The sequence below is a fragment of the Citrus clementina genome, unplaced genomic scaffold (assembly GCF_000493195.1).
Source record: "Citrus clementina cultivar Clemenules unplaced genomic scaffold, Citrus_clementina_v1.0 scaffold_5, whole genome shotgun sequence".
Taxonomy (NCBI): Eukaryota; Viridiplantae; Streptophyta; class Magnoliopsida; order Sapindales; family Rutaceae; genus Citrus; species Citrus x clementina.
The window spans coordinates 29368083-29480026 of NW_006262201.1; the positions used below are offsets into that span (position 1 = coordinate 29368083).

Sequence of the window (111944 nt, forward strand, 5' to 3'; positions counted from 1 at the left end):
AAAAACACGAGTGGAAGAAAAATAAAAATGAAATAGAAGTTGTCTCAACATTATAAGGTTTTCGCATGAAACAGCACCATGTGTTATACAATTCAATTAGTATGACTTTCAAGGGACCATCACAAACATCATCTTTTCAGAAGGAAAATTGAAAACTGTGTCATTTTCCAAACTTTCCAGGAAAAAATCTTAATTTTCTGGGCCAATAAAAAGAAGCCCCGTTTGTTGAAAATAGGCTGCGTTTGGGGCAGCTGCTCCTCAACCTATATTTTGGGGAATATTCCCCCAGAATAAAAGGTGGGGAGCAGCTGCCCCAAACGCATGCATAATCACTTCAAGTCATCGTACCACAATCTCAATTATAGATTCAAAATCAGGTTCTATGACAACAATTGAAGCTGCAGATATATATAGATCCACAAAGAAACATAGAATACACACATAATTTATTATGTAATTTTATTTTAATTTTTCTACTAGTTATATTTTACACACAAATACAGGTTGTACAACTCCGTAGACTTAATTAACTTTTATCCATTGAAATACTCACAGCCCAACAAGTGCTAAACACAATCTCACAGAGTTCATAAGTTCACAACTTTATTAATTCACTTATTTTATCAGAAAGGACTCCATATAATCTCCTTATATAACTGGAAGCAATAAACAAATTTTAACTGCCCTGATTTTGAATTCTCAAGAAATCAAGAAATGACTTTCCGCGCAGCTCGCTTGAAAAAAATATTTTCAAGTGATCTACCACACTTATCCGCTTAAATAATGCCGGAGTCTTTGGAGCAATAAGACTTGTTGCCGGACCCAATTCTCCATCTAATTTTAGGCTGTAAAATGTAGCTAAAGATAATCTTTCCTTCACTGAGTTTACAGTTGCGCGATGTTCAATACTAGGATAAGTTCCATTGGTTAATATCTACAAGATCATAAAGAAATAAAAATAAATAAATAAAAAATGAGAAAGTATAAAAAAGAGGAGGACAAAAATAGATGAAACCAGTTATCAACTATATATCATATGCTAACAAGTAACAACATAATTATTTTTGCAAGCAACTTGTTATCAATTATTTTTTGTTATGAATTTGCTGTGTGTCTATTTTCTATCATTAATACGATAATCCTATTCTATTTATTAATGAAAGATATGTCAGATGTGACATAACATTACTAGAGATACAAACTATGGAGGGATGTAGCATTACTGATCAATGGTTATAGGCTATAGAAAATGACAAGTGTTACCTCTAAAACGTCACCAATGTTGACTACAAAGGCATCCGGAAGGGGTTTAACAGCAACCCATTTTCCATCTTTCTTAATTTGGAGACCATCCATCTCATTGATTTGGAGGAGGACGGTGAGTGCGGAGGCATCACAATGAGAATTATGGCCGACAACTTTTTCTGGTTGCAGACAAGGAGGATAATAATTCATCCTGAATGCTTGCATCCCGTTTTCAAACAACTCTTCCATATCATTGGGATCCATTCTTAGAGCTTTAGCCATTTGGTCAAGGATTTTCAGGGTAAGATTTTTAATTTCTGTTGAGTAAACTTCCAAGTCATCTCTGCATGGAAATAACAATATATAGTGCAGTAATTATCATAAGATTGAACATACTATATAGCAAAACTCTACGCTTTGAATTTAGAACCTGAATGGAAGAGGCAACTTAGGGAACAAGTGGGGTTTCCTCAGATGAGTTGGGAGAGTGACCATAGTAAAGCCGTATCCCCAATCAAGCTTCTGCTCTTCAGACGCAATAAAGTGCTGCCCAAATCCCTCACTATCTCCTGGTTGTTGCCAAAACTTCTTTTTCTCATCAATTGGAAGATTAAAGAAGTCTTGAATCTCTGCTTTCACTTTCTCCACCAATGAACTGCTAACTCCATGATTAATCAACTGCATATATGCAAATTAAAGCAAGATGTTCTTTCCATACATCGTTCATATAGCAAATATAAAGCTCAGGAAACAAAAGATTTTAATGGAAAATGCTAAAGAAACTGAGAGCTGATAAAACGCTCACAAAAACAATGATAACCTAGTGTCGGTTTTCTTTATTTGCACTCGAGTGAGTAGTTTTATTATCTGAATATCACAGCTCAATTATTGTGTACCTGAAAGAAACCCCACTCTTTACATGTATTGTCAAGCTTCTCAAGCTCTGAGTCATCTCCAGAGAGCAACCTGTGCATGTCGATAACTGGAAGTTGTTGTGTTGAAGTATCGTCGTTGCGAATCAAGGGATGGTCTATCTCAAGGCGAACGAAACGTGGCGGAACAGTGGTCAGTGGCTGATTATTTGCCAGGTCCAGAATCGAAGGCTCCACGAGAGAACTCCCAATCACTGTTGCTTTTGCCTCCATATTGTGTAGATTTAAATTACCTTTTTGTTTTCTTCCACTCTTCTGCAGACTCAGCTGGTTCGTGTTTTAACAAGAAACTCGTATATATATAGTCCTCTGGATGTACTGTACTGTAATTGTGTGCAATAAAATATTAATTTTATTATGAAAACTCGAGGGAATCTCGACATTTGTGCATATGTTAAAGGACATTGACACCAATGCAACATTAGGACGCCAAAAATAATCGTAGGATGAAATTATTTGCACTTTAATTTTATTTTAGAAACTATTTTATTCTCTGCATTTATTTAATAAATTTTAAGAATTGATTTTTATTCTACCATTCTTTTAAATATCAAAACAATCCTTTTTTTTAATATTTTACAATTATCTCACACAATTTAATTATTTATCAAGAGAAAAAAAAAACTTCATTCTATACAATTATATTATTTTTAATGTTAAAATCAAAACCAAATTAATTGGCTAGAATAGCTCCTTGAACAATCCAACTATTCTCTGGCACAGTTAGGTACTCCAAATCAACTCCGTCGCAGAGCGAACAATGAAATATTAAGAAAAGTCTCACATAGTAGTAAACAATAAGAATAAAAAGAGAGTAAATAAAATAACACATAATATTTACGTGGTTTGATTTCGTTAGACCTATATCCATGGGGACAAACACACACATTCAGATTTTATTAATCACCAAAGATTTTACAATGAAAGTACAGGAGATTAGCGAGCTTACAATTTCTCCCTCTCCCTCGAAAACTATTCATCTAGTTATCTTAAGTGTTTCTAACCCCCCTACCACTTTGGTTTGCAGCTGCCCCTTGGCCTACCTCCTTCGGCTCCTAGTTGTACCTTGGCCTGCCTCCTGACTGCCCGTTTGGCTACCTTAGCCCTTTCAGATTCACTTTTGGAGTAACTCCCTCATTGATGTAAATACCTAAATAGCTACCATTGTAATATCTCTCATCATGGTTAGTTTTCCAACCATTAAGGGCTCGGGTAGTTATCTAATCATTATGGGCAGTTCCAACTACGGGTCCGGCTATGTTGCAACTGTGGTACCGTGCCACAGTTGCAACCAGCCATTGGATGAGGGATGCAACAGTGGATCCAAGTGGATCCAATGACTGGTTGCAACTGTAGCACGGTACCACAGTTGTAACATAGCCAAATCCTCCAACCACATCACAAAACCTAAATAACTTTTGCAGCATTTATTTAACCACTATGTGCCAGTGGATTAAAAATCCAATTGATCTGCTTCCAGTGACATAGGTGTACCCCAACTATCCCGACAATACATCTCAACAACCCATCACATCCTTAGGGAAGCTAGAATTTAAGACTATAATCTTCTAGTTAAAAAGATATTCAAATCTCTCTTTAACAAAATATCACTCTCTTCTCTTTTAAATGAAATAAGTTTTCTTAAAAGAGAATTATTTTTTTTATGTATACTAGAGAGTTACGGAATAGGTTGTATTTTTAATTAATAATCTTCGAGCAACAGTAATATGAAGCTGATTTGTTTTTCTTTTTTCTTTTTTTTTCCGTTTCGGAACTTGAATTTTTTGAAATTTTTAAAAACAAAATAATGTTACTTGAGAATAGCGACTCCCATACTCCCAACTCAATCCGTTCGCAAATTCATATCCATAAATGCGAATGGGACCGTATCTCTGTAGCATGAGAGTCAAAATCCGCAATAAACGAAAGGTTCCAGAATTCAAGGCTCGTGCTCTGCTTCCCACTACTTTTTGCTCGTCTTTGGTATTGGAAAAGTAAACAGGTAAACAACCGCTAGGCATGGGAATTACACTCCACCATAAAAATCCTCTCCTTGCCAAATAAAGCTTTATCGTCCTTCTTCGCCGGCCCCTACAAGTGGATGATAAGTTGAGGCGGCTCCAAATTCCAACTTGGCGTTCCCCCTTTTTTATTCAAACGGTCAAATGTTGAAAGAAAAATTGTGGCTGCCCTTTTTGGTTTGATCAATGTCATAGGTTCAGCTCATACCATAACATGGCAACTAAACATCTCTCTTATTAGATAGATAAGAACTTCATTTCAAAGAAATTAATTGACTCTTTTGAAATGATAGTGATTGAAATATTTGTACCAACAAGTTATTTTTAATTCTTTTTTGTAGAAACTTTTAGCCTTGTACACATAAGATAATAAATAGAATTGTTAATACCCAGTGCAATTATACATGTGTGAATTATTTTAATACTTCGTTTTACTTTACTTTGTTTTTGTTAAATGGATGTTGCATCCACCTTCTTGCAGCTCATCGATGGTCACACCCTCGGGTTTGAGAATAGATTTTTAAGTTTAATATTCGAGCTCGACATATCTCTTCGATGGTTAAATTTTGAGTTTTGTATTTATTTTTTTCGCCGTACGTACAATCAATTCAACATTGTTTTTTAACTAGGTTATAAAGATCAAGGAGAAGTAAGGAGAAGGAAAAAACAAGGACAGAATTCTAATATGTAACGGCAGGTTTTTAGCTGTGTTTAATAAATATATCTCAATAGCATATTAATTAGAATACGTGGTAAAATCTCTATAAATTAATAATGTAGGGACCATAAAAAATCTATTAGTTTAAGGAGGTATTAATTAATTGATAAATTAATAATTTATAGAGTGCATATATAATTTAATGGATATACATTTAATCAACTAAAACTACATTGTATTTAACTAATCTAAGCAAAATTTGGAGAAATAGTCATGCAAACCCCAAAGTTTTAAAAAAGGACACGAAGAATTTTTTTTTTTATTATAATATCCTTTGAATATAGTAGCTAATAAACTAACTTTAAATTTTATTTATATATACAAATATAATATAAATAGTATAATCTGTCTAGAGACTAATAAAATTAAAATTTTTTAATAATTTAAGTAATTTCAAATGTGTAAATTACTATATTTATTTTAATAATATATTTGCATTTATTATGAAGATTTTAAGTAAGTCTTTGTGTTAAATAGATTTTACAATTAATAAGATATATCAAATATTAGTAATATTAAAATAATTATTTTACATAATATACAAAATAATTCAAATCCTAACATATTTATTTTAATATTATGGTTCTATGTATTATATAAAAAAACATGTCTAATAGATTGTAAAATATTAAAATATTAATACATTTATTTTAATATTATAAAATATTACAGTTAAAATTTTTTGTTAATAGAGGTAAAGGATATTATGGCCAAAAGAAAATCCTAGCATCCTTTATTAAAATGTGAAAATTTGGGAATATTTGTGATTATTTTTTCAAATCTTAGGATACAAGTGTCCACTCATTTTCTTATTTTAATATTTATTGGGTCTCTATGTCGGATCAGGATTCTCTCCTGATCTGATCATGTCCTGAGCAAATAACTTAATCTGTCCTGAACAAATAACTCAATCACTGATTGATTGTTAATAAATAAAAAAGTAAAAGAAGTTAAATCTTACATATACACTACTACTAAAAGACACATGGCAAAAGATCCTTAAAAATTCAGTAGTGCTCAGATTAGGAGAGGATCATGGTCTCTCTATGTCATGGTTATTTAGTCAACAAAAAATTTTAGTTTTACACGAATATTATTATTGTGGAATTTTTTCCAGACACATGGTAAAGTAGCAGCTTGGATGTCAGTTCTTTCACTTAGAAAATTAAGGTCGTTGATTGACCGGCATAAAGCTTTCGTTTATCAATCATGAAGTGGTCAGATTTTCTAGATAAATGATAAACACTGCGTCCCTTCCTTTCTATGTCAGATCAGGATTCTCTCCTGATCTGATCATGTCCTGAGCAAATAACTTAATCTGTCCTGAACAAATAACTCAATCACTGATTGAGTAGTGCTCAGATTAGGAGAGGATCATGGTCTCTCTATGTCATGGTTATTTAGTCAACAAAAAATTTTAGTTTTACACGAATATTATTATTGTGGAATTTTTTCCAGACACATGGTAAAGTAGCAGCTTGGATGTCAGTTCTTTCACTTAGAAAATTAAGGTCGTTGATTGACCGGCATAAAGCTTTCGTTTATCAATCATGAAGTGGTCAGATTTTCTAGATAAATGATAAACACTGCGTCCCTTCCTTTGCCCATGAAGGTCAAGAGTGCAATCATCCAATATCAACAACGTCGAAAAGGCTGCACGAAATCGCGTTTAGCCAACAAAACTACAAACACTAACACGTAACTTTCTCGGATACGTAAGTAGGAGTTTGAATATGTGTTCTTTCACTTACAAAAATAACTGGTGGGGTGACTGTGAATAGCTTTCTGTTTATCAAACTCAATGGTGCGGTTAGATATAACGACACTACTACAAAATGAGTCAATAATGACAGTTTTAAAAGACATAAGATTATGGTTTTAAAACCGTTATCTTAGGCCGCGACATTAAAAGGGGTATATTTTTTATGACAGTTCATAAACTGTCATAAAAAGTCTATTTATAATGACGGTTAATTTCTTTAACCGTCATTATTGGCCAATCTCCATTGATTTTTAATGATGGTTTAATACTTAAACCGTCATTAAAAAATGACATTTAATGACGGTTATTTAGAAAACCGTCATCAAATATAACTTTTAATGACGGTTGTTATAACAAAACCGTCATTAAAAGTTAATATTTAATGACGGTTTATTTTAAAAACCGTCATTAAATATTGAAATAACATTTAATGACAGTTTTAAAAATGAACAATCATCTTTGTTGAAGAACACTACATTTAATGACAGTTTTTTTCAAATAATCGTCATCTTTGTTGTTGATTTTAAAAAAAAAAATATGACAATTTTAAAACCATTTCAAGCCCCTATTTTAATTCTAATTTCCTTTCAAGCTCTTTACAATTAACTTTTAACAAATGTTTCATATACAAAAAGATAGCTCTACAAAATGCTTTAACAATAATTAAACTTTAACAATATATACCGGTTAGCTTTCACATCAAAATTCTTGCAACTCTTTAATATCTACTAATGAATCTACTAGCAACCAACAAGATTGGCACAATGGGAGAACCTTTTCTGCCGTAATCATAGATTTGGCAAGTCTTCAACCACCATGTGATCTAAACCATAGATTTGGCAAAACTAGGGAACTGAAGCTCTAAATTGGACTGAGCCTTTTCTGCACTTGGGTTCAATGGGAGAACATTTCCCATCAATCACATCCTTATTTTTCTTAGAGCTGCAAATTAAGCACAAAAGCATTCATTTAGTCATAAATCAAATATAATTTTCTTATTAACTCTCAAAACTCACCGTTTGGAGACTAAATATAATTTTATAGTTGTGACTTTTAATGACGGTTTTATTTAAAAACCGTCATTAAAAGTAATAGATGTTTTAATGACGGTTGTTAAATAAAATCGTCATTAAAAGTAATAGTTGAATATTTAATGACAGTTATATAATAAAATCGTCATGATAAATTTTGAATTTTTAATGACCGTTTTTATAAATAACGGTCATTCAAAATAAGATTGACATTTAATGACGGTTATATAATAGAACCGTCATTAAAAGTTTAAAATTTACAATGACTGTTTTTATAAATAACCGTCATTAAAAGTAATACTATACATTTAATGACAGTTATATAACAAAACCGTCATTGTAAATTTCTAACTTTTAATGACCGTTTTTATAAATAACCGTCATTAAAAATAAAAATATATTTTAACATAATATTTAATGACGGTTCTATAATAGAACCGTCATTATAAATTTCTAACTTTTAATGACCATTTTTATAAATAACCGTCATTAAAAATAAAAATATATTTTAACATAATATTTAATGACGGTTCTATAATAGAACCGTCATTATAAATGTTAGCTATTATGACGGTTTTTCTAAGAACCGTCATCAAATATTTTTAATGACGGTTATTAAAAATAATGGTCATAACATATGGGTCATTATTTGGCATTTTTGTAGTAGTGCGACTTTCAAATCACAATATTCATGAACCCCTTGCCCCTCTCTAACTCAAAAGACCAGATTTGTAGGCAGACTTGAAGCATTGACTTCTTTCAAAGATTCAGTGAGTAATCTAAACAGTACACAGTAAAGTCTTTATAATTTAATATTCAGTAAATTAATAATTTTTCTTATATAATAGTTTTTAGCAATCTCACTTAGACCAAAAGACTAAATTAATAACATTTTACTTGCTTTAACTAGCTAGATTTCGAGATGAAGGAAATAGGGACAAAAACCTAGCTAAACACAATAAATATGTATTAAGGTGAGGGGTTGCCTAAGTTGTGGTATGGGTTTAAAGGTGCATCCCACAGTTGGGGCCCTCCCCAAGATAACTCATGGTTAAAACCAAAAAAAAAAAAAGATGAGGGGCTGCCTCATGTAATCGAGGTGTATTGATTATTTTTTACTTTTCATGGGACTTGAGAAAGAAATGGAAGAGGTGAAATCGTGGTGAGAGGCTTAGATCTGGATTGAGGTGATTTTGATACCTTGCTTAACTTGCAAAATGGAGAAAAGAGGTTAGAGGTGGAGCTAGTAGTGGCTAGCAACCACACTCCGACACTGAAATTATTTTTTGGGTTATTTTTTAAGTTGAAAACTTGCAAACTCTCAATAATGGTGGCTAGAGGTTGAAGAAGGGCCTCTACCTTGTATTGTGTATGCTTCGAATGAGTAAGAAAAATAAAACATGAGTGTCTTTATATAGCATGCCCAGGGGTTTTGGCCACCGTGCCACCAGGCTCACTTATATTGGTCCTTTTGTCTCTCTGAAAAAGACACTCCTATCCTTTGGCATTTGTGGGCATTCATGCCCTTTTGGAGCACGCTTGGAGAGAAAGTTATTTTATTATTTTATAAATTTTCCATACATAAAGGTATTCGACTCTGCCGAGTGGTCCAGCATGCCTCTACAGGGGCTGTCCCTGTAATCGCTAGCGTGCCAAGTGAGGGCAAATAGTCCCAACTGTTTTAATGACCTGTTTTTGGCTTTTTGTAGGTGTAGGAGCTTGCTGCTTCCTCTTTTCCAACTAGGTATTTCTCTTTTGATTCCTCATTCTCAATCAAGGAATCAATCGCTTTTTCTAGCAGCAGTGGCACCATACGTGCCTGATATTTTTGGATATTTTCTTCAGCCCTCTATGCTGGAACCATGACGAAATCTGCATTCTCCTTTAATCCTTTGTGTAGTGGGTATAAGCCAACCTCCTCTATGAGACTTTCCCATTATTAAGCACCATTGACACGTGGCAATTTCTTACTGGCCTCTCATTTCTTCCTCAACAATACTTTTTTGAAAACTCTTATACAATTCTATCTTACTATTTATATAATATATTACGAATTTGCTAAAAATACAAATTTAGTTGTGATATTTTATTAGATAAGATATTAAGAACTTGGGCAAAACTATGGTGCAACTGTGGTACCATACCATAGCTGCATCCAACAATTGGATCCAACCCATAGTTGTCACTATAATTGGATCTAATGGCCGGGTGCAGCTGTGGTATGGTACCACAGTTGCACCATAGCTGGACCCTAAGAACTTATGGTCCTAGGACAACAATTGAAACTGTAGATACATATAAATCGTCAAAGAAACACAGAATATATACTAGTTGATATTTTATTTCAACTTTTCTACTAGTTACATTTTTACACTCAAATACAGGTTAACTTTTATCCATTGAAGTATACACAGCCAAACAAGCAGTAAACACAATCCAACAGGGTTCATAAATTCACAACTTAATTAATTCACTTATTTTATTAGAGTGGACACCACGTAATCTTCTCGTGTAATTGGAAGCAATCAACGACTTTTAACTATCCTGGTTTTGAATTCTTGACAAATCAACAAATGACTTTCCACCCTGCTTGTTTGAAAGAAAATCTTCTCAAATGATCTACCACACTTAGTCACTTATCCTCTTAAACAATGGAGGGAAACGGTGAGCAGGTTTCACGGCCACTAATTTAATTTGTTTTGTAAATTAAATATGATGGGTGGTTCCTTACTCAGTATATGCTAGAAACAACACATATCATCCTTGTCTTCTTCAAAGGAAAAAAGAACATAAGGTGGCATTCTCATGTGAAGTTAAATAAAATTCTTCAAGTTAGAAAGTTTAAAGGAAGAAGGTTCGAGACTAACCAAGATGTCCAGAGAGGCAACCAAAAATCGCACATTAAAAGCTTTACCAGCTATACAGGATGCTGATATCGCATAAACATCTATGATCAGTCAATATTAATGATAAATTTGATCCATATGATATGATGCATCAGCATTTGGAATTTGGATTCTAAAAGTGAAACCAATAAGAAAATTAGTTCCCCCTGAAAGAAGGAATCCAAACAGGCAAATAGACTTCTGAAGATGCACACACAGGTTCAGCACTAAGACAATGTGATTGTAAAATGAATTTGTAAATTGCTTTTAACGACAATAATGATTATAAACAGACTAGAATTTCTTGCTTCTTTTCTTAGCTTCTTTTCTCTGAAGCTGGAGTTGAGAATGCTTAAGGTCAAGAGCAAGAATGTAAACTAACAAAATGATGTTTAAAAAATTTCTGCAACTTCCTTAAACAAGGAATACCTATTAAACAAGAGTATATCACTATCCATGAAGTTGACAGCTGCAGCACTAACTTAAACTATAATGAACTAACAGTCTTCGGCGACACCGTTGACTTCACATCCAATCCTTCTGCAGTACGATTAAACAAGAAAAGTATTATTTACCAAATCAGCTAAACAAAAAGAATCATCCAAGAACACAAATCTATTATAAGAACCAAAACTCAAGTCTGATTACCACTACCATATTCCTAACTCTGTTACTTAGATGTTGTGAATAGGATGGAATACAAATGATTTTTTCCTTTTTTTTCCCGATCTTCAGTTTTTATTGATTCTTATTCACATTCATGAAAAGCAACTAAACATGGAAAAATGTGCTTCAAAGGAAACCAAGTTGATTATTTGAGTATTTGGTTACAAGGTTATCTCGCAGCAGATACAACACCTCTCTTCTGATGTATTAGAAATTAACAAACTCATGCGAAAACTCCATTGATCTAAGATCATAAATCATATTTCATGTAAATCAACAAAATTACAGATTTTCAGGATATACAGTATCAATTGCTTTAACAATAACCAATAGAGACACTAATGATATTTAAGCCCTTCAATCAAACTTATATAAATAGAGATTTATCCACAGCAAGGCAAAAACAGAACCATTAAGTCCATGCATAAAGACATTCCAAGTAAATTCCCATTTTCCGTGTTAAATTCTACTAGATTAATCATTTGGACTCGTATCCATGTTACAGAATAAGGTTTGACAAAGTCATGATACCAAATCATTTGTTCTTCCACACAAAACAATGCAAATGTAACACCCAATAAATAAAAAATGCCGAAACTACGAACTCCCAAAGAAAGAGAACATTACACGTTGAACTAAAGATAAGCAATTATGTTGCTTTATTCCACATACCTCTCAAACCCAGGTCTTAAATCCGGAAGATTCATTTCTTCTTCATACAAATTCAATAACTGAGGAACTTTCACCTGAAATTTAGTTACATAGCTCCCCTTAAATTTTGTCTCCCCAAGTACTAAGAGAGAGCATGGACATAAATCCTTCTTGATCAATCCCTTGGATAGCAGAACTTGAACAACAGAACACCTAGGAACAATCCTTTTCTCTAGGCTATATAGGAGAATTTCTGGTCTTTTTGCAATATCTTGTGATAACCAACCCATTTTGTTAACAAAGAAGTCCATAGTTTTTGTAATCTTCTCCTCAGATATTCGCATACAGTAAGGATGCCTTCTAAATGCATTAAGAGTCTCATCTTTGGACCAACCCCACCTCCGATAAACCTCAATCTTGGATTCCCAGTTCAATGTTGTCATTTGACCAATCACTTCGATAGCTTTAAGAAACATTCCCCGCAAGGGGTTAAATCCCATTGCCTTAACCTTATTGACAATCTCGCAGAACTTAGAAGGTATAATGGATGCTCCACATGGATTACTAATTACAAAATTGGAAATGTTAGATGCAGGTACACCAATCTCTCTCAAAAATGCAATATTTGGTGCTAAATTACTATTAAAATCGCGTAGGAATGCCCATTTCATGCGCTTCATCACTCTAACAACAACTTCATCGAGAACAACTATATTCTTGAGGAAATTGTAATTCGGACTAAGACGATTCTTCAAACTCACAGCTAACAGATGTGGGGTGGATGATATCAGCTTTGGAAGGTCGTCACTCAAAACTCCAATAGAACCGAAAAACTCAATCTTGGGCAAAAGATTCCTTTCACAATTAAGTGCAATGATTTGGGGGCATACTCCCACAACTTTAGAGATTTGCAAATTAGTGAAACCATGGTTCCCGAGAAGCCTAAGCACTGAGTCTGCTCCTTCTGTGTTCTTGACACTGACTTTCTTAGAAGCAGCTAAAGCAGATTTTGCTGACAACCCACATGAGTTCATGAAATAGGAGACCATAGAGGACCGTTTTTGTCCATTTTCTTTAGTTTCTACTGATCTATTCTCTAAAGGCAAAGATGAAGAAATCAACCTAACAATAAAAACTAAGTTTTGAACAAAACCCAGATGGGTCTTTGAGTTTGTGAGACCAAAATCTTTATGAGAAACTATTGTTCTTTGCATTCTCCTAGGAAAAAGAAACAATTATGAATGATTAAAGCTCATTGCAGAAACAAAAGAAGCAAACCTTGTGCAATAATAACACGATGAAGCTGTGAATAGAGCCATCATCCCTCAAAATAGTGAGCCACCATATTCGTGATGTTCTATCTTTTTGCCAGCCACCCCCAGTTCTCCTTCACTGCGATGCAGGCGCTCTGTTTGATTGCACTTTTATTGTTTTTCATTTTTTACTTCTTAACTTCTGAAAGTTAAAGTACAAACGACATGTCATCCATTAACATTTTCCGATATGCCGTTGAACTTGAACAGAATAAAAAATCATTGCGCCACCACTATTTATTCACATAACACTAAAACGTCCACATATTTTTCAAACTCATCTATCGTCCCCCAGTTTCGTTGACCATAGTAAACTGTAATTAAAGATTGTTTCAAAAAAATTTTTAAAAAAAAGCATTTATCAGTAAGTCAATTTATTTTAACAGTGGATTTAATTTGATGACCTAGAGAGAAGAGACAATTTAACATTTATTTATAAAAGAATCATAAAACAAAGTATTTTCAAAGAATTTTTTATGGGTTAAGTTCGATTGTAGTTCAACCTAACAACCAAGCAAGTTTATCCTCGAGTTAAAACTAATAATTTTGTATATCAAACTAATAGCAAAGTTAATAGTTAAATTAAAACCAGCCTATACACACACACAACTGATTAGTTATTTCAAATTTTGAAACTTAAAACTTGATGAGGTGAAAATTATTAATTAAAATTGTTTACGGTTTGTCTTTGTTTTTTATATAAGAAAATTTGATTAAAAAAAAAAAGATTAGCAAACTATTTTATATTTTTTAATTTATAGAGATGGTTAGTAAACTTAAGAGATATAGAGGAAAAATAAAAAATAAATTATTTATAAATTAAATGAGATTATTTATTTTAATCGGAGGCTCAAATAATATTTTTAAATATCAATGGTTCTAATAGTGTTCACATTAGTAAAATGTAAAAATGACTTTAAATATCGGTACATATTAAATTTAGAGTCATATTTGTAATTTTTGTAAATTACGGGGATAACTTGATAATTATCTTCTCTAGGGAACTCTGGGTGAATGCTTGGCTTTACAAGATCACTCATTCCTGAGCCTGAAAACATTTCTCAGCCTTTTCTATTATCTTCTGCTTACAACTCCCGCCACCGCAGCCGCTATCTCAATTACCAAGAAGGTCAGTGCTAGGGTTTCCGCAGAAAAATTATTTATTTTTTCCCTGATGCAGTCATTTCAAATTATCGTGAAATTATAAAACAAAAATACCAGGGCTTGTATAAAAATGGTTCTTATTGTTTATTCGACCAAACAGCGATATGGTGACTGACACGAATGTGTTTTTATTGTCTGAGTCTTCTTTTTTATTATTATTAGATTTAGGTAGCATTTGGGCCTGAGAATGTGCCTTCTTTAGAAAGCACTTTTGACTAAAAGCTCTTGGTAGCGCTTCTTCGGGAAAGCAGTTTTACAGCTGCTTTGTCAACTGTTGTTTCAAATGCAAATTGAAACACATTCGTGTTAGTGATGTGCCCCGGCATGGTTCTGCTTCGATCTTCATTTTGCAAGGTTTTGTTCTGTTCTATAAAACAAATGAATTGGTCTCATCAGATGGTATGCATTTTAATTGAAAGGTGAAAAAAGTAAAGAAATTGAAACAATGTATGAGAATCTTTGAGTGTTTTTGTTATAAAACGTAGTTCTTGATCGCCTTCCATTGTGTCAATGCTTGTTCATTTATAGAAATTTTTTACCATGATTTGAAATTCCGAAGATGGATTCATAGTTTATATTGGAAGATTGAATGTTGAAACAGCCTAAATTTATCCACCAAGTCATTTACCGATTAGAAACTAAACATTCGGGTATTGACAACCCTGTCTAGAAATTTTGCAGAGCAAAAGTCTTCAACGAGTCTCAGCATTGACTATCGTAGGCCATGCAGCTTATTTTCATTTTCCTTGTTATCTTTAATTTGGGTGATTGAAATTTACGAGTCAAATGTATATAAAAATTGTCAATTTTATTAAAATGTTCTGTCAATTTCTTAATCTTGAATTTGAGTGACTGAATTTTTTAATTGATATGTCTATAATAATGTTTTTTTTTAATTTTACAGATATGAGTTCATCTACTGATAGTGATGATGATTTAATTGATTTGATTACATTACCGATAATTATGTATCAATATCTCAACTATATGGTCGAGGAATCATGTAGTACTGATGACGACACATCTTACGGCAGCACTGTTGTTTCTGCACCACAGAAAAAGAGACAAAAAGTTTCAAAAGGAGTCGGAGTTGCTCAAAATTCTTCCCGTAGAGCTGTTGTTTCTACCCAAGTAAAAAAGACAGAACTTCTTTCTCAAGGAGTTGGAGTTGGTGATGCTGCGTCACGTAATATTGCTGTTTCTACACGAGGAAAAAAGAAAGAAAGCACTTCTTCCCCTAATGATGTTGTTGCCACACAAGAGCAAAAGAGAGAATTTGTTTTAAAAGGAGTTGGGGTTCACAATTCTTCTCGCAATGCTGTTGTTTCTACACAAGAAAAATTGAAAGATGTTTCTGAAGGAGTTGGAATTGCTGACACTTCTTCACATAATGCTGTTGTTTCTGCACAAGGGAAAAAAAGACTACAAGTTTCAGAAGAAGCTGAACTTAAAGTATCTCAACAATTAGATGTTCTTTTAGATGCTGTAGCAAAGAAGAGTTTTAAGGGGATAGATAAGCCGGGTTGTAGCATTGGGGAAGTGATGCAAATGGTAGAGGGGATGCCCGAAATTGTTGAGAACGATGAGCTATTCATGAAAGCTGCTGATATCTTAACTGAAAGGCAAACAGAGAGATGTTTGTTGCACTAAGGGATAAAAACAGGCAAATTATGTGGCTTAAGCATAAGAAAGTCTGATGCCACAGCTCTGTCAATTGTTGACTTGGTTATAGGATCAGTGTGTTCCGTTACGTCAGATTTATTTCTAGTCTACAAATGGTGTCAGGTTTTTTTTGGGTTCCTATCCCGTACATCAAGTATGTGAATAGATGGTTATCCTTTTGGTATATTACTTGAGGTCTATAATCTCATTTCAAACTCTATTATGCTCATGCCATTATGTAAGTGCAGGTTTCCTAGTATAGCTCTTGCATATATTGATGGAATTTTAGTTAGAAATTTCTTCTCGATCACCTTGTTACCTGGTAATGACACTATTAGGTTACATAATCAATTAATCATCTTAGTCATTGATCTCTTTAAACCTTAATCGTCGGCTTCTGCTTCCGATGCTAATGCAAGTTCCCATCTGGGTTAATATTATTCTGTTTCTGAAGGTATGGAACTCCTTTGAGTTTTGCTTCTGTTTCACATTTTATATCAATGGCAGCGGCCTTAGCTCGTTTGTAGGGAGTTATTGCATGATCCTCAGGTGGTTAACTTGTCAGTGATAATTAATCTAAGTGATTGACATACAGTAATCTGGGGGGAAAAATAATAATAGAAGAATGAACAAAACTCTGCCGATAGGTTTTGGCTATTGATAAGTAGAGCAGGTATGAAATGACAAACCATTTACTGAAGGCTGTATGCATGCAATAGTGACAAGTTTAGGGAGTTTCACCAACTTAAATGCAATTACTGATCTTGATTATGAAAGTAATGAAAATGATTACGTATTTTAATATAATATTTGTCTATTTTGGCTACGAGTCTTCACAATTTTGTTTCCAGATACACTTTAAGATGTTACACTTTATTATGTGCTATTTCAAGTCTTGAGGGATTAGGACATTATAAACTAAATTTTACCCTGATATCATTTGTAACGACCAACTGGCATACAATAAAAGAAATGAGGCACTCAATCATTGGATAAAATCGTCTTTTTGATCTACATCGTAAATAAATTTTACTCTCGAATATTAATTGTAACCATCAGCTCTCATATAATATGTAGAAATCAATCATCGTAAATAAATTTTACTCTCGAATATTAATTGTAACCATCAGCTCTCATATAATATGTAGAAATCAATCTACAAGGTAACTGTACTATAGAGCACAGAGCATCTTCTTGGAAGATGCAAAAATCATGAAAACCATGAGGCCAGCAATGCTCTCCTTGCATTAATTATCTATCTTGTCTATTTCCCTGGAAGCATCTTCAGTCAGAGTCCAACAATCCTGCACCACAACAATCACCTACCAAACTCACTTATCACTTATTATTTTATAACTCACAGCCACTTATCTCTAGACACAAGCTTTCAAGTACAGAAGCTACCACTCTGCTTATACTGCGAAAGCTTAAGAGCTTCTCATTCTCACTCTCTGAAGGCCTTGCTGCTGTCAACTTTTGACCACAAGTTTACTACAACAAGAGCTCTCTGAGTTAGTAAAGCTATCTCTTCAACTTTTATTGAAGTTCTTTTAGTTGCTTATTTTAAGTAAAGAAGATTGCTTCTCTACTTTTACCGTCAAATTTTCGTCATGTGGGATATTTATGCGTTTCCAAACTTTAATGTAGCAGGTGACAAAGATCAACAAATATAGTACTGCAAACAATCCTGAATCAGATTCCGGGGAGATTCACAGCAAGAGGAAGTAGAAAATGGAAATGGTAATTTTGAAACCTGCTGTAATTTCTCTGCTTTCAGTTCTTGTGTTGTACATTTCATGGTCTTGGAGGGTAAACTCTCACGAAAGCTTTAACCAATGCCTTCTGAACAATTCTCCGCCCTCCCACCCAATTTTTCAAGCAATACATACTCCTCAAAACTCTTCATATTCATCTGTACTGCAATCATACATCCGAAATCTTCGCTTCAACACATCCTCAACTCCAAAGCCTGTGCTTATTGTGGCTGCAATGCATGAATCCCATGTCCAAGCTGCCATAATTTGTGCTAAAAAGCACAACCTGCAAATGAAAATTAGAAGTGGGGGACACGACTATGAGGGACTATCATATGTGTCCAATATCCCATTCTTCATCCTTGACATGTTCAATCTTCGCTCCATTGATGTCGATATAGAAAGTGAGACTGCTTGGGTTCAGGCTGGAGCAATTCTAGGTGAAGTCTTCTATCGAATAGCGGAGAAAAGCAAAACTCATGGCTTTCCAGCAGGGGTTTGTCCTACAGTTGGTGTTGGCGGCCACTTCAGTGCAGGAGGGTATGGAAATATGATGAGGAAATATGGATTATCAGTCGATAACATTGTCGACGCAAAGCTCGTGGATGTTAATGGCAGAATACTCGACAGAAACTCCATGGGGGAGGATCTTTTTTGGGCTATCAGAGGAGGGGGAGCCAGCTTTGGAGTTGTTCTTGCTTACAAAATCAATATTGTTCCTGTTCCGGAAACAGTCACTGTCTTCAAGGTTGAAAAGACCTTGGAACAAGATGCTACCGATGCTGTGGACAAATGGCAACACGTCGCCCACAAGCTGGACGATGGTCTATTCATCAGGCTGGTGCTGGATGTTGTGAACAGCAGTACACGGACTGGGGAAAAGACAGTGAGGGCTACGTTTATTGCCTTGTTCCTCGGAGGGTCCGAAAGGCTACTGACAATCACTGACGAGGGATTTCCCGAACTAGGATTAACTCGATCCGACTGCACCGAATTGAGCTGGATTGATTCAGTGGTTTACTGGGGCAGCTTCCCTGCAGGGACACCGGCAAGTGTGTTGCTCGATCGAACGCCACTGACGCTGAGCTCTCTGAAGAGGAAATCAGATTATGTGAAGGAGCCAATCCCAAGGGAAGGCCTTGAAGGGCTGTGGAAGAAGATGATCGAACTAGAGAGACCATACATGAACTTCAACCCTTACGGTGGCAAAATGCATGAGGTTTCGGCAACGGAGAGTCCATTTCCGCATAGAGCTGGGAACTTGTGGAAGATTCAGTACGTTACGAATTGGAATGAAGAAGGGGTTGATGCAGCAAATTACTACATAGATTTGACCAGGCAGCTCTACGATTACTTGACTCCTTTTGTGTCCAAGAACCCAAGGCAGTCATTTCTAGCCTACAGGGACCTTGATTTGGGTACCAACAACCACAAGTTTGAGACAGGCTACTCGGAGGGAAGAGCTTATGGGATCAATTATTTCTTGGAAAATTTCGACAGGCTCGTCGAAATTAAGACCAAGGTTGATCCTGATAACTTCTTCAGGAATGAACAGAGCATTCCAGTTCTTCCCCCACTACATGATGTAGAATAAATTACTAGAAACTCACTCTTTGTACTGCTTATAAGAAGAAAATTAGCTTAATTTGTTCTTAATTTTGTAGTTCAAAATAAAGCATTACCATCAATAATGTGCTTTTTTTATTCTTACAATCAGTGTGCTTCCTCTTCTAAATTATTATTGCACTTCTAATTATATTACTGAGGTTGGGGTAACTTTTAAAGTTTTTAGTAAATATTAACAAAGTTGATTTAATTTATTATTTATATAATAAAAAATTAATATATATTTAATATTTTTATTATATTATTTTTTTAAAACTCATATTTCAACATACTGTTTAATTTTTATTTTATAATTATAATTTTTTTTTCATGACTGAAAAGTGACATGCACCACAATATTAGATTATCACTTGGGCATCTCAACAGAATATTCAATTTGTGCAATCATGTAATTTTTCCTCACACCTCTAAAATGCAGTTCTTTATAAATTTTATAAGCGGTGGCTGGAGATTTTTATGATTTTTTTTTTTCTAAACTCCTTTAACGCATGATTTAGACCTGACAGGGGACACGGTGACAGCAAAAGCATGATTCATATAAAAAAACTCTTGTCTCGTTGTCAATAAAATATTTGGTTATATTGTTTACCCACCACTTTCAGTGAAATTATATTCAAAATGCCACTCTGCTTCTTCAATTTTTTTTTTCTTTTTACTTAATTCCCATTAAAAATGAGAAGCTTCTCTCTCTCTCTCTACCAAATAAAAGATTTTGAATGATCATATACAGCAAATGTACACCTACACTTCAACAGTACAAAGAAACAATTTCAATTTACTAACTTCATTGTATATAAAAAAAAAAAAAAAACTCAACTTTTACAATGTAAATAGAAAAATAAATATACAATTTTTTGCTACATAAAATGACCAATATATATTAACAAAAACAAAAGACACCAAATTTGCATAGAAAAGTTGACAGAAGCATTTCCAATTTTAAATAATAATAGGAAATTATAGTCATTTACCTTATATTTATCTTGTTATTAAAAAAAATACTATAAAATTTTGAATCTATTTTATTTTTCACCGTGAATTTATAATTTATATCAACCATCCACAAAAAAAATATATAATTACTCTCATAAAATAATTACTACTATATTATGTATTTAATTTTATTTTATCATTTCAATAAGAATAATGATATAGCCACAAACTCTTGTACAAATTTATTTTGTACAAACTGATGTGGCATGATAAGATTGGTTGAATTAAATATCACTTGTCTCACATGATTTGTTTTTATTATTTTATATTTTCATTCAACCAATGAATTAATGCCACGTCAGTTTGTACAAAATAAGTTTGTACAAGAGATTGTGGTTGTATCATTACTCTTTCAATAAGGGTAATTGTGTTCTTTTGGCAGATGGTTGATATGAATTACAACTTAGGATGAAAAATTAAAAAAATAAATAATTTTTTATAGTATTTTTTTATAATAGAATGAATTTAAAGTGAATGACTAATAATTTTTTTAATAATAAAACAAAAAACTAATGTAATTTAAATTGCATTATAAAAGGCATATTTTATAAAGGAAAGGTAAAAGGTATTTACTAAAAAGGCTTGTAACTTCTCCAAACAATTTCTTGTTGGCGGGGCGGCCGTTGAGATGATAATTTCAAAATCAAATTTTCATCTGCAACAATTTCATGACGCTCACAAATTCCCATTCCCACTTATAGCTGGAAACTTAAGGCAAATTGGTGTAGATTAATAGTAATTATCCGGAATGGTTATAACATTTTTATTTTATTTTTTGTTAGACTTTTAAAATAATAAAAAAAATAGTGTGGAAAAATGACACACATATAGAACTGTTTTGGGTTAAACAATTCAAAATTATTGCTCGTAAATCCGGAGGAATCTCCAAAGGTCTTGGATTATGTTTTATTTTTTATAATCACATGACTAACAAATCCTTTATAATAAACAAGCATGATTTCTTAAGTCAAAGAAAATAAGGTAGCGTTTACTTTTTGGATTGGATTGGGAATCCTGAGGAGTGGGAATCCTAGGATTGGGAGTGTGGAGTGGGAGTGAGAGTATGTTGTTTACTTACACTAGAATGGAAGTATGGAATAGAGATCCGAATCCAATTTATGTGTTTACTTTGTCTTGGATTGGGAGTAAATAGTTTTAAATTACAATTTTATCCTTATTTAAAGAATTATAGTTTTTAATTACAAAACTAATAAAAAATATATTTAATGAATAATATTTATTTTATTATATTTGTAAATTTATTATAATTATTAATATTCTTAATTATGAACAATAAATTATTAATTTTAATATAAAATGAAACCTTATTTTATGTAATATAATTATATTAAATTTATTATTATATAAAATAATAATATAATATTATTTAGTACAAAATTAATATTTTCTTAGAATAAACTATTTATTATTATTAATATTAAATAAATATAGTACTATTATTTTTAAAATAAATATAATAATATTTTATTGATTAATTCTCTATTAATATAATAATATTATTTTAAAATAATTTTAACTTATAATCAATGCAAATTATTATTTAGTTAAATATAATATTATTATTCAAATAAATATAATAATATTATTCAAATAAACATAATATTATTTATTTTATTAATTATAAAATATTAAATTAAAAAAAATAAAAGGGTAAAAAAGGGAGAGGTGGGTTTCCCACTCCCACCTCCCCCAATGGGAGTCCCACTCCCACTCCCCACTCTAAAAATGGGTGGGGCTCACGGAGTGGGATTCCCACTCCCTTCCTATTTTAAGAAAATAAACACTGAAATGGAAGAAATTCATAATCTTCACTCTCACTGCAACAAGTAAACACAGCATAAGTGGTATTATTATTTGCCAGCATGTGTCTCGGAGCGTTCCGACCACCAAAGTCAACATCAATGTGCTATGCCACATAAAAAAAACATGTGCATATGGTGCAGTGGGTTGGTAGCCCGGCCCCAGATGGCTGTATGTGGTCACTTGACTCCGATGATTTTATTTTATTTTTTTAATTATTTTTTAAAAGAAAATGACCTGCTGTATGATTGAAATTGTAATGCTTGTGCTTTTAGCATCCACTCGTGAACTCGCAAGTACTACAATCTGGAAGATTCTTTGTGAAAATTAACATGGATTGATTTTCCTAACACGACCCGATTGAGAATTACTCAATCGGCCCTAGGCCCAACATCCCACTGGACCACTGGGCCTAAACACCCCGGTGTGATAATTTATTCTGGCCCACACGTGATAGTGAAACAAAGCTCTCAACCTTTTATCAGTAACATTTTTTAGATAATGCAAGAAGAGTTTAGAGGTTGATTCTTTGAAGGGATTGTCATTGAGCACAATACTTAGGAAAATAAATAATCGATGTATATATAGAAAGGGAAAAAAAAAATTAATATAGCCAGCATTTATTAGCGTTGCTTAATTATTCATTAGGCTTGCACAAAAGACTTTAAAATGGTGGTGGCCCAAAATTATATTTTAAAATCAAAATAAGATTTGTTTGTTGCCGGCCAAGCCACCATGAAGTGTAATGTATTTTTTAAACCACAGATATAAGTTGATGATACAACTTTCTTTGGATTAAAAGGATTTTGCGTGCTGCTGTTGCATTTATATGTGATTTCTTAGCATCAGTTTCTTGGAATTGTCATTACATCTCGCATGATGCATGCATGTGAAGAATATTTTTCTAGAAATCATGTATAAAGATTTGTGGTGCTGGAGTTCATATATTAATGGTGACTTTGTTTTACATGAATTTAGCCTAACATGGAATTGGGGAAAAAAAAGGAAGAAGTTTATCATTACAATAACTCTAAGAGAAATAGATGTGATTTTTCTTATGAAGTATATTATTATATTTTGTGAGAAAAAAAAAAAAGAAGACATAATAGATCAATGTTTTTTCCCTGTGAGATATTGGAGTCAATTAATCAAAATTATATTAAACAAGTGGGACTGAATACATGTTCAAACCCCTTCTCTTCAATGACCTCAGTAAGATATTTCAAAATGGATACCCTTGATGATGATTTTGTTATTGTTAAACCCTAGGGTTTTTTTTAATTTCCTTTTGTTCACAGTTTTTTATTTTTTTTTATTTTTTACTCTCATTTTTCAATAAAAAAAACTTTCATTGTCATTTTGATAGTAATGAAGGAATCCGTAATGTCATTCCTCACCAAAAATTTCAGAAATTTTTTTATTTTTTTTGTTTTTGCATTTTGTTGAATTTTAATTTTAGGCACTTTCTTTTCATCTCTTTTCATCTTTAATCAAAATTATAAATTATAGTATGGGATGTAATTATTAAAATTAATTTTTAATTGTGGGTTACTTACTTTTTTTTATTTCAAACCATATTTCTCATCAGTGTATCGCATACGAGGCGAGCATGACTTAATTTATGGCTCGTTTGGAATTGCTTTTACAAGACCCAAAATTAATTTTAAAAAATTAAAAGCTAATTTTAACGTTTGATAAATTTTTTCTATAAATCACTTTTGGCAAATTCACCATATCTTACAGTAGATTTTAAAAGCATGAAAGGAACAATTTTTCAAAATCTGATTTTTAGAATCATTTTTATACTTAATAAAATTTCATTTATATCCTTATATATATTATAAAAATCTAAAATTATCTTTATTAATTAGGAAATAAATCATTAACCTCAAAAAAATTATTATCATTACCAAATATAATGAGATAACAAAATAAAAATAAATTAATAATATAAAATATTTATATTATTAAAATAAATTTTTTATATCCACGTTTATAAATATTTAAATAAATTTTATTGAACATTATATCCAATTAAGTTATTTACATTCTTATAACATTCTATTAATAGGAATTACCGAATACATATGACTGCCATTAATACTTATAGTACTTTTAAAAATAAAATTTACTAAACGTTTAACTGATTTTCTTTATAACTAATTATTTTTACAGTACAAGAAATTATTTTTAAAAGATACAATTTTACCAAATTGGCCCTTGTAGCAATCATCAACCAATGACAATCGGTCATGTCATGCTCGGTACTAACTACTAAGTGAATTAAATGGGCAATTTAGCTTAGCTACGTACAACTTGGCTTGACCATGATGGCATAGCCATCTTCATGTCATGGCCAATCTTTGTTAAATTGTCAATTGGTGCAAGCGGTTTTGGCTCCATATACTTGCTCGTCTAAAATCTCATGCTTAATTAACTAGACATCCACCACCATGAGGTCACAACTATTTAAAAAAAAATTATTTGCTTTAACAATCTATTTTCTTATTTTTCCTCTTTTTTTTTTTGGTTATCATCAAAAAACGAAAATGATTAGAAGAAAGAATAGAAAACAAAAATCTCCAATAAAGTGCCAGCTGTGAAAATAACTTAATAATAGTAAACTACTTACATGTCACCTCTGAAAATTTTTACTTAGTTAGTCTAAATTTCACTTTGTTTATTTGTAATATTTGGTTAAAAGACACTCATTTGCGTCCCTTCAACGAAGCCTACTGCTTGTATCCTTTCTTTTTCTTATCTTTGGTAGGGTCCCAAATCCCTTCAATAAGATTGATGCTTGCTCATTTGGCTAAGTGTAAGGGGACATACTCATCATGATTAATTGAATCTCCCTTATAAATAAAAAGCAGAAACTAGTTTTCAAAGTGTTTCACTAAATCATCATGACTGGCCCTAAACACCGTCCACGTACATAATTTTGATGAGATCACATATACGATTTTTTGGGCTCCGCACACTTTAACTAGTGAACACATTAACTACAATGTTTAGATTCAACCATGCCATTTTAATCACAGTTGTCACAAGAAACCATCATATTCTACTGTCAAATCCAAAATATATATAAATCATTTTAAGGCCACAAAAGGGTCGCTTAGAGTAATGGTTTGATCAATTAAGAATCTTGGAAAAGGAAAAGACAACTTTTACAGATCCCCAGTTTTGCGTTGGAGATGAAAAGAAAATGTAATAGCTTACTACAAAAAGGAAAGGACGTGACATTATTATATTTCCATGGGTTTTTATTAAATGATTTTAAGAATATTCTTTTAAGGGACAGAGCAAATCTTTTACAAATCCCTAACCTTATGTGTTGAAGATCTTGCAGAAATGATTCCAACCAACTTGCCGCTCGTCCATTGTTGCAGTCTATTCTTTCTATAACTATTGATTAATATAGGGGTGGGCAAGAAAGAAAAAAAGATGATTAATGATTATATTAACTTTGTTACATAAAAATATCATCTTAGATTCCAAAAATGCCAGCCAAAATTGTTTGGAAAAGAGATGTACATGGTCCTAGCTAGTTGTGTGACACAGTGTGCCAAATTACTTTACAAGATTTGGGAATATTTTATCTATCAACAGATGTGTATTGCCATTAAACCAAACTTTTAAAAAAAATTCATGCATGAGAGCCTAGCTAGGACCATGTATAATGTTTTTATAATCTTTATCTATTGGATTCTCATAGATCATATATATTACTTTCTAATCATTGATTAAAATGTAACGTGTTAAGAGTGTCAAGAATTCAATGCATAGTAGTATACATTGAGAATACTCATCTATACACAAAATATATGTATAATTGTATAGTACTAAATGAATTTAAATATTTTTATAACCTGATCTTTTCCTAAACAGATGTGATTTTTCTTATGAAGTATATTACTATATTTTGTGAGAGAAAAAAAAAGACATAATAAATCAATATTTTTTTTTCCTTGTGAGGTATTAGCATCAACTATTCAAAATTATATTAAACGAGCGAGACTAGATGCCTCTTCAAACCCCTTCTCTTTAATAACCTCAATAAAAATATTTCAAAATGGTTACCTTTGATGGTGATTTTGTTATCGTCAAACCCTATGGTTTCTTTAATTTCCTTTTGTTCATAAATTTTTTTATCTTTTTCATTTTTCAATAAAAAACTTTCATTGTCATTTCAATAGTAATGGAGGAAAAATACTTTCATTTCTCACCAAAAAAATAAAAAAAATGATTTTTTTCTACACTTTGATGAATTTTAATTTCAGGCACTTCTTTTCATCTCTTGAATCTTTAATCAAAATTATAAATTATGGTATAGGTATATTTGAGTTCGAGACTGTAACTGTTAAAATAAATTTTTTTATTGTTGGTTCCTTATTTTTTTTTTAATTTCAAACCATATTTCTCATAAGTGTGTTTTTGACCCGTCCTCTGCTTCTTGGACTAAATAAGTTCATATCATAGTGCAATAAATATTTGCTTGATAAATAAGATGAAAGGGGTGATGTGAATACCATGTGATCTGGATCACTTTGAATTAAGTCACTAATTCCTCGCACACTAATTGAAGTTGTAGTAAACCTAAGACGAGTGCTATTGATTTAAAAAAAGAAGTACTATTACACAATGATATAGTCTAGACCTTAACATTTCTACAGAAACTCTACTACGAAAAATGGTAGCAAAGAAATTGATACCTTCAAGGCTTCAAAAGCTTTTCTTGCCCAAACATGTTTCTTTTGTTAACAAATCTAGATAATGAGGGGTTTATTAGAAATTGTCATTGTATATAATTTTGATGAAAGGTTGAAGTTATAAAGTAAAGAAAGGGATGTTTAAAAGGTATTGGGGTGTCAACAGACTAAGTCATACTAAAAAGAAAAAGTTAGAAGGCTCAATTGCTCGAATTATATGAAGCCCAATTTAGAATTAGAATGGGCCTACGCAGAACGAAAGCTCAATTATCTTGTAGTTTATCTGACTAGACACACTCTCCAAGAAGTATAAAATAAATAATAATAGGTTTGTGATATTTATCTCCCTCATTGTATCCTACTATCTCTCACCAGTTACTTTTATACTAATATATATTTTATTTTTATATGAAATGGCTTAAAAGGTAAATAGTTTTTAAGTGCACCCACATGATAATTTCTATTAATATATAATTTTAACTAATCTAATTTCTTAAACCCTAATTTATATTAACTTTTTTAAATTTTTATCCATTTTCAACTATTGTACATTTTACTTTTGTAATCATAGAACAAATTAATGTATAATACTCAATAGAGGATGATGAAAAAGATGAAGAAGTATGAAATTTTTTTTATGTTTATGATAACGGTGGATAAAACCTTTAAAAAGAAATAGAGAGATTACAATGATTATAATTTGTTTTATAGTTTAGAATAGATTTTATAAGTTTTACATGGTGAGTGCTTAGAAAAAAAGATAAAAATCATAATAAGGGTAAATTGGGGATTTGGTAGGGTATGTTGAGAGATAAAGATTAATTTAAAAATTTTAATAAAAATTATTTGAAAAGTGGGGGCTAGTGAGATATAATGAGGGGGCCAAATATCACCACTCTAAATAATAATGTAAATAAATGAAAGGGAGCTGAGGGAAATAATCAAGACGAGTTCTATTTTTCTTATTTTGAATTGTACAGCGTACAAGGCAAGCATGACTTAGGTGGCGTTTGTTTTTTTGTCTGAAATCTGAATAGACCTGAATTAGTCTGAATTCTGAATAGATCTGAATGTCTGAATCTGAATAATATGTTTGTTTTTTCGTCTGAATCTCGAAAAATAATTATTAAGTTGTTTGTTTTTTTCAACTTAAAAAACTGAAAAGTATGTACTTTTACATTTGTATCCTTATTAAATTTGAATGTCAAATAAATAATATATTAAATACCACAATATTTTAACATTTATAAGTAAAATTATATTCAAGTGAATACATAATGATTTTGGAATTTTAATATATAAAATACCATAAATTTCAAATTTTATCGTATATAATATAAAAAAGAAAAAAACTAATAAGATACCTGAAATAGTTGATTTGCCATTTCATCTCGAAATTGTCGCATGTAATTTTGATCTTCCCTAGTTGAGGAGTTGATACCAAAGTGAGGAGGGATTTCATGACGGCTAAAAAAATAATGATGAGATTATTATATGGGGTAAATATCTATGGGTGAATTTTGGGATAGATATGAAAAATAAATTATAAAGTAGGGATATTTTTGACATTAGAAAGTAATTGACTTAATTCAGATGTCTCTATTAAGTAAAAAGCCAAAAAAATTGGCTTATTTTATTAAGTCAAAATTATCTAAAAAGTCACTTTAAGTTATAAAAACAAACATCTCTAATTAACTTAATTAATTAAGTTAAGTCACTTTAAGTCATTAAGTTAAAAAACAAACGCCACCTTAATCTAAGGTCTACTTGGAATTACTTTTGGGAGGTTCAAAATTGATTTTAAAAATTTAAAAGCTAATTTTAGGATTGAGTAAATTTTTTAAAAAATTACTTTTGGCAAAACCACCTTATCCTACAATAGATTTTGAAAAGTAGGAAATGAGTAGCTTTTCAAAATTTGATTTTAAGAATTATTTTTATACTTAATAGAATTTCATATATATCCCCATATATATTATAAAAATCTAAAATTATCCTTATTAATTAGGAAATAAAGGCATTAACTTCAAAAAGATTATTATTATTATTGTTGTTGTTGTTGTTGTTGTTGTTGTTGTTGCTGCTGCTGCCAATTATAATGAGATAACAAAATAAAAATAAAATTTATAATAGAAAATATTTTTTTTAGTTATATGTACACAATAAAAAATATTTTATACACATATTTATAAATATTTAAATAATTTTTGTTCAACATTATGTCCAATTAACTTATTTACATTCTTACAGTAGTTTTTTTAATGAAATTTACTAAATAAATATCATTGCTATTAATACTTATAACACTTTTAAAAATAAATTTTACTAAATATTTAACCGATTCTCTTGATATCTAATTATTTTTACAGCACAACTAACAACAATTATTTTAAAAGATACAATATTATTAAACTGCCCCTTGTAGCAATCATCAACCAGTAACAATTGGTCATGTCATGCTCGATAGTAAGTGAATTAAATGGGCCACTTAGCTTAGCTACAAACCAAACTTGGCTTGACCATGATGGCATATTCTCCTTCATCTCATAGCCATTCTTTGTTAAATTGCCAATCGGTGCAAGCGGTTTTGGCTCCATATACTTGCTTGTCTAAAATCTCATGCTTAATTAACTAGACATCCACCAACAAGGGTTCACAACAATTTTAACTTTTTAAAAAAAAAATATTATCTGCTTTGGGAATCTATTTTCTTATTTTCCATTTTGTTAGATGAATGCAATTCTTGTTTATCATCAATAAAAGCAAAATATTAGAAGAAAGAATAGAAAACAAAAATCTCCAATAAAATGTAAGCTGTGAAAATAACTGAATAATAATACACTACTACATGCCACCTCTCAATATTTTCACTTAGTTAATCTAATTTTCACTTTATTTATTTGTAATGTTTTGGTTAAAAGACACTCATTTGCGTCCCTTCAACGAAGCCTACTCCTTTTTCTTCTTTTTTTTAACGATCAATGTAAGCATGTATTGTTGAAAGGCAAGCCATGTCGAAAGGGCATAGTAAATTTTGATTTGAGTCACAGCAGAATATGAAATAACAATCAATAAACTTTGCTCTTGTGGTCTGGGAGCGTAGATGCTGCACAAATTCTTTTCCAACAGCGGATCATTATTAGGGCTGGAAACAGAAGCCAGGTGCCGCCTTGTGCAATGAAGTATGAATAATAAAAATATCTAGTGGATGCAAATTTATCGCCTTCCAAGAAAGCTGTTATGAAGTAGAGGGACGACCCATAGAACTGCACAAGAGAAAGCGCGAACTGAAGAATGTAGCTGTATGACTTTCCTTTAGCTATAGCATACACTGCAAGAAGACTGGCAGGGCCAACAAAAAGCACGGCAATTCCTTCAATACCAAGAACCGCCGCATGTCTTGATGCATATCTTGAATCACCTTTGCTGTATTCTTTCCAAACTTCGGCAAAATAATTCCCAGACTCGTCCTTATAAAACTCTGGAGAGAAAACCCAGTAACCCTCGTGAATGATGTGAATGAGGCCACTTACAGCCCACCAGATCATAAGCCATCTGTCTGTTTTTGACAATTTTCGTGATGACCTCCCGGAGACAAGCCAGATGACAAGCATGACCAAAAAGGTAGCGATTCCGTTCCAAGCATGTACTTCAGATGTAGATCGTAAATTTGGGGTAAAATCTGGTAGAATCAGATCACTCGGCGAATAGGGATGACTCATTTTTAATTTCTTATCTTCTTCTTCGTCACTTGGAATTGGAATTATCGCCTTCAATTTAGCCTACTACTTTTATCCTTTTCTTTATATTATCTTTGGTAGGTCCCAAATCCCTTCTAGAAGGTTGATGTTTGTTCATTTGGCCAACTGTAAGTGGACATACTCATTATGAGTAATTGAATCCCCTCCCAAATGCCTTCAATAAGATTGATGTTTGTTCATTTGGCCAAGTGTAATTAAGTGGACATACTCATTATGAATAATTGAATCCCCCCTATAAAGAAAAAGCTGAAACTAGTTTTCAGAGTGCTTCAGTAAATCATCATGAGTGGCCCTAAACACTCTCCAAGTGCAAAATTTTGATGAGATCACAAAAATGATTTTGTGGGCTAAGAACACTTTAACTAATGAACAAGTTAACTACAATGTTTAGATTCAACCATGCAATTTTAATCGCAGTGGTCACAAGAAACCATCATAGTCATTTCCCCTTTGCCTACCGTTAAATCTAAAATATATATAAATCATTTTAAGGCCACAAAAGGGTGGCTTATAGTAATGGTTTGATCAATTAAGAATCTTGGAAAAGGAAGAGACAATATTTACAGATCCCCAGTTTTGCGTTGGAGATGAAAAGAAAATGTAATAGCTTACTATAAAAAGGAACGAACGTGATATTATTATATTTTCATGGGTTTTTATTAAATGATTTTAAGAATATTCTTTTAAGGGACAGAGCAAATCTTTTACAAATCCCTAACCTTATGTGTTGAAGATCTTGCAGAAATGATTCCAACCAACTTGCTGCTCGTCCATTGATGCAGTCTATTCTTTCTAGAACTATTGAGTAAAATAGCTAGGGGTGGGCAAAAAAGAAAAAAGATGATTGTATGAACTTTCTTACATGAAAAGATTATCTTAGACTCCAAAAATGCCAGCCAAAATTGGTTGGAAAAGAGATTTACATGGTCCTAGCTAGTTGTGGGACACAGTGTGTCAAATTACTTTACAATATTTGGGAGTGTTTTATGTATCAACAAATGTATTGCCATTAAACTAAACTTTTAAAAGTTCATGCATGAGGATTCAATGCATAGGAGTATACACTGAGAATACTCATTTGTATATAAAAAATATATATATAATCGTATAGTATTAAACAGATTAACATCTTTTTATTAACACCATAGTATAGATAACACAAAATTTTTAAAAACTCAAACAAGCTCGGAACAAGAAGAGAAGATGTTAAATTTTTGACTAAAATTTATTACTCATTCAAAGAAAATATTATCAATTGGACATGCTCAAATTACTTGATGGTGATATATAAATTCCCTTTTTTAAATATTTTAGTCACAAAAAACGCCAACAGAAATTAACACTGTCAGTCTGTCAAGATCTCAAATATTGTAATCAATAGTCTTTCTTTTTGAGCATTTTCGGGTCCATACAGCTACAGATTATTATTAAGGTTACTTGCAGGAAGGAACATGACAGATCAAATAATGGACTCAATAAATTTCCCCAACAGTAAGCACATGGCTTTGTTCTGTATCTTATTATCACTTTGTTAATGGATCTTGTACTCTTGCCTCCTCAACCAATCACACTATTTATAAAATAAAATAAAAATAATAATAATTTATGAAGCACAAGTGTACAGATAATGCAGAGATTCTAATGAATATTATGAATATGTTATTTTTTATTTTGAAAAAAGATCACTTGCAATATTTAATACAAAATGGTGGAGGGAACAAAAAACAAACAATAATGATCACAAGTCACAACTAGAAATAAAATAAAATAAAAAATAAGATATTATTATTATTATTATTATTATTGGAACAATAAACTCAAGTTACAGAAGTGGGAAGTTGGAGACTTATAAACATGTTCTAATAATATTTAATTATTGCTTCTTGTCACTAAACAAATCTCTCTCAGAATATATTCCAACTCTCTACTAATTACTAACATTTTAAAAACAAAAACCCAAAAAAGAGAAAGAAAAAAAAACGCATGATACATAAGCACATCCAAACTCCCTGCTTGATTCCTCAACAAGCCGGGTTTGCCTTTTTGGTTTTGAAATCAGCTTTTTTAACAAGCTGCTTTTGGCAAAAAGTTGCTGATCATAATCAAATCTTCAGCTTCTGTTCTTGCACTTCTCAACTGCCCTTGGTGCTGCAAAAATAATAGTAAGAAATTATATTCTCAACATGCTTACATGCTAATTACATATGTCAATAACATTATATCTATTAATCATCTATGGTATAAAAATGTTAACGAAGGTTAATTATATATAATTACCAAGTCCAATGGCCTCGGATCCTTTCATTATTCTTAAGCGTTTGCATGAATCAACAAACATACTGTCAATCAAATCAAATTGAGAAAGTATCATTAGCATACTGCAAGGATGTACATGCGTGCCAAGATATTCACTTGTACCTTTATTGAACTTACAAGCAACCAATCAACACATGACATCGTGACTGTTTTTATATACATGTCATGATTCTATTGGTTGGTTGTACTGACTCTAATGTAACACAATAGAAATGAATGAACTTACTCCCATGGTACATCACCAACAAGCATCCAATCTCCATCTTTGTCTTCATAAGTAGGTACATAATCTGAGCCATTCAAAAGATCAATCAGTTTGCTCTCATTCATAAAATCCTTCATCCCTTGTGACCCACAGTTACCTACATACATAACAAATTAAATAAATAAAACCCACTATATCACTTCTTTAAAAAAGCACTTTTGAGTAGTGTGAATTATGGGAGGAAATTAATTAAAAAGTGGTTGTGTTAGTTATATGTAGGTACCAATGGTGAAAGAGCTGAACATTTTGCCAAGGGCATCAGAGAGTTCTTGGTAGCTTTTGTATAGCTTCAAATCAACCTTGCGCAAGTATGGGGCACCATCCATGCTCACTTTAACAAAAGCTACATTGCTGCTGCTGCTGCTGCTAGCCTTATTATCACCTTCTTCATTGTCCTTTTGGACGGCCATGATGTTCTTTCTGAATGATCTAACGGGTGGCCAACCCACAACTTGTGCCCTGCAAAAAAAAAAATCAGATCATTTTCATGTCATTAACTATTAATTGACCCCCCAAAAAATAATAATAATAATAATAACTTACTATATTGAGGCCTAAAAAAATTTGGGTTTTCACTAAAATTCAGTGGTTTTGTTTATATTACGTTTCAACCTTTTCGAATTTGTTATTTCTTCTTTATGGCTTCCGTTGAACCAAAATTCTGATTCCGAAATTAGGATATAAAATATTTATCAAATTTTGTGATTAGAGGCATGTTATTTTTTGAAAAACTTATTTGTCTGACCGTACAACTGAGATTTCTTTTTTTCCCGGTGTACAAAAAAATGAGATAAGAATCATTAGCTGTGGCCTTTTTTTTAAAATTTTAATTTGAAAATCGAAATATTGTTTGGTGGGTGAGAAAAGTAAAGATTCCTAATGTTTTGTAATTTTCCTCTTTCCTCCCGACAAAAAACCAAATCCTTGAAATCTCCCTTTAGTCAGAATTGTTTGCTTATGTGACAACAACATAACGTACCCTCATCAAACTCTTTTACGATTATTTTTTTCAGGTTCCCCATCAATAGTATTTCTTACAGGAAATTAATTAAAAATGTCAAAAATCAATTTCATTGAATTTACACACTAGCTAGTAAGTTTTTTGAAAAAAAAATGTTAGTATTTTGTTATCTTCACATGAAGAAAATTAAGTCCTTATTTTCATTATGAACGTTAAAAAAAGAAAAAAAGAAAAACTAATCTCACACTTTTCTCTTTCACTTGAAATAATTAATAAATTAAATTTAACATTTTATTTAACCAATACTATATAACATCTACTCTAGCTAGTAATAACGATATTTCATCTTGATATTAGAAAAAGATATATAACAGTATTTAGATAATTTGTTAGCGTTAATTAAAAAGACAAATTTGCATTCCAAGTAACGATAATTTAAAAAGAAAAAATGAAAAAAAAATGATATATCAAAATAGAAAAATAACTTACTTGGCCGGAGGCTTTGAAAGGTCTGTAGCCCCAGTAGCAGAAGCACTTTTGCCCTTCGTCTTCTGAATTACATCAATCCCACCTGACTCTTTTGTTGAAAGATTTAGCTTCAAATCAACAACGGTGTCTGCAAATCCTCTCTTCATGCCATTAATGTTATTGTTCTTGGCTTTCTCACCGCCGCCGCCACCACCACCACCTTCACTGCTTCCGCCGTTACCGCCCGGTAACCCTAGCCGAAGCTCCGTCGCTTCGAAGTTAATCATCTTAATGAAACTTTCAAATTTACACACTAAACACTCCTTAAACTCCTCTCTTAATTAATTAATTATCACTCTCTTGTTTTTTTTTTTTGGTTGGTTTGTTTGTGTTTTGAGAGGGCATCGAGAGTAGTACTTTTGGTTTTTTTTTTTCTTTTTTGCATTCAAAGAAAGAGCAAAGTTTGCTAAAATGTTGGATGATATAAGGTCATGTTGTGTATTGTGTGATGTGGGTGGGAGGTTTTGGACGGTTGTGATGATACCACGTGGATGAGATGGGTAAATTTGGACCGTCCGCGGGTTGTCGGGAAAGTGATGTCATGAATGATGTAAATGTTAGAATGATTGTGGTGAGGTGAGTGGACATACCAAGTTGGCCTTGTTTGCCTTTTATTTGTTTCTTTAGGCTCCACCAATAAAATAATAATTGCTGGCTCATAACAAAAATGTTCATTGCATATTAAATAAATTTCCCTCAAAAAATATATAGAAAAAAATCCGTTAGTAAAAGATTAATTCTGTGGTAATGACATGTGATAATTAGCTGATACTTTTGATAGGATAATTTAATTTGATATTTATTACTATCCCAAACATATTTTCCATTGTTTATTAAACATGTTAACCAGTTGACGATGCATTAATCTCGAAGCAAGGTTTAGCTTCAAATGATAAGGAGTGACTTCTTAGGGTTCACATCTTGGGTTCGAGGTTCAATAACTGCGTGAGTTATAAACAAAAAATTAAGAATATATATAAAACTTCTATTAAAAGGGATTCAAACATCAATCAATTTCAAGAAAATGTAATTTTTTAAAAAGTTAAAACAAAATGTAGTTTGAGTCTCTTTTTTAATCTCAAATCGGATGTTTAAATTATTAACTACATATACAATATAATATATGTATGCTAGTTTGTTCAATCGATAAAACCTCTTGTATTGGTACTAATAAAAAAGTCTAGAATTTAATATGATACACGATTTACATATCTAATAATTCCATCCTGTGGTAAAATATCTATTTTTCTATAACCTTGTATAATCAAATATTGTTTAAAACTATTTAGCTAAATTTGTTAAAAGTAATTGAGTTTGCTAATGAAAAATGAAAAGCTATATATATGCATCCTTATCTTTGCCATTGTGACTCCGAGAAGATTACCATAAAGATCTTGTCAGTCCACCTAGAGTTATCCACTCGCCACTATATGTGGTGGCAATTCAAAGAAACCAAGTTATCTCATGATGGGCGCCACTACATATGCACAAAAATGGCAAGCAAATAGAAAAGTGCAAAATGCTTCTCATAAAGCAAGAAATTTCTCATTCTGCAAACAAGCATTTGTTCTTGAATGACAAGCATAACACGAGAAACACTTTTGGGATTGCTTCAATGGATGAGATTGAAACCCACTTCTTCACTTTTACAGCTAGTGTTGTTTCCATCATATAGTGATTGAAAGGTAGCGAAAACACTTATAATACTTGAATTTTGATATATTAAAACAAGAAACTTACATGTTGTTTGAATCTTTGCTTTTATTTTCAAGTGTGTGTTTGTGTGTGTATGTATAGCTTCACTCTTTGGGAAATAAAAAAAAATATATATTTTCAAGTTTGATGTTAACTTATTTTTTTTTAACTTTAGATTTATTAGGTGACATGATATTATTGGCATACCATATTTATTATAATACACACAACCATAATAAAAATAGTGTGAGTGCTAATTGATTCATCTAATAAAATTATTTGAAACAATATAAAGGTTTATTAATATTTGGGGGTAAATTGATAAAGATGTAAGATTCTTGTACATTTCAAAGTTAAAATTTTTTTAATTTTTAAAATTCTAAAACAATATATTTATTATATTCGATTTTTTTTTTTATATTTTATATACCATAAAATTTACGCCTTACAAATATGAATGCTCCCAGCTATATGACGGCAAAACCTTTGGCGTCTGCATGGCTGTGAGCTGAGCCTTCAAGGAATCAACGGAGGACAGGTGGCAACACGGGTCCCACAACCGAGAAAAGTCAACGAAACCGTGCATGTGCAAAGACTGATTGGTGGAGAGAGTGTTAGCTGTGCCCCACCAACTAAACCACCCCGCCCATTGTACATGATGCATCTTTGCATGTGCCTTGTTTCATCCACCCATGACAATTTTGTTTATTTATCTACTACATTTGTATATAAATATTTATTTTCTTAAAAAAATCATCAAATATTTTTTTCTCAAAAAATAAAATTTTCTAGTTGACTCGAACCTAATATTATTTAAATCTACAGCTTTTTTTTTCCTATGTTGTATTCATTAAAACTCGATTACTATCTCAAATTAAATTATTCCATTAATATTCAAAATAACCATATCATTATGTTGAATCTCTAGTTTAATAAATAGCAGAAAATAAAAATGTCGTGCATTATAATACATTTTTTTATATTTTAAACAAGTCAAAATCGAGGAAAATTAATGGTTAAAATTAATGAGGAAGATTTACGGTTTTAATTGATATATCTTATAAGCATTAATATGATATTTCAACAACTACTCTAACTAATGAAGAAATTTGCCAAAGGAAATTTTTTTATAATACATAGGTGATGACATTACACAGACACCAACAGTCTGGTACTTCCCAATTCCTATGTTGATAATGCTAACCTGGAAGTAAATATTTTTCTTCATATTTTTCATAGGCATTGGAAATTTGTGGTCCTAAGGAGCTAGCCATGAATAACATTTTCCCTATCCATTAGTTAATACATTAAATGAGGTAAAGTCACACCATATTTCTTATTTGACTATAATGTCTTGCTCTTTTAAAGAATTGAAGAAAATTGTACCTTCACTTTCATTCATCCACAACCATTTAAATCATCAACATCATACACATAAAATAGAAAGATAGAGAGTGCCCTATTATTTTTATGAGTCTTATTATTTGCATGGTAAGTGAGTTAAAAAAAAAAGGACAAAATATTGATAAAAATAATGGTATATAGGCTCTTTTGTCAGCATACTTTATCATTTTTGTGCCATTGGCCACAATGCCAGTTAGGAAGGCCCTGCATGATGATGGTGATGATGATGATGATGGGGTATGGTCATGACTTGTTGTGAATTGTGATGTGAAGCAAATGACATGGCAAACAAGAAGCCATATCCTCATTGGATTTCTTTCCCCCAAAAGCTGACAAAACACAGAAAGCAAAGCAAAGCATTGAAAACGACATGCCGTCTACTCCAAAACAAAATTCTGGGGTGGGAAGGCCCACTGACAGCCCAGCCAAAGCCAGACGGACATGTCTTTTCCCCCGTGTGGATACTGGGCCCCACCAAGCCCACTGTCATCATCACCCCTAACTCTCTACAGCGCCCCACACGTGTGCAGCTGGCTCTGTGATGGTACACAGTACGCGCCCATCACTGTTAGGTGTTAACTCTTGTCAATATCTCCGTCAGACACCACACGTGAGACATTTAAAACGCTGAAAATAGTATTGAAAGTTCGAGCACAAGTCACTTTCAGTTACATTTTTTCAAGTTTTTAACTACCAACAGAGAAGATCTTCGTCTTTTTCCGTACAGTGCGGTGTAGAACTTATTTTATCCTCCTTATTTTTTTTTTTCCTTGAATTTCATTATGTATAAATTTTGTTTTCCTTAAATATTACATTAAAGTAAAATTGAAATACAAACTCTTTGTCATCAGCTACAAACTGATGTGGCAAGTTTTGTAAGATTTAACGTATGGTTAAAAAAGCAATTTATATATAAAAAAAGTTAATAGTTATAATATTATAATTAGATTTAATGGCGGACTTATATTTTGATTCGATGATAGCTTTTATAGAACAAAAAAATATACTTAAAAATGTCATAACCTCGTATCATAATTTTTTGGGGGGAACAAAACAAACACATGATTGAATGTTATTGAAAACACTTATTTTTCTGAAAATTTTTCAATACAATTATGCCTTAACATATAAATGCATATTAATCTCTTTATAACTTTCATAACAGGAATAATGCGATAATATACTTCATAATCGGTTGGATGCCAATCCCATGTACATATTAACCAATTATGTGATAATAAATCATGCATGGTAAGAATTCAACAAATGAGATAGTATATATGAGGAGCAGCTAACATTTTTTTTCCACTTTTAACTCTGATTTGAGTAGAATTTAAACTTCAAGTCTCTACTATTGACTAAATAAATTTTATCATTTTACAAATTTGACGTCTTAAAAAATCATAATCATTCAAAAACTCTTTCGAGAAAAAAAAATTGTTAAATCATATTAATCTACATGCTAGTTCTATTCCATTTAACTAACAACCTGATCATGTTTCCATATCAATCCTTCGTTGAAATTATAATTTAATATGTCATTTCAAATATGGGTGGCAATTTCTCGAAAAATAATTGATGCCATCTAATCTAAACGTCCATACAAAAGTTTTACCTTAATAATTGATCTAATAATATCTTTAAATGTCTCCAATAATACAAGTGAAAGCGATGTGATACATGGCTTAACACAGAGAACAAATTGATACAAACTTATCTTCTTGATTAGCTTTGCTAAGCTAACATATATATATGACAAAAATAAAACAATTTATTAGAAATTTGTTTAACATTACACTGATCAAATCACCCTTTAATTAGAAAACATTTCTCATCATGAAACCCAACTCATATTTGGCAATTTACACCTAAACGTGGCAGTATAAATGTCCACGAGCGGACTGTCTCCCTCATACTCCAACAAGAAAATGACATTAAATTTTGAGATTCAATGCATTGTTGAGTAACTTTCAATTTTTTTTACACAAAATATAGTTGGGATATCAACATTGAATGTTCAATCTAAAGAGGAAAGATGAAATTCCTAGATAGAGTTGCCGTGTTCAATGCATTTTTCCCAATGTTTTTCTTTAGTCTTTTTCATTCCATAATTCAGCCGTGTCCACGGTTACAATATTTATGACATTTCAAAATATACAACCCCATCATCAGTTATTATTATTATTATTATAAACTAAATCTATGTGAGTTTTTAGACTACTTCATAAATTGTGGGCTCTCCTAATTAAATACACTCGTTTTGAGTTGTAAAGTAAGATAATAAAATCATGACAAGCTGTGTGAGTAAAGCCGACAATATCTACTCGGTTGTTAAACTTCGGTTGATACAATTAGTATTATAGTCAACTCACGACCCGATGTGTGGATAGATATGTTAATGATATGATTTCATTTTGTTCTATTGCCAATGACCCTCCCAAGAACACGAGATTCTGTGACTTGTTCCAAATTCAGGCCTGTTTTATAAAATGGAATATTATATCGTCTGCGGGATACAGAACTCTCAAACTTCCCAAATTTAGGTTTGTTTCTCATATTGTGAGACCTAATCATTATCGTTATTGAAAAATTTTTCGATTGCTCAAACACGGGTGATAAAAAACAAAAACACATTCACGATCAGCCATAAATAGATTATTGGTTTTGATAATGAAGTATTTTTTTTGTACATATTAATCTAAGCTCGATTAGCTAAAAAAAATGAAATCAAATTGAATTGATTATATTAGATTAGACTTAATTAAAACAACATTAATCAATACCATGGTAATATAATTATGTCAACTTGTTGGGACACAAAAGACAGGATTAAAAAGGTACCTAAGACAATTGAAAAGAGAGGGGAAATAAAAAGGGATAAGATTGAAAAATGGAATAGCTGGAAATGTGTCTGATGGGACCCAATTGGTAATTGGTCTATTACAAAAGGGGGGGCCCAGGCTGTGATGAATGTGGGGTCCTGATTGGCTGTCACATAATAAGAGTATATAGACCCCATCCAGACAATCATGATGTAGTGTCATAAATCCGCTTGAAGTGGACCCCAGTTTCCGCTTTTTTAGGTCCAGAAATTGTGGGTCCCTTTGTGTTTATCTGTGGTCCCGTCCAATATTTTTAACTTTTTAAAACCGTTGATATTTTTGTTTATTTATGAAAAAATAATTTTTAATCAAAGCCTTCTCTAAAAAAAAATAAAAATTTAATCAATGCCAAAGCTTTTTTTTTTTTTTTTTTTTCTCGCTGGTGAAGAAGAATCAATAGGAACATTTTTAATCTCAGAAATGACGGTATCACATGGAATCCACGTGCAATTTTTGCTAGTATGGTGCAATCTAATGTTTTATTGTGTTGTCGGTGTAACCCAAATGATCAATTATTTTCAAATTACTGTATCAAAGACCATAACCCTAAAATTTTTATCTGATAAATTTTTTTAATATTTCTTAATAATACTCTTATAAAAATATTAAATATAAAATTTTAGAATTTGACCTGAATATTATTTTTATTTATTGTTAAAAAAAAAGTAAAGCTCGATTTTATTTTTTATCTTCTTAACTCCTTTAAGACTTGAATTCGGATGGTTAGTTAGATAAGGTTAATCGAAAACCATTCTATCATATTTTTAGCGTAAATTCATTTATTTCGTCTCGAATAATATAGTATGTGATGTGTCATTCATTAAATAGTTGATTATTTTTAAAAAAAAATTATGAGAATTAAGTACATTATTTTACTAATAATGACATATTAGAATGAAATTTTGTAATAAAATTTAGAGATGTATAATATTACTCAATTAAAAAGAAAATGTTTACAAACAAATTTATTAACAAAAGTAGAAAAGTGGGTGAACTCAAGTACCTACGCACGCACACCTTATTTAGCTAAAACATTATGAAGCTAAATAATGATCAACAAAACCTTGTTAAACAAAGCGGGGACAATTAACTGTTAATTTTTTGACTTAATTAAAGTAATAAAGGACTTTCCAAAATATAATCTCTTGATAGATATTTCTGTTAACAGCCATAGCAAACCAAATTAACCTTTTCAATGTTTCTTACAGTTTTGGTGGGACAAACCCAAAAAAAAAAAAAAATTGGGTCTCATCAAAATTATTTGAGGAGATTACCAAACCCAAAATTTCGACCTTTCATCTTTACGTAACGTCAAGTCTAGATAAAGTACTGTATATGTAAATAAGAATTTAATTACGATACCTTAAGAATATCAAGTAATTAGATTTTATTTTAAGTTCTGATCATTTGATGATGTCCAGATTACGGCATACGTATCTTTAAATATTATAATTATAGTAATAAATAATACATAAATGACATTTCATTGACTAAGACAAGGATCCTCTAGCTCCTTATTTTTTTTTTCTTTTCTAAGTATGTTTTTTTAAATGAGTGGCTAAGATTGAGTTTTGAATTTTATCGTTAACAATTAAGTCAGTGCTATTTTGTTATTACTTATTTAATGACCATAAATATTTATTTAATCTAAACTCTTTTTTTAAATTTTTATTGTTGTTTGATTATTTTTTAGTAGAGTCTTTGAAGTTTAAATAAATTATTCGGTCTTTACTATCAAAAACTCATATTTTAGGCTTTTAGAAATAGAGGTTAAAAAGTTTTTTTAAAATATTAAAACGTCTAAAATATCATTTACTTATTACATGATCTTATTTCATTCATTTCACAACATAACTTTAAATAACTTATCTATTAAGATAATTTTACAATTTTTAATAAAAGTTTTCTTTGACGGTGAAATAATTGAAATTTTTTTGTTAAAACTCAACTTGTAAAAACTCTTTAACAAAAGCTCTGCTTAAATAAGTCTCTATTTAAAAAGCGATACTAAACTAAGTCCCTATTTTTTTTTCTATTTTATTTACAATTAAACTATAACTAGATTTAAAAAATAAGCCAAGACTAGGAAGAAAAAAAAGAAAAGAAAAGGGCCCTAATCCCATCAATTAAACCACCATTAACAGTTCTTTAATGTTTCTTTCTTTCTTTTTTTCTTCTTTTTTGGTCGAATTTATCATATTCGAAACAATCATTAAAAAATAAAAAAAGGAAAGAAAAATGACTTGTAGATAATTAGATTGAATGGAATGATTGGTTCTATAAATAGAAGAATTCGTTCATCTAACGGACAAGTTTTATTTTCATGTAGTATATTTTAATTGAATCTATAAAAATCAACAAAACATACTAAAAAAAAATATTATATGAATTTTTTTTTTCCCAGTGAAAATGCATGGAACTCCCTAAATGGAAGGCATGGCTCAAGGTGCTGACCACACCAACAACAATTTTAAAAAATGCCCTAAAACTGTGGATCGAAAAAATCACTGCTGTTGAGGCAGGCCACACCATGCTATTGCCATCCAGCGACAAACCCACGTGGGCCCAATTCACATGCAATGCAACCGTCCACCACTTGACTTTGATCAAACGGTTCTGATTTATTTCCTTATGAATGATCAAAGAATGTGGAGCGTTGGATCTACAGTCACGGTCTTCAATATGAGCGGCTAAGGTTTGTCCAAAGCTTGTCCCCAAAATGGAGGGGCAGTCTCCTAAATTGTGCTGCTCATGTGACAAACACATTACCTGCCCTTGTCCCTAATTCACTTACTAAAGATACCTTCCCCCTAAGATGCTCCCTCCACGACTCCACGCTCCTTGCCGGGCATCTAAACCTACTCTCCACTAAAAAAATAAAAACCATTTTTTTCAGCAGGTTTATTAATGGGAAATTAAATATTCTTTTCTCAAAGGACGCATCATCGAACTAGATCACTTTCTTTATGATGCAGTGAACAAGGCTTGAGCTTAATTTATATATTAGTGGAAACATTTTTTTTGCTAAGTATTTAAATGAAGGTTTGATTTATTTTGAGCTCAAAAATTTAAATTGTGTTACAATAGAATTACATAAAGAAGTTAGATAGATTTCTAATTATAAATGTCAGTGGATCAGAAGAAGCTTGACCAACTTTTAATTGTAAATATTAATAAATCAATGTAATATTAAGAATTTTTATTTTATTTTTTGAGTAAAAAGATACTCAATAAATTTGACTTTTTATTAGTAATTAGTGGATGAAATGAATATTATCTTAAATAAATAAAATAATAGATAACTTTATGTTACTATTTTTAAATTTATAATTTATAGGAGTTGAAAAAAGAATTTTTAATTTAAAAAAATTGGAAAAGAATGACAATTGTTTAATCCAGATTTATAAATTAAAAATTCATAATTTTTAAATACAAATTGAAAGCTTTTATTTTTTTTTATAGAAAAATGATTCATTTTTCGATTATTCATTCTAATAAATTACAAACCGACCATCCATATTTATTAAGTTCTATTTTTTTTTTATAACTTCATGTGATTTTTTTATGTGAAAGATTTCAATTTATAACTTGGTCACATTCACCATTTATATTTTTATTACTACAAATTCTAAAAGCGAATATACAACATAATAACACATATTTTTTCTTGGCACTGTTATTTGAACAGCAACAAGACAGTATGAAAACCAAAATATAGATACTATTCATACTATAGTAATACAATAGCATACAAAACGATAACACTGCTCATGCTAAAATTCTATTATTTCTATCTTCCTATTATTCAAATAGAATTTTCCATTTTCCATTTTCCATTTACATGCATGAAAAACAATAGCAAGTGTGAGCACACGCGCAGTTAAGTGCAGTGGGATATTTCAAGTTCTCTCACCGAGGGCAATATTCCTCTGCCTTTCATCAACCTTATAATACTACTCGGCATGCGTTGCCTCCATATAAACACCATTGAATTTTCATTTTGCCGACCACACGGTTTCTACTTTCATTTTCGTTCGGAGCAATCACCATTTGAAGAAATTTCCCTGCATCATCGTCACTGTAGCTTCCTTGTACGCCATTGCGATTTGCCAACATATAGACACACGAGTTTTCAAAGTACTAGTTAATCAATTTGGAATTGCTCGTCTAGCAAATTACAAGTAAGGCCATGGCATTTGAGAGAGATCTTAACCTTGAGGCCACGGAGCTGCGGCTAGGCTTACCGGGAACCCAAGAATCAAGAAGCAACAAAAGATCATTGCCTGACATGAACATCGTCGACGACCAAGATCATCGGTCAGGATCTTCCAGGGTCATTGCTAATGCATCAAATGCTACAAAATCTGAAGAAGAAACAACTCCGCCTAGCAAGTAAGCACTTTTTTATTTTATTTATATGTAGTTACTTTAGTAACGTTTTAGCATATTATATGCATGAGGCATGAGCTAATGGGGTTGATGTGGTATATTTGTAATTTTACAGGACACAAGTAGTGGGGTGGCCACCGATTAGATCTTACAGGAAAAATAGTCTACAAGCGAAGAAATCGGAGGCTGAGGCTTCCGGAATTTATGTAAAAGTTAGCATGGATGGGGCACCTTATCTCAGAAAGATTCATTTGAACATCTACAAAGATTATCCTGAATTGCTCAAGGCCTTGGAAGACATGTTCAAGTTCAAAGTTGGTAAGTTTATCTATACTGGCTCTAGCTTTCACTTGTTGCACGTCAGATTTATTCTGAATTTTAATCTATATCAAACAAAAGTGCTATTTTATCTGTTAGAAATCAGATTCAACAACTATATATGAAAATAACGACACAAGTGTTTCTGGGTAATTTTTGAGAAATAAAGACTAACTAGATTACTAGTCCAAACTCCAGAAGAATTTTGAATCTAATAGTGTATGTGATGATTATTTTTCAGGTGAATATTCAGAGAGTGAAGGCTACAATGGTTCAGAGTTCGTACCAACTTATGAGGATAAAGATGGTGATTGGATGCTTGTGGGAGATGTACCATGGGAGATGTTTATTACTTCATGCAAAAGGCTAAGGGTCATGAAAGGATCTGAAGCTAGAGGCCTAGGCTGTGCTGTGTAAATTATATATATAAAAAAAAATAATCCATATATAAGGCCAATAACTAACAGCCGAATGATTTTGTAATGAGAGGGACCCAATTCAGTTTGGGCTCCCGGAGAAGCACTTCAGATCTGGGTTTTGCTTTTTGAGTAATTAATTTCCTTCCTCAGGAATTTAGGAGAATGAAAAAAAAAATATGCATGTATAGACTGAGCATCATATGTTTTTGCTTTGAACGATGAACTGTACAAAGGAAACGTATATTGTGTTCAAATGTTTTTAATACATCAATGAGAAAATTATCATATTAAGCTGTGCTACAAATAGGATTCATAATTTGTTACTTTTGTTCTTGTATTTCCTCCTTTATAACCACTTGCCTCGCTAGCTAGCTATACACAAAAATTAGAAATTTGGGAGCAACAGATTGAAAAATTCAAGTTGTACGTCGATATTTTAAGAACTAGAAATTAAATGTTCCTCTACAAACCAAATCTGATTAGTGCTCCCTTGAGTAAACCCTAGTTGATATATTTTCCAGAAAGAAGGGTGATGCAAGAATTAGAATCATTGTTTGTTTTTTTTTTCATTTTTAAATTTTTTGCCAGATCAGAAAAACCTAGAACTCAACCACTATGCTCAAGCAGCCAACACAACAATTAATGTGCTAGTTTTAGTAGTTTTAAAATAGTAGATAAGTGATCTTAATTAGCTCTATTAACCCGGTAGTCTAGGCATGTTTGGTATTGAGGGTAGATAATTATAGCTTAAAAGTTATAACAGCAAAGTGTCTTTTATTTTTATTTCATACTTGCATGATAAAAAAACCGATAATATTTTTATTTTTTTTTCAAAACTATTATTTGACAGTTATTAATTTTTATTTTTTAATTATATATTTTTTAATAATATATAGTTGTGGCTTAAAGACAACAACATCTTAGATACCCAAGAAGACTTTGATATGTAAGGAAAAATCAGGTTTTTTGCCAACTGATACAACAAATAATAAATGTGAAACTTAAACACTAACTGTTTTTTTCGTAAGCATATACACTTAGAATCACTGAGCATAAAAGTTTTTAATGATGTGCATATTTGTAAAGATAAGAGAATCAATTATTTCTATATAAGGAGATGTAGTTGAGTTGTTAATTTGCATATCGTGTAGTGCAGAGCTTTATGGATGAACCAATCGTAGATAAGCGGCATGAGAAGACTTGCAAGCAATGGAACCAGAATTTGGTTCGTTGGGCACATAATAGAAAAATTATAAACTTGACATGGATGTAACATTAATGGCCATTTGGTTATAATTAAAAATCATGAGATTGGATAATTTTAGTGTAAAATTATTCTTTATCTCTCGTTAAGTACAAAAAGGTAGAGATGAAATAAAAATGATGGGTCCACCATTTAATCTTAAACGGTGCCAAAATTCAATCCCGACGGGACACTGGAGATTACGTTTCTAAAACTTTTATCACACAACTGTTCATGGGATTAAGAAAAAAAAAACCCTAGTTCTCTCTATTGCTCTGAATTCTTTATCAAAATCAATTACACAATACTATAGCTTCAACGTTATGAATTGCTGGGTCGATGTTCATAGTATTTTATCATTTTAATGAGTGAACCAAAAAAATAAAAAAAAAGTATTTTTTCCCCAGTTTATTTTTGTCCCAATTCTTGGTACAATAATTAACTTAAGATAAATTAAAAAAATTAATTGAAGATAGTTTTGATAAAATTAATATATAAGACATATCAGTTATTAACTAATCGCAAGACATACCAAACAAGAATTGTCTTTAAAAAAAAACACAAGAATTTATTATTTATATCCTAATTCAATACTGCACCACACATTATAGGATTGAATATAATCCAGTGTTATCCAATCCAATCTCATCATATCCAATCTTGTCCAGTCCAATCATATCCCATCTCATATACCAAACAAGCACAAAGATAATAAAGGTGTGACTATTTGAACTAATCAAAACACTCATTAGACTCATTTTCTAATGAAAAATTTTATTACTAAATTGGTCATTACCTAAATTGCTGTTATAAAAAATGGAACACAATTATTTCTTTTATTTAAATACTTTTTACTCTCATCTTGAAATCATCTGTAATCTTCACTGATCTTTATTTAAAATTTATGAATTTCTTTAATTTTTGTTTCTCATTCGCACTCTGATTTCATTCACACTTTAGTCATGAAGAAGGAATGACTTTGCCGGATATTTTGGATTATACCTATAAAAAAAATTATGGCCGTTAAAGCTTCTTTTGAATTTTGCAAATGAGTTCTTCTTTACAAGCATTTTGGATTCAACAATTAATTTACCCCGTTTAAGCTTTCTATATATGACTGAAAAAACCAAGTGAGAATGGGCAAATCAAGCTCTTGGATTTTGTTGTGTTTTGTTTATTGCAAATATAACATTTTCGTTTTCCCTATAATCTTTTTAAGTTCAAGGAGAAAATTAAAAGCTATTGGAAAAAAAATGGAGGATTTGTGCAAAAAAGTGGTAGATAAAAGAGTGGAAATAATCGAGAGGATTGATGAAAATAATGAAATATTGAGGAAAAAAAGATGAAAAGAGAGAGCGAGAGAAAAAATGATAATTTAGTTAATAAGAGTGTTTTAGGCATTAAATGAGTTTACAAATCAAATTTTAAATTTTAAATTTTAGTAATGTGTTTATTGAGTAAATATGTTTATGGAGTATTTTAAAAAGTTCTCAAAAATGTTTATTGAGTATTTTAATAAGTTTCAATACCCTCGCCGAATTACTAAAAGTCTAAAATTGAGGAGGCTAATAGCAGGAGCCGTGATAGAATTCAACTTTCTATAATAAAAAATAAATAAATAAATAGTAGGGGTCAAATGTGAAATAATAGAATATACATTGAAATTGATAAAATTTCAATAGTCTTTTCTTTTTTTAGTAGTTATCGGGCAAGCCCAAACCCATGCCCAACTTTGCCGAGCTGGGCCAGGCTTGATCTGAAACCTAAGTTTTCGAAATTTATTTTGTTAAAAATTTATTTTAAAATGAAATGTGGATCAAAAAATTTATTTTAAGATGAATAATCATGAATTAGGTTTCTAATTTCAATCCTTAAAAAAGGTTTCTATTTTCGTTTTATCATTTTATATCTTTTAACTTTAAAAGATATAAAATGATAAAACTATTTTTAAATCATTGTAAAAACAAAAATGGTTAATGGGCTTAAGAGGAAAATACTCAAAATAGTCAATCGGTCGGGTGCATTGTGAAATATTTGGGGGTGGAGCCAGCAATTTACGGGTTGTAATTGACAAAATATATTTTTGAGTAATGATATTTGACTCCTCAATTCATCTTACCAACTTCCACCTCTTAATTAATCATATTCATTTACAAAAATTATCCTTATTATAAAATAAAAAATTATAATTGAAATATATTTTTTTTCTTTTTTCTCTCTCTCTAAATTGCAATTTTTTAGCCAATTAGTTAGTAATGGTTTTACAAATTGTCTTTAATTAAAATTTAGAAGAAACTTGAGCTCTTGCAGTTGTCTTGTTGATGTGCAAATCGAAGGGTATTTAGATGATTGTTATGAACTGAAAGCATGCTTTAGATCAAAAGTCTTGGTTCGTTGACTGATTAGGGTTGATGATTCCTCAAAATCAGGGACCAAGTTCTTAATTGGGCAGATAATTTTTTTTTATTTTATAAAATTTATCATCAAAATGAAAATAGAACCCACTTCATAAACTCCAAATTAATTATATTTCAATCTAACATTATTAATGAAGACCCTTGACAATCAAACTTTAACAACCCTTACAGGAAACAAAAAAATTATAGAAAACAAGATTCAAGAAACGAACGAACTAAGTTCTTATGGCTAATCACATTCTTAAAGCCATTCCAATGGATATTTTTTAATTAAAATTGTTGAGATTCTTGGTTTTCGATGTTAAAGAGGAGAAAAAAAATTTTAAGGTTGTGAAGATAATAAATGATAGGATAAAAATGCCCAGATAGATAGAAAGAGGGTGCAACTGAGCGAAAAAAGAAAAGAGAGAGAGAGAGAGAGAGAGAGAGAGAGAGAGAGTGCGCAAAAGAGGGACAAAGAAAAGGGGGATTAAAGTTTAATTTTCAATAAAGTATAATTTTGAGAATAAATGAAGTTAATTGAAAAGTGTAGGCTGATAAAATAAATTGAGGTTTCAAATATTATTTCGTAATAATTTTTTTACCAGGCTGTGGCGGGCTTAGTCTCTCTGTTGTTTCGAACCTTCACAACTGAAGAGGCTGGGCTCGTTTGGGCCCGGAGTTTTTGTCAAGCCCACCACTCACCTTATTTTGTTTCTTAACATATTAACCTACAAGCAAGTCATAAAGCAATATCTACAAAATTCAACCCAAAAAAATAAAAAATCTTCTTAAAAATTATGATTGAAAGAATCATAAAATAAAAAATAAAAAAAAAAATTCGACCTAACGTAACAATCCATAAAAGCATAGGTATAATATTTTTTTCATCAGGAGTTCCAAGAGAATTTGAGAGAGAAGCCAATAATTCAACTCTTTACTAAATTCTTTATTAATTTTATTCATAATTAATTATTTTTATTACATAACTAATAATAATTAGACTACAATATTGTCAAACTCGCACTGAAAAAGATTTAAGAGTTACCTGAATTCCATGGAATTCAATCCAGCAAGACAGGATGCTTTTGTCAGCCCACCCCTCCATTTGTCAACATTTTGTGGCAGCTCCTGTCTTGCACGCCTAACAAAAGCATCCCCGAAACTTCCACTTTGATTGCTCACAACATATGATGGATCTACCTTGTAGAAAACTGGTATAACAATCTGGCCATTTTTTTTCCTTACATTCAAGAATTTTGAGAAGTTCGTCCATGCACCATTTCGAAGAAGCATAGTCTTCTGAGAAAATAATTAAAAGCTAAGTAATTTTTATTTTTTTTGGCAGTCAAGACTTTGTGCTAGATACGTTTGGGAAATTGATAGAAAATGACATTTAAAATAATATTGACAAAATATATCATATAAAAGTATCTGGAAGTTGGCAGATACTACTGTGGCGGTTTTTTAAATACTAAATTGGCAGATTCGTAAATATTGGTAATTTTGTAACAATTTAAACAAAAAAAATAAATAAATTGAAAAGCTAGGATAATTACAAGAAAACCCAGTTGCTACATTCAATACCATTAGCATCAATGATGACCGCCCCATTGCATAAAGAAGTTATCATGTCCGCCCATTGCATAAAGAAGTTTGTGGAGACAATAAATTATTTTGGTAAAAATCATCGCCTATAACTTAAGAATATTCACGTTGTATCACTAAGAATTAATAACAAAATTATGTGAAAGCGTGCCTAAATTCATAACGCTGAATTACTCTATAGGATTGTTTGGTTAGCCTTCCAGATCTACACATTTTCCTGGAGAATCCTTTAAATGTCTCACTGCTCTCTCTTTCTCATGATGGAATGTTAGTAAAGAATAGAAAGAGATGTGTGATCTAGGAATCATAACCACTTATATAGACAATTTTTTCTTGTTGTTATTAGGTATTCATAATTTTGCTCATCATAGAATTAGAATACAATTGAGTCTTGACAAGACTCAAAAGTATTATTACTCCTAAGTATAAAAGTGTATAGTTATAATATAACCCGGTGAGTCAGATGTTGAGTCACATTGAATTTAAAATATAGTAGTCAATTTGTTAAATAAAGAAAATTAATTGTGGGAAAAGAACTTATTAGGAATCAATTTTAAATTATGCTAAGGTTACAAGATTCATTCTCAGTATTCAAAATATAATTTTAATACTCTCTCATTTTTATCTTTTACCTCACTTTTACTAATTAATTATTATATGATTTAATTCTTAACTAACTATGTATGTGGATAAATATAGAATCAAGTATCTAATGTGGCACAACTATATTAATGTGTCGACATTATATTAAAATACCATATAAATCCAAGGAGATCTACAAATTAACATGACATAAAAATAACTAAAAAAATAAAATAACCTTAAAAATCACTTGAGAAAATAATTAATTTAATAATTTGAAACTTTGACATTCACATTTCACCTCAACTTAGTAAAATTAGCCACTCATATTGAAAGAAAACAAAACACTCTTTTTTTATTTGACAAACTTCTGTAATATATTACAAGAAAATTGATACAGAAGAAAACAATAAAAGAAAAGAAAGAAAGAAATCCCTCAACTTCACTCCCTCGTTCTCTCCCATCTCGGCCCTCTTCATGCCTGCATCTCCTTGCCTATAATGCATCCTCCTTTATTAGGGATGTCAAAAATTCCCATAGGGACGGGGACCTTTGGAGATTTTCTCTATTCAAGGAGGGTATGAGGACGATTTTATACCCAATTTCTTATTCGGGGAAGGGAATGAGACAATATTTTACCTAGTTTTTTATTTGGGGAATGGACGGGGATGAGGTAGAATCCCCATCCCCAACGCATTTTCCCATTTCCTCGTATTAATTTTTAATTTTGATTTTATTTTTTAGAATTATTAATAAATGAATAATGAAATTTAAATTATATTAAATATCAGTATAAAATAACAAATACCAAAATATTTATACAAATCTACTATAAAATTTCGAGCATACTTAACTAGTTTTAGTCTTGAATTACTATTCGAATAGACCTTATTCTAAAGACCTTGGCCCAAAATTATTTTAAATTATGAGTCATATTGTTTATATTCTTTTTATTATTTTAGATTTAAAACCTGATATTATCTTTCAATTGTCACATTCCTTGATAAAGAACTGGAGGAGCATGAGGTGCAAGAGTAAATGTTTTTATTAAAAATATTAATTTTAGTATCTATACTCATTTCATTTATTTCATTATTGATATAAAAGTAATTTCTTTTATTATAGGATTATAAAGATTGACAAAGACAATTATTCTAATGATTTGTATTAGTGTGATTTTTGTAATGGATTAATGTTAGTGTAAGATATATTGTCAATTTTTTAAAAAAATTAGTTTAATATAATTAAATCAAGTTCAAAATTTAAATTTAAAAAAGTATCAGTTATTCGGGGATCGGGGACCCCTCGAGAATCCTCTTTTATTATTTAGGGAGGGGACCGAGATCCCTCAGCAATTCTAATGAGGACGGGGATGAGACATGGATATATACAAAATATCGGAGATGGGCTCCCCTTCCCTCCCCATTGTCATCCCAATCCTTTATTTTTATTTTATTTTATTTTTACAATATATATTTACGTTGAGAAGTGTGATGGTCAGGTGGCAAAATGGCCGCCTGACCATCACGGGCATCTTTCACTTTTTTTCTTTTATTTTTTATTTTTTGAAATATATATTTTTATTAATTACATCTCTTCAATGATGCATTCCAAATGGCTTCAATAATTTTTTTTTTGTTCCCGCTTCCAATTCAGACTCCTCTTTATTCTTGAAATATATCTACAATCTAAAATTAAAATAAAATTAGTATATTACAAATTAATTTAATATAACAAATAAATTTGGGGAGTGTTAAGATAATTTAAAAATAATGAGCACATTAATCGACACAATTAGTGAAAAATTGATAATTTTATCCTTATTAAATGTATATTTTTTAGTGTTAATTAGGTCTCTAGTCTCTATGCATCATACCGAAAACCTTAATAAATCACTTTTAATTGGACTTAACCTTATACGACAATCTGCAACATATAATTATTCACATATAAACTCAACGTTGGATTAAGGATGCAACAATATTGGATTTAAAGATCCAACAAAGTTATCATGTCAAATTCAATTGAAACAATGTGAGGTTCTTGAATGTCAGAAAAGAAATTTTGTATCCTAAAGAAATCTAAGATCAATGCCCTAATGATCATTATTTCGAAACAAGCCAATGACAATTTGTTCAAGAAAGTGAAAAACAGAATCATATAAGGGAGAAACCACACCCTTAATAACTTGAATAATGCATAAACGCCTATTTGGTATTGAGTTTAAACAACTGTAACTTAAAAGTACAACATTAAAGTATTGGGTAAATATTACCTATTGTAGTTTATGTTAATTTGATTTTACATTTGTATGATGAAAAATTTATTATTATTTTTACTAGTTTTGTTAAAATTATTATTTAAAAATTATATTTATTACATAATATTAATCTTTATTTTATGGTTACAACTTTTTTTTTTTCTACAACACTTCAGTACCAAATAGGGCCAAAGTCTAATATTTGATTATCAAAACTAAAAAAGAATTAAAAGAAATCATATAACTCATAAGAATGCAACTCAAACATTAGGAGTTAAAGAGTTTAACTTTAGTGGCCATATTTTTCATTCACATATTTTTACGAGCTTGCTTCAGCTAAACGGCCATGTTTTCTAATTTAGAAATTTGATCGCTGGACCTGGATATGATCTTATAATTATTTACTTTTTTCAAAATTTGAATATGGGTAACCTATCAAAGAAAATTACTTCATCATCACTCGGCCAAACACCCAAGCGTAGGAGCAAAAATTCCAGTGACGGAGCTGTGCAAATTAGTTGATGAAAATTCTACTAGTACCGATGATAAGACTTTGGTAGAGTGTTTTGTCATCAAATAAAATGTCAAGCAATTTATTCCTTTCAAAAAGTGTACGCATGCATTTACACTACCAACAGTAATTACATCAACAATCACCACGAAAGTTAGTCATCGAAACTTCTATTACCAAAGTATAGCTATAGAAGATTCTATTGAAGTTTTCCTTCTGGATAATGTTATTTGATCCAAACGGTGACTTAAAACGTGACTAAAACACTTAACCCGTTTTGCCTTTGAAAGTGAAAAATATATAAACAAATTTGTATCTATTTCTATCACTTTTTTCTGTCACCATTTGGGTCAATTATTAGTACTATTTTTTTTTATGGTAACTTAAAAATGCTTACAATCGTAAATCTACAGACTTCATAATAAATGTAAATGAGCAATGTTTTTTTTTTTTTTAAAAAAAGAGGCAATTATTGCTGGGCACTATTCGATTCCGACTGATCCGAAATTAATTTTTTTTTTTATAAAACGAAATCGAATGTGAATTGAAATTACATAACTAAATTGGTTGTACGGTTTGGTTTGGTTTGGTTCGGTTCGGTTCGGTTCGATTTGATATTATATAATTTAGTTTTAAAAAATATTGTATATTTTTTTTTTCAAAATTTTAGACTTTTTACCTAAATTTCATTATTTTTTAGTTCAATTCAATTAGAATTGAATTCAGTTTGGTTTGATGTTAAATTATTTGCTTTAAAAATATTTTTTTTCAAATTTTTTATCACTTAACGAATCAATTTTTTAGTTTCAAACTTAAATACTAATTGATTTACAACTTTTAAATTATTTGCCTGAATTAAATTGAATGTCCATCTCCGTTTTTAAAAACAACAAATGGATTTATTTTGACGTGAGTATATACACACACGTTACACAATTAATATTTGTATTATAAACAAATTAGTGGTTTAAAGAGCAGATTCCCGACCATGTAACATAACTGTTAAACAACTAATATAAATTCATCTCGATTAATAAATTAATAAAGTCGTCAAATTTTGCGTGAACTAATAAAGTGGTGACTTAAGAGTTAAGACTTAAGAGCAAGCAAATTCAGATCAATTTTTTTATTTTTCATTTTGAAACGTATGCTGATGTGGCAAAAATTACCCAAGTGGGACCCAATCACTCAATAACTTTTATTTTCCTGTCTATAAGAGGTAGGGCCTCAAAATATTATTCCACCTTTCTTCCCCCACGACCGAGGGAGCGAGCTAGCGAATCGAGCGAGAGAGAGAGAGAGAGAGAGAGAGAGAGAGAATCGCTCTGTGAAAATAAGGAAAAATAAAAAAAATAAAAAAATTTCACTTTCTCTCTCACTCTGTAAGAGCGAAGCCACTTAAGGCAATTAAACGAAACGAAACCCTAATAAATCTCCCATGTAAATCAAAGTTATTTACACGGCACTCAGATCTTAGAGAATTGTAAATTTTTTAGTTAAAAGGAAATTAAAAAAAAAAGCCCTAATTTTTGGGAATTTCCTAAAAATGGGGGAGTTAGGGCAGCAAACGGTGCCGTTTTCGACTCTGGTGAGTCGTGCGGCGGAGGATTCATTTGCGTCGCTCAAAGAGCTGGTGGAGAAATCGAAGACCGGCGAGGAGTCCGATACCGATAAGAAGATTAACTTGTTGAAGTATATTGTGAAAACTCAGCAACGCATGCTCCGCCTCAATGTTCTTGCCAAGTGGTGCCAGCAGGTTAGCGACTAATGAGTTGGTTGGTTAGTTAGTTAGTTATTTACTTAGTTGCTGAGTCATTCCCAGTCAACCCGGAAGAATTTTGATAAGCTAGGTTAGGCTTAAAATTAAAATTAAGAATTTTGACTAGTGGGTGAAGGTAAATTCTGAGTGATGTACTGTGAATTCAGGCTGTTTAATTGGAAAGTTTATATCTTTAAATATGGAAATTTGAATTAATACATTGTTTTATTGGTTTCGCTTTGTTGCTTCTTAGTTAATTTGTCTTAGAAGAAAAGGCAATTTAGCCTTTTTAAGGCTGGTTGATTTATTTGTTCTTTGATTGGCTGTTAAAAAGATGGCAAAGATGAATAATTGATGCAATTTTGAATATATCTGTGTGTTGTGAATTTGTTTTGCTGAAGTGGTTGGGTGTAATGTTTTTGATTCGTGTAGCAAGAAGTTGGTTTAGTTTTTGCTCTTTTCAGGGTCATTATATTTGAAAAGAGTGGAATCACTGACCGTGTTTTCGCTGCTGATAAAATAGGAGCATAGGGAAAAGTTGGGAATTGGAATCATAGATATTCTTCGTTGCTTACCATAGAAAATTCTTCTTTGTTTACCATAGAAAATTCTTTGAATCGGTCTGCACTCCTACTGGTGGCAGGACAGCTTTCTTGTTGAATGCTATTAACGTTCCATAGTTTGGATTGTTTATTTATTATTTTTTAAGACCTTGTGGTTTGTTCAGTTTCCAAGCAGTTGGAATTTGGCAAAATGTTCTTTTACTTATTTATATTCTTTGAACTGCAGGTTCCATTAATACATTATTCTCAGCAATTGGCATCTACTCTATCAAGTCATGATACATGTTTCACCCAAGCTGCGGATTCGTTGTTTTTCATGCATGAGGGGCTACAGCAAGCTCGTGCTCCTATCTACGATGTTCCATCTGCTATTGAAGTCTTCCTTACAGGATCTTATCAACGCTTACCAAAATGTATTGAAGATATGGGTATGCAAAGCACATTAACCAAGGATCAGCAGAAGGCTGCTTTGAAAAAATTGGATACCCTTGTACGGGCTAAATTACTCGAAGTTTCTTTGCCTAAAGAAATTTCTGAGGTCAAAGTTTCTAGTGGTACCGCATTGCTACGAGTGGATGGGGAATTTAAGGTGTTAGTTACTCTTGGTTACAGAGGACATCTATCAATGTGGAGGATATTGCATCTCGAACTGCTTGTTGGTGAGAGAAGTGGACCTGTGAAGTTGGAAGAATCACGTCGTCATGTTCTTGGAGATGATTTAGAGCGTAGAATGTCGGCTGCTGACAATCCATTCATAACATTATACTCGATTCTTCATGAGTTATGCGTCGCACTTGTTATGGACACTGTCATAAGACAAGTACAAGCACTTCGGCAAGGAAGATGGAAGGATGCAATACGGTTTGAGCTCATATCTGATGGAAGTATGGGTCATGGAGCGAGTGGGAGTTCCATACAACCAAATCAAGATGGAGAAGTAGATTCAGCTGGTCTACGAACTCCAGGGTTAAAACTTATTTACTGGCTAGATTTTGATAAAAACCCAGGTTCATCTGATTCAGGATCATGCCCATTTATAAAGATTGAACCTGGACCTGATCTACAGATAAAGTGCCTCCATAGCTCATTTGTTATAGATCCATTAACTGGCAAGGAGGCAGAATTCGCACTAGACCAAAGTTGCATAGATGTAGAAAAGCTGCTCCTGAGAGCTATATCTTGTAATAGATACACTCGTTTGCTTGAAATTCAGAAAGAACTGGGTAAGAATATTCAGATTTGTCGGGCTCCAAGTGACGTTGTACTTCAATCTTTCATGGATGAACTAGATGCTGACAATAGAAAGGTTGGTTTCAAAATGTTAATGGGATTTTTTTTCTGTTTAATGCATTAGTTTGCTTGATGATTTTATGATTTTGAGACGGCTTAATAATTTCTTCATTATTGAATTTTGTTTGCAGAAAGATAACAAATCTGAATTTAGGGACTATGAGGGGCAGGAAGTTCTACGTGTTCGTGCATATGGCTCATCATTCTTTACCCTTGGAATAAATATAAGGTATTGTTATCTGCTCCTGCCGATAGCACAAATTCTGTGTTACAATTTTCTGCATTTCACTGGTAGATTTATGATGCTATATATAAACAAACCACGAATACATTATATCTTTCGGCTATATGCAAACTTTAAGTTCTACCTGACCTAAACCTGACCCTTTATGGGCCTCTCTACCTGTTCCATCTGCAATCTGATCACTACTTTAATACATCCATTGGCATGGCCTGATGAGCTTCAATTTTTTCACTAGTCAGCTTCATAACCAGTTCAGTTGATTTATGGTTTCATGAGAAGGAGTAAATCAAGATTAAGACTGCCAATTTATCACTGTCCCTGCTAACTTTCCTAGGATAAGTAGTCCTCTCTGATTGATTGCCGTTGAAGATGACTCAAGGTCTTTATCAAGATTTTCTTTTTCAATAAGAACATATTAGGAATTGAGTATAGGCATAGGTGGTAACTGGCCTTCACTCAAGATGCAATGTACGACATCCCTGGTATAGTCTAGCATACCAGTTTAGTGTACCCTAAACTCATTGTAGTCATATGCTTTGAGAGGTGTCATCACCTTGCAAAGAGGTGAAACCAACCAAGATGTATGTCGTTCTACTCAACCTCAGACTCTTTCTTCCTGACCTATTTGACTCCCTGGCTCCAGCTCAATCTCTATTAATTAGTTCAGCTCTAAGATGTAGAACTGAATCGTACATGGGGTCGAGAGATTTTATTGAACGTTTAGCTTGTGCCTTCAAATTAAGGGATTGATCTCTTCTTAGATAGACCAACCTTTGATTCAATTCAGATCTATGACCGATCATGACCTTTATTTTTCAGATTAAAAATGTGGATAAAATTGATGTTCTGGCTGAAATCATTTTGATTGAGCACAAAAGAAGTTTGTAGAAGCACTCCTCAAAGATTATAAGAATACCTGATGTTAAAGCAGTGCAATGTGCTTTCTTTAGTGAGATTAATACACACACACACACACAAAATCCAGAAAGGAAAAAGATTTTGGGGTTAACATAATGTGTTGTTCAAGTTTCTTCTTTTTCTTCTGTTTGTGTGCGTGTATGCCTTTTCCCCAGATGATGTTCACCTAGCATCCATTGGATCCTACATGTCAAAAAACCCTTTTGGCACTAAAAAGGAAGTTCTGTTATTTCAGAGGAGAAATGAACACAAACATAATGGCTCTTCACAATATCGTTAGTTTCGGTAGACATCCATCTTCTGTAGATTTCCTCAGTTTCTTTTCCAATCTTTGCAGGAATGGCCGTTTTCTTCTCCAATCATCTCATAAAATTCTTGCACCTTCAGTATTATCTGATTGTGAAGAAGCCTTAAATCAAGGAAGTACGTCTGCAGCTGAAGTTTTTATAAGCTTGAGAAGCAAAAGTATTTTGCACTTATTTGCTGCTATTGGCAGGTTTTTAGGGCTTGAGGTAATCTTGTTCTCGTTGCTTCTTTCTTTCCTTTTTTAACCCTTTTCTAGATTAAGAGAACAATTAGATGGACTGCCTATTGGATTCTTACTAGGTATTTATCCATACAGATCTCGTTAATGTTTATGAAGCTGCATGATGTGATTCTGGCAGGTTTATGACCATGGGTTTGCTTCTATGAAAGTACCAAAGAACCTGGTGAATGGGTCAACTGTGTTGCTGATGGGTTTTCCAGATTGTGGGAGCTCTTATTTTTTGCTGATGGAACTTGATAAGGATTTTAAACCCATGTTTAAATTAGTAGAGACTCAGCCTGATCAATCTGAGAAAGGTCAATCTTCTAGTGACTTAAATCGTGTGATACGCATCAAACAAATTGACATCAGTCAGATGCAGATACTTGAAGATGAACTCAATTTGAGCATACTTAACCAAGGGAATTTACTCTCCGTTATGCCTAATGCTGATGGTGCCAATCATACTTCGGAACAGGGCCTTATTTCTGAATTCAACCTTGACGGTTCTATGCATATTGCAGGTTGTCCTCTGTCAAGCTTTTCATCTGTTGTTGATGAAGTGTTTGAATTTGAGAAAGGGCCAGCTGCATCTTCTTATACCTTGCAGAATGTTTCTTCATCTTTTACTACATCTTCTGCTTCTCATTTTGGCTCTCTGCAAATGAATCTTCATGGTGTAAAAGCTGGAACTCCCTCTCCAAGGTGGGAGGGAGGTGTGCAGATGTCACATCTTAATGTTGCAAAAGGTTCAATTGGGAATACCCAATATAATGGTTCTTTATATTCATCAAGCAATGTAAAGGGCCCTGTACAATCTAGTTCTTTTAGTTCGCTATCATCTGGTCTTGCAAGAAGCACAGCTGTAAAGAAACTGCCGGCTTCAAAGTCTGATCAGGATTTGGCTTCTCTAAGATCTCCACATTCCGTTGAGATTGGCACTGTGGAGGAAGATTTAGTATCTGTGGGTAGATCATCTCGTCTATTATCTCCCCCAAGAACAGCTTCTGTTCGAGCCCCTCCTCCAAGTGCAAAACCAAATGGACCCAGGAGTTCAGTTACTGGATCCCTTGCTGGGTCCATCAAAGTTGCTGGATCAAGCTCATTGGCTTCGCCTCCCGTATGTAAGATACTTTCTCTGAGTTTATCTGTTTTGGGACATTTATCTAATTATCTTCACGTTCTTTTTTTTTTTTTTTTTTTTCAAAATCCTATTTTTTGATGAATTGCATTTGACAATTAAAATATTCTTTCTTCAGCTCACGCAGCAGATACTGATATTGTTTCAAAACATGATAAACATCCACGAAAGCGTACTGTATCTGATATGTTGAGTTTGATTCCATCACTTCAAGATATAGAAGCTGCAACCGGACTTAGCAACAAAAGAAGGAAAATCTCAGAATCAGCTCATTTTCAGCAGCCCTTATCCGGGGGCCTTATATCAGCTGAAATTGTTTCTAAGGCTGAAAGATACAGTTATGGTAATCTTGTTGCTGAAGCAAACAAAGGGAATGCACCTTCAAGCACTTACATTTCTGCTCTTCTTCATGTGGTCAGGCATTGTTCTTTATGCATTAAGCATGCCAGACTAACCAGTCAGATGGAGTTATTAGACATTCCTTATGTTGAAGAAGTGGGACTAAGAAGTGCATCTTCTAATATATGGTTCCGTCTTCCATTTGCACGTGGCTATACATGGCGACACATATGCTTACGACTTGGAAGACCAGGAAGCATGCATTGGGACGTCAAAATAAATGATCAGCACTTCAGGGATTTGTGGGAACTCCAAAAGGGAAGCAACAGTACCCCATGGGGTTCTGGGGTTCGCATTGCAAATACATCTGATATAGATTCCCATATCCGTTTTGATCCAGAGGGTGTTGTTCTGAGTTATCAGTCAGTTGAGGATGATAGTATTAAGAAGTTAGTTGCTGATATTCAAAGGCTTGCCAATGCTCGAATGTTTGCCCTTGGGATGAGGAAGCTGCTTGGAGTAAGAGCAGATGAGAAACCAGAAGAAGGCACTGCTAACTTTGATGTTAAGGCACCAGTTGGAGGCAAAGGTGCTAGTGAGGCATCTGATAAGTTATCGGAACAAATGAAAAGGGCATTTAGAATTGAAGCTGTTGGATTAATGAGTTTGTGGTTTAGTTTTGGTTCAGTAGTCCTTGCTCGTTTTGTTGTTGAGTGGGAGTCAGGTAAAGAAGGTTGCACGATGCATGTTTCTCCGGACCAACTTTGGCCCCATACCAAGGTTTGTTCATTTTTCTTGTTTCTTTTGTCACTCTTTTCTCTTCTCTATTGTCATAATGTTGTATTTATTTTCTTAAGCCTAAATTTTTTCAGTTGTGTTGTCCTGTGTATCATGTGTAAGTCTTTTTCCTTCAATTCATTTTGTGCTTCCACATTTCTTTATCTGAATTTTACAACCAATCAGGTAAAGGGAAAACAATTTCAAGAGGTCTAATGTTATGAAGTTGTTGTCATGGATCCGATGAAAACTGTATATTTGTTATTTTGTAGAGTTGTCTTTGTGATAAAGCAGGTGAAAATTTTTCTGATCCAAATTCTTCAATTTCCAGCATTATAACTAAAGATATAAGACTGACAAGATGGCTGGTTTAATTTGGTAATGGCTGCACAATAATAAAATGGAACAAAGAAGATGATAGTTTTAAGTAATGACATGGAAGGGAAGCCCTGTTTTAAGCGTCAGCTTTTAAAAAATCTTTGTATTCACTCTTTTTGATGAAAAATGACAAGTTACACTACTTCTGTACAGGCTACTGTTTCTTCTATCCTCGTATTAGAATTCCTATAATAGGAAACAAGAAGATATTACACTTTATGTGGGGAAGATCAAAATAAAACTACATAGAGAAAACCAATTAGATGACTAAACCTCAAATGGGATACATTCTTACTGCTAAATCTCCTTTTGGGAGAATCTGGAAACTATGAATTATCTCTAATTCATAGATTTGAATACAAAGGCAACATTCTTGAATCCTTAAGTATACAATGATAACATTTAAATTGACCTGAATTTAGTATTTAAGGTTTTGAGTAACTCCCTTATCAGTTCATCATTGAATCTGTTGCCATTTGATCTCAGATGTTTGTTTCAAATATAATGTTGTAGTAGCCTTACCTTGAACTTTTCTTTTCCTTCTTTCCACAGTGTTCTTTTATCACAGATATGCATGCTAATAATATGCCTACCCTTTGCTGTATTGAGCAGTTCCTTGAAGATTTCATAAATGGAGCTGAAGTTGCTTCCCTTTTGGACTGCATTCGCCTAACGGCAGGACCTTTGCATGCTCTTGGAGCTGCAACACGGCCTGCGCGAGCTGGTACTGGTCCGGGGGTTCCAGGGGTAGCTACAGCCGTTTCTACTATCCCAAAACAAACAGGCTACTCATCATCCCAGGGGCTTCTGCCAAACGGTTCAACCACAAATGTTAGTCAGGTGACTTCTGCTCCAACGGGGTTAAATGTTAGTCAGGTGACTTCTGCTTCAACGGGGAACCCTGTTGGAGCGGCTTCTACAGTTCCTCTTGGGAACCCTAACCTTCATGGGGCTGCAATGTTAGCTGCTGCAGGGCGAGGTGGCCCTGGGATTGTCCCCAGCTCACTGTTGCCTATTGACGTCTCTGTTGTACTACGTGGCCCCTACTGGATACGAATCATATATCGCAAACATTTTGCTGTTGACATGCGATGCTTTGCTGGAGACCAGGTTTGGTTGCAACCAGCTACACCACCTAAGGGGGGCCCTTCAGTTGGAGGGTCGTTACCATGCCCTCAATTTAGGCCTTTCATCATGGAGCATGTTGCGCAGGAGCTGAATGGATTAGATTCTAATATCACTGGTGGTCAACAGACAGTAGGAATGGCGAATACAAACCCAAGTTCAGGCTCACAGCTAGCAAGTGCCAATGGAAGTAGAGTTAACATACCTAGTTCTGCTGCTATGTCTAGGGCAGTGAACCAAGTTGCTGCCTTGAACCGTGTTGGGAATCCTATGCCAGGATCTTCAAACCTGTCTGTTGTGAGCTCAGGATTGCCTATACGTAGATCTCCAGGTGCCAGTGTCCCTGCTCACGTGAGAGGAGAACTGAATACTGCCATTATTGGTCTTGGTGATGATGGAGGGTATGGAGGTGGATGGGTTCCTCTTGTTGCTCTCAAGAAGGTACTAAGAGGCATTCTTAAGTACCTTGGAGTACTATGGCTCTTTGCGCAGTTACCCGATCTTTTGAAAGAGATTCTTGGGTCAATTTTGAAGGACAATGAAGGTGCACTCTTAAATTTGGACCAAGAACAGCCTGCATTGCGCTTCTTTGTCGGGTAAGACTGGAAGAGTTACTTCTAAATTATGCATTACATGAACCAAATCTTAGTTTTAAATCACTGCAGATCTTTCCAAACACTTAAAATTCTTTTTATTATTTTTGGTATTTTAATTTGAAGTGTTGCATGAAATGGAAATTAAACTCCTTCCCTAACCCTGTGAGCACGCTTCAAACCCCTGACGTCTTGTACTACTTGAGTTTGAAATTCTGCTTGAACTAATTAGACACTATCCTAAATTGGGTGGCTTGAGAATTGTATGGAAGGACATTGGATATTTTAACACGTTGAAGAAAGATTTTGCTATTATAAATTCTTGGAGGAATGAAATTGGTGGTAAACTAGAAGTACTGAAGTAGGTTATGTAAGGTATTTCTGTGCTTTTGTGAGGAAGATAACTGGAATGTAACAAGGCACAAAGGCACATCCATGTTGTTTAAACAATAGAAGAAAGCATTTTTTTTTTTTTTGTGTTTTACAGATTGCTAGGAAGGAATAATTTGTGTGGTTCTTCAGAAAGAGATTCTAAGCCTTTTCGCTCATCTGCTAATGTTGAAACACATTAGTTTTCATGAAAAGATAATCTTGCATATTTAAAAACATATATGCTATCATACGACCTGGCATTTTTTACCCTAAATCTTTGTCTTCCTTGTTCTACAGGGGCTATGTATTTGCTGTTAGTGTCCACAGGGTTCAACTTCTTCTACAAGTTCTGAGTGTGAAACGCTTCCATCAACAGCAGCAGCAGCAACAGCAGCAAAATTCTAGTACTGCCCAAGAGGAATTAACTCAATCTGAAATAGGAGAGATATGTGACTACTTCAGTCGCCGTGTTGCATCAGAACCATATGATGCTTCTCGTGTTGCATCATTCATTACTCTCCTTACTCTGCCAATATCAGTTTTAAGAGAATTCTTAAAACTAATAGCATGGAAGAAAGGATTAGCTCAGACACAAGGCGGCGAAATAGCTCCCTCGCAAAAACCCCGTATTGAACTATGCCTTGAAAATCACAGTGGTTTTAATGTGGATGATGGTTCTGTGAATTCATCAGCTTCTAAAAGCAATATCCACTATGATAGGCCCCATAATTCTGTTGATTTTGCACTTACTGTAGTTTTGGATCCGGCTCACATACCTCATATAAACGCTGCTGGTGGTGCTGCCTGGTTGCCCTACTGCGTCTCAGTGAGGTTGAGATATTCATTTGGTGAAAACCCTAATGTTTCCTTTCTTGGTATGGAAGGTAGCCATGGGGGCCGAGCTTGCTGGTTACGTACTGATGAGTGGGAGAAATGTAAACAAAGGGTTGCTCGAGTTGTGGAAGTTAATCCAGTATCAGCTGGTGACCTTACACAGGGCAGGTTAAGAATTGTTGCAGACAGTGTACAAAGGACATTACATATGTGCCTTCAAGGGTTAAAGGATGGTGGCACTGTTACTGCTAGTTCTGTGGGAGTGTGATTGGTTGCCAAACTGCAAGTAACTTGGATTTTTGATGATGGGAATTGTCTTGTTGTGTGGATTTGTCACAGCTTGACTTTATTTGTTACAGAATCAGCAATCTTGTTGCAGAAGTTTAATTGGTGGGAAATGAGGGAAATTGAATGTTTTCGGATGGAATCCTGGAGCTATATTTAGTGGATTCGGAGGCTTTTACTTCAGTTTATTTTACTGATCTAATCTTCTAATGATTAGGATGTATGTCAATTTTGAAGATAAGGGTATTGTAACGGTAATTTTCATTGTACATATCATACTTTGTGAACACAAACTTTGTAAAAAATGATTTGTTTCCGCTAGAGTCGTTGTATACCACAAATGGATAATTGCAAGCTATTCTAGGTTAATTGCTGTAATTACAACTTTGTAGTTTCCAATTTTGTGAACTGTTTCAAGTTCTTTGTAGTTGTGGTGGTGAACATTTTGGGCATCCTCTAAATATTTTTTTCTCTCCTATGTTTTGTTGAGGAATTTGTACATGTTAATTATGGTTGAAACTCGTAGCAAGCATTGCATTCTCTCTCTCATTCCAACAGATACAACCGTGATGTTGAAATATATGTACTTCAATCTTTTATGGGTAAAAGAAAGTGTACATGCAGGAACAATTTTTATTTATTTACATTTTTTCAGTAGGCAAGTACTACATTTTGTACAAATAAAATGATCATATTGATTAATGCATGCAGTTCTGTTTGTACCTAGTTTGGCAAAATTTTCATCAACATCCACCTTTGGCTGCAAATGCAACTACTAGAATTGCAGAACGCACACTGAGTATCTGAGATACCAATAACCATGTATGCTCCAATGTTGTCAGAGATTTAGGGATCAGATGACTATTATAATTAACTTACTTCCAGAAACCGTAGGATGAACTTCACAGAAAAATCAGCGGCTAACCTCATTTCACTATTCAGAGAAATCAAAGTGGACTGTATATCTAACCATCTAGGATGCTGCTTATCCGCAGCCACAAAATCATGATTAATTCCATCAACAACGACGCTACTGCGACCAGCAGTTTTCTTCACTCCCCTGCTTTCCATGATGTCCCTAATCTTGTCAGAATAGCTCCACTTCTTGGTAGCAGCATATATGTTGGACAACAAAACATATCCTCCCTCTTTCTCCGGCTCTAACTTTAACAACTCTCTTGAAGCTATCTCTGCCATTTCTAAATTTCCATGAGTTCTGCAAGCACTCAGAATTGCACCCCAGATGGATCGACTTGGTGCCATTGGCATCTTCTCAATCACATCTTGTGCCTGAGCCAATCTCCCTGATCTCGCAAAAAGATCCACCAAACATCCATAGTGTTCAATTCGTGGTTCAATACCGTAATTTTCTTTCATACTATTAAATAATTCAAGCCCTTCATCCACAATTCCACAGTGACTACACACTGTAAGAACAGCAACAAAGGTCACTCCGTTCGGGGTTACCTCCCCATGCATCTCTGAGAATAGTTCCAATGCTTTTCTTCCATGCCCATGGAATGCTAATCCAGTTATCATTGTTGTCCATACTGTGACATCCTTCTCCCTAACCTCCCTAAAGACTGTCAATGCTCTTTCAATGCTTCCACACTTGCAATACATATCTATCAATACAGAACCCAAAAATTCATCCATCATCGTTCCCATTCTTACAACCACTCCATGTATCCATCTCCCCTGGTCTATTGCTCCAACTTCAGCTGCAGCAGACACCAAGTTAATCAGTGTGATATTATCAGGCTTAACATGATCCAAAATCATGTTAATGAATAATTCTCTCATCATCACGTAATCACCATTCTGGGCATAGCCAGCAATCAAAGAATTCCAAGAAATGATATCTCTATTAGGCATATGATTAAAAAGTGTACATGCATATTCCAACTGCCCAACCTTGGCAAGCCCTGACATGATGGTATTCCATGACACAGCATCCTTCACCTCTAATGCATCGAATGTCCTTCGAGCAAGCTGCAACTCTTTGCATTTCACATACATGTCTAAAAGAGCATTGCCCAATATCATATTTGATGAGCTAACTTTCTTTCTCCTTTCCATCCATGCATGAACAGACTTGCCCAATTGCACATCTGCTAACTGCCCACAACAAACAAGAAGTCCCAAGGCTGTAAATTCATCAGGTTCAAGACCTGAATTCATCATTTTATAAAATAGCCTGATTGCCTCTAAAGTACATCCCTTCTTGGCATAGCCAACAATCATAATATTGAAGGAGGCAACATCTGGACTTTGCTTACATAGAAACAACTTTTCGGCAAGCCTTATTTGGCCATTCTCTATATATATCTTCATTAGTGAATTCTGTAAATAACCATAGGACACCAATCCTAAAACAACGGCATGACAATGGATCTGCATTGCCTCTGATATATGATTACTGGCTTTTAGTAAGTAAAGGAGTGTGTGTTTATCTGGCCAAATACAAGACCTAAGTATAGAATTGTACACAGGGAATGCTTGACCAAATGAAAAAGATAAAGCAGATATCATGGTATTGTAAATGTAAAGATTTGGATTAGGAGTAAAGTGAGTGAACAAAAGGATTGCCATGTCTAAGTTTTCAGGGTCTGAAGTTGAGGAGTACGAAATGAGTCTGCTCATAGGAAATGTTTGACCAATGAGATTACTCCTCATCATCTGCCCCAAAATCTGTTTAAAATGGTCCCTTGAACCACATTTTTCAAGCAAAAAAAGAGTTGGATGATTGAGTTCGAGTGATACAGTTGGATCCCATTTTGTTTTTCCAATCGTTGAGGTAAAACTGAGAAAGCGGAGACCGCTCCTATAACGATACATAGATAAACATCCAACAAACTGGGAATAAAAAGAATTCAAAAGCTAAATAAGCGCCCCATAGACCTTCATCAGTGAAAAAATTGATTAAGTTCAACATAGCCAACTCTTAGAACATCAATTACTATCCATCAAACTACTCATGAGGAACAAAAGCTCATAACAAAATCTAAATTGATTAAACATTATCATTTGAATTCCAAAAGCGACAATCCGTCAATCTCCCCGTGAGGAACAAAAGCTCAAACCAAAATCTACATTGATGATCACTATCATTCAAATTCCAAAAGGTTCTGCCTCCCATGCAACAAATGCATAATTCTAGTTTCAGGGCTCTATCATGAAACAGGTTTATGCCCACTTGATTAAAAAATTCTAGAACTATATATCACCAGATTTGAAAATCTCCACTCCTATAAAGTTTTGATGCATCTGGCAATCTTGATCCCTCTGTATAAAAAGAAAAAAAAAATGTTGAGAGACTGATGCACAGAATTAAGATATGAAAAATCAACAAAAAATCAGCTTAAAAAACTTTGCATGCACCCATTTCAATCTTGTTATGTGGGATTATTTTAAAAGCAATACAGGAGACACTTCAAACAAACAAACAAAAATTGAAAGTTAAAAAACGCTTATTTTTTCAGCTTCAAGGACGCAATGTGGAAGTAAAACAAAAGCAAAATAATTCAGAGACCATTACATCAAAAAGGAAGCTGCTTGGGATGAAATCATAACTGTTACTTACCAATTACTCAACTTGAAATTTTTAAGAGATAATAATAAGATTTTACGAGTAAAAGCCTTAAACCCTAGCTGTGGGGCTGAAGAAAAAATCACTGCATTCATTGGGATCCGGATTTTGTGGGTCGGGTCACTGATTAGCGATGCTCTCTTAAAAAAGGCCCAGCCCAGTCCACTAGAGTTTATTTTTTTCCCTCCAAATAATACTAAAAAAATAGTCCTAAGACAGTATACAATAAAATGAAAATATTTTTTTGATAATATATTCGGTTTGAAACTCATATAGATTGGCTTTTACTGTCTGTGTATTTTTTAAGTTTTCGCGAGTTTTTTTTGTTGGTTTTTTTTTATTAAATCCTTTGGTTTTGCATTTGCGATCTCCATTCAAATCTTAAATTGTGCATTATGGAGAATTATGTTTTCGGTTTAAATGAGGTCTTCACCTACAGTGGTGGAGGTGAGTCACATAGAGCTAAAATTGGATTAAACTGGGTAAATTTCTCTTAGAAATTCATTAGATCTTTTTGGTAAAGTAATTCATTCCAATTAAAATTGTTATTTTAGGGTACAAAGTATGTCCTATACATTAAGCGTACGTCTAACTTTTACATTCACGCAGATTGTTTTTGTATAGAACTTTCTATTTGTATTTATGACCAATGTGACCTATTTTGTAATACTCTCATCAACATGAACAATTCCCTTACGAACATGAAAAGACCTTATAATTTGTAAATAAGATGAACTATAAGTTCGATGTTAGGTATAGATGCAAAACCTAGTGTTATAACGTGACGCATTCCTTATTTTGTAATAAATAGTACAACTTGTTGCATTCTTTGCATATGATATTGAATTATTGATAAACTAATTTTGAGTCACCATCCCTCTTTAGTCGTTACACCTATCAGCTGCATAATTCTATGGGATAGGCATATTGGGCACTAGGCAATGGTCCCCTCTCTCACTCTTTTTCACACAATCATTCGTCAATTCTTCAAAAAGAAATTAAAGTCTCATTTTTGCTTTTGCAGAAGAAAACAAACTCACCCTATAAATAATCTGAGCATCACAAATATTTTCCCCCCTCAAAACCAGAACCTTCCAACTTTGCTTTTATAAAACAACCGACCATTGCATATGTTTCAACTTGCACTGAATATATTTTCTGCAAATACATCATACACATACCCATCCATCCCTTTTAAAAGGTCCCACATCGCACTAACCAAAAAGAAAATAAAAGCAAGTTTTTCTCATAACCAGTACTTTTGGTCATCCACCACTAAACCCCACCTTATAATTTTTTGAAGGGAGCTTCATCAATAGAACTTTGAAAAAATTCCCTTATCACCATCGCATTGCATTGCATCATTCACTCCCTTGTTTGCCTAGCTAATTATGGGAAAGAGAATGTGACGTTGCATTGGATTTGATTAATTCGTTGGATAAGAAGACCAAAGTATACTATAGGAATAGGTACCGTGATTAATATTTTGAGTCATTGTGAGCAACTGCTGACTCCAATTGTTGTTTAGGCACTATGAAGGGGTGCTCGATTCAGGCTTGACGAATGCTGGGGCATCCGGTTGACGGGTGCGATAGATTGCACTGGCAAGTGATATGGGCATGATGCAAAGTGCCTTGGATTGAAGGAACTGCATAGCAGCTCCAATGTCTTCTTCCATTAGCTTGGCTACTTGTTGTTCAGTTCCGTCATTTGACCATTTCTCCCATTCTGGCTGACTGCTTCCACCATCAATGCTCTCTCCCTTAATCATCAAATGGATCAAAGAAAAATTTCAGGATTAAGAAAAAGACAGAATAGAAAGTGAAGTTTTCCGAATTTTTTCTACCTCAAGAGCTGATGACAGAGGAACATCAGCTACAAGCTGAGCCACGGCACCAGCTGCACCCAGTCTACTCATGCTCAAAACCTGTTCATACATGTTAAATGAAAATGACATGTAGACCAAAAGATGAGGAAAGTGGTGGGAAGCATATTTCAAAAAATGACATGATTCGGTTTGGATATTCCAGCACCAGACAAGGATCATTTTAGGCTTGACTTCTAACAACTTCAATTGCGGATATATTAAGCTCTTCATATATGTTTAAGATAAGTCAACATTTAAGGGCCTACCATAGTGCAATGGTATTGGACTTCCTAAAGACTTTAGAAGAAAATTGCTAAGCATCTTTTGGAATTAGTTATAACTTTTGGATGGTGGTGCTGAGTTCAGTAGACAATTGTGACAAAATGTGTGAAAAGGGTTCGCAAATGCAAAGAACTTATCAATTATTTGGCGTTTAGCAGATTTAAGTAGATATGTAAAGAACAATATAGAGAGCTACAGAAGATCTTTTTAAATCATTATGTAATTGGGATTTTGATTTACAGTACCTTGACCTGAAGCCTTAGAAACTTCACGTAATCCACGATTTCATCAAGCATGGCTGCCCTATCCGTCTGAAGGAAATGTAGAATGTATTAATATGCATGAAAGCTAGACCTCACAGTGATAGCAAGTCCAAAATGCATAGCAAAATCAATGAAAACAGAACAATTACACAACATATAACAGCATGAAGAAGTCAATAAAGTAACTGCAAAAGAAGACATTAATTACCTTGTTGCAGCTAGGAACCAGCTCTTGCAGAGCCCTCATTCTATCCGCAATTCTTTCCCTACGCAACTGAACCATGAAGAACAAGCTAAACATTTGTTGGTAGCAGCAGAGGCAAACAGCCATGGAATGTTGGGAGGAGTAATTGTAAACCATGATAAGCATTGAGACTTTAACCATCAACGCTATATCCGATGGCAAACAGTTGGTCTAGAATAATATTTTTGTTGGTTCATAACTTAAGAACGGATATATGTTTGGTAGTTATACCTGTTATTTGCTGCTATTCTATCTATTTGCGCATTAAGTTCGAAGAAGCTCTTAATCTATAATGAAGAAATGATAGTAGCTTGTTGTTCAATTATCAAACAACTCACATAGACACTCAAAGAACTTATTGCCTTGAGTGCAAGACTAAGCTAGTATTCTTGTGGCGCAGGAAAAACTTGCAACATTAGTTTCATAATACTGAGTCAAACAGAAATCAATATTACCCGCTCGGCAATGCTGTGAGGATCCGTGGCTTGCCCTCGTCTTGCTCGCACCCTTGGACGGACAGCTGGAGGCTGCGGTGCGGCTGCTGGTTGGCTCTGAAACTGCATTATGGTTTGGCAAATGATGCAACAAAAATGATAGTTAAGAGCAATACAAAATAAATAATCCCACATACATTACTTAACAATAGATTCTATCAGATTCCCAAATGGCCTAATGTAAATATTTCTGCTCAATGATAACTCACTCAGCAAATTTTACAACATACAGGCAACTCCAATGGATTATATCATATATATTATAATATCTTAGCCCAGGAACACCATGTGTAAATCAATTGGTCTTACGGTCTTAGTAAGATATTCTACAATATCATATTATGAGCCATAATCATCTGTGAACCATAAGGACAAGTTAATATCAATTCTCCTTAATATCAAGGACGTATCTAGAAACTTATTCCGATTGCAGTAAAGATATTAAATTACATCGGATTATGTGTCAATTTTTTTAATTAATAATATTTGTTTTCCCTATTGAAATTCGACAAAAAATAAATTCATAGATTCATTTGTAAATCATACATTTCAACATAGAATGCTGTAATCAAGAAACTCAACACATAACCAATATGTATAAGATTAACAATTCAATCAATTTGGAGACCTTAATAATCCTATAATCATGCTAATAAAGTTGGGGAGCTTAATTTGCCTATAATCATGCTAATAATCTGCAAATATTAATTCAAACGAGGGTTTTGGACGGAATCAACAAATCCACAGAAGTCAAAAACTTTGACATGGACCATTTCACAAGAGTTTGAAAACTTAGTACAAAATCATTAATTATATCAAACATATGGGCGTCTCCCACGTGTTCCGTCAATTCTAAGTGGTTAAAATGACGAATCGGTCCCCTATTACACGGGGATATATATATATAGGCTATATATATATATCGATAAACATAGGAACGCATATAAGATCACATAATAATTGGCTAATTGCATAAGTTCTCCGCACGTCTGAAATTTCTCGCACGTGCACGACACATTCTGTCTCGCTTTCTGTCAGTAGTCAGTACTCATCACACACTTTCTACGAAAGAGAAAGCGAAAGGCACTATCCCCACGCTCTTCCAACGCGCGTGCACATCACAGCCTCGTACCCTCGGTTAAATTAAATATTTCTATGAACTACTTACTGTATCACCTACCTTGCTCAACAAAAAGAAAAAGGGACCAGATTTTAATTTTTCAACCCAAAAGGTCAAAAGTGAAATAAATGAAAAGAAAATTATATTTTTCTGGATTTAAAAAATTAGTAAAACTATTTACAGTGTTTAGAAATACTTTGATGAAAAGGGAGTTAACTTGTCAATAATATTTAGAGAAGCAGATAAACTCAGAACATTTTGATTTATAAGCATGTTTAAATAAAAATGAAAAATAAAAATAACTTATTTAATCTAGCCATTGAGCTTAGTACCTTATGGAGCTCAATCTCTTTAAATGAAATTATATATCTTTTCGAATATTAATGAGTAAATTTTTCTGAATGTCGTAACAGATTTTCGAGCTAATGCTCAAACTGGCGGTGTTCACAGATTGTAGTATAAATATAAATGGCTGATATTTTCATACGAGCAGTAAAATGCAGAGGGGTATTTTTGTCCAAAAATATACCTGCTGTACTTGAGGAGGACGTGGCAGCGGCGGCCGGGCTGATTGACTTTGCAACTGTCCAAACGCTGGAAACAAACTTGGCATGTGCACGGAATCTCTCTCCTACCACAATGTACAAAACCATGTGTTTTGACCAAATTACCCTCGTTGTTTAATTTATTTCACAGAAATGCCATCCAGGAATATCAAAGACAACCCACCCCACCCCACCCCAACATAATATTTTCGGATTTTGAGAATATTCATGGGGAAGTATGGAAGATTTGTCAGAAAATTCTACCACTAGCTGGAGAAACAAAGCTGATAAATTCCCAACAAAATATGAATAATTCTTGTTTTTGAAAAAAAAAAAAAAAACTTCATGAATCAATAATGAAAGCTATATAGCTGGTGGGTTTGCCGATAATTGCGTGGGTGCATAAAACAAAGAAACAGATGAAAAAACGTTTTCATGGTTACCAAAATTGGCAGACAAAAATCCATATCCTAATCTTGCTAAAACACTAGATACACAAAATACAAACAAACAAGTCCATTTCATTAAAAAGGAAGAACAAGAAAGAAGTTAAAAAAGAAAAAATAAAGCAAAGAGAAAAAGAAAAAAAGAAGAAGAAAAGAGTCATACGTTGATTCCAGAAGTGGCAGAAGAATTATTAGGAGAAGAAGAAGAAGCATTAGTGTTGTTGTTGTTGTTATGGTTACTATTATGATCTTCATGCTGCCTTAAGAAGCTATGCTCCAAATTTAACCCTAGAGGCATCATTCCCATGCTGATTCCCATAGCCAAACTTCTTATGTCAGCAGCACTGGTGGCGCCTCCTCCGGCACCAGGAGAAGGGCCGCCGGAGCCCAGCTGTAGGAACATGGGTATGTCATCAGCGGAGTTTGAAGCAGCAGCAGATGGGTCGGTGTAACCGGTTGGGACGGACAAGATTTGCTCAAAGAAGTCATCTCCTAAGCTTTCTTGGCCATTGCCAGTGGTAGACATAATTAGTGTTGTGTGTTGATATGTTTTGTTTTGATGAGGGATTCGTTTGTTTGTTTGTTTGTCTTGGGTTTAAGTAAATGGAAGGGCTTCTTGAATGGAGACAACAGAAATATATATTGAATTTGTGTATACTGAGGTGAGAGTTACAAGGGAAAAGGGGAGGTGTAGGGGATGTGGGAGGCAGATCCGGAACCCAATAAGCCGGAAAAGAATTTTTTGGATTCCAAGGAGGAGATGGAGATGGTGGAGGTGGTAATGACTTTTGAATTTAAAGATTATTTTTTGTAAAGACAAGAGGATTCAGTCTTTTAGAGGGATGTGTCTCTGCACTGTGCTCTGTGTGTGTGGCAGTGAATGTTTATGTTTTGTGTTATTGTAGTTTTGTTCTGGCTTTTGGTGATCTTGACGAGTCTTACTTATGTTTTGACTTTGAGTGCTTGAAGCCTTGAACCTGGTTTGATGTCATAGGGATGGTAAAATGTCGGGTTCGGGTCGGGCTCGACAAATTGAGTTTAGTCCGAACAAGTAATTTTATGGGAAATTTTCGTATATAGTTATTTCCAAAAACTCATTATCAAAACTAGTTGTAGAACAACATTGCTTAAAATAATAACTAGGCACATTTTTTATGAACTAAATTACCCCTCCCCAAAACTCCTTTTTGGTTTGGAAATTTAAGAACTTGGGCCGGGTTTTGTCAAGCTCAGGCCCAAGCCCATATAATTTGTAAAAAACCTAGACCCTCTTAAAGCCCATTTAGAATTAGATGGGCCTGAGCTTTTACCAATTTGTAAATAATTTTTTTAATAAAATTGTAATTTTTTTAAAAAAAATTATTATTCAATACATAATACTACAATAGACTAAAAACCTTAAATATAATTTTCTAATACATGATTATTGGACAACTGCTAATATAAAAAATAAACTAATCCAATATTTGCGAGCCATCTCCTTCCTCATCCTTCAATTCTTCTCGAGTAAAAAGTTTTTCTTTAGGAACTCCACCTAACAAAAATAAAATGTTAAAATAAATAGTAAAGCAAAAGTAATTAGTAATTGGTTTTGTAAAGAATATTTTTATTCATCGACTGCTAATAGCCCATAACCAATACTGAGAGCACATGATCGCTTCTAATGTGTCCAAATGTAGTATGCTCCGATGTGGACTCAATGTTCTACCCCCCGTAGTAAAAGCAGACTCCGAGGCAATATTTGTCACAGGTACGCCTAACAAATCCTTAGCCATCTCAGCCAAAATAGGATATTTGCCCTTGTTCATCTTCCGCCATTGTAAAACATCAAAGTATGGAGTTCTTTTGATTAAAGGATCCTCCAAATACCTATTTAAGTCGGACTTCGAACTAATAGGTTGACAATTTTGGGTTGCATATACATCAAAATCACTCATATCATCTATATCATCAAAATCAATAGAGATTGGTCAGAAGGAACAATAATTGAGGTAGAAGACTCACCAACAACATCGTATCTCGTAGTTGCGGATTTGGCCTCACAATAATTCATCATTTCATCACAAAGCTCTCGCACTCTCTTAAGCTGATTTTTAAGACCCACTGCATAAATCTTTGGATAATAGTAATTAACCAACATCATCTTGTATCTCGGATCAAGAATAACCGCCATGACCAATATCCCACTGATCTCGTCTCAACACTTTAAAAAATTTTCAATCACGTTATTCGTCATGTTCTTAATTGCAGGAACATCTGATGTTTGGCACCTCTTCAATGAAATCCTCATTTTACAAACTAATGGAAAAAATAGATTAGCAGTGGGTATGTTGTACCCGAAAATGTCTCAGTAAACCTTGAAAAATGCCTCAAATAATCCAGCATTTGCTTAGCCAACTCTCATTCTTCACTACTAGGCAAACACTTGTATTGCGGCTCAAGTGTCTGCAGTCAAGAAAAAATATTTTTGTACTTCACTGCAAGTTCAAGCATAGCAAAAGTAGAAATCCATCTAGTTGGACAATAAAGTCCTAACTTTTTCACATCCATCTGTATTTGACAGCAAGTCAACTCAAACGTTTCCACCCGTTTTGGCGATGAACTCCAATAAGACACATTGTCTCTAACACATGCAATACCACTCTCAATCACTGACAACCCATCCTTCACAACTAAATTCAAAATATGAGTCACACACCTCATATGAAAAAAATTACCACCCAATATCATTAACTCAGTTGACAATAATCCCTTTAATCTTTCAACCATTGCATCATTAGTAGAACAATTATTCAAAGTAACTGTGGATATCTTTCTATCCAAATCCAATCCATCAAACACTTGAGCATATAATCTATACATATTTTACCCTTAATTATATAATTGCTAGTTATTATTATTTTTTATTTTTAATTAATTAAATTATTTTATTGAATAGGGAAATAATTGGAGATTATGGACAAAAAAGGCATGAAGAAGTTCAATTTAGGAGGAGGTGTATATGGATCCACCACCAGGGTTTGAGAATATGTTTGAAGCAGGAAAAGTTTGCAAGCTGGAAAAGTCCTTATACGGGCTCAAGCAATCACCAAGAGCCTGGTTTGACAGATTTATAAGATTTATTCTCAAATGTGGATATCGACAAAGCCATAGTGATCATACCATGTTTCTTAAGCATGGTAAAGAAGATAAGCTCGCTGTCCTTATTCTGTATGTGGATGATATCATCTTGACTGGAAATGACAGAGATGAAATTGAGAGACTCAAGATGTTGTTAACCAAAGAGTTTGAAACTAAAGACCTAGGTTCTCTGAAATACTTCCTCGGAATTGAAGTGGCTAGGTCTCGGAAAGGGATATTTTTGTCACAAAGGAAATACATTTTGGATCTCTTGGAAGAAACTGGGATGTTGGGATGCAAACCTAGCGATGTTCGTATAGAATCCAACCATAGACTTGGGGCAACTACTAAAAGCAGTTTGGTTAATAAGGAACAATACCAATGATTAGTTGGAAAGCTAATCTATTTGTGTCATACTCGTCTAGACATTACATTTGCAATAGGCGTTGTGAGTCAATTTATGCATTCTCCTAATGTAGAGCACATGGAAGCTGTGTTTAGGATACTGAAATATTTGAAGACATCTCCAGGAAAAGGCATTTTATTCTCTAAGAATAATCACCTAAGGGTTGAGGCATATACAGATGCAGATTGACCTGGATCATTGGTTGATAGAAAGTCAACATCAGGTTATTGTACATTTGTTGGGGGAAATCTAGTTACTTGGAGAAGCAAGAAACAACCAGTGATTGCAAGATCAAGTGCTGAAGCTGAGTTTAGAGTAATGGCATTGGGAATTTGCGAGCTTATGTGGCTGAGAATATTTCTAATGGAGTTGAATGTGTGGAAAGCTGAATCAATGAGACTGTATTGTGATAATAAAGCTGCCATTAGCATTGCTCATAATCCAGTCCAACATGATAGGACAAAACATATCGAGATTGATAGGCACTTTATAAAAGAGAAACTGGAGAGAGGCCTAATAGGCATTCCATATGTTACTACTCAAAAGCAAGTAGCTGATATTCTCACCAAGGGATTATCAAAACAAGTTTTTCAATAACTGAATTCCAAGCTAGGAATGATAGATATCTTCGAGCCAGCTTGAGGGGGAGTGTTGAAAGTCAGAGATTATAGCCTAATTTTGTGCACATGTATTCATTTTTTTCCCTTGTATAGCATATATTTATTTCCTTTCCTTGTATAGCTTATTTTTCCTAGTTTCCTATAGCTTCCTTATATAGCCTAGTCAGACTAGTATATAATGTAAAGATTGCAACTTTTATGAATAAGAAAAATATCTTCCCATTATTTTTCTCAGTTCTTGTTTCACATGATTAATTAGATGTTATTAAATCTTTTCACCAATTCTATCATGCATTATTGATTATTAAGATTAATATTTGACTAAATCTATGCTTGGATTTATAAAGTTTATATATGATTATCTTTGATTCTGTGTCTTTCATTAAATTATTTACATAGAGTGCTTAAGAACTCTTTGTTATTCAATATGTTTACATGGGATGCTTAGATATCATACTATTAAGCAGAAAAAGAATCTATACAAGATTAATTTTTAATTGGGCTTAATTGTTGTATCCATGAGATGACATAGATTGATTTCAAATTGTCACTCTAAACTTGGGAATTAATTAATAATTAGATAATTACTAGTTGAATAGTGGTGGATTCTAAAATCTTGGTAATTTTTGTCTTATTGAATTCTCCTTTTCTTTAATTGTTTTCATAGTTTAATTTGTTTAATTTCTTTTAAAAACACAATTTGCTCAACTAGGTTATGATTGATATTATTTTTAGATTTAAACTAGATTTTTCAATTTATAGCAATCCCTGTGGGTTCGACCTCATTACCATTATTCTATTTTTAGATTCGTGCGCTTGCGAGTATATTAAAATTTTTCACAACACACTTCACCAAAATTTGGGAAAGGCAATCGGCTGTATGTGGGGATTGCACATATATAAACCCATTGATTGAAAAATAAATAAAAATTATGTGAAGTTATAAAAAAATTAAATAAAATTTTTTAATGTTTAATAAAGTAAAAATACCTTAGGATTAGACTTTGCAAATGGCAAATGTTGTCAATGAAGTGTCCCGTAACAACCATGCAACCTTTCTTTTGATTACAAGCAGTCCACATCTCTGTAGTAATTTCCACCCTACTATTATTAATCTCTAACAAATTCATTACCTTCGCCTTCTCAACATTATATAACTTAAAGATTTCATTCTTTAAAGTGTTTCTGGACATAGGCTTCACCAATGGGTTGCAATAATCAACAAAATCTCTAAACGCCTCATATTCCACAAACTAAGAGGAAGCTTATGCTTTACAACTACTATTGTAAGTTTTTACGGGCAACCAATGGATCAAATGATTGAATTCCAAGCTCATATTTTTCCGTCTTCACCAAGTTTTGCTTATTTTCAAGAACCTCTTCCAATGTCAATTGATTAAAACAGTGAATTTGTCTAGCATGTCTATTCAAGTGACTAGTTCTTAATCCACTACTAAGAATTGTTCCACAATGATTGCATTTTTCCTTCGCTACCCCACCGACATTTATCTTTGTGAAATGGTCCCAACAATTTGAGATAACCCTCTATTTTCTTTTTTTGTTACTTTGTGTTTCTTCTTCAACATTTTCTATCTCCGCAACCAGATTTGGAGTTAAATTAGAAGATTCAGAAGCATTTTCCATTATAATCCAGTACAAAATTAAAGGATATAATATTTAGATTAATGCAATTATATTTATACCACCAAAATTGTCAGCTTATTCTAAATTCTAATATTATATAAAAAAAATTCTATAATACAAAATTATGAGAGACTTTAGCATGTTCTCAATTGTCAGCAACTATGAAAATAAATTAGAAATTGATAATTAATTTTTATTAATGACAATTAGAGGCATTGGTTTAATAATTGTTAATTTAGCTTAACTTAGTTCACACAGAATGAGTTCACACAAATTATCATTTTTGAACAAAACGTTTCATGTATTGCTTGGATATTGTTTGATGTTACACACTTTGACATTGATCAATTTTAAGCTCGGCATATCATATTATCATGCTTCAATAATTTTCAATAGATTTTTGAAATTCTACAATATTTTCTCACAATTTAATTTCTTAAAATTCTATAATAAAAAATTTCTTCAATAAAAAAATTTAAAGCTTAGTAGCTTACTTGAGGAGTTGAGGTGGAGTTGTTGCTGCTAGTTCGGGTCGAGTTGGAGCTACGTTCGGTGCTGCTGCCTCGTGCGGGTTAGACCATTTGAGTGGCTATTGCTACGTTCAATGCTACTGGGTTCGCATAGTGTGTTGTCGTGCTAACTGCTGAACGAAGTGGCTGCAACTGTTGGGTCTTAGGTGGGTGTGGGTGTGACAGGGACACAACAACCAGCGATTCGAAGTCGGAAGGTGCAGCTGTAACAACTGTTGGCTGGGTTCACTTGGATTTGGGCATGAGTGTGAGAGACGTGTGAGAGCATTAGGGATTTAGGGTTTAAATGTTCAATATCGATACTATACGTTTTGATTTTTTCAATTTTTTTAATTTTGATTTTTTATTTATATATTATAAAGCCTTTTTGTTTAAGGTACTTAACCAAGCCCGTTATCTAAGGGCTTTACATTTTCAAAGCCCTTGTCCATGATTTCACAAGCCCGCAGGCCCGAGCTGGCCTGAGCTTTTTTGCCAAGCCTACTCCTCTCTCATTTCATGCCAACAACGAAACACAAACTATTTCACCTCAATAACTAAAAACAAACTCCACAAAACTCCTCTCATTTCACTTCTCAAACTCTCTCCAACAACTAAATACAAAACTATTCTGATTTCATATGCATCAAACAACAATTGTTAACTAGCACTGAAGCCAAAATCAATCAACACAAAAAAGAAAAGAAAAAAGCTCAGGAAGGAATTAAGGTTAGTGTTTTTTTGAAATTAAGATTATAAGATTAATTAAATTTTATATATGGGTTATTTACATATTTGTAGAAACAAATATCTTTATTAATTTTTATTATAATATGGGTAGATATTTTCTTGTGTGAATCCAAAAATTAGGAAAAGTCTGGTAAAATTTTGTGTTTCTATGATTGTAGAGGAAACCTAGATCGCATATGAAGGTTGGCTTCACCCACCCTTCTCGCGGGTTAAGTGCGGGCGAAGGATTCCATCACCCGCAAGAAGTGCAGGCAAAGGCATGCATTGCCTAGACGATGGTCTCCATCAATCAGGTGATGGCATCCATCATCTAAATGTGAGGCATCTCATGTGGTTGTATTTTTAATGTTAATTGTTTGTTGTTAATGATGTTTTTAAAGAAATAAAATTGTTGTTTTAGTAATTTAGTTATATTTATTTTAATTTGCTTCAGGTTTAATGGAATCAATAATTATGCTTAAGATGTGTTATGATGGATCATATAAAGCATTTTTACTTCGAAATGATGTGACTTTCGAACAATTTATTGCTAGGATATATCAAGTGCTGAAATTAAGTTCAGACGAATATTCTATGACAGTGAAAATATTTTGGGCCATAAATTGTCCTATACAACTCACTACTTCTTTACTGATGGACATACTAGATGATAAAATGGTAAACATTATTATACACATAAACTCTGATCCAATAAACTATGGTAGGACTTCTATTTATAACTACATTGCCTAAAGTTATAATCAAAGCTCTTTTGATGTCCTCTCAATAAACTTCAACTCCTTTGATGCTGTCAACCCAATCGTCAACCTTTGGGTGCACATTTGGCTATAGATCCATGTCAAACTATGGAAATGACTTCTTCCTGATACTAAAGAACAAAGGTTTCCAACTACAAAAAGCTATTATCCATCCCGTGACTATGATGACGTAGATTGTGATCGTCTAATATATGAAATAGAAGCGATGCCTCAATTTTATGAAGATAATGATCCACGTCAAAGTAAACCTATTACCCTTAGGTCAGGTAGTCGAAGTCAGCCTTTAGTATCAATTCTACTTGACCCGTTACAATTGAAAGTTCTAGTTATGCCATTAGATTGGGTAGCGTCAGAATACGTACAGTTGAAAGTTGTAATTCAAATGGTATTTATGTTGGGCAGCAATTCAGTACGAAGGAACGATTATACACGAAGCTTAGCATTGTTGTCATTAGAGACAAGTTTGAGTTCAAGGTGGATAGGTCCATAAACATATATTGGGAGGCTTATTATACTATGAAGACATGTAAATAGTGACTTCGAGCAATGAGGGCGAATGACAAGGTTAATGTGCAGTGGTTAGTGAAGAGATATAACATAGTGCATACTTGTCAAAATGATATTTGTCATAATGGTTATCGTCAAGCAAACAATTGGGTTGTCGGTGAAATTATCAAGCAAAAGTTTGTTGATGCCAAGTGAATATACACTCCAAAAGATATCATTTGGGATATGAAGAATGATTATGGAATTAATTTATCATACCAGCAAGCATATCAGAGTAAGGAAAAGGCTTTGAAGTCAATACGAGGAGACCTGGGAGAGTCATATAATCTACTTCCTAAATGTTCTCATGTCTTGTAAGAGCTAAACGGTAGTATAATAATTCAGCTTGTGATGGATGACGATAATAGTTTCTTTTATTATTTTCTTGCTCTTGGATTTTATATTAAAGGTTTTATGCAGTCAATCAGGCGAGTGATCATAGTGGATGGGTCTTATCTAAAAGATGAATATCGAGTAACTTTGTTGATTGCAATATGCTTGGATGAGAATAACCAAATGTATCCTATAGCTAATGGGATTGTAGATTCATAAAACAACGCCTCTTGGGAATGGTTCATGATGAGGCTGCGTGAAGTTATTGGAGACATGCCAGAGTTGGCATTTATATCCGATCATTGCAAATATATCTATAGAGTAGTTTATAAGGTGTTTCCTACTGCACTGCACGACTTTTGTTTTTACCATTTGGAAGGTAATCTAAAATCACATTTCAAGAATCTTGAAAAACTATGAAAGCATTCTTTTAGACCAGCCTTTCTACAAGCAATGAAAATGTATTGTTTTGATAGGCTGAGCAAAATTGGAATGATCCTAGTCCAATAGATTCTTTTGAAATGTTTCATGTGCGAAAGGATGGAAGTTGGCTTTTGGTTAATTTTCAAACAATTGCTATTGATGCCAATGTGCAAGTGTACTCAACAAGTAGTAAAGTGATAAATATTCTAGATCGTCTTCACAGGGATTGATGTTACTAGAAATGGTACTAGAAATGGTACAACAATCACAATAGTGCAATCTACCTTTATTTCACGATGAACCTAGTCAAAGTTGATTACTACTGAAATTAACAATTATAAAGAGATAAAACAACTAATTGCAGTAATGAAATAAATTAGACAAATTTCGTAAAAGAGTCAAATGAGAATGAGGTAGTTGAATGATCAAACTATCTTCATGGGTTGACTGTTTTTCATCAAATTAGCACCAGCTGCTACAGCAATTCCTACAGCACTGGGCAGAATTATTTTGCATCCTCAGCTATCGCGTATTGGACTTCTCATACCTTTAAGTATAATAACAATGACCAGTTGTTATTCTACCTACGACATGACATCATGAACATCTATTCTCTCCACCCTACAAGGTGAATGCCTATGTCTAGTTCTTCACAAATCTTAACTTCAAGTATAGCCCTTATGGGATTCAAGATAAACTTAATCTAGGAAACTCAAATTAAAATCAAGTATTACTCTAATAATATCCACTAAGACAGGCCCTTTTGCGGCTCTATCTTAAGATTGTTTATCACTCAACTACAAGCAAGTTTAGTTCATACTTTGAAAAAGAAGAACAAACAGTAAAATATTGGTCACGAAATACATCGGCTCAATCAAAGAGTAAAGAAAAGAATAAGTCAAGAACGACAAAGATTGAATCCAAATAACTCTGCTGGATTCTTCACTGATGCATAATCGGTTCCCTTGAATTCTGGTTGTTTTCTTCTCTTCCTCTTGATTTTTCCAATGTTAATTCTTTGCCGCCGTTTTATGTGATGCACGCCTCTTTTTATAACTGAAAACTAGGGTAAACAAAAGCCTAGGACTTGCATGAGTCAAATTAAGAAACTGCAGATCGCAATTCTGCAGATATCCCGCGCTAAGTTTTCTCTGTCGTTGTTCCAGGATTGCTACAGCAATGGTTGCTCCAGCAAAGGCTATAACACTGTACTGCTCCAAGTTTTGTTTCACTTCTTTTGTGGCCATATTCTTCCTTCTTTTTGCTAGCATACTGCCTCAGCATCCCTTCATGGATTATAAACTTTCGAAAACTTACAATTATGCGCATGTTTTAAGCACAAATTACTTTAAATCAAGCAAAACTTATTAAGACTAAACTAAAATGGATGTTTATGCAAAACGTAACAAAAATGTAATAAAAATACATCATTTACTCTCTAAGTGATCTTGATCTAAGTCTAGAATTGCCATAATAACTCTCATTTCATAGAGTTATCATTGGCTTATTGATAAAGCTAAAGAACTACATGTATGTTATTTTATTTTTTATTTCAAAAGTTTGTATTATATCATTATTGGACATGTTATATTTATCTAATTATTGTGTGCATATTCTGATTAGGCACAAATGATATAAAAAATGAATGAATTAAATGAGTCATCTGATGAGGTCCTACTGAGAAAATAATGGGATATATATCTTAATGTAACAGGAGGTGTTAAGCATGGTCATGCTCTTGGAGGACTCAAAACTGAAGATGTATATAGATCCAGTTCAAGCCGACCATACAACAAAGAGAAATGCATACAACATGAGGATTTTTTGTTGAGTACTTTGAAAGCGGTGCAAGAGCAACTAACTATTGTACAGAAAAAAGTGGAAGAGTTAGAAGCAAAGCAATCTCATTCTCAAGTTGTCGTGGATTCCTCTTCAATGGTATATAATGTTCTTTTCAATCTCATTTTTTTTTTAATTTACATAATTCACTATCACTTAATTATTTTAAACATTCATTTAATTTTTCTATATGGGATCCAACTGGAAAATTGAATGCAAATGATGATGGTGGTGCAAATTCTAAAAACAGTGGTGGTGCAAATTCTAATGATGGTGGTGGTACTAATTTAGATGACAATGGTAGCGCTGATTCAGAAGACGAAGTTGATGCAAATTTAGATGGTGATGGTTATGGTGATTCAGAAGAAGATGCTGATATTGATTCAAATGGTTTTGATGATATTTGATATTTATATGATTTATGACATTTGAAAATAATATAATAATGCTTTATTTTTTATTATGAAATGTTTTTGGACAATATGAATGCTGACAATTTCGATTGAATTGTTTAGAAAAATTCATTCATTTTAATAATAGTGTTGGTTGAATAAAATCTATTCTCAATAGTCATATGTTCTTTTTTTTTTTTTTTGAAAAGAGATTTCTATTAATTCAAAGAAGATAACATATACATAACTTGTAGAGGGTAGGAACCCTTCCATGCAACAATTTCGCATTTCTCTAAAGCTAATTTAGCTAGAGAATGGGCAATGGCATTACAAGATCTATGCATATACACACAACTAACATGATCGAAACTTTCCTTTAACTTCTGAATTTCCGATACCACCCAAAAGATCTCGGATATGTTGCCCAGCCTGTTGTTTACTAAGTTGACTACTTCTTGCGAATCTGACTCCATCATTAAATCTTTCACAAGAGCATCTTTCGCCACCTGCATGCCCCGTTCCATAGCTTCTGCCTCAGCATAAGAGACATCTCCATGGAATTTTGAAACTTTGATTGCAGCTGCTGTAACTTGCCCCGTTTCATCTCTAATAACAGCCCCCAGCCCAGCAAGGTTCTTTTCTGAGTTGGTAGCTGCATCAGTGTTGACCTTAACAAAACCTTCTTGAGGGGGATTCCATGCCTGTTGAGCCACTCTCTGCTTATTTCCATGGCTTACAACAGTTGAAGGCTGCACCCTCTTGTAGGCCTCCACCACAGCTTCAGCTTTAGCCACAACAATCTAAGGATTCTCCCGCTTACCTTTGAACAACCATTGGTTCCTTGCATTCCACTTCGCCCAGAGAATCGCGGCAAACAATTCTAAATCAACTTTGCTTCTCATTCTTTTCATGCGATGCAGCAAGCTCAAAATATCCTGCCCAGGGGCTGCATGAATATCATTATCAAAATGAGATAGTCTCCAAACCTTCTTGGCGGCTTTACATTCAACTAAGGCATGAACAACATTCTCTATCCCCATTTTACACATCTGGCAGGCAGGCTCCTGGACAATCTTCCTCTTTCACAAATTCTCAGCTGAAGGAAGTAAGTTTTTGGCTGCCCTCCAAACAAAAACTCTTATCTTCTTCGGCAGAGCAAGAGACCAAATGATATTCCACTCATTTTTCGAAGGCTCTGAGCTTGAAGGCATGGTTGGAAATCTAATAGTCATATGTTCTTGAAAATTGTATTAGACAGTTGAAACAATTGTTGTTCCAATTGCCCGTGGCAATTAATAAAATAAATTTCATCTTCATAGATTATTTTCAATTGTCTATCCTTCTTAAAAGTAGAGAATTTCCAACAAAGATATATCATCAAAAATATTACTTTTCTGACTATGAATACATTTTTTATGATAGAATAATTCAATTGCAAATATTAGTTATTTTGACAAATATGTAGTATTTTCGATTACAAAATTAATTAGAATAACATGTATTTCTAACTATAGTCTATTTTTTTGTGTTGTTTTTACCCCTCAAAATTAATTTATTTCCAATGGTCATATTAATCGAAATTGCTATTACAAAAGCTATCGCAAGAGTCAATTGAAAATAGTATTTTCGATGGCTCAAAGTGATCATAAAAAGTATTCATTAGTTGTCTGTCCATATTATTTTTGATATGCATTTATCATTTTTCCATGGCTAATTTAGCTCGAAAAAAGCATATTTACGGCAGCTGGTTGAAAAAAGAGTATTTCTACCCAGGCTATTATCGACGACCAACGACTACCTTCAGCCGTTGAAAAAACACATTTGCAGTAGCATCTTACTTGTTTTGACTGTATTCAACAATCACAAAAAATAAATTTTCTTGGAGTGTTCTGTCTTGTTTTTAGCAACATCAACCTTAAGCTTATTCAGTTTATAAACGACGTAATCATATGATTCTTCAACCTTGATTGAAAAAAGAAATTAACTCTAGCATGAAATTCCTTAGTTATTTGTGACTCTAGATTGCACGTAAAATACCAAACAAATCTAACATCGACAGTATCCCAGTCTTTTAATTTGTAGAAACTTTTAGGTAGATCATGTGGCCTAAAGCCATTTATAAGTGATTGACGATGGTTATCCAATGGCAATGTGGTATCATTATGTTTTTCTTTTTCTACAAATTGCTTAAACTACACAAATTAATTTACCATTTTCAGTTCAACAAAATGCATGGCAAGTAGTCAAAATTGTAAAATCTTCTCACCTCATCGACCCAAGTTGGAATCGCAGTACAGTATCTCCTCACAGATTGATAATATGGTTCTTTGTTCTCTTTATTAGTCTTTTTCAAAACTTGCTTCGACTCTATCTATGTGAGCAATTGAAAAAATTAAGGTTGCATAATTGTAGCAAATGTATACGTAAAATTATATGCTTTGCCTACACTTACAGTAGGTGCTCTAAATTTTTTTAATAGTTTTGTATGTTGTATGTTCTTTAAGACCATCCATTTAGGATCCAAGGACGATTCACTTTTCTTAGGGTGCCATACTTTAATGCGATTCCTCCAACTGCTTCAAAAATATTTCATACATGGAAAAAAATACATTAAACACTATATTATATTTACGCATAAATATTTGTATTTATATTTTATGTACCTACACTGCATAACAAAAGTCATAGAAATTATAAGTCTCATGTCTATGCTTGTTACTGGCTTCTTTCTTAAAATTTTCAGCCTTCTCATTTAATGACGTATTCATTTGATCATAAACAATATTCCATGAATATGTTCCTTAAGAAAAGTTGTCAAAACATTTCAAATTTGTGACGACATACAATATAAATTTATGGATTGACCTCTCATTGGGTCTCGCACACAAAACTCTATTTGCAGAATAGAACAGGGCAATTCTCAATGCATCATTGCCATTGATTTTAGTGAAATCAAAAGCTTCAAACCTTGTATCTAATTCTTGAAGTAAAAACTCATTATTGCTGTCAAAATAAACATCACGTATTCGCCAACTACTGCTTTTTTTTTTTTTTTAACTCTTCTAAATCTTGCAATTCACCACATTTAAATCTTGTTATAAGGCACCATTCTCAAATCAAGAAATGCAACAACACATCACCAACACAAAACCACATTTGATATTTATCAACTTATTGTACTACTTGTCTAAGCAACAAATTATGCACGAGCACGCCACTAAATCCAATTTCCTTCATAGTGCTAAAATGCCCGAATATTAATTTCTTCAACAACTTTTTTTTGTTTATCAGTCAAATTTCTTTGCATAAGGGTAATCACTCTTTTCATTTTCGTCAAATTTGTGAGAACACCTGGGCGGTGATCTTCAATTGGTATCTTTAAAGTCCAAGGCAGTATTTTATTGTAGGACAAATCTGAAAGTTAAATACGATAGATATTAGATTATTATTTAAATAAAAGAATTCATTTGGGTTAGTGCGAAGAAGTGTAGGTAATGGTGCACCTGGGTCGGTAATGACACCTCATCGCTCGCAAATGTTGTTGGCGATGGGTGCTGACAGCCAACATAAAAAAAAAAGTAAAGTAAAAGTTTATGAAACAAGTGTAAAATTCATATTAGTAAGTACTTTTGGTATTAAAAAGTGTTTCAGTAGAAACTAACTCAACAAATTTATTGAGATAATTGAAAAAAAAGTTCTTATAAACATTTTAACGAACACCTAATTTGCCAAATTTTGCAACATTAATCTTAAGAAATTTTTGAATTATTTATGCCAATATATATCCTAATATGCTTTCTATCAATAATAATCCAGCAAACAATTAAAAATTACTGTAAAAGTGTAAGAGAGTCGTACCTATAGATCGAATCCTCATGCCATTGACAAAGAAGAACCTTTTGCTAATGGAGGCTGTGATAATAAGGGTTGTGATGGTGATATTGTGATCATAGGGCTATGTAAAGAAATTTATAAGATGACGAACGATGATAGGAGATGTTGGGCGATGACGGGATTTAGTGATTTAGGCAATTTGGGCAATGGTCTTTGGGGAGGGGTAATTTAGTCGATAACAAGTGTGTGGTTATTATTTTAAGACATTTGGTTCTATGGTTAATTTTGATGATGAGTTTTTAAAAGTGGCTATATTATAAATTTTCCATTTTTTTATCGAGCTAGTCTTGGTCGGCTTGCATTGGGTATTTTTGAAACCAGCCTAAAAGTCTGAACTTTATATTTTGTATTTAAAAAAAAAAAATCATTATGTTTTATAAATTTATAGTTTTCAAAATTCTATTAAATTGCACTTTAAAAGTTGGACTTAAATGATTTAAAACTTTAAATATAAACTATGAGTGGGTGTATAAATAGAATATTTTTAATTTTTTTAATATTCATTGGGATTTTAGGATTATGGGTGGGTGTATTTTTAATTGAAATAGAATATGTTTCTTTTTTTTTTTTAATATTCATTGGGATTTTGGGATGGACTTGGGCTCATTAAAAAAGCTCAAGTTTGGCTCAAGTATTAAAAAAAAAAAAATGCTTGAATCATGTCAGGTTCGAGTTTAGATCAGATTAAATTTTTCTACTATCTTGGCAGATGAAGCAGAAAGTTTTAATCATTTAATCAATCATTATTTTTGTGTGAAATTGGATATTATTAACCTAATAATAGAAGAATATTGGGTAAGCAACCTTGATTTCAAAATGATCGCAAAATGTTTATTTGGAATATATAGATTTTTTTTAAGGATAGACTATAGTGTCCCTATAACCATTTTATCAATGACCCACTAAACTAATCCTAAATAAACCGAAAATACATTTATTATCAATAGAAGTATAATGACATTGCCGATGTGTCACAGCAAACAATTAGTTTATCAAAAACTAAATTAGTTGATAATAGAGTCAAAGGTAATTCCAATAAATTCCTTCCTGCCTCACTAATAGGACATAAAAATCTTATCCCAACTATTGATTATCTCAACCAAGTGCTCTTGGAGCTGTAGATGATCTCTCAATTTGGCTGACCTCATTTGTGATTCAACCATGAGTCTTTCCAAAGATTCAACATACGCTTGGAGTTCACTTAAATTTGTTTCCATCAGCATCAGCCATTTGTTGTTTATCCACGCTCCTTGCAACCATATCCATTTAGCCATCTTGTTGTTCTACTTTTGCATTTCCTTTCAGAGGTCTTCAAAGTTATTTAGCATACTAAAATTAGATACATACTAGAATTAGCTCATTAGTGAGTAATAATAAATTATAATAACAATAATATAGTTGGCAATGTGATAGGATGGGATGGGATGAGATTTGTCAATCTTAGTCTGGTCTGGTATATATAAGTGGGGATAAAAAAAGGTCTCATTTCCGTCACTTTTTTTTGGACAAAATTTTGTCCTAATCCCGTCCAATTAAATATCTCATCCTATCCCATTATCGTGAATAGTCCCGAATATAAATAAATAAATTTGACATTTTTTTCTTTTGAGGATCATCAGAATTCTATATATAAAAATCTTGAATAAATACAAAGTAGAATAATTAAATAACAATTTTATTTTGACTACATGTATGTTCGAATACAATTTTATACTAACATTTTCTAATCGCCTAGTTGGTTTCATTGCATATTAATATTAAGACTTATACTTTAACAATTCTATATTCAGATAGTAACCAACTTCAGCCATGTTAAAATATCCAATAATTTAAAAATATAATAATAAATCAAACCAACAGTAAAAGAAAAATCAATAGTTCAAAGTTTCGATACAAATCAATCTAAGTTTCAAAGTTTAAGCAAAATAAAAAATTAAAAAGAACTTCCAAAAGTAGAATTCAACAGATGGTTAAAATTTTGGAATAATTTTAAAATTATAATATTAATGGGATATATAGGATAGGACGAGATTTTATAGTTGGTCTTTCTCCCATCCTACAAATAAAGGCAAGACGTATTTTTTGTCCTTATCCCATTTGACTTTAATTTAGGATGTAAAAATATGTCCTAATCTCATCTCAAACGAGATGGAATCCCACATAATCTCATTCTAACAAGAAAAATTGACATTCCTAAGAGTATCGTCAAAAGACTCTTCAAATAAGATTTTATTTCTTATTTGAAGAGCCACATCAACATTTAAGACTCCAAAAGATACTTTAATTAAAATTCTTCAAATAAAAAATGATTCTCTCTCTTCAAATTTGGAGAGTTACTTTCTCCCTCTTCAATTTATATTTTATTATTTTTTATTAGAGAAAGAGAGAGAAGTGATTTAATTGCTATTCACTTTTCTTTTAAAAAAATAATCATTTGATTAAAATAATATTAACTTATTTCTATTTGAAGAGTCTTTTAGAGAATAACATATTTTTCCACTATTCCATTTGCTACATAGGTAAGCAAATATATATTTGAAGAGTGAAATTTATAGAGGATTTTAGAGATGCTATAAACAATAATAACACCAAAAATAAGAGATAGCTAGTGACAGAAATAATATCTAAATCTTAAATAATTAAAAAAAAATAAAGATGTACTAAGATTATGACATTAGATGTAGTTTATTCATTCAGTCAAGAAATTCTGGAATACTAATTATGACTAATGATCGATGTTATATATGATGCAAACAACTCTTCTGGAATAATATTTATTTGTATTCATTTTTATTTTTTTTTGAGAAGTTGTATTCATTACTTAAGATTACAAGATAGAGATGAATGCTCAAACCTTGTTGTACATTTTGACTGATTTGTGAATAACTCATCCAAACTAAACCAAATTTTGGATTCAATCTGATTCTAACACGGAAATCAAAATTGCCCGCATTTCTCCAATCGAACTAAGTACGTTTTCCACTTGTTTTTGGTTGTAGTGGGATTTTCTTTTCCAAGCGACATCTTCATGGATAGTTTGAAATAGAAGTCCAGAATCAAGTGGCTGAAGTTGAGAGATGGTAAATCCTTTTTTCACAAGATAGTGAGAGCAAGGCAATCCAAGAGCAAATTATTGAGTGTTTACAAGGCCAGGGGCAGAAGTTGGAAGACCAAAAAGCTATTAGTCAAGTTTTTCCAGTTTGGTGGTGACCCTACTTTGGAAAGAGAGTTGGTGGCAGGGATTTACATTGTTGTTGGGAATCCAATTAGGATAAGACCGCGGATATTGATTGTTTAGGGAATGAAATAGGATGACCAAGATAAATGTGTTTGCTCATACATTATCGTGTTCTCTTCAAAGTAAAAGTGAGTAAATGATTGAGCAGATCACCTCGACCAGGAGGTTATTGGTCACCTTGAGCAGATCATCTCGACTAGGATGTTATTGGTCACCTCGACCAGAATAATATGTGGTGATCTCGAGCACATCACCTCGACCAGGATGTTATTGGTCACCTCGACCAGGATGTTATTGGTCACCTCGACCAGAATAATATGTGGTGACCTCGAGCACAACACCTCGACCAGGATGTTATTGGTCACCTCGAGCACATCACCTCGACCAGGAGGTTATCAGGAAGCACGACTCAGTCAAAACATTTTCTTCGAAATATTAGGGATCATATTCTTAGTGGGCTGAAAATTAGTAATTTTCTTGAGAATTCTAGGGGAGAGGATAAAAACCGCTATAATTTCCTATAAAAAAACCCTGGGAAGAGGAAGGGAAGGGGTTTCTTTTCTTTTTTTTTCTCTCTCTCTGGGCAACTGAACCCATTGGACCTTTTTCTTTCTCTACCACTAGGAAATTTCTCTTTCGCTTATGATTTCTTTAAGATTAATTATTTTCAATTATTTTCCTTTAAATTTACTTAAAAGCTTTTTGTTTAAAGCAATCATAATTAAGCCACATGAATTGTGGAATGAGTTTTTCCAAGTAGACCCAAATCGCTGACTTGAGCGTCGGAGGGTTCTTGCCGGAAAAACTTTCGGCGCCTCCTGACTGTTGGCTGTGCTCGCAGGCTCACAGGTTATCTGCTCATGGATCGTCTACTCATGGATTGTCTGCTCATGGGTTATCTGCTCATGAATCGTCTGCTCATGGATTATCTGCTTATGGATTGTCTGCTCATGGAACATCTGCCCATAGAAAATCTGCTCACGGTGCTAACTAATCAACGACTTCCCACTAAACAAATTTAATGCTGATGCAGGGATCTGAGATTTGACCAACTCATCCGGATTACGGCATCAACATTGATGCTTGTGAATGAGGGGCTCTTGAACTACCGCTGAACATGGGAAATCAAAATTAAAAAGTCTCAACAATTAATATCCTGTAAATTAAAATTAATAGTCACTTATTTCAAAATCACAGGCAATTAATTTCCTCCAATATTTCACATATTTTATTTTGAGTCCGTGGCCAATACAACTTATAGTTAAGTCAAAATTAATTATGACAATGAAATTAAAAAAAAAAACACTGATGAGAAGTTGTTATGAAAGGGATTTTTTTTATTAAAAAAAACATTTTTATTGTATTCATGCTACACTGAACATGTCTAAGGTTTAAAAAAAAAAGAAAAGTAAAAATTACATGAATAATAAATTAGTCAAAAACTTTATTCATGACAATTGGAAGTTATTGATAAATGAAAAGAATATGAATTATGTGGGGCCAAAAAAGAAGAAAAAAATCTTTTCATGAAACTTGAATGTCACAAATTTACCTTCTTTATTTTTATTTTATGGAAATCAGTTTTTATTCAAGCAAAGGAAAGGACTTTAAAAACATTGTGTGTTCGTTAGTTGACATTATATTGTGATTTTGAAAGAACAATCTCTCATTGTTATTAATTAGGATCACGGGCAGAATTGTAACATAAATTGGATTGAGTTTTAATTAGTTATTGAAGTTCATGAGTATGCCGAAAGACAAGTGACTAGAGCTTTCAATTTATTTAAAAAGTGGAAACATTAGCATGTGTCCGATTGAGGACAACTTTCTGATCATTTGATTGAATCCGGCGGAAACTTATTCCTATCACAACATGATGATTTCAAGTTGAATAGATCACCAAATGAATAGCCCGTTTCGGGCCCACGCTGGAGAAATTTTATCATCAAATATAAGTCAACAGGTGCAGTTGTCCCAAACAGGGCCGAAGTGGTTTCAACTTTCAAGTTGCAGCCCAATGGTCGAATGGAAGCTCATTAGAAGATCTCCTTCCATAATTGCGAATAAGCAGAGACATACCTCTTCAAATATTACTGGGAATGCACATAGCTGAAATACTGGAATCCTTAGCAAGTGGACTCATAAATGCAATACAGTGGCATCATGGCCACGGACCTAGAAGTGACACTTCATGCCCATTAAAGTCACAAATTTATGATTGACGCATCAGAAAGTTGAATGGATTATAGTGCTATGATAAATTATGGATTCAAGTTCCTCAGTAAGATGATTGTAATATTTCTGTTGCTCATGGTTTATATAATCAAGAGCCTAACATGAAATTCGGTCTCCAATTTCTTGAACTGTTTGATCAAGAGAAAAATCAACCAAGAATGCCCGCGTAGCCAATACACATTCAAAATGAATTTACTCGTTCTAAACTCATTGATACAAGCAGTGAAAATATTGTCAAATTTTACTAACTAAACAAGATTAATTTACTCTCTCATACACTTTCCTTTGAGCTTGAGATCTTACCTTCATCTTTCCGCTCTTCACTGATTGCTGTCGGCTTCTCCCCAGGAGGATCTGTTTCAGAATCAGGTTCCTTTTTAAGCTCAGACTCAAACTCCTTAGCAGCCTGCAACAATTTAACTCCAATCATTCATACTCCAAACATGTCGATAAAATTGATCAGAGATTTCCAAAACCATAGATTGTTTCAAGTCCAACCAAGTAATCAGCATGCTGAAGTCTCAAAAAGGTATGTATTATTACATCTCTCTCATAGGTGGCAGGTAACAATTACTGAAGAGTAGAAATTTGAAAAGTGCCAGAACATCTCATGATATCCATCACATAATCCTGAAATATTCACTAGCATTTCATTCCATTTCTGACAGAATCAGCAAATGAGAGAATGGTTCTCAATGGCAACAGTTTAAGCCATCACAGCGCTTGAAACATTCACATCAGGGTAGCTTGGGTTCAAAGAAAAAACATTCCTTGGTATCCTTAATACATTGGTTTCTTCAACTAACTAGGTAGTTTCACTAATTATTGACTTAAATTTTGGTCTCCACTTAAATATTGGTCTCCAACTGAAGGCTTGATTGATTGAGCCTACTATAAAACTAGTACTTGTTATTACATGAACATGATAAGGTATTATAAGCTTATTGCTTTGGCATAATTTCCAAAGATCTGCTGAAGGCATTCCTCTTTATTAAATATTTAAATCTGGCAATGGAGTATAGGAGGCCTAACATTCAAATGTTTTGAGTATCTTAGCTACAAAATAGTAGAAAAATTCCCGTGCATGATGAATCAGTTGGTCATGAATTTCACTAAAGTGAAACGAGAGATTTGGTGGAGAAAAGTAGAAACAAACAAATATAGGTAAAGAAGCAGAATTTGAAATAAGGGAATCCAGCATTAATTTTGGGAAGCAGCTACCGTAAGTAAGGGACCAGGCTTACAGTTCAATCATTGTTTCAGTAGTTGAAATTATCTTAAGAAATACGAGCAGGAAGAGATAGAGAAGAAGCAAAACAACATGTTCTCAGTGAGTGATACAAGCACTAAACATTCTCATAAGCAAGAGATAAGGATAACACATCTATAGTATTATACAAAGTTTTCCTTTTTTGCTATAATTTCAACTTATAACCTAAGCATCTCCCACTCCAATCCTTAACCACATGAGCCAGCAGCGGTAAAGTTAAAACATTTGTAGCAGTAAAATCACTAAACAAGCTAAAAGGCAGAGTTATAGCCATTCACAAACGTCTCTACAAGGAATCCAATGAAGTCCTAAACTATAAATTCATTTGAGTGATTCACTTTAAGCATCACCCATGAAAAGAAACGAACTGCTTTCAAAAGCTAGTAAGATATGACTACATAAGGCAGCACATCCATCTGTGATCAGCCTTCAAAACAACTACAATGAAATTATACCAAACTTCGTTATGCCCAAATTCTCAATGTGTTTTCTTTAAACAGAAACCATGCATCTTTACACACGCAACACACACAAACTAATAGATAGAATGGAAACAAGCCTTGTAATCCAAACCAAAAAGGATCTAAATACATAAGAAGAAACTCAATATATCCAGATCTTTACTAGAAAAAGGGATATAGTACTAAAGGCCAGTTTAGTGATCTGCATTATTCACCACCCAAATTGAAATCCGAAGATATATTAAAACTTGGCCTGGTTAACAATTTTCATCTAAACTTCCTCACATAAAATAGTCCACATAACTTCAAATATCCTCTTCTCTTCACCTCAATTACTTGGTAATCAAAATCACTGTTGATCACCATAAGATAGAACATTTTTATCCTCTCATCAGTTTCCTGAGCTTCCATACACAGTCTAAGTTAAAATTCAATTAATTGATAAATTATTTCACTCACTTAAACTAAAATTATGACTTATGCATCCATATACCACAAACCAAACTAGCACGAGAAACAACAAAAAGATCAAAATTTTCCAATCATTTTATCCATTTCTCAGACCCCGATAAAGAAACCAACCTGTTGAAAGCTCTTTACAGTCTTGCCAATACTCTTGCCAACTTCAGGCAACTTCTTGGGACCAAAAACTAAAGCAGCAACTCCAGCAATAACAACCAGTTCAGGCACTCCGAGGCCAAACAGAGCATAGCAAGTAAAACCCTTCCTGCCCTTTCCACTTCCTCCCCTGGGACCCACAACCAAAGAGTTGGTCTTGAGGTTGGTGAAGAAACTGGAGCGGGAAGAAGAGAGGGAGAGAAAATGTGGTGATGGGGGTCTTGTTGACAGAAAAGAAGAGGACGAAGAGAGTGAGAGAGCTAAAGATGAGGAGATCACCATTTTTTATTATTTTGGTTTTCCTTTTGTTTACAGGATTTTTTGGTCAATTTTTATGTGTTTCGGTGTTGATGAAGATGGATAACATTATTGCTAAGCATGGATAGCATTATTGGTAGAGAGGGCTGCTGTCTGATGAGTTTTGGATGCATTTTGGATGGGGACTAAACATGGACTTGGCTTGGGCTCGATGATTTTTTTTTTATTTTTTGAACTTTTCTAATATTTTCAATTAAGCCCTAACTTTGGAGAATTTATCCAATGGTTTACGAGTCATGAATATTTTTTTAATAATTGCAACCTATAGATATATTACAATTTAAGTACATTTAGGGTCTATTTGCTATGTTGAATCAGATTAGATATGGTACCACTTGATATAATTAGATTAGATTATATTTAATACTATTTCGTATTTGTTGATTGAATTATATTGGATTATATTAATGTTTGTCTTATCTTTCATGTAACAAAGGATTAGACGAGATTTCATATAAATTTTGACGTTATTGAATGAAAAATAAATAAATACTAAATAAATGCATGGATATTCATTTAAATTTTATTATAGTTTATAAATATTATTTTTAAAATAATAAATTTGAAATTATGTAAAACTTTATACTCTATCAAATATATAAATGTCACCCCACCTGAGATTATAAGAGTTAAGATAATATGTGAGAAGATATTACACTATTATTTATTTATTATGAAACAAATAAATTGTATAATATTTATTCTATTACTTAAATTTAATATTTTGAAGAATAAATAATAACTTAAAATAATAGTTTATGAGAGAATTACCTCATGAAAATTAAGGCTAAATTATTTTGTAGGACTTCTAAAAATAGCCCTTTTATCCTACTTTATTAACATGAGATAAAATTTTAGTCTAAAAATTTATCCTCATCCCCTAAAAAAAAATATTATTATCACATGATAATTTAATGACCTCAAGTTGTGTTATCCTTAATTTATTTTTTGTGTCAAACACTATATTGTGATTAAAGTTTAATAAAATAAACCAATCCCACCGTCTTTAATCCCATCCGAACAAGTCTTAATATAGCCCAAAACACAGAGTCACCACTTCATTGAAGCCTTTCGTCTCATTTTACAGAGTTAACATAACAATAACTCTGATAAAGGAGTATTTGTAATTCAATAAGAAATGAAAATTAAATGTTCTAAATGGTCACAAACACAGAGTCACAATCTCATTGGTTCAACTTATAAATAGATCCGGACTAGCAGGCACAAATCAGGGAACACATGCTGTCTCTTCCGGGACACAGATGCTTCGCACTTCTGAAGCTCAAAGCCATCACCAACCCAAGCCACATCAAACAAATCCATGCCCAGTTAATCACTAACGCCCTCAAATCACCCCCTCTTTATGCCCAACTTATACAACTTTACTGTACCAAAAAAGCATCCCCACAAAGCACCAAAATTGCCCACTTTGTATTCACTCACTTTGATCCCCCAAACTTGTTTCTCTTCAACACTTTGATTCGTTGCACTCCCCCACAAGACTCAGTTCTTGTTTTCGCCAACTGGGTCTCAAAGGGTCTGTTGACTTTCGATTATTTTACCTATGTTTTTGAGCTGGGTTCTTGTGCAAGGTTTTGCTCTTTGTCAACACTGTGGCTAGGTAGACAAATTCATGTGCATGTAACAAAACGTGGGTTTATGTTTAATGTTTTGGTGGCTACTACTTTAATCCATTTTTATGCGAGTAATAATGACATTAGTTCAGGGAAAAGAGTGTTTGATCAAATGCCAATGAGAAGCAGTGCTACATGGAATGCTATGATTAATGGGTATTGTTCACAAAGCAAAAAGGCTAAAGATTGTGCCTTTAATGCTTTGTTTTTGTTTAGGGACATGTTGGTTGATGTTAGTGGAGTGAAACCTACTGATACTACTATGGTTTGTGTTCTTTCGGTGAGTTCTCAGCTGGGTTTGCTTGAATTTGGTGCTTGTGTTCATGGGTATATGGAGAAGACATTTTACATGCCTGAGACTGATGTGTTTATTGGTACTGCTCTTGTTGATATGTACTCAAAATGCGGGTGCCTTGACAGCGCTTTGTTAATTTTTTCGCGAATGAGAGAAAAGAATGTACTCACATGGACAGCAATGGCAACTGGAATGGCCATTCATGGAAAAGGAAATGAAGCAATAAGGCTTCTTGATTCAATGAGGGATTGTGGCGTCAAGCCTAATGCAGTGACTTTCACTAGCTTGTTTGCTGCTTGTTGCCATGCTGGCCTTGTTGAAGAGGGTCTACATTTGTTTGACAACATGAAGAGCAAGTGGGGGGTTGAGCCACATATACAACATTATAGCTGCATTGTTGATCTTCTTGGCAGAGCTGGGCATTTAGAAGAAGCATATAATTTCATAATGCGGATCCCAATTAAGCCAGATGCGATCTTGTGGAGGAGTTTGCTGAGTGCTTGTAATGTTCATGGGGATGTTCCGATGGGCGAAAAGGTGGGAAAGATTCTTCTCCAGCTACAGCCAGAGGTCACTTTTGTGGATTTGGCTTGTACCAGTGAGGATTATGTAGCTTTGTCAAATATTTATGCTTCGGCTGAAAGATGGCAAGATGTTGAGAGTGTGAGAAAGCAGATGAAGGTTAAAAGGGTTGAAACTGAACCGGGCTCTAGCATACTTCAAACCACTACTCGACACTTTGGATGGTTTTAGATAGAGAATCTAACAGGCAATTTCAAAAGATTGCTGTGAAGATATACTTTTAACCTCTTTTTAGAGATACAAAGCATACCCTTTTGTTTAATTCTTTAATGTTAATAAAGATGAAACCCTTTACTTGAAAGGCATATTATTTGTGCTTCACTATTTGGTTTTTTGATTGGTAATATTACAACGTGTAATTTTACACCAAAGCAGAATTCCAAAGAGGAATTATAATAACAAATAAAAGAAATAAATTAGAGCAGGATCTCCAGCACCAAAACAACTGCCTTGATAAGATTAACAATTTATACCAATTGGAATAAACACAGCAGGGATCACATCAATTGAAGGTTAAACAGCAGCCTTAATCGAGATGCAGATTAAAGAATAGGATTTGTTACATACATTTCAGCCAAAAATAAGATTGCAATTGAATCATATTTCAAGCATTCCTCCAGTAAAGTCTTTTCCACGCTATGATCAAGCTGTTTGTCCTTACTGCTCTCCACTGGAATTTGGACCACAGGGACTTACGCCTCCACGAATCCGCTTTTGCAGATGCTCCAAGCTAGCCACTCTCTGCATGGAAACAGTTCTTCCTATCTTATTTCCTGATGCTGCTGCTGTTGCTCCAGCATTTGGTTGCACGTTTTCAACTGAGGAAATGTCTGAAAAAGCATTATTGACTCTCAGGTCATGACTGGACACAGGGTTATCAGAAGGAGGCTGAAAAAAGTGATGCTTTGGGTCATCTTGTAAGGGAACCGTAGCATCAGCTGATGTGTCAGAGTGACTTCCACCAAATGATGACATGCTCATTGAGGACATCTCCGGCGAGCCCTGAAGCAGAGGGTTCAATCCAGTAATTCTTTTGACAGTCTCCTCAGCCATCTTCACCTAGAAAAGTAACGAGGATATGGAATGAAATTCCAGTGGCAAGTGCCTCACATGAGCAATACGGGTGCGCTATATGTTCTTGATATATGCCTGTCAAAGAGGCACTCAATTCTAAGTTGATATTGATGAATGCATTACCTTTGCTCTCAATGTCTCAACGTCAGCTTTCAGAACTCTGTTGTCAACAGCTGCTTCATTGTACTTTTGGCTTATGTCTGTAAGGCGCTTTAGTAGAGAAGAATTTTCAACTCTTAACTGAGAAACCTAGAAACAACAATAAAAATAGGAATTCAATGAATTTTCTTTATGCAAAGGCACAGAAAAAGCTAAGGGTAGGGCACAAATTCACCTGAGTCTCAAGCTCGGTCATATGGGCCTGCTTCCTTCTTCTAGAGCGTCTAGCTGACTCCCTATTGGAAAGCATTCTGCAAAATACTAATGTGAATCAATGAAAGAATCCATGCATAAAACACATCATGCAAATTTATAACATGTTAAATCACATTCATTTGGCCATTGTAGACTTTGAAAATAAATCACTTTTCTTCGTATAAAATGAAAAAGATAATTGTTTAGATTTTTCTTTCTAGGTCCTGGGCTCCACTGACTGAAGACAACCCAGTGCTTTGTTAACAAGCTAAATACCACACTTTGTGAAATAGCAAAAGAGAGTTGGGGATAGGTGCCCATTAGATCAACAACAAAACATTCATCAAAATGCTAGGTCTATCTCATGTTAATAATAATAGTTTGCTTAAAAGTTTAAAGAATGCACTTTTGACCTCTCTATCATTCCAATTTCACACTGTCAATTATCAAGAAGACTTAAAGGCCACTTTGGGATGGCGATGATTGATGAAATAAGCCGATTCTGCTGTGCAGATAAAATAATCTGCTTACTGAAAAAGTAGCTTGATGCTTGGTAATCTTTCTTATTACGGTTGCTATAAGTTTGAAAAGCAGAGTATATGCATATGGTAAATTTTATTATGAAAGTGTTGTTATATTATATAATACCCAAAATAAAAGTAAGTTTAAATTGCATTTTATTTATATGTTAGGATTTATGGGAAAATAAGACATGATTGTCTTTTTATAAAATATTAAAGTTATAATAGGAACTTTAAAAAATTGTGGTGGCTTATTTAATAAGCTTATAAAAAGCAACTCCTACCTACTTTTAAAAGGCGGTGTCAGAATAGAAAAACTTAGGAAATAAGCAGCTTTTAAAAAATTTACCAAACACCATTTTGTCAAAACTTATGAAATAAGTTGCTTCCTAAACAAGGCCTTAAGTACTAAAGCATATGTTCTTCTGTAAGATATAGTGCCAATCATCAACAGCCAATAATAAATGAGCCATAAGTGATAGACAACAAAATTCCATCATCCAAGCAATAAAACAGGAGAATTAGCAAATCAGAACCACAGCGATCGAAATTACCTCCTTACACGTTTTGCATCAACAGGGTCCATATTCTCAGTTGTTGCAGTTTCTCCCTCTGCTTCATCATCTTCAGACAGGTCTCTTGATGACCCACTGGTTGCTGACCTCACTGGAACCAGAGGTTTCTTTAGTGTGGTTGATATGGAGGGAATTCCATGCAGTCCATTAACATCCTTATTTTGTGACCTGGACAAATCATGCACAGGTCCTACATGGGTAATAACAAAAATAGGAAGATATTATTCTACCAGGAAAATTACTTTTACTCATCATACCGCAATCATCTCTAAACATGCTCCTCATGATGACTACCCTACGAGAAGATGGTATACAATCTATGAAGAACAAACAAACACTGATCAAAGCAAAGTTAACATAATGTTGACGATACTTGCATATCTACCCATCTTTTCTATGGTTCTAGTTTTTCATTCCTTAAGCCATGACTCATCCTCAATCCACATCTAGCTGGTCCAAAGAAAAACGTTCCCTACATCAGGAAATGTTAACCAAAAGAGCAACCGACAAAGGGAATACCCCTGATAGAGCGCACTCACAGGTACATTGTCTCTCATTCCATTTATGTCCAGGACAAGTAAATGAGTCCATTTTTTAATATTTTTAATGGCCAACATATGCCATGAAATAGATAATATGACCTGCAGGAGCAAAAAGTTTACACATATACCACTTTTGTCTATATAAAGGTGACCTGTTTTTCATTTTCTCCAAGCATAATGGATCAAGAGTAAAGCATTCAATACTCGCCAAAGCAAAAGTATACCTATTTGGCTAATAAGACATGGTTTCATGAGATAAAAAATATTAGAGAACTTTCAATCAAATGAGAACCTTCAATTCATTTTTCGTTCTGGCTTTCCCAGTCTTTAAAGCATGTTATGTTTCACTTATTCCAGTCTAGTGATCAAACTTTTCTACCAGACACAAACCTTTAGGAGCTTGAGATCCCAATTGTGAAGTATTGGAAGATTGAGATCCACTATCAGCCCTATCAGCAGTATCTTGAGGCCTCGCACAAGATGCCTACAGGACACAAAGGGAACATATTTAGGCGGCCAATTTTTCCCTAATTGCAAGAAAATGCCTCTGCATTTTTTCCCACTAATTACTAAGCGAGAAAGGAAGCAAACTATAAAAGCACTGAATTCCCAAGTTCTCATATTCAATTTTCAAAAAGTTCAAAGAGTAAAGATCAAGGAAAACTTTATATTCGTCTCTGTGACACATTTCCTGGCAAATAAAATTATCTAATCTAATCTCAGTTTGCATGCTAACTAAATCCATAGAAATGAAAGAAACTAACAAAGTTCTCATCTTTTCGGAGCCGCTAACACAATCACCAGCCTTGCTAACCCATTTTTAGCTAAAATCAAGCTGAGCGTTTTTTACTTCCACAATCCAAAACATCATTAAATTTTAAAACGTTTACATATAAAAATCCATAAATTAACTTCCTTTTTTTTTCCGCCCAATTCTCTCCCAAATATATATCTCACAAACAAATCCAAAAAATATTTAGCATAATGAGTTGAATATTTAAAAACAAAAGCACATAACCAAAATCAATGAAAAGACAAATTTTCACACCTTTGCATCACTTTTTCCCTCACTTGTCCCAAACACAAACCCACAACCCAAGAAATCCACAAGACCCAAACTTTCCCATTTCCTGTCAACTTTCCTACCAGCCAAACAAAACCAGCATGTACGAACACAAAAAAAAAAAAAAAAAAACTCACCCGCGACAAAGCAACAGCGGCACAAGCAAGATTGAGCTTGCTCTTAAGAACAGCCTGGTAGTCCTCAAGGTTTTGAGTCCCATCAAACGACAACGCACTGGTAGCAGCCTTACTAACATTCCCACCACCACCAGCAGCCTTAACATTATCATTCTGATTATCAGTGTGGTTGTTATTGTTGTTGTTGTTGTTGTTGTTGCTGATGTGGGCACTTTTGATCTCAACGACACTGTCGTTTTTGCTGTCTCCGGAGGAAGTAGGTTGCTGAGCTTCTTGAAGGAAGCGCTGAAAGGCCCACTCCGATTCGCTCCGGTTCATTTTCGACGATGCGTCCGGTGGATTTGACCAGAATTGCTCCGAAATTTCACCCACTGAAAAGACCCTATCCATTTTTCTCCAAATTTTTGTTACTTTTGTTATCCTGGCCGTCTTGTTTTTCGGTTTTGATGTTTGTGGATGTGTTAAAAATAAAATAAATAAAATTCTAATTGGGGTCATAAAATTAATTTATCCATTTTATTTTATTTTATTTTATTTTATTTTTTTAATTTTTCACCTGTGTTTGGATGAAGTGATCTTCTGTTGAAATTAAATAAGAAGATTTTGGGGTCCCCATTAGGGTCTCGAGTCACGTCAAAATCTGATTAAACAGTTTCCAAATTATAGGCTGAGATATGGTCTCATCTCACCTCAATTTTTTAATACGTTTGTAAAGTAAATTCAATTTTAATAATTTTATCACAAAATTTTTAGTGAAATTTTATCTAATTAATTATTAAATTTGGGTTAAGTGGTCATTGATTATTGGTTTCATTATAATTAAGGAAAGATTGACTTCATCCACAAAATAAAGTTAATCAAATTGAATTTTTTTTAATTAATCAAATTGATCTGATTTTTTTGAAGTAAAATTAAATCAATGAATAATTATTGATTTTAATTGGATACGGACATCGAATCTACAAAAGATCAAATTAATTAAGGCAATTGATTGGTGTGGGCTTGATAGATCTACTTTTGACAGAAAATTTAAAAAAAAAATGCATCAGAGTAAAATCCATTTTTATTTTAGCATAATCACTACTATGATTGAGTGTAAAAATTCATTTACTTAAAAAATTTATTCTGTATAAATTAATATGATTTAAATTAATTAATTATATAAAATATAAAAACTAAAGATAAAACCTATGAACTAAGATTTATTAATTCAATTAATTAAATTATATCATATCATTTTATGAAAAGTGTTTTTAAAAAAGAGTTTGTTGCTTAAAGCACCTCTTTTCATGACAACTTTTATTTTAATACGTATGCAAGGTCAGAATGATGGTATGGTGACAAGGATTTTGATGTTTATCCATTAGGGAATTTTCTAATGGCGATTTTTATTGTGGGGACACGACTAGCATATTTATATATATATGAAGAGCGATCAAGATCCCAATAATTTTGAGGAAAAAATAACTATGTCTTCTAGATATTTGTTAGATAATAAAATAAGAAAATTAGTTGAATATTTAAAAAAAAAATGTTCGACTTGTTTAATCATCGGATATAGAGTTCAAATGTTCAATGGATTCAAGGAAAAATTACACGTACATTCGGACAAGTGTCACGAATAAAATACATTGAAAATGTTTGTAAATTGTGATTGGGCTAGACTCATTCAAGTATTTTTGGATAGGAAGAGACGACCTTTTCAAGATCTAGTGCATCCCAATTGGCTGGCTTCCGTGTGATGCGGCGTCTGATTCTCCATAGTGGATAAATATTGAATCTGGCCCACTAATTTTTTTTGGTGGGCCACAGTATCTTTTAACTTGGGCCCACGACTTTCTGCCTTTAAAGCAACATAAAGTTTTCCGTGTTTGTTAATGTGAGGCCAACGCCATGCCGCCATGGAAAGGCAATCTTGCTGTTGAACCAATTTGGTGTAGAATTTTTTTAATCTGAAAAGACATTTTGTGTGACCTGGACAAGGGAATGGTTGCAATTTGCAAATGACACACAATTTGGGTATTTCTTTTGCTTTTATCAGCAGCACTTTGCCGTAGAAGTGATTATATACTTTTTTGTAAGCACTGAAATTTCATCCTGTCGTGCTGCTATTGTTTAAGGCGACTTTTGTTAGTAATGAAGTTGCTGGACCTGTAAAGGCAGTTGATTTGCCACTAACTTGACAATTTCCACTTAAAAATTAAGCACTTAGAAGTTGGAAGATATGCTTGTGAGGATTTTCAACTTTTCTTTTGATGATTAAAAGTATATTTTAAACACCTTAGTGCTGCTTTCAGATTTGTTATAGAAGATACTACGGGGGAAAATAACAATAAACAAAAGCTGTTTAAAAATAATTAAAGCCAAGATCAAGGTAATAGCCCAATTAGTCAGGCATCACCAAACAATCAGCACTTTTTATGGTTTTGGTTTTTCATTGGTGACAGAAGTTTCTTGTAAACAATGACATCAGAAGCAATCTCCAAAGAATTCAAAGAGATCTATGATGATATCATCATCAAAGCCTAAGCCATATCTCATTTCTGTCCGGGTGCTGGGAATTTCGGGCATAGTAAGCATAGCTAGAGAGTCATTGACAAAACTAAATTAAACTAAATTAAGTATTGAGCAAATGACAATAATCACAGCAATCGGGTCATTTATTTCTTTCTTAATCATAACTAAAGTCTCAATCACAATGATAAATAACACATGGACGCTAAATGAAAATAAGGAAAATGATAAGTTAATACGAAGGAAGTTGAGCAAAGTGTAAAACCATGTGCACAAAAGCAATTCATTCGGAGCTGACAGTCTTTTATCAGTATCATGCTTACAATTTGATAAATGGAACATTGCGGGAATCATCAACGCCTTCCAGATGCAACGGACTCTGCAGAGAAGAGGTTTTTCACTCGTGAAAGAACTGAATCATGAGCAGGGTCATACGGATGGTCCTTAGAAGGAATCTCCAATATTGCTGGAATTGGCTTGTTGTAGCTGTCAACTAAGAACCTTATCATGTTCGCAACCTGCGAGTAATAGAAAAAGTTCAAGCTTGTATGTGGAGAATTTATCTTACTTGACAATAATATCAGAAGAAAGCATACCGCATCAGTTATAAATAAATTAATCACTCAGCACCTAGGCAATTTCCAAACTATCAGAGGGGTAATAGCCCAATTTTGCCAAGGCATTTTGAAACTATGCCATGATACAGTAAGATCATATATGATATACTTCATAACTTCATCACATTTGCTGCTTTATAACAAGTTGCGACTATTTAGTTCAAATCAACAAGAGGTGGTCATACACAGAAATCAAAAGTTACCAAGAACTTACGTATTGACTGATTAAAACAATGGCAATGTCTTCCTTTGTTGTAAACTCTTTGAATGCATCTTCAATTGCTTTCACCGTAGTTTCTGAGTAGAAATATGAAAACCATTAGCAAATAAAACCAGCATTAATGAACCAAAAGTTGCAACTATTCATGTGGAATCAGTGAAACATTAATAAGACACATTAATAGTTTCACACTTTCACTAACCAACAATTGCACAAAAACTTCAGTGCTTGAGAACAGACAATCACAAGAAGTCTTGCCTAGTTAACAAAAGCATAGTTTCCATTTAAAGTTTTGACAAAAGGTGATCCTCAGTAGGCATTCAATTAAAAGAGAGGAGAAGATTGAAAAAGCCTAGTAAGGTCTCAATTGTTCTCTGTGATTTCTAATAAAAACGCGACTCTTTTTGACCCATTGCCTGACTGAGAATTGAACAAGGTTTTGAAGGGTGTGATCAGGAGCTTTTAAATTAGTTTTCAGAATGTGATTACAGAAACAGTTTCAATAGACCTTGAAGGAACGAGTTTTCAAAACCCTTTCTTATCCAAAACTCTCCTCTTTTTCTTCTTTTATTTGGACTAGGCCAAAATTTCCAATTTAAAAAATGCATACATAAGAACATTTTTTTGGGTAGTACTATAAACTAAAACTTTAAAAGGCCCCAGCATAGTCTATGACAGGAATAACTGAGACATAATGCCTGTAACAGGATTTAATTTAAGGAAAAATTATTGAGATTATGGCCTTTAAATTCACAGTTCCATGTCAACCTGATTAAGAACCCTCAAGCATCCACCTCAACCTTCACGGGCATGAGCCTTTTATTTTATGGATCACTGCCTAAGTTGGTCATAAGTAATCAAAATCATTTTTCTACCGGGAAGACATTTACCATTTTTAAGTTTTAAAGAGGAAAATACTACACAAACAGAGAAATGTTGAAGTAACCCATTTAAACTCTGGACATATTTATTGGTTGTAACTAAAAAAGTATCTACATTCAAGAATCAAAGAGGCCAGATAGCATACTTGAATCAACAATAAGATAGTTTGTTTTTCTCCGCAAATCAACATTACCCACTCCAGCCAGCAAAAATCCAGTTACAGTATCCTACATAATAAATTCTCATCAGTATGGTCTTCACGAGATGATTTATGATGGAATAAACAAGTAAAGTGAGCATTATGCTTTGAGAGCAAATGCAAGGATCAAATAATGCAAAGACAATGATGCATATGGAATGATTAAAACATAAATCTTATTTTTATACCTTTTAGGCACCCCCAGAAAAAATCATGCAAATTATGTCAATTAGGATACCTCTCTTTGTTAAGGATGTTTGGGTCACAATATGGCACATAACCCACGGCCAGAAGTCACAAGAGCCTGACACACTGATTAACCTTTATTTCATCATGATGCTTGCTCAAGGAGACATATCAGCTCACATAAAGACTATTTTAAATTCAGTTAAGAAAGACAAGCCCAAATCGTTTTCCGCATTAATATAGAATTCAAATTCCATATTTGAACTCATAATAGAAATGTTTATCCTATACGCTCATTCATGTCTAAGAATTTAATGAACATGAGTAACAGCTAACAACCCAGGTCATCATTAGAATGAAACGGGGAAAAAAAAAATGAGGAGAATCACAGCACCAGCCTCATTTGTCTGTCCTTAAAATGACTGAAAAGTGAAGTTACACGATCTGATTAAGGCATAACCAGATGAGATCAAAAATTTGCTGGAGTCACGAACATTAGTAGCCCAACAAAGCAAAACCACACCAAACTACATGCAGTATGAATGTATTGTTGAGCTACATTAGATGAACACTTAGAAATAATGAAGTGCCAGCATCAGACATCACAAAGAGGCAGACACGTGACGATCCTCTGGGCAGCCTATTGATTATCTTATATCTATATGACTATATCTTTCAATTCCTATATGCGTGAAAGATGCATTTAAACACAATCGCTTGCAAATGAACAGTAACAACATGATGATATTGCTCCTCCCTTCTCAAATAGAATTGCAAGTCATACTCAAAACTATCATGGTTTGTTCCCTTTCATAACTAACAATACAAGTACAAATTTGTAAACTGATTGTAGAATGAAGTATTTTCAATTACCTCATCTGCAATCATGGCAATAAGGGCCGAACTCTTGGTAGGGATTTGAGCTCTGCCAGCCATTTAAATTTAAATTGATTGAACTGCCAAAGAAAAAGCAAAATCAGGAACAAACATACAATCTTATGAGTAGCTGAAAACCAATATGATCAAAATATTCCAATCCCCACCTCACTCTCAAATAATTAAAAAAAAAAAATAGCTAGAGATTTACACAAACAAATTAGAGATGGCATTGGGCCAGGGATCACGATCCCTAGACTCGATCCTAAGTTTTTAGTAATCCTTGAACCCATCCCTACCACCCAAATTGTGGTAATTGGGGTTGGATCGGGGATATCCGGATAATCCCTGATCTGTTCATTTTGGTTCAGTTTAGGTTCGAGTTTTGGATCAGTTTAGATTGAAAATTCGGGTCTAAATTTCGATTTTGGTTGCAATTCAGGTTACAACCTATCCCAAAATTCAATTCTATTTCAAAATGAATCAAATCCCAGCCAGGCAGCCACCTACAATTCCAAAAATCTCAAATACCAGCCCAGCTGAATGATGCAAAAATGAATACAAACTATCAAGCATCCTCAAAAAGTCTTTTTAAACGACATAAGGTAACAAAGAACAAAAGAATATAAATAAATAAATAAAGTGCAGTCAACTACCAAGGCACCAAGCTACTGAAGTTACATCTCCAAATGACAAACATGATTAACAACCCATCTCCATAAACCCATCTCTAAATGACAAACAAATATAATAGATGTAAAAATCCATCACCATCAACACTCAAGACAACAACAATTACAATGTTAAGAAACCAAATCAGCAACAATAACAGCCATTATATAAAAGAAGATTGAACAGTTTCAGTGCCCGTCACGCTACTTACCCAAGCCCAAAAGAAGATTGAATTACAAACAGCCATTCATTCACCATCTGGAATCGCATAAATATACCTTACCTTGTGTGGCTGACGACGGCGAACGACGCCGGAGGCTTCGATGGCAGAGACGACAACAGCTGGAACGAGGAAGCAAATCGAGAACGACTAGAAGTTGCAGAGTGGCACACTTGAACGGAAGTGACGGCAGCGGCAGCGTGGGCGTAGGTGTGTATGAGTGAATGTCACGTTCTCTTCTTTCACGATCGAGAAGATGTCTGGAAACAGAAGGGAAATGGGGAATTAGGGATCGCGTTCTGGGATTTTACCTTAACATAAATGGAGTGACAAAGGCTAACCTGATTGGATTTTTTAATTCGGTTCGGGTTCAATCCGAACCACAATAAAAATCAATATATATATATATATATAGAAATGTTTCAGTTATGAATTTTAAAGTGTGGAAAAAAATGAAAAATTTTTAAAATCGCATGGTTTTAAAGGCTTAAAATTGTAAGCCTTTAAAATTGTGTAGTTTTAAAGATTTTTTGAATTTTTCCGCACTTTAAAATCACTGACCAGAAAATTAATATATATATATTAGTTTTTTCAATTTGAACCCAATCAAGTTTTTAGAATAAAACTGAATCAAATTGAAAGTGAAATAAATTTTAAGCTCAGGTTGGTTCAATTTGACCCAATCCAAATGCTAGGAAACAAGGGAATCAATACAAGCAAAATGAACCTAAGTAGGATCAAGCTAACAATTAAAATAGTCCATAATATACAAACTCTTCATATAATCCATAATATGCAAAGCCTAGAAAAATTATCGACATGAACGAAAATTATAACTAGAAAAGTTTTAGGGTTGAATTATTTTTATATTTTCTAATCGACGTCGAAATGATTGAGTTGGAGGCAGAGTGGTCACTGG

At 33.2% G+C, this 111944-nt stretch overlaps 14 protein-coding genes across 21 annotated transcripts; 5 read left to right on the forward strand and 9 right to left on the reverse strand.

The window, feature by feature from the left end:
- Window positions 1–560: 560 nt before the first annotated feature.
- LOC18041877 (protein SRG1) lies at window positions 561–2430 on the reverse strand. Its single transcript, XM_006432853.2, has 4 exons — window positions 2142–2430; window positions 1676–1923; window positions 1264–1588; window positions 561–934 (listed from the first exon to the last, which is right to left on the reverse strand). Exons 1-4 carry the CDS (start codon window positions 2388–2390, stop codon window positions 677–679), a joined length of 1080 nt encoding a protein of 359 aa, XP_006432916.1. The 5' UTR covers window positions 2391–2430; the 3' UTR covers window positions 561–676.
- Window positions 2431–10814: 8384 nt separating this feature from the next.
- On the reverse strand, window positions 10815–13327 carry LOC18041312 (transcription termination factor MTERF2, chloroplastic). 3 transcript variants are annotated; one of them, XM_024183015.1, is made up of 3 exons: window positions 13190–13327; window positions 11933–12475; window positions 10815–11134 (listed from the first exon to the last, which is right to left on the reverse strand). In XM_024183015.1, the coding sequence occupies exons 1-3, from the start codon at window positions 13231–13233 to the stop codon at window positions 11092–11094; spliced, it is 630 nt and encodes a 209-aa protein (XP_024038783.1). In that variant the 5' UTR covers window positions 13234–13327; the 3' UTR covers window positions 10815–11091. The 3 variants fall into 3 exon arrangements, with proteins under 3 accessions (XP_024038783.1, XP_024038782.1, XP_006432917.1); XM_024183014.1 differs by having other exon boundaries at window positions 11933–13007; window positions 13190–13279; XM_006432854.2 differs by having other exon boundaries at window positions 11933–13284.
- Window positions 13328–14261: 934 nt separating this feature from the next.
- On the forward strand, window positions 14262–16577 carry LOC112098129. Its single transcript, XM_024183752.1, has 5 exons — window positions 14262–14353; window positions 15293–16010; window positions 16121–16204; window positions 16299–16388; window positions 16505–16577. Exons 2-5 carry the CDS (start codon window positions 15295–15297, stop codon window positions 16575–16577), a joined length of 963 nt encoding a protein of 320 aa, XP_024039520.1. The 5' UTR covers window positions 14262–14353; window positions 15293–15294.
- A 645-nt stretch (window positions 16578–17222) lies between these two features.
- On the forward strand, window positions 17223–19535 carry LOC18041313 (berberine bridge enzyme-like 8). Of its 2 annotated transcripts, none has more exons than XM_006432855.2 (2): window positions 17223–17561; window positions 17698–19535. In XM_006432855.2, the coding sequence occupies exon 2, from the start codon at window positions 17782–17784 to the stop codon at window positions 19396–19398; it is 1617 nt and encodes a 538-aa protein (XP_006432918.1). In that variant the 5' UTR covers window positions 17223–17561; window positions 17698–17781; the 3' UTR covers window positions 19399–19535. The 2 variants fall into 2 exon arrangements, with proteins under 2 accessions (XP_006432918.1, XP_006432919.1); XM_006432856.2 differs by having other exon boundaries at window positions 17701–19535.
- Window positions 19536–29913: 10378 nt separating this feature from the next.
- Window positions 29914–30693, reverse strand: LOC18041314 (probable 3-beta-hydroxysteroid-Delta(8),Delta(7)-isomerase). The gene has a single exon (XM_024184686.1). The coding sequence runs from the start codon at window positions 30676–30678 to the stop codon at window positions 30025–30027; it is 654 nt and encodes a 217-aa protein (XP_024040454.1). The 5' UTR covers window positions 30679–30693; the 3' UTR covers window positions 29914–30024.
- Window positions 30694–32521: 1828 nt separating this feature from the next.
- Window positions 32522–35351, reverse strand: LOC18040807 (auxin-responsive protein IAA16). Of its 2 annotated transcripts, none has more exons than XM_006432859.2 (5): window positions 34749–35351; window positions 33522–33757; window positions 33260–33323; window positions 32995–33056; window positions 32522–32865 (listed from the first exon to the last, which is right to left on the reverse strand). In XM_006432859.2, the coding sequence occupies exons 1-5, from the start codon at window positions 35012–35014 to the stop codon at window positions 32828–32830; spliced, it is 666 nt and encodes a 221-aa protein (XP_006432922.1). In that variant the 5' UTR covers window positions 35015–35351; the 3' UTR covers window positions 32522–32827. The 2 variants fall into 2 exon arrangements, with proteins under 2 accessions (XP_006432922.1, XP_006432923.1); XM_006432860.2 differs by having other exon boundaries at window positions 32524–32865; window positions 33260–33395; window positions 34749–35350.
- A 9373-nt stretch (window positions 35352–44724) lies between these two features.
- Window positions 44725–45894, forward strand: LOC18040808 (auxin-induced protein 22D). The gene is made up of 3 exons (XM_006432861.2): window positions 44725–45160; window positions 45273–45475; window positions 45717–45894. The coding sequence occupies exons 1-3, from the start codon at window positions 44958–44960 to the stop codon at window positions 45890–45892; spliced, it is 582 nt and encodes a 193-aa protein (XP_006432924.1). The 5' UTR covers window positions 44725–44957; the 3' UTR covers window positions 45893–45894.
- Window positions 45895–55754: 9860 nt separating this feature from the next.
- Window positions 55755–66121, forward strand: LOC18040943 (mediator of RNA polymerase II transcription subunit 14). The gene is made up of 8 exons (XM_006432862.2): window positions 55755–56250; window positions 57043–58122; window positions 58238–58335; window positions 59606–59780; window positions 59934–60918; window positions 61054–62054; window positions 63042–64150; window positions 64817–66121. Exons 1-8 carry the CDS (start codon window positions 56041–56043, stop codon window positions 65619–65621), a joined length of 5463 nt encoding a protein of 1820 aa, XP_006432925.1. The 5' UTR covers window positions 55755–56040; the 3' UTR covers window positions 65622–66121.
- A 130-nt stretch (window positions 66122–66251) lies between these two features.
- Window positions 66252–68485, reverse strand: LOC18040944 (pentatricopeptide repeat-containing protein At3g04750, mitochondrial). Its single transcript, XM_024183913.1, has one exon. The coding sequence runs from the start codon at window positions 68474–68476 to the stop codon at window positions 66509–66511; it is 1968 nt and encodes a 655-aa protein (XP_024039681.1). The 5' UTR covers window positions 68477–68485; the 3' UTR covers window positions 66252–66508.
- A 1834-nt stretch (window positions 68486–70319) lies between these two features.
- On the reverse strand, window positions 70320–75521 carry LOC18040396 (transcription factor UNE12). 3 transcript variants are annotated; one of them, XR_002905303.1, is made up of 8 exons: window positions 74652–75515; window positions 74027–74128; window positions 72339–72440; window positions 71848–71913; window positions 71622–71687; window positions 71074–71154; window positions 70701–70989; window positions 70320–70612 (listed from the first exon to the last, which is right to left on the reverse strand). XR_002905303.1 is itself a non-coding variant. In XM_006432864.2 (7 exons), exons 1-7 carry the CDS (start codon window positions 75012–75014, stop codon window positions 70759–70761), a joined length of 1011 nt encoding a protein of 336 aa, XP_006432927.1. In that variant the 5' UTR covers window positions 75015–75515; the 3' UTR covers window positions 70320–70758. The 3 variants fall into 3 exon arrangements, 2 of the variants coding, with proteins under 2 accessions (XP_006432927.1, XP_024039682.1); XM_006432864.2 differs by having other exon boundaries at window positions 70320–70989; XM_024183914.1 differs by lacking the exon at window positions 74027–74128 and having other exon boundaries at window positions 70320–70989; window positions 74652–75521.
- Window positions 75522–95234: 19713 nt separating this feature from the next.
- LOC18040397 (sec-independent protein translocase protein TATA, chloroplastic) lies at window positions 95235–97992 on the reverse strand. Its single transcript, XM_006432865.2, has 2 exons — window positions 97509–97992; window positions 95235–95601 (listed from the first exon to the last, which is right to left on the reverse strand). Exons 1-2 carry the CDS (start codon window positions 97824–97826, stop codon window positions 95467–95469), a joined length of 453 nt encoding a protein of 150 aa, XP_006432928.1. The 5' UTR covers window positions 97827–97992; the 3' UTR covers window positions 95235–95466.
- Window positions 97993–98945: 953 nt separating this feature from the next.
- LOC18040398 (pentatricopeptide repeat-containing protein At3g18970) lies at window positions 98946–100801 on the forward strand. Its single transcript, XM_006432866.2, has one exon. It carries the CDS (start codon window positions 99102–99104, stop codon window positions 100542–100544), a length of 1443 nt encoding a protein of 480 aa, XP_006432929.1. The 5' UTR covers window positions 98946–99101; the 3' UTR covers window positions 100545–100801.
- A 78-nt stretch (window positions 100802–100879) lies between these two features.
- On the reverse strand, window positions 100880–105265 carry LOC18040774 (light-inducible protein CPRF2). The gene is made up of 6 exons (XM_006432867.2): window positions 104640–105265; window positions 103830–103923; window positions 102877–103087; window positions 101782–101857; window positions 101571–101696; window positions 100880–101432 (listed from the first exon to the last, which is right to left on the reverse strand). The coding sequence occupies exons 1-6, from the start codon at window positions 105135–105137 to the stop codon at window positions 101031–101033; spliced, it is 1407 nt and encodes a 468-aa protein (XP_006432930.1). The 5' UTR covers window positions 105138–105265; the 3' UTR covers window positions 100880–101030.
- A 2013-nt stretch (window positions 105266–107278) lies between these two features.
- On the reverse strand, window positions 107279–111428 carry LOC18040775 (V-type proton ATPase subunit F). 2 transcript variants are annotated; one of them, XM_024183321.1, is made up of 6 exons: window positions 111367–111428; window positions 111089–111285; window positions 110131–110213; window positions 109018–109099; window positions 107985–108067; window positions 107279–107671 (listed from the first exon to the last, which is right to left on the reverse strand). In XM_024183321.1, the coding sequence occupies exons 3-6, from the start codon at window positions 110191–110193 to the stop codon at window positions 107507–107509; spliced, it is 393 nt and encodes a 130-aa protein (XP_024039089.1). In that variant the 5' UTR covers window positions 110194–110213; window positions 111089–111285; window positions 111367–111428; the 3' UTR covers window positions 107279–107506. The 2 variants fall into 2 exon arrangements, with proteins under 2 accessions (XP_024039089.1, XP_024039088.1); XM_024183320.1 differs by lacking the exons at window positions 111089–111285; window positions 111367–111428 and adding an exon at window positions 111017–111037.
- Window positions 111429–111944: the final 516 nt, after the last annotated feature.

Bases quoted from the DNA above. Each gene is read 5' to 3' on its own strand.
- LOC18040943 (XM_006432862.2), top strand. From the start codon at position 56,041: ATGGGGGAGTTAGGGCAGCAAACGGTGCCGTTTTCGACTCTGGTGAGT. The intron at 60,919-61,053 runs GTAAGATACTTT...TTCTTTCTTCAG, and splicing joins ATTGGCTTCGCCTCCCGTAT to CTCACGCAGCAGATACTGAT. The intron at 64,151-64,816 runs GTAAGACTGGAA...CTTGTTCTACAG, and splicing joins GCATTGCGCTTCTTTGTCGG to GGGCTATGTATTTGCTGTTA.
- LOC18040944 (XM_024183913.1), bottom strand. From the start codon at position 68,476: ATGTATCGTTATAGGAGCGGTCTCCGCTTTCTCAGTTTTACCTCAACG.
- LOC18041877 (XM_006432853.2), bottom strand. From the start codon at position 2,390: ATGGAGGCAAAAGCAACAGTGATTGGGAGTTCTCTCGTGGAGCCTTCG. The intron at 1,589-1,675 runs GTTCTAAATTCA...ATTTCCATGCAG, and splicing joins AAGTTGCCTCTTCCATTCAG to AGATGACTTGGAAGTTTACT. The intron at 935-1,263 runs GTAACACTTGTC...ATGATCTTGTAG, and splicing joins ACATTGGTGACGTTTTAGAG to ATATTAACCAATGGAACTTA.
- LOC18040774 (XM_006432867.2), bottom strand. From the start codon at position 105,137: ATGACCCCAATTAGAATTTTATTTATTTTATTTTTAACACATCCACAA. The intron at 103,088-103,829 runs GTTTGTGTCTGG...TTACCCATGTAG, and splicing joins GGGATCTCAAGCTCCTAAAG to GACCTGTGCATGATTTGTCC. The intron at 101,697-101,781 runs GTGAATTTGTGC...TGTTGTTTCTAG, and splicing joins TGACCGAGCTTGAGACTCAG to GTTTCTCAGTTAAGAGTTGA.
- LOC18040398 (XM_006432866.2), top strand. From the start codon at position 99,102: ATGCTGTCTCTTCCGGGACACAGATGCTTCGCACTTCTGAAGCTCAAA.
- LOC18041314 (XM_024184686.1), bottom strand. From the start codon at position 30,678: ATGAGTCATCCCTATTCGCCGAGTGATCTGATTCTACCAGATTTTACC.
- LOC18041313 (XM_006432855.2), top strand. From the start codon at position 17,782: ATGGAAATGGTAATTTTGAAACCTGCTGTAATTTCTCTGCTTTCAGTT.
- LOC18040396 (XM_006432864.2), bottom strand. From the start codon at position 75,014: ATGTCTACCACTGGCAATGGCCAAGAAAGCTTAGGAGATGACTTCTTT. The intron at 71,914-72,338 runs GTAATATTGATT...TTCATGGTTCAG, and splicing joins CTCACAGCATTGCCGAGCGG to TTGCGTAGGGAAAGAATTGC. The intron at 71,155-71,621 runs GTACTGTAAATC...ATGTATGAACAG, and splicing joins TTCTAAGGCTTCAGGTCAAG to GTTTTGAGCATGAGTAGACT.
- LOC112098129 (XM_024183752.1), top strand. From the start codon at position 15,295: ATGAGTTCATCTACTGATAGTGATGATGATTTAATTGATTTGATTACA. The intron at 16,011-16,120 runs GCAAACAGAGAG...ACTTGGTTATAG, and splicing joins GCTGATATCTTAACTGAAAG to GATCAGTGTGTTCCGTTACG. The intron at 16,389-16,504 runs GTTACATAATCA...CTGTTTCTGAAG, and splicing joins CCTGGTAATGACACTATTAG to GTATGGAACTCCTTTGAGTT.
- LOC18040775 (XM_024183321.1), bottom strand. From the start codon at position 110,193: ATGGCTGGCAGAGCTCAAATCCCTACCAAGAGTTCGGCCCTTATTGCC. The intron at 109,100-110,130 runs GTAATTGAAAAT...TTTATTATGTAG, and splicing joins TTGCCATGATTGCAGATGAG to GATACTGTAACTGGATTTTT. The intron at 108,068-109,017 runs GTATGCTATCTG...ATTTCTACTCAG, and splicing joins CTATCTTATTGTTGATTCAA to AAACTACGGTGAAAGCAATT.
- LOC18041312 (XM_006432854.2), bottom strand. From the start codon at position 13,125: ATGCAAAGAACAATAGTTTCTCATAAAGATTTTGGTCTCACAAACTCA. The intron at 11,135-11,932 runs GTATGTGGAATA...ATCGTACTGCAG, and splicing joins TTAAGACCTGGGTTTGAGAG to AAGGATTGGATGTGAAGTCA.
- LOC18040397 (XM_006432865.2), bottom strand. From the start codon at position 97,826: ATGGTGATCTCCTCATCTTTAGCTCTCTCACTCTCTTCGTCCTCTTCT. The intron at 95,602-97,508 runs GTTGGTTTCTTT...AAATTGTTGCAG, and splicing joins CTGTAAAGAGCTTTCAACAG to GCTGCTAAGGAGTTTGAGTC.
- LOC18040808 (XM_006432861.2), top strand. From the start codon at position 44,958: ATGGCATTTGAGAGAGATCTTAACCTTGAGGCCACGGAGCTGCGGCTA. The intron at 45,161-45,272 runs GTAAGCACTTTT...GTAATTTTACAG, and splicing joins GAAACAACTCCGCCTAGCAA to GACACAAGTAGTGGGGTGGC. The intron at 45,476-45,716 runs GTAAGTTTATCT...ATTATTTTTCAG, and splicing joins CATGTTCAAGTTCAAAGTTG to GTGAATATTCAGAGAGTGAA.
- LOC18040807 (XM_006432860.2), bottom strand. From the start codon at position 35,014: ATGATTAACTTCGAAGCGACGGAGCTTCGGCTAGGGTTACCGGGCGGT. The intron at 33,396-33,521 runs GTACCTACATAT...TTATGTATGTAG, and splicing joins GTTCAGCTCTTTCACCATTG to GTAACTGTGGGTCACAAGGG. The intron at 33,057-33,259 runs GTAAGTTCATTC...TTTGATTGACAG, and splicing joins GTTGGTGATGTACCATGGGA to TATGTTTGTTGATTCATGCA.